General features: G+C 42.9%; 3 protein-coding genes, 1 long non-coding RNA gene and 2 other non-coding genes across 10 annotated transcripts in view; 3 read left to right on the plus strand and 3 right to left on the minus strand.

The window, feature by feature from the left end:
- The first annotated feature begins 40,414 nt into the window (after nt 1-40,414).
- glra4a (glycine receptor, alpha 4a) lies at nt 40,415-121,676 on the plus strand. 5 transcript variants are annotated; one of them, XM_052074949.1, is made up of 11 exons: nt 40,415-40,446; nt 47,034-47,184; nt 89,490-89,617; nt 91,012-91,079; nt 96,984-97,207; nt 103,555-103,637; nt 108,694-108,831; nt 108,909-109,123; nt 114,102-114,251; nt 118,202-118,312; nt 120,000-121,676. In XM_052074949.1, the coding sequence occupies exons 2-11, from the start codon at nt 47,156-47,158 to the stop codon at nt 120,288-120,290; spliced, it is 1,437 nt and encodes a 478-aa protein (XP_051930909.1). In that variant the 5' UTR covers nt 40,415-40,446; nt 47,034-47,155; the 3' UTR covers nt 120,291-121,676. The 5 variants fall into 5 exon arrangements, with proteins under 5 accessions (XP_051930909.1, XP_051930908.1, XP_051930906.1 ...); XM_052074948.1 differs by lacking the exon at nt 40,415-40,446 and having other exon boundaries at nt 46,872-47,184; XM_052074946.1 differs by lacking the exons at nt 40,415-40,446; nt 47,034-47,184 and adding an exon at nt 57,280-57,607.
- LOC127608267 (uncharacterized) lies at nt 85,555-102,013 on the minus strand. Its single transcript, XR_007964227.1, has 3 exons — nt 101,790-102,013; nt 99,342-99,501; nt 85,555-86,191 (listed from the first exon to the last, which is right to left on the minus strand). It is a non-coding gene; the product is annotated as an uncharacterized LOC127608267 (long non-coding RNA).
- A 12,821-nt stretch (nt 121,677-134,497) lies between the features above and the next one.
- Nucleotides 134,498-139,231, plus strand: part of gla (galactosidase, alpha) — a 6,408-nt gene continuing 1,674 nt past the window's right edge. Inside the window, exons 1-7 of the mRNA XM_052075008.1 lie at nt 134,498-134,759; nt 135,835-136,009; nt 136,167-136,341; nt 137,302-137,393; nt 137,483-137,644; nt 137,705-137,902; nt 137,972-139,231. The exon at nt 137,972-139,231 is cut by the window's right edge and continues 1,674 nt beyond it. Of these exons, the coding sequence (XP_051930968.1) occupies nt 134,566-134,759; nt 135,835-136,009; nt 136,167-136,341; nt 137,302-137,393; nt 137,483-137,644; nt 137,705-137,902; nt 137,972-138,283 (1,308 nt within the window). The 5' untranslated portion in view covers nt 134,498-134,565 and the 3' untranslated portion in view covers nt 138,284-139,231. The remainder of the gene's footprint in view (nt 134,760-135,834; nt 136,010-136,166; nt 136,342-137,301; nt 137,394-137,482; nt 137,645-137,704; nt 137,903-137,971) is intronic.
- trnav-cac (transfer RNA valine (anticodon CAC)) lies at nt 134,861-134,933 on the minus strand. Its single transcript has one exon. It is a non-coding gene; the product is annotated as a tRNA-Val (tRNA).
- Nucleotides 135,376-135,448, plus strand: trnav-cac (transfer RNA valine (anticodon CAC)). Its single transcript has one exon. It is a non-coding gene; the product is annotated as a tRNA-Val (tRNA).
- Nucleotides 138,431-139,231, minus strand: part of rpl36a (ribosomal protein L36A) — a 3,059-nt gene continuing 2,258 nt past the window's right edge. Inside the window, exon 5 of the mRNA XM_052077015.1 lies at nt 138,431-138,516. Coding sequence (XP_051932975.1) covers nt 138,496-138,516 — 21 coding nt within the window. The 3' untranslated portion in view covers nt 138,431-138,495. The remainder of the gene's footprint in view (nt 138,517-139,231) is intronic.

Here is a 139,231-nt window from a genome sequence, read left to right on the forward strand (position 1 = left end):
TTGTTGTTGTAAATCCAGTTCATCGATTTGCAAAATAAATGACAGATTCGTCAAATATTAAAATTATCAACCCTATTAGGTGCAACCCTAATAGATTGATATCAATAACAAGGTCAAATCGAGACATCCCCTTGTTTTCAATTAATCAGTGTAACAATTCAAAGCAGTCCACCAATCCTGCGAATTAATCTCATTGCCCTGGGAAATAGAACATTAATAACCATGTTTGAATTTCAAAACGAAGCCAATCCCCCTTGCTTTAAATAAAGAGATTGGTCACCTTATTGGTTATCAGTGACAGCGCATAAGAATGGCCAATTCCCAAAGCACTCAAAATTGTAAAGAATTACGTGCAGTATGAGGGATGCGCACTGCATATTCCTCGGAGACATTCCGGTTGCTTATTACACTGGCATAGCGATCAAACAGTCCTAATATCAGCAAGCATACACCCTGAGTGCTAGCATGCACTCTAATCGCCTTGCATTTTAATTAAGTACCTGCTGATTAATGCCACAATGGAAATGAATTTGGATAATCGCCTTACCCTGTGGTAATATAGTAAACAAATATCTGGCAGGGCAATTTGGTGCAACAGACCTGTCATTGATGTGCCATATCAAGTCAAGCTAGAACTCAACCATCCAGCCATCCATTTTCGACAGTGTTTCTCCTATTTAGGGTCAATCAGGATGAGCGCAAATTGCTGAGAAATACCAATGTAATGATACCCTTTGATACGCAGCTTCATCTTACATCAAACTAAAAGAAACAATCAAAAGTCTCTTGGAAGTTTACAGGAGATCAGGGGTGTTCAAACTCGGCCCTGAAGAGGCTGATGTCCTGCCTATTTTCCATCTCTCCCTGCTGAAACACACCAGCTCATGTCGAGTCGAGCGTGTTGGGGCCGTGAAGCACCTGTTTGGACATTCCAGCACATGCAGTTGCCTTGCTCCCGACTCATCTGACAATTTAGTAACAGAAAGTAGTCTGCACTTGGTGTAACAATGGACGCACCGTCATTTTTGTGCTGAGGCATTGGTGTAGTTCACCACGTTTGTCAATTTGGAAGATGAGCTACACCTCACTGGTAAGGTTTCCACCCGTCCCGTAAAATACGGAATTATCCTTCAATTGGAAATGAAATGTTGCATCTCGTGTAGGACCAATTCTGGACGTGTTTTTTTTTTTCATATTTTCCCATTTGTCCCATGTATCTGTCATACACATACGAGAACAGTGAACTTAACAATAATAAACAGAATAAAAGACAGGAAATATTAAAACAGCAACGTGGGCTCTGTGCCAAATCCTCAGTCTGTCTGCTTGCATGCATGCAGGCAGTTCAGCCCAGCCCCTTTGCGCTGCCACTGCCTGTCATTATCGTTGCTTAGTAACGGGCTCACTGCTCACTTTGAGCAGTCCTGTTCAGGGTTTCACAGCACTGCTTTGAAAGACAAAGAGCTACTCCGTGCTGCAAGGTGGAATAAGAAGTACTCTTGGAAAAATTAGCACAGTGAGGAAGAGAGGGAAAGCTGTTGACTGACTCGTCCTGATCTAGCCTCGAAGAGCACATGAAGGAGTTGGGGGAGAGGACTCCCCCAATTTTCCTTTTTTTCTCATATTTTCATTTGGGCTTACATAAGTGTTTAATGTTATTATTGTTATCTTTATTATAGTAAAACAGCCCCCAGACAGACCTTGTTACAGCTATGAAAGCACTCTGAGGTGCTGGTCAGGCAGCATCTCAGCCCGGGACAGAAAGAGACTGGAGCGACTGGTCAGGAAGGCCAGTTCTGTCCTGGGTTGCTCCCTTGACACTCTGGAGGAGGTGGGCAACAGAAGGATGCTAACTAAGCTAAAAGCTATGATGGCCAGTCCCTCCCACGCCCTCCAGCCCGCCCTGACAGCACTTGGTAGCTCCTTCAGCCAGAGACTGTTACACCCGCGCTGCAAGAAGGAGAGATACCGACGCTCGTTCCTACCGACTGCTGTCAGGCTGATGAATAAAAAATAACAATCATAATAATAATAATAATTAAATGATGTGAAGGAAAATTGTAAATAGTACTGTGATTTATCCATTTGTGTTCATATTGTATTTAATTGAAAGATGTTTGTTGTTTTTTTTCTCTTTCTCCTTTCTTCTTTCTACATACATTCTTGCTGCTGGAGGCTGTAAATTTCCCCAGTGTGGGACGAATAAAGGATATCTTATCTTATACGGTATGCTCAGATTCAGCTTAGTTCAGTCACTTCAGCCTGTACAGTATACACACAAGTTTGCAAGTGTTTCATTTGTTTTCTTCCTCTTCAAATAAAGGTGTCTCCAGTTGTTACATTTGCAGTACTTAAGAGGCTATTTCATTTAAATACTTTCCTCTCCCAGTGAAAGCACTTTATATGTATACAATACAGTAGGCCAGGCCTATATGCTCAAGTTCAGGCGATTAACCCTTTCATGCACCCTCATGCGCAGGTTCAGGCTACTGTGAAAGAATAACAATGTTCATTGATAATTAAAGCACTTTAAACTTAAGTACCTCTAAATGCTTTCTTGATTTCTCCTTCCTTACTGACCACCAAGTAACACCAGGCCTCAGAGGCTGCCATGACATGTTAAATAATGTAAATTAAATCAAAGCATTGTTATTTTCATGTAAAAAAAAAAAAAACATGTGATTCGATGCATTTCAGGGTTTTGGTCAGCCACACCCTCAAATTTTTTCCGCTTGCCGTGAGGCGTGTCCCTTACTTCCAGATCTGAAAGGCGGCAATCCTACTCAATGGTGTATCCGATCGAAGCCCAGGAAGAGAAATTTGGCGCTCCGCAGGCGTCATGCTTTTTTATTCAGAAATATGACACGAGTGTGAGACAATCCCTTTGAATGATTGTAGAAAACACCGTGTCACTATTGGGATTCAAATGCCACATTGAGGCCCTGATTTTTAAAGGTAACTTTTTTGTTGTTATTATTTTATTTGATCGTAGTAACAATTTTTGTGTTGTGAAATGTTGAGTTGCTTATCATTAACGTGAAAAATATGATGAAAGAGTGATGTCATTTTTGTCTTATTTGCAACAGCCAGTCATTGAGTTAATGAAAATAACGTTCGGTATGCAGGCTTGTACGTGATGAATATGACAATATTTGCAAGTGAGAGTCCAACACAGTTTTCAAAGTGTGGTATTGTGTCATGTGGCAAGACATGTCGCGTGTTTTGTATTTTATGGACAACGCGTTTCTCTCGTGAAGTGACATAAGCTTTGTAGTGAGCGCCTCTATGATGAGGAAAACACCCTAAAATGATGTGAGCACTAAGTAAAGATGTCAGCATCAATTTTGGTGACCATCGATCACAGTTTTGCCACATTAGGCGACGTTTAGATTCCTCCATTATGGTGAAGTACCCGTCTCTGGTGATCGTTAATACTTTCCATTCATCCATTTTCCAATCCACTCATCCACCCGAGGCTGCGATTGGCTGGCAACCAGTTCAGAGTGTCCCCTGCCTACTGCCCGAAGACAAGTGGCAGAGGCTCAAGCACCCCCGCGAACCCTTGTGAGGATAAAGTGATTCAGAAAATGGATGGATGGGTGGATCATCCTCGAGAGGGCCGCTAGCTTACTGCAGCCTATCTGAGCCGTCATTGGATTCACACAAGGAGGCCGGAGCCAGTGCTAACCAGTCGACCACTGTGCTGCCCTACTACTTATCTGGCTTATTTTTAAGAAAAAGTAAAAAAGAAAACCAACAACAACAATAACAACAACACATGACTGGTTGAATTGTTTTGAACAAATTCTGATTATTCCAGTTGCAAAGTTCCACCTGTTGAAGAAAAGGACAAGCCTATTGGAGACTTCGGGAGCAGGTAGTCATAAGGTTGCTTTGTTGTTCAAGCGGTGCAGTACTTTTATGTGTAGGTTTTAGAGAGGCGAAAGACACACTGACAAGAATAGGGCAAAATCCGCTTTCATGCTATTAAAAATGTAGCAAGGGCTAGCAAATGTCCAACACTATAACTCACGTTCACATTGAATTATTTTTCATGTGACATCAAGACAAATGCATGTGGAGATAGAGGAGGTGTAGGAGGGGAACATGGAGACCTCCTACCTCGCTGCTTCGACTGGAATACAGTCCTCCAATGTGCTTTGCTCAGCAGTGTGGAAAGGAGGACTGATGGGTGTTACAGTTGCCCAACTACTGTTTCCAAAGCACCCTCTTGACAAAATGTGACACATTTTACAGAGGATGTTTGTGGTGTATTAACCGGAGATGGCAGTAGGAGGGGGGCTTTTTGGGGAGAGGGGGGGTGTTTTTTTCAGCGCTCTATTTTCCAGCTCAAATTCCAGCTGAGCCTTTTGGCTTGGTTTATAGATGTGGCACTTTTATGGTTTCAGGGCTTTTTAGATGGCATTCAGATGGTTATTTGAGACAGGTGGAATGTTTATTTAAAAAATATCTTGAAGCTTGGGGATTTGTTTTTCTTGCATTTATAAGTAATCATGTCAACATAAGTTTGTGTTTGATTAACTGTGGCTGTCCTAAATTATTTCTGGATTCACAATTTTGGAGCGTTTATTTAATCCAAGTCAAATGCATTTGGCAGTGTGACACAGCTGTAACGGCACATATGCTCCAACATGGTAAAAAAAAAAATAATTCTTTATGTTTCATTTTGGCTTGAGCCAAATATGTCCTCATAATAATTGTCTAGATCAGGTGTCACCAACATTTTTGAGGGTGAGAGCAACTTCATGTGTACCGATTGTGTGAAGGGCTACCAAATTGATACACGTCTGAAATAACATATTTGTCCAAAATACCTTCAATAATATGAGGATGTGTTATTTTTAATACTTGATGATTTAAATTGTCAGACTTTGATCGTGTTTCGAAATGTCTCACAGTACTGCCAATGTTTGCATTTTTAAATCATAATTTCTACTAGCAAATCACAATGTCCAGGCACTGGCGGGCTACTCAAGTGGTCTTCACGGGCTACCTGGTGCCCGCGGGCACCATGTTGGTGACCACTGGTCTAGATCAAATTATGAACAACTGATCTTTTGAAAATGTGTTAATAGCATTGACAAATTAGTTATGAATATATAAATGATTAATCCTTGATCAGTATCTCAAAAGAAAGGAATAGGGGTTTTTTGCCTACACTATCCGACCTGTCTGTGACTTTTGTCCCTTACCTACAATATGCGTGGTAATCATTTTTCTTCCTTACTGTTAAACTGGACAAATGAGGTGGAAACACGAACAGTTCTCAGGACCGTTTCAAGACTGAACACTGCAGTGGCAAAAAAAAAAAAAAAAATAGACACATTTTTTCCACATACAGTTGAAGTTTCAAGATTCCCATCTTTATCGCCATCTTCCTTGATTTAAAACACCGGTAAAATCTAATTAATTAGAAGTGAGCAACACATTTGTCCTGGAAAAAGCCTCAGATGTAATTTATTTGAAGCACCTGTACTACAAGAGTAATTATATATACTGTATATATACAGTATATATATAAAGTAATTAAATAGTGCTGTACATCAAAAATAGCATGAATAAATAAGCATGCCTCATTCCAAATTCAATCTTGGAAATTTGACAAAATAATTGTTTTCCAGAAGCGAGATACTGATGAGCGACAAACTGGGTAGTGTGACATCACATCAAGACAACAATAGTGGGGCTCATTCTTGAAAGTGTACAAAGCCAATCAGAAATTGTTTGGGAAAGTGATGTTTCAAACTTATCTGAGGGGATCCATGTGTTTGAAGAGTTGGAGGATGAGGAAGTTGTTGGCAAGATGTATGCTGTACCACAAATGTACGAGCCAGATGCTCGGGATGAGGAAAATGCTGTGCTTGACTCATTGAGAATGGAACAACGGTAAGCTATATAGACTGCTCCTTGAGTTATTGTTTGTAATTGTAGCATGTGCCATGCTGTAAATTGTGCACAATGAGATTACCCTCTCTGCCCATGTATTCCCGCTAGCACTGAGTGCATAGTCATATACCCCTTTCCCACTGCTACAAAATCACGGGTAAACACGCTTTTTGGGGCAGTGGGAAACGAGTGTCGATCTGTGCCGATCCGTGTCCACCAGCACGCCATCTGAGGTGTGATCACCTCGGATCGCCTCCGTTTGCAGTGTGAAAACCTAACACGGGACTTCCCGGTAATTACGTGATGACATAGGGTGGTACGTGATGACTCATACCATCGCGCGCCATCTGCCTCGTATACAGCAGTCTCCCACAACAAAGCCAGGAGATGGCCCCTGAAGCTGTTGTGTCAGTCGTAGCAAAGAGTTGATCCTCCGCTGCTGGGAAAGGGCCAATATGCCAATTGGTTGCGTGTCGCCACGGATCACTACTACCCGCTAATTTCAATGACAAAGGGTATAATAGTGGGTTGGTGTCCTACATTGTCATCTCTAAATTCTGTTGCGTTGTCTGCCACTCCGCATATTATATCAGCAGCATTGTTGAAAACTATGACATATGATTCCATCCATTGACTCATATAGTTTGAATGTTTTCGTACGGGATTTCATCCATGTACACAAATAATACTTTGAATCGAATGTTTTCATAAACAACAGCCAGAGTTATTCAATGATTAACACACCAACCTTTTTTGCAAATCCGGTTTGAGGTCTTCTAAGTGCTTATAAAAGAGAATGCTCATCGACACCGGCGTGAAAGTCATTCGCGTTGCGAGAATGAAACTGTATACTTCCAATTTTCTGGCCCATTTACATGCCCTGTTCTTTTTTTTCTTTTTGACACTCAAACAACTGTTGCCTTAATATGAAAAGTGTGCCACCGATGCATTTCGTCAAATAACTCAATCACAATGGCAAAGAGCAGCTATAAGGACAATCAACAATGTATTACAATGGCAACTCGTCATTCGGTAAATGATGTTCTATGACAGTGGAGATTGCCAAGCAAAACACTTTTCGTAGTTAAGCACATTGTATGGTTCTAACTATGAACCTGGGTGGGTTAAAAAAAAAAAAAAAAAAAAAGTATGCCTGAAATAGTTTTTGCCCCAGGTATTACTCAAAAGATACTTGGCCAAGTTTACTTCACACTTGACCTGTCAATCCAACATCATTAGACATCAACATGTTGGACCACATAACGCATATTTCACAGCAATTCCTGGCAGTTGGTGTTCTTTAGTTTACCGTGCAGTTTATATTCAAAGCTCATTAAACTTTTTAATTCTCAACGTGTGCTGTCACCACTGGCGCAAATAAACGACAGACTCCTTTCAATCACAATTAAAATGATAAAGCCCTCGTTCTGCATGATGATATCAAAACAATTCATAATTCATATCAACGTCAGTGGAGAGAGGATGTGGCCTTACGAAAAAGAGGAAAGCATCTGGATTTGCTGATAAATAGATGCAAACACTTCAAACACCCTTTTTTAATGTGTAATCAGCTGCGGTTATGCGCAGAAAGAGACGGACGCCTTTCTGATAAGGTTTGGTTGTTGCCAATCATACTTGAAAATAAAAAGGGGAGCTCTTTTTAAAGACACTTTAATTTGAATTCAGACTCAACCTTATCTAAACACATGATACGTGTTTGAAGACAACAGATAATCACATGCAAAGACTGGGAAAATAAGTAGTGCTTAAAAGTGTGCAGGTATGCCGTTAAACTGATTGTCACTATTTCAGTTTTCCATTTTTTTTTGGGGGGGGGGGTGACGTGGCATGAAGTCACTCTCCCCAACTGCAAAAGCACAGCTTTTGTTCACAAAAACAGTTATCGAGTGCAACTAGAATATCCATCTACATAGCCAGCTGTGCATGTACCTTGAAAAAGCATCTTTCTTTTGAATAGTTGTGATGGATTCGAGTGCCTCGTTGTCAGCCTCAGGTGTGCACATGTCATGGTGATAAGGGCGAAAGTACCAGGAGGGGATAAGAAGTATGTGTGTGTGTGTGTGGGGTGGGGGGGGGGGGGGGTTAATTGAAAGCCAGCATCTGGGCCAGACCTTTCCCCTGTGTGGCCACTTTAGAGTGCCTTGTTGTTGGCAGTAAGCACACACATGTTATGGGGAGAAAGGTGGAAGCACCATGAGATGTTTAAAAAAAAAATAAGAAGTGGTGGATGGTGGTTTGACAGCCACCATGTGGACTGGGGCTTCGAGCTGACATCTCCGCTTTAGGGCACCTTTATGTCAGCACTGAATTAGTGCACATCACGGTGACATCGGTAGAGGTGCCAGGAGTGGAATATTTTTTTTCTTCTCTTTTTTCTATTCCTACTTGACAGCCATTATCGGGTGGTTTGATTAACAGTTGACAACAAAGATGTTGCAATGTGTTTTTTAATAAGATATATAACATCCTACAGAACTGTACTTTATAAAAGTACAGTGCACTCCGCTTAATAGAACACAATTGGGCCGAAGCGCTTCTGTTCTACTAAGCGGGGTTTCTATTAACCGGAGACACTTTATTAGGTACACCTTCAGACACGTCGACGACCAAGTTATGCACGCAGAAAACCCCCTGCTGGCGAGTTAGAAGAGATATTTCGACTGTGGACGTCCATATCTTTAATCAAACAACAACTTTAATCAACTTCAGTCAAACATCTCAAATCACGAGAAAAATTTCGTTACTTTTGTCTGGAAACAGGAGTCCGTAATTTTGCGGTTGACTTCCCTCTCAATGCGCTGGATAAGAGGGAAGTCCTGGAAACCGCGGGCGTACCTTCTGAGAATCCGGCAATGCATCGTATCGTCTGAGTATGTCCTTCTTATCCGCAGGTGATAGCCCTCGTCTCTTGAATGACGTCGAAGCCATTGTGACGTGCGTGTGTCTATGTGTGGAGTGACGCGTGCTACCTGTTACTGTATACGGCTAGAACTACCGCGTTTTCTCGCGATAGTGGTACAGTATCGCGATAGCTACACTTCGAAAACCACTAGTTTACAATGTTCATTGCTTACGGCCTGTTCTATTAAGCGGAGATCTGTTCTACTAAGCGGAGTATCTTTATAGGAAATTGCATTAGGCAAATCTGTTCCAGAGCCTTTTGCTCTATTAAGCGGATTACTCTATTAACCGGTGTTCTATTAAGCGGAGTGCACTGTATTGCCGTATTTTCCACACTAAAAGGCGCACTAGATGGAGCTCTGCTCAAGGAAACACCAACAGAACGATCAGATGTCAGTAAAGCTTATTTAATAAAGCAGCGACACAGTTCACTTAACCAACAGCAAGTTATAACATTGACTCATTAACGTTGAACTCTCTTGCCGCTACTCTATTTCCGTGTTCAACTGCGTACCTGATCGCCTTAAGTTTCAACTCTGCATTGTCAGCATGTCTCGAGCAAGGAGCCATTTTGGAGTCGAAATGTTACCCTAATGACCATACACAAGGCACATGGGATTTTAAGGCGCGCTGTGAGCTTTTAAGAAAATGGAAGGCTTTTACTGGGGAAAATACGGTAAGTCATAAACTGATTAAATTGCTAAATTAAATCAGATGATGATGTGATCTGTGCTCATATCAGCTTCGCTTTCTATGATAGTATATCAAACATGGAGAGTGAATTACAAATCTATCACTTCATGTTTTGTGTGTAAAGCCATTGTTTGGCCTCTCGCACTGAGCAAATAATGACACTAGCAATGTGCCCCCCTTATCTCGTGTCCTTTCCTTGGGCTTGATTGAGCTTTTGGGGCAATCTGATTTCCAAATTGAATCGACGATAACTTAGTGGCAACGTGTAACATGTTAGACAGACCAATGACTGCAATGCAGCCCTAAGAATCATTTGACAAGGATGCCCAAGTGTGAGAGATGTGAAAATTATATGCCGCACCACATGACCTAATTTAGCGGCATGCGTTTGAAAACGTGCAGCTGCATGATGAGGAAAACAAAGCAGCTGTGCATGACTGTCCATCCTGATACTAAAGTGACTTCACTTCCTTCCACTTAAAGAAAAGTAAAGTAGCTTGTATGGCTTTTCTCAACAGCACTAAGTTGAAGTTTACTGTAAAACAAAACAAAAAAAATTACAAATTGAGTGTTTAAAGCAACCATATACGTTTACTGAGAGACACATATTCTTTCCCCTTTGTGAAAAACGTGCAATATTCTTAATGTTTGTATTATACTGCCCCTAAGTGGGCAAGGTTCCTAAGTGGGCAAGGTTCCCGTTCCTTCCACTATGCACGCACAGTGGAAGGAACAGGACAATATATGAAGCAAAACCTCTTTCATGCTTCACATTCTAATTAGTTGTCATTTAAATTTGTTTTTATAAAGTCCATTATAATATAAGATATTAATAGAGTTCTAATTTATATCATATATTTAAACATATTGCAATATTTTTGGTGTGTGTGATTTGATGGCATTTTTATTCATTTCAAATGGGAAAGACTGGGTCGGGGGGACACGTGATTTGACATGCATCTGTTTTATTGCCTGGCAACAGGGATTGTACTGCCTATTGATTTTTTTTTAATCGATGAATGGGGATTCCCAGGGCTCCCACTAATCAGCATCAGCACCCACCTTCTCTTGCCACTGTAATATTATTATAATATTACTTAGAAGATGTCAGGTTAAAAATGGATTCATTAATAAAAGGAATGTGTCAGATTAAATCACGAAGCAGACCATACTTAAGTTGGGTTGTGCAAAAGAGGGTTCTGCCTCTTTAATATACAGTATAAAAAGTGTCGTCCAAAAGCTGGTCAATATGGTAAAAGGTTCTTATAAAAGCAGGTTAAATTTTTGTCACTAAAGGCCCACCCCGTCATTCAGTTGAATGTCATTCCATTGCCAGTCGCTGCACTGAATACAAGTAGAGACATTTTATTGAGATGTGGGCGACTTTAATCATCCGTCCCGAAAACAAAACAATGAGGAATGGATGTGGGTGACATGGAAGCAGTGAAATTGCAGCGCACTGTTGGATGAAATCAAATCAATAGAATCTCACTGAGTTCATTTGTTACATGTGATTGACCTGCAGGATTTCTAATAGACAAATCTAGAACTGGCGGTCATACACAAAGACACGCAGAGGAATCACACTGGAATAACATGAGCAGACTGACCGGTGAAGACTAACAGAAGTGCAGCTTTGTCGCGCATTGAGCTGTCAGCCAATTATGGCCGACGGGGAGGGATGTTGTGCATGATGACACAGACTAACAGAAGGATGCAATGGAGCACAGGTTTGGCAGCGTCATGCAAATATTTACCTTTCCACTTCACTGAAGCCCCACCGATCTAATTTTCATCACAACGGCAGGCAGAGTGAAGGACAAAAAGAATGTCCTTTACACACTCATGTGGTTTTCTCATATCGAAAACCCACTTACACTATACAACAACAACAACATGATGATGGGTCTATTTTATATTCTACTTGCATGGCTTCAGGCAACAAATGGCTCCAAGTTGCGCCTGAGGCGGAGTTTATCAAAAGACACATCAACCTATGCAAATGAAGCACACAGAAGGCAACTCTTTGAATGAAGAATCAGTCATTGGTTTGATGGGCCAGAGTTGGAAAAAGAGCACCTTTAACGGCCAAAACCTTAATGAAGACTTGAAAAATTCATGAAGGAGATTAACGTTAAAATTGAAGCTTCTCGCCGAGGTTAGCCCTCCGGTACGCCTGCTTCCTCTGCCATCTTCCCACTTACTGATGGAGCCATGCGCACATCTTGACACCTAATGCTCAAAAAAGCATTTGCACTTTTAGAAATAGTCATCTCCTGACCGTCAAAACCTAAAATAATCAATAGTGTGGCCCTGCGTCCTACTAAAATAGATAACACTTCCACAGAGCAGCAGCTGAATCCTATCTCTACATGCTGAACCAAACGGAGAGTCATCTATAGTAAACTGGCCACACATGAGGATCATTTATGTCAGTGTTTTTCAAACGTTTTTGAGCCAAGGCACACTTCTTTCATTAAAAAAAAATCTCGCGGCACATCACTAGCTCAAAATGTGACCACCCCCACGCTTATTTTAACAATTAACGTGTTATATTGTTACTTTAACCGTTTTTAACATTAAAGAATGACGTTATAACAGTTTGAATTGGAATTTAATGAACACAAACAAAACAGTATTTTATCATCTTTCATATTTATTGTTTCACCGTCGTCCTGCATTCATGCGTCACAAATTCGTTTGTCTCTCGTCGAAACACAAGGCAATTGGCTCGCTGTTGCTGCTCCCTAGCGGTATGGGAGGACACTACATGATTAATTTCTGGGCGAAAGACCGGACAGGCATACAAATTGGATATTTTCCTGCGGCACACCTGACAAAATGTCTCGCGGCACACGGGTTGAAAAACACTGATTAATGTGATATGTTCACAAATTTGACCATGACATTAATCAGAAACCATTTTTGTTTCTGAAATGGTGTTATCTTTGTTTTCCACCAAAATGCGGTTACTATTTTAACTGAAAATCTGTCTCTTTGCATATCTATAGAAACGCTTTATTAAGATGAGTATTGGTAGTCCCATCACCTCGTCCCTCCACTTTTTCGACAGGTAAACTTTTTACACTGATCACACCGCCATACATTCTTTTTAAATAGCATTGCGGACCATGGCGAATGTTATTGTTAATATATGCCGCGGGCTACTTAATAATGTATATATATACTGTATATTTTTTTAATCTCTGTGAAAAACAGTTAATGTATGTTGTCTCTGTAGAACATCCTCCAAAGCTTCAATTGGGTGCTTAGGCAGCAAGTCTTGTTGTTGTTGTTTACGATGATACTAGTGCAGCGTGTTATACCAGAGACTAATTCCTTGTGTGTTCTACATACTTGGCCAATAAAGATGATTCTGATTCTGATTCTGAAGTCTCGACATGCTTTCTCTTATTGTGCACTTGAGAGATATAAGCAGGTTTTGCTTTCATAAATAAAGATGTTCAATCTAAGTGCTGAGAGTATGGCTTGCAGCCATAAATGAACTGCTTCAAGATGAGAGAGTATTCACCCTCACTTGGTATGCTGCACTGGTGATGTGGTTTTTGACACACTCCATTCACTGCCACTTTGATTCAAGTTGGCAATGTACTTTAAAGTTATTAGATGACCTAAGAATCTTGGCAAACGGGAAAAAATGTGATCTGAATGAGATGTTTTCCATTTTGTGTGGCAACTATTATTTCTGCATTAGCATCTGCTCTTTCTTTTGTCCTATCCATTTACATCCTGTCTTTTTTTTTTGTTTTGTCTGGAGTATGCTTGGGTCCCACCCGAATCCAATGTGCCAATCTTTCAAGACATTTGAGGCTCAGAAGTCATCAGAGTTGGAATTATCATCTGGCCCCAGCATCGTTCAATTGGCACTGAGGGCGGAATTTCCACACTATTAAATAACCAAATGACCAATAAATCAAATATCCTGGTGGTGTTCCGGGATGCTCGTTGATGAGCTTGGGAATGACCACATGCACACGTCTACTGCGTCAGTGACACGGAAAAGTATTTAATCCCCTATAAATAGTCTAATACAGCATATATCAGCCAAAAAAAACCTTCACCACTTAATTGTCAAATCGTCTAAAGTTGAATCTGGGCAGCTGGACTCTTCTTGGTCGTTGAAGACGTTTCACCTTCAAGCCAAAAGGCTTCTTCAGGTCTAAATTTTAGGTGTGTCCCATTGATGTCATTGGTGGCTGTGTCCTGTGGGGTAATCACGAGGGTTGTTGTTCTTGACAGAGTGTTTTTCCACCTGCCTAAAACCCGTATCAAACCGGTAGCCCTTTGCATTCAGAAGTACCCAAGAATTAACTCTCAGTTTCAAAAAGGTTGGTGACCCCGGTGTTGGCGTTGCTTGGGCTCTCCAAAGTGAAAGTCACCGCACTGTACCGCATAAACAGCATTGACAAGTTTGCTTGAAATGAACACGTCTTTATTTGAGAGCGTCCCTATATTTGAAGTGTGTTATGGAATGTTCTGTTTGAGACTGAAATGAGTGAACTCTACACTTAAAATATGGAACCAAGTAAATGCTGTTTTGTAAAATTAAGATGAAAAGTTTTCATCATCCAAGAAGAGTCTAGTTGCATCAAAATAACTTATGTGTGTGATACTATCACTATGGCCTGGATTGCTGAGTATCTACAGAGACAGCAACTGTCTAAGAATTTTCATACATTTCATATGTCTGGTCCTGCCCAAAACATTAGTCTCAAAATGAATGTGGTCTGTCAAGCCGACGACTGAGTTTTCTGCTTAATTGGACTGGAAGGCAAACATCAACAGTCTTGACAGCCAATGTCATGGTAACTCATCCTAAACACCTTAAAGGCAGAAAAGCCAAATGGCGAGTGGAGTTGGCATAGTGAACTCACACACAAACACACTAACACACACAAACATGCTTCAAGTGTGAGTGGCAGTCCGGTAAGTCCGAGATGACACTCTGCTAGGCTTGTTAGCGCACTCAAACACACAAGCGTGACTTGGCTCTCGGTCAAAGAACATTAAGAGATTTCACCACATGGAGGCCTTTCTCTCTGCTCATAATCAACCGTCCATCTCCCACTCAACGTATTTGTCAGCTCGCTTTTGCTGGTGAGCACATTGAGAATGGTCCAAAAGAAACAGATCTGCTCACATGATTAGGGCAGTGTGGGGAAAACAAAACAAAACATTTTGCTTTTATTTGATATCAGTATGCACTACGCCATGCTTAACTGAGTAAAAGTATGGATGCCCTCTAAGATAGCACCTCATCAAAGTAATGCTTGCCTTTATGGTTGCCTTTGAGAATAATGTGCTATAATCCTCACATTTGTGTAAATATAAGTGGGATTTAATGGGAGGGAAGAGAGCGGTGAAAGTAAAAAACAAGTGAAAGTACTTTGAGAAGAATAATAGCGTGAGAGGACAATACAAGCGGGTCAGTTGAGGTGAAGAAAATAATGGGGAATTTTTTTTAGAGATGGGTGAAGGCAGAATGCAGAGTGAGAGGGAACTTAGTAAATAAAGTGTGTGAGGTTAGAGGAGAGATGTACAAGTCGATTGAGAGATGCGAGAGCAAGCTGGCAGGGGAGAAGCAAGTACTGGAGTGACAATAACAGGGGTAGCGAGAGAAGAGATGGTAGAGGAGAGCCTTCAGTGATGAGAAGAGGGCAAGTTAGAGCAACGTGATCAAGCAAGCGAGGAGTGTGAGTGGAAATCAAAGCGGGAGTTGAGCACAAGTTTTTAGTAAGGAAGTCGAGACTGCGAGCCAGAGTAAGAAAAGAGTGTGAGTCAGAGCAGAGCAGGAGTCGGAGAAGTGTACATTTGGGAGAGGGTCGGGATGAACTGAGTGGAAAGTGGTAGAATGAGAAAATACCGTATTGGCCCGAATAGAAGACGACCCCCTATTTTTCAAGACTTACGTTTGAAAAAAGACTTTTTGAACACCAAATTAATATTTACAGTATACAGAAAATAATTGCAGTACATCTGAAACAAATGATTATAACAATATATTTGAGAGAAAAACATGTTATTTTGCCTCATTCAAATCTTAATATCTGAACATTTAAATATGTTAACTAATGTCTTAAAGTTAAGGACACTTTGATCCTCTCCTCTTTCATATATAACTGCTTCAGACAACAAAGTGTGCATTAAATTGGTGAAGGTTGCACGACTGTCTGTGTCCTATGTGTTGTGTTGTGTTGTGTTATTTTTGTTATTTTTACTTCAAAATGGTGCCGCGAGAGTGGCTGCCTTTCCAGCAGCTCCGATATTTTGTTGTTCTACTTCTTCCTTTCATAACTTTGCTGCTGTGAATTGGGAATTTCCCCATTGCGAGACTAATAAAGGTTTTCTTATCTTTTTCTTATCTTAAAGTGCAATCACATTCGTAAATGAACGGCTCCTGGTTTTTGAAATGTAAATGACATCATAACTTCTCCTCAGGTGCCGGTTAACCTGGCCGATCTTTGGCCCACTTTTCTCTAGATTGTCGCTACGTTTCTCCATTTTATGCTATCTCTTCTATTATTTTCTTCTCTTTTCTTGCTTACAGAAAATGTACTATTTTTTATTTTTCTTCTTTGCGCTACCGCTATTTTTATTTTTATTCTTCGTCTCAGAGGTTCACTTTGGCCTGGGAAGTCAAGTTCAGCATTCGCTTCAATGATATCTGGCGCCATCTAGTGCCGTGAATGGGTATAATGTCTAGACCCCGAATATAAGACGACCCCCACTTTTTCAGTCTTATTTCAATGCAAAAAAGACTTATATTCGGGCCAATACGGTAATGGGCTAGGGAGAGATGAGTGAACTGGTAGAATTAGGTGGTGAGAATGTGAGAGTGCAAATGAGAGGAGCGCTGTGAGAAAGGGAGGGAAAGATAATGTGTGAGTGAGAGAATTGCGAGGGATGAGAGTGGGTGGGACCTTGAAAGGAGAGTTACAGAGTGAGAGAAGAGAGTGGGAGTACTGCTACAGTATATGGGTGAGAGTACCTGTGGAAGGGGAGTCTGGAGCGTGATCGGGTGAGACAAGGATCATGAGCGACAGCAATATATGATTGGCGTGACTGTCGGAGGAGTGATTAAGTCAGAGAGTCGCATGACACAAGCACCAGATAGATGGGAATGAGAGGGGGGGAATTCTGCTTTCAGAAAAGTGAAGAGAGAATAATATGCTCAGTTAATGAAAGTAGAGCAAGGAGAGAGATCTTTCAATGTATATAGTAAGCATTGATTAAGAGTGTTGTGGCAATGATGTTTCACTATAAGAGTGTTGTGCTAAGAGTGTTTTGGCTGTCAGGTTTCACTGTGGTCAAAGTGTTACGAGTGATCTTTAAGTGGAGGATGTTGTGGCAGTCATGTCTCTGTGTACAGACAGTTTGAGGGTAATATTTGAGCAAGAGTGTTGTGCGAGTCAGTAAAAGTGTTGGAGGAGACATGTTTCAGTGGAATAAGTAGCATAAGAGTGGTTTGAAAGTGATGTTTGAGTTCAGTGAGAGCGGGGTCTTGCGAGTGAGGTTTTGATGTCGTGTGAGTACGGAAAGTGTTGGGTTTTATTGATTTTAATGATTGTATATTGTCCCTGGGAGCCACTGAGCACCATGCACCGCTTGCTCATTAAGGATCGATGTCACACGAGTGTGATTAAAGCAAACACATTCATCATAATTCCAAAGGCAAGATTGACCTTCAGCAAGGTTTCCTCTCGAGACCCTTTGGCCCAATCAATCAGCAGTGTTCCACGTTTGATTTATTAAGATGATTGAGTTGTTTTTTCTCCTGAATGTGCAAATCACAAAATTAATGGAAACAAAAGCGTGCGGTGTGAGTTACTTGAAGTAATGCACCTCAGCCTGTCAGCTTCCCAGTAACAAGCTGTACCTCCACGCTTGTTTACGGATGGTTATCACTTTGCCAGGCACTGACAGCATGGTGGGTAGGGTCTGTGTGTGTGTGTGTGTGTGTGTGTGTTAAGGGTGTGGAAAATAATCGATATTAATCGATACATCGATGAGCACGTGCGCGATCCGAGTGCATCGGCTCATTCACTGGGTACGACGCGATTGACAGGTGAAATCGCGATTCATCACGATGCATTGATGGGTATCGATAAAATCCGATTCAAGCGCCGTTTTATTCATGTTAAACGTCACATATCTGCCCTTTCCTAGGCGCAATGAATGCACCATCATTGCTTTGCGTTTTGTGTTGAATACGGACGGTAGCCGTGCGTCACATACAATCCAGTACACAACTAGCGAAACATTATGGAAGTTAGCGCACGCAGCAGCAAGGAAACTACTATATTTAATGCAGCCGCAACATTCAAATCTTATGTTTGGAAATACTACGGCTTCGAAAAGAAAGACAGAAAGCTTGATAAAACCTCCGTAATTTGCAAGGAATGTCGCACTAAGAAGCCATACAACGGCAGCACCACAAATATGCAGACCCACTTAAAACGATGGCACCAGATCACCGACAACTTTCCCTCCCGCTTCCCCGCCCAGTTCCTCGTCGGACACCGGAGAAACTCTTGGTAAACCAGGTCAGGATCAGAAAAAAATTGCCTCTTATTCACTTACAAACATATTCCCGATGTGTACAACAAAGTGAGAAGTGAGATTACTGTGTCGCTGAACAGTGCGCAAAGAGTTGCACTTACAGTGGATGGGTGGACATCTTGCGCTATAGATTCATATATATATATATACTGTATATATATATATATATATATATATATATATATATATATATATTTCATATAAGACACTCAGTGAGAATAGTCTGTTTGTGTTTACACTATAGCAACAGCTGTGAGTCTCAGGTGCCAAATTGTTTACATTTTCTTTGCACAAAACCCAATTGTGAAAGGGCTTAAATAAGTTGTTTTACAAGTTCTACTGTTTATAAGGAATAAAGTGGTATCCTTTTTGTAATACCATACTGAATTCCATCTTTTTAAAAGCTTTTTTTCTTTGCTTATTTGCATCATGTTTAATTGCACAATATCGCAACAAATTGCATTGTATCGTATCGGATCGCATTGATTTGAACTTAATGTGTATCGCATCGTATCGCATCGTGACGACGGTGAAACGTATCGCATCGTATCGCCAGAAAATTCCATGTATCGTTTAAGTATCGCATCGCTGGCAGTGCATCGAGATGTGTATCGAATCGTCCTCAGTGCTGAGATTCACATCCCTAGTGTGTGTGTGTGTGTGTGTGTGTGTGTGTGTGAGTGTGGAGGAGTGGGGTCTGACAAGGAGCAAGATGTAATATGCCTCCACATTTTGGGAGGCTGCATGGGCAGAAGAGAGACTCCAAACATATTGATTTTCTTCTTTTCCTTTAAGGCCTTAACTGAGACCAGTGAACATTTACGAAGGTTTTCAAAGGCAGCGACTGTTGCGTTGTCGTCAGGTTTCCCTCAAGGTCACAAATGTTCGCCAAACGGTCGGCAGAAGGAATGACGTTTCCGCTGTAATTATACATTGTTTTTATTGGTTTTGTAAATGTTAAATAAGTTCAGGTACGTGTCAGGGTTTGAAAGAAGCATTTTCATTTTATTTCGTTCAAGAACATGTTTTTTTGGATTCCCATGTCACTCGACAGGCCATAGCCTGCCTTTTAAAGTCACACACTATCAGAGTCACAGATACTACAGCGTAGAACATGGGGATGGCGAGTGGACAAAATACTTGCATCTCACCTGCATATTTTGTATTTTCATGATGCATAAACCTTTCAAATACATGTAAAAATAAAACAAATTCATGGTCGCTGTGAGGAACTACTGTAACCCAAAGTAATGGCAAACATATGTTAACTTTTACGGAAAGAAGATTTGTCAGAAAGTTCTCCAGAATGAGCCTAAACTGATGTACTTCAGCCGACTTTGGGGGAGCGGCAGGGTCCACCCTGAACTGCTCACCCGCTAATTGCACTCAACCCATCATTCCTACCATTCCACCATTCCTCAGTCTTCCGTCAAATGTCATGTCTTAAGTTTAACACAATGATGTGGTGCCTCTCTTCTCTTCCTGTGAGTCAAGTCAAGTGAAGTCAACAGTATTTATAGAGCACTATCAAACAGCCATCGCTGCATACAAAGTGCCATACATGGAGCAATTTAACATGCACAATAAACAGTAACAGTGAGGACAAATAGAGTGAGGAAAAGAGGGCGGCAGAGGTGGTGGTGGTCAAAAAGATGCTCACTTTGAACCTTTTTCCACCCTGGGGGAATATAAGCAGCATTATTCTTTCACATGTACTGATCAGCAGGGTCCAAAGTTCCTTTCTTTTTCCAAAGGACTAATGCCTTCCCCCTTTGAGTCCACCCCATGAGGGCAGAGAGTAGAAAGAGGGCTCGTTAATTGGGCTTCTCGACCTAAGGTGTTGCGGCGATACATGAAGGCTTTGAAAAGGAAAGTTAAAGGCAAACTTTTAATGCCAAAGTCAAGTCCTGGAACCCGAACATTGGGTGAATTTACATGTAAGATACTCTGTAGTCAATCTTGTAAATAGCACTGTGATTTATCCATTTTGTATTTATAATGCACTTAATTGAATGGTGTTTGTTTGTTTTTTCTTCTTTCTTCTTTCTCCCCACATTCTTGCTGCTGGAGGCTGTACATTTCCTCAGTGTGGGACAAATAAAGAATATCTCATATTCATTGTTTGGGGAAAGGTTTCAAGGTGTTGGTCTACAAATGTAAACACAGGAATGGAAAATGAGGAACTAGTTAGGGTGTTCATGGCGTGACAGTGAAGGTCACTGATAAAGACCACATGCCAAACTGATGTTGGGCAAGAAAATCCACTGAAGACAGGCCGCCTCGTCACCTCACACCTGGTGCATCTGGGCCAAAGGTTTACCCACGGTGAACACACCATACATTCATCAGCTGATGAGTCACTGCAATAGAGACAATCAAACTCATGCTGTCAAAGGTCAAAGAAAAGTTATTTCTGAAGAGCAGCGGGGCTTATTATTATTATTATTATTGTTTTTTTTAACAGCCTGCATTTACTGCAAATATGACTTGATGCTGGTTTATTTTGTGCTTGTTGAGCTGTTTTATTCAGAGGTGACCCTGACATTTTACAAAACATATTACATAATTGGGTCCTTTCAGAAAAATAAGTGTCACAACTGCTGGAGAAAAAGCCAAACAAATGCCGAGAGTCAGCTGTTTGATGCTCGCTGACCTGACATTTCAAAAGGTGCCATCCATGAGTATGACGCTTCTTGGTATGTGTTGTCATTAAATGGTACGGATTGAACAAGTGTGTTTAAAAATAAGTCAGCTTGAGCAACTTAGCGCAGCTGGGGAAGCAGCTGGACTTTCAGCTGAGTCTGGCCCTCGCCCCACCTCATACAGGACATCTGGCTGGACTCGAAACCAGTCCCCAGTGTCCTCTTCTTGGATTCACCCTCACATGGTTCCATGTGTGGCCGTGCACCCGAGCACCACATCTGTAGTGAGATAAATAATGAGTCGTAATATTTAGGTTACCGGTACATTATTTAGATCCATGAGACTGAATAATCATAAGCATCATATTAAACATTAGGGATGGGCGAGTGCCGATACTAGGTATTAAATCGGACCGATACCAGTCTTATGTCAAGGTATCAAGCATGCACAAAGACTGCAGATACCAGTCACCGGTACCAGTCACTTGCACCCTCTTGTAGCTGATCTACCATCAGGAAGTAAAGTAAAACGGGATCTATATCATTCATCTCAAATGCACATTAAGATGTAATTTCTGTTAGCATATGTTAGGGTTGATATGAATGTTGAGAGAGCATTATTAGTGTGTTGCTACCAAAATTCAGCTGAAGAAACATATCTAAATCAAAGTCAGTTGTCTGTGTTTTGTTTGTTTGTTTGTTCATTGTTTATTGAACATATAAACATCCATCCATCCATCCATTTTCCGCTCCACTTTATCCTCACAAGGGCCGCAGGCGGTGTTGGAGCCTATCTCAGCTGTCTTTCGGCAGTAGGCCCGGCCGGCACACCTTGAACCGGTTGCCAGCCAATCGCAGGGCACACAGAGACGAACGACCACCCGTGCTCACACTCACACCTAAGGACAATTTAGAGTGTCCAATCAGCCTGCCATGCATGTTTTTGGAATGTGGGAGGAAACCGGAGTACCCGGGGAAAACCCACGCAGGCATGGGGGGGAAGATGCAAACTCCATCCAGAATGACCGGCAGCTTCTTCACTTCCAATAAAGCCGCTCCCGTCGGTTGAATTTTGCGATAGAACAGAAAGCTGCCAACACCAAACAGCAGCATTCCTGTTATCAAAAGGCCAATAATGTAGATGTCTTCCACATTCTCCACGGACAGTATGGCCAGGCACACCGGTCTCCACTTTCTCCATGGATGCAGGGCGTATCCAGCAGCAAATGTCCCCGGAGGGCAAGCAGGCTCCCCACTGCCTGCTCTTTTCGTCGAAAAAATGTTGTCGATTACATCGAGAGACCAGCCAACTAATTCCATGGTTAGTTCTTCGGATGAAAATACGGTAGGAGGCTAGGAAACGTTAGACAAAGACAGCACAAAGACTAAGTGACGAGCAAGGAGAGGATGGGGGAGAGGGCAGGAGCTGTGCAAAAAAGCGTCCGCCTTCATCGAGAGCCAAGCAGAAAATGACCTTATCAATGACCTAGACCTAGATACTTATCTATTTTACAACTTTTGGTTTGTATAGGGACAAGACACATACACACTCTATAACATTTATATGTCAATATTCTCTTGTATTCATAATGTCACTTTTTTGTGACTGTTCTACCAAAAAGTATTTTTTGTACTTATCTGTAACCAGTTTAATAGAAATGTTATGTAAAAACAAAACTTGTGGTGTCCGTTACTTGGCGTCGGTATACGTGAATACACGTACTGGTGTTGGTCTGAAAAAGTGGTGTCGAATTTTTATTATTTAAAACAAATAAATCATCATTTATTCAACAGTAAAGCTCCCTTAACATTCTTTCAAATTGAAAAACATGTTTTGTTAAAAAATAAATACATTAGAAAAAAATATTAAATTAGAAAAAATGAACACACAAAATTATCATGTGCGATTCGGCATTCACTAATTCACCCACTCGCAGATTTTTTTGGGGGTTAGGGAACCTATTCTCCCCATTTTTTTAAGTGACCCACGATGTTCGAAAAACAAACAACAGCAAAAAAAAACAAGCAATTACAACATGCGTCAATTAACCACAGATTTTCACTAATTGTGGTCAGATCCAGTCCTTATCCCCTGCAAATACCGGTGATCTACTGGACACCATTAACATCCATCCATTTTCTATACTGCTCATACACCCTGCCACACCCTGGACTGGTTTCCAGATAGTCATATACAGTAGGGACATGCAACCATTCACTCTCACACCATCACAGAGTTGTGGAAGTGAACCCACGCTGCTTACACCCACGACAGGTGCAAGTACCACCATACCATCAATGACTGACCATTTCAATACATATTTTTTTTTGTATTTAATCTAGTTAGATCAAGTAGTAACGGCAAATTGCGTGCCTCATTTTTAAATTCTGCAGCTCACCTTCATCAGAATCATTGTGTATTCTGTGGTGCCCACAGAGAATGGCTAGCCTTGTCGAAGTGTAACACAAGTCACACACATAGATACACACGAATGCATGCATAATGCTTGTGTGTCACTTGACAAAAGGTGATGATCACAGCGGGCTGTTTACTCTTTAATTGCCTCTCAAGGACAAAGACATTGAGACACTATTTGGTGATGAGCATTTAAAACTTGGAAATGTTACTTTAACACCATCGAGTGTGGATACAGGTTTTTCATATTGCTTGGGACGATTCAAGGGACATTTGAAAAAAAACACTGCTTACTAAGTCATTTGAAAAAAAAAAAATACTTCTCATCCTACGTCCCCAAAATGGGCCGTTCCATCCCAGGGACGGAATTCCCATCTCTGGTTATTTCATGAGATGACAACTTTTTTTTCATTTTGTTTGGTAGTGTGACGTAGGAGTTTTCTAATGAAAAATTGAAAAAAAGTGAAATGCGTGCTTTGGCTCAATGATGAATGGGAAACATGACTAGATACTAGCACACATTTTATAATTGAAATGAGTTTCTCTGACCCTGCTACACAATGAAAGATTAGTCACAGTGCAATAAAGGTTCAATTGTAGAAATGGTAGAAATGAAGCATCTAATCAACGTCTCATTCAAGGTTCCAGCCTGAGCCCTTGGCTTTGAAAGCAAATGGCAAATGTATCTCTGTATTGTATGTATAGGGCAGGGCAAGTCAGTTTTAAGATAAGATAAGATAAGATAAGATAAGATATCCTTTATTTGTCCCACAATGGGGAAATTTACAGCCTCCAGCAGCAAGAATGTGTGTAGAAAGAAGAAGAGAAAATAAATAAATAAATAAATAAAATAAAAAAACAACAACAACAACAAACATCTTTCAATTAAATACAATATGAACACAAATGGATAAATCGCAGTACTATTTACAATTTACCTTCACATCATTTAATTATTATTATTATTATGATTGTTATTTTTTATTCATCAGCCTGACAGCAGTCGGTAGGAACGAGCGTCGGTATCTCTCCTTCTTGCAGCGCGGGTGTAACAGTCTCTGGCTGAAGGAACTACCAAGTGCTGTCAGGGCGGGCTGGAGGGGGCCGGAGGGACTGGCCATCATAGCTTTTGTCGCTCCAGTCTCTTTCTGTCCCGGGCCGAGATGCTGCCTGACCAGCAGACAATGCCATAATAGATGGCCGAGGCCACCACCGAGTTATAGAACGTCTTAAGGAGTGACCCCTGAACCCCAAAAGACCTCAGTTTCCTGAGTAGGAAGAGTCGGCTCTGTCCTTTCCTAATCAGGGTGTCCGTGTTTGTGGACCAGTCCAGTTTGTCGTTGAGAAGAACACCAAGGTACTTGTAGGAGGTCACCCTCTCTATGTCCATACCCTGGATGTTCATCGGTGCTGGTGAGGACTTTTTCCTGCAGAAATCCACAACCAACTCCTTAGTTTTCCTCGGGTTGATCTGGAGGAGATTCTGCTGGCACCAGTCCACAAAGTCCTTTGTCAGTCCCCTGTACTCCCGATCATCCCCTTCTGTAATGAGGCCAACAATCGCAGAGTCATCGGAGAACTTCTGAAGGTGGCAGTTTGGAGTGTCATGTCTGAAGTCCGAGGTGTAGAGGATGAACAGGAATGGAGCCAGAACAGTCCCCTGCGGCGCTCCAGTGCTGCAGAGAAGCCGGTCCGACTCACAGCTCTGCAATCTCACGTACTGCGGCCGATTTGTGAGGTAATCTATGATCCATGCTGTGAGATGGTGGTCCACTCCGGCGTTCTGCAGTTTGCCTCCCAGCAAATTGGGCTGGATGGTGTTGAAGGCACTGGAGGATTTTCAATCCTGTTTAATTAGAGCCTTGTGTCATTCATACGTTGGTCAGCTTCAACTCCTCTGGTCAATATAATTTTCTTATCAAGTCTGCTGGATGTCACAGAGAGCTATTTGGAACCTATGGCATTCCAAATGAGATGGAATTAAGGGAATTACTCAATTAGTGGATATTTTATTCACCGCTGCACACTGCCCAGGGATGCAATTAAATTGTTTAAAGCTACAGCGTGAGTCAGAGGTGCTGGAAACATTTAGTGAGTCTTGCATTTGTGACAAGGTAAAAGGATATTCTGGATGTTTCCTCGAGAATTGGTTGGAAATGTAGTACAAAACTTTCTAATAGCACAGCGATGACCCTGCCAGTCGATGGCATGGCGGAGGACTTTTAACATCATTAAAACTGTTGTATGAAGGGCAATACAAGTAGAAGTAAACTTCATACTTTAGTACATAATTGCTGGTAAGAAGGGCAGTATTAATCAAAGTGTTGCTAGGCAGATATATGGTGCAGACTGAACAAGTGCATTTTTAAAAACACCGGCCATGTCCACTTCGCTGTTTCTTTGCCACAGAATCTGTGGGGCACAAAGCCTAATTGAAAAAAATAATTCGCCGTTCACCGTTTCCCTGGCAACTTCGCACGCTTGTAGCGAGGTAGAAATTATTGGGTGCATATGTCAATTAAGAAAAAAAAACGTCACGAAATGGCATTTTATTTGAAAGCGCTTTTCATCACACTCAAAGACACTTTAGAAGAGCTTAAAACACAGGATAAAATGTACACTTAAAACAAGTAAAAAGCACATTTAGATGAACAAAAAGCAAAATGGGTAAGAGATTAAAAGGTATTAAAAGCATTGCGGAACAGATGAGTTTTAAGAGATGATTTGAAGGATCGGAGGTCAGTGCAGTTGCGGATGTGTTGTGGTAGAGCGTTCCAGAGGGTGGGGACGGCGACACAGAAGGCTCGGTCCCCCCAGGTTTTGAGCTTGGTCACGGGGATGGCGAGGAGGTTTGTGTTTGAGGAGCGGAGATTGCGGGAAGGAGTGTATTGGTAAAGAAGGTAGGAAAGATTGGGGCGGGCCTGATTGTGAAGGGCTTTATAGGTGAGTAGGAGCAGTTTAAATTGAATACGCTGGGGAACAGGGAGCCTGTGGAGGTTTTTAAGGACGGGGGTGATGTGATCACGAGTGCGGGTGCGGGTGAGTAGGCGGGCGGTGGCATTCTGGATGTACTGTAGTTTATTGAGGAGTTTGGAGGTTGTACAGTAGAGAATGCTATTGCAGTAGTCAAGGCGGGAGGTGATGAAGGCGTGGATGAGGATTTGAGCAGCGTTGAAAGAAAGTGAAGAACGGAGACGAGAAATGTTTTTGAGGAGGAAGAAAGCAATTTTGGTGATTTGGGTGATGTGTTGGTCGAAAGAGAGGTTATTATCAAAAAGGACAAATAGGTTGCGACGGTAAGAGGAGGGGCACAGGGTGAAGTTGTCAATAGTGAGGTTAAAGTTGGCGGTTGTTTGGGTAAGAAATAGAACAAATGAGTCATTGGTCCCAATTACAAAGATGTCTAAAAAGAACACATTCATTTCCACAGAGTGCCATCTAGAGTGTCTAACGAGCTAAGATTAACCGACAGTATGGACAGTATTTTCTATACCAAGCGAGCGTGTGCGCACAAAGAGGCACAGTGTAAACACACATTGTAGCTGCTGCATAATCTGAACAGGGTTACTACATTGCTCTGCTATTTGTCTGTTGACACAACCCATCAGTGGGAACTCAGTGTATTCTCATTTACACCTATTGTACATGTGAATCTATTTTCATGAGGTTTTCAAACATAAAGCTCCAGTGAAAGTACAAAAATGAATAATTTATCAATTCAAATTCTGAATTTTGATAATCCAGATTACAATAACCTGTTGGGAAATTCATTGGGAAGTTAATCAAAAAGTGAAATGTTAACAGAAATACATTTGTAGACAAGTTCAAGTTCAGATGAGTTCAATGAAAAATAACAGGTTAGCATCTCCATTTAAACCAGGCGTGTCGAAACTTGGAAGGGCCATACATGAGACAAATCTAATTTGGCAAAGGCTACTACCACATACCATATAAAAAAAAAAAGAAAAACAGCCAGGTAATAAAGAAAACTGTTTTGGCACGGCCAGTGGCCCTATCAAATGATGACTGATTGTTTGAAACCAAGGAAGTGAGAGATGAGAATAAACTTCAGTTCTCCTGCATTGCCACTCAGTGTAGAAGGTGAGTACCGCTGCAAGTAAATGACACCAGCCGTGTCCATTGTTATTTTAGTCTGTGCTGCGAGCTGCAAAACATGAATGGCTGTAGTTTGGAGACCCGAGAAAATAATCAAAATCGAGAATCGTTTGGAACCGGAAGCGGTCAAACGAAACCCAAGCCTAACTCGGAGTAATGTTAATGTGTGTGTGTGTGTGTGTGTGTGTGTATGCGTGTGTTTCTGTGTGTGTATCTGTGTGTGTTTGCATTTGTCACCCAAGCCGAACAGGTCGAAGGGTAGAGGCCAGACAAAGAGTGATCCCAAACCGGCACCTGGGGGCAGGCATAGGCGGAGTCCAACAGACCGGACTACCGGCAGCCCCCTGCAACTCTTGCCAGGAGAAGGTCGTCATGGGTACCCTCATGCCGCCGGAAACCACCTGACAGGAGTGAAGATGGTGGGAGTGACGACTGTGCACCCACACCCTCACCTTAATCCGAACCTTTGCGCAAGCTTCTTGCCCCAACCCCACACCCAATCCCCCATCCTGCATCCCCCTAATCCCCCAAAGTCCTGTGGCGATGTGGAATGGCGGTGGGCACAGGCCAAGGATGTGGCTGGGAGTGCCTAGCCAAACCATGCACACAGGCGGCAATGGAGTGATGGTCGTTGACATTGCGGGATGGAGCAGCGCATCTCTTCGGCAGCTTCCATTGTGACTGAGCAGCTCCACACTGCTCACCCCTGTGATGGGGAGGGACCTAGAAAAAATGGTCTAAAAATTGTCTGCTCTCCACACTCCGGACGGTAAACCGCAATCGTCGGAGCATCCCCCTTGCGGTCGAAAGGATAAAAAACTAAAAAAAAAGTATGCATAGCTTCGTGGAACGTCCGCACACTGCTGGACCTGGCTGAAACTCCTGACAGGCCCCACCGGAGGACAGCACTTGTGGCCACAGAGCTCGCGAGGTATAACATCGATATCGCAGCTCCCAGCGAGACCAGAATACATGGAGAGGAATCCCTGACAGAAGTTGGTGCAGGGTATACCTTTTTCTGGAAAGGGGTCCCCGAAGGCACTAGTCGAAACCATGGAGTTGGCTTTGCTGTGAAGTCCCAACTGTTGAAGTGCATCCCAGAATCCCCACCGGCATCAATGAAAGACTGATGACATGGCGCATTCCCCTGGCAAAGGGACGCTTTGCCACACTCATCAGTGCCTATGCACCAACTCTGAATGCCGAGCACAATATAAAGGAGGATTTCTACCGAGCTCTGGACACCATCCTGCACCGGCTACGGACAAGCTCATAGTCATGGGAGATTTCAATGCTAGGGTGGGCACGGAACACCTGGTATGGAGCAAAGTTATTGGCCAGCATGGAGTGGGAAAAATGAACAACAACGGCCTTCGGCTCCTCTCCCTCTGTGCAGAACATCAGTTGGTCATCACTAACACCATTTTCCAAATGAAGAACAGGTTTAAGACCACCTGGCAGCACCCCCGCTCCAAACACTGGCATCTCCTGGACTATGTGATTGTCCGTCAAAAGGACATACGGGATGTCCTCATCACCCGTGTCATGCGCGGAGCAGAGTGTTGGACTGACCATCTCATGGTCAGATCCAAACTCCTCATGAGCATTCAACCCCGTCATCCAAGGTCAGCTCCCAACAAAAGGCTCAACTGTGCAGCATTGAACAACCCCACCACGAGAGCCAACCTCCGGCGACTCCTTGCTGAAAACCTTGACAAGATCCCGGAGGAATCAGGTGACTGGCCAGCTCTGCACCAGGCTATCCAGAGCACAGCTTCGGAGGTGCTTGGCCAAGGAGGCGCCACCAGGATTGGTTTGACTGCAACTCAACCGAGATGCATACACTTCTGAAAGCAAAGCATGAGGCCCATAAAGCTCTCCTGTCCTGCCCTACATCTCTCACCCGTAAAGCCACCTTTTTGGCAGTTAGAACAGCGACCCAGGGAGCACTCCGTATCATGGAGGACACCTGGTGGGTGCAGAAGGCAAATGAGATCCAAAACCTGGCACACTGTAACAACACCCAGGGCTTCTACAATGCCATCAAAGCACTGTATGGTCCCAAGAAGCGGGCAATTGCTCCAGTCCGATCAGCAGATGGCTCTGCACTCCTCAAGGACCACCATTAGATCCTTGCCCGTTGGGCAAACCACTTTGAAAATCTTCTCAACCATACCAACCCTGTCAACCCACACATTCTGGACAATCTTCCAGACCTGCCAACAATCATGAGCCTCGACATCCCACCATCCTATTCTGAAACCCAGCAAGCCATTGCGGGCCTAAAGAACAACAAAAGCGCTGGTCCTGATGGCATCCCTGCAGAGGTTTTCAAACACGGAGGTTTTCTCCTCACGCGCCAACTGCACCTCCTGATTCAGAACATCTGGGAATATGGGACTGTACCGCAGGATTGGAAGGATGCTAACATTGTTGTTATTTATAAGCAGAAATGGGACAGAGCAGCCTGTGGGAATAGCCGAGGAATCTCTCTCCTCTCCCCCGCAGGAAAGATCTTGGCCAAAATCATGCTCAGCAGGCTGGTCAAGCACATCTCAGAAAGTGTGCTTCCAGAACTCAGTGTGGCTACCGGAAGACTAGACCACCACCATTGACATGATCTTTGTTTTAAGACAGCTAATGGAGAAAAGCAGAGAACATCACAAGGAACTGTACATAGCATTCATCGATCTCAGCAAAGCCTTTGACACCATCAACCGTGAGTTGCTCTGGAAACACCTCTCCAAACTTGGGGTGCCACCCAAGTTTCTCAGCATCCTCCAGCAGCTGCATGATGGGGTGCAAACCAGAGTGCTCATTGGAGGACTCCAGTCAGAGCTCTTCAAGGTGAAAGTTGGGGTGAAGCAGGGTTGTGTCTTGGCTCCAGTGCTTTTTAACATCCTCCTTTCTGCCATTACGTGCCTCTTCCACCGTGGCATGGGACATGAAGACGGTGTCCATATGGAGTACCGCCTAGACGGAAGCCTCTTCAACATCAGACGGCTCCAGGCTCACACAAAGACAAAAATCTGTCAGATCTGTGAGCTTCAGTATGCTGATGACTGCACTATACTATCTCACAGTTCAAACTCTATGCAGCACGCCCTGGACACCATTTCCAATCTGTACCAATCCTTTGGTCCTCAGATTAACACTAAAAAAACTGAGGTCATGTTCCAACTCACTACCCCAACTTCCACATCCCCCACCTTTCACATTAATGGCACTCCACTAAAAGTAGTGGACCATTTCACCTACCTTGGCTCCACTTTATCTTCAAATTGTTCCCTTGACACTGAAGTCCACACCCGTATTAATAAAGCATCATCATCCTTTGGCCGCCTACGCAGCAGGGTCTTTGAAAACCGAAACCTGAAGACCCGTACCAAGATTGCTGTGTATAATGCAGTATGTCTCTCCACTCTGCTCTACGGGTCAGAGTCATGGACTCCATATCGCCGGCACATTACTACCTTGGAAGCCTTCCACATCCGCTGCTTGCAACAGATCCTCGGCCTGTCCTCGGAAGATCGAATTCCCCATACAGACATCCTCAAAAGCACCAATTCCATCTGCATGGAAGCGGCCGTGGCGAAGAAACATCTTCGGTGGATCGGACACACCATTCGCATGCCAGACAACCGCCTGCCCCGCCAGGTCCTCTATGGCCAACTGAGAGGTGCAAAGCGTTCTGCTGGGGGGCAAAAGCGACGCCTCAAGGACTACAGCAGGGACCTCCTAAAGCGAGCCAACGTCAACCCCACGCAGCTTGAAACACTTGCACTCAACAGACCAACCTGGCAGATCACTTGTGCCACTGCAATCTCTCAAATACACCAAATTAACCAAGCCAGACGAACCGAGAAACGCATTCAACGACATCAGCGGGCAGCTGATACCCCCCTGGTATCCGGTTTCCCTTGCTCCATCTGTGGTCGAGTCTGCGGCTCAAGGATCGGTCTCTATGCCCACGAGAAGTGGCACCAGCGACAGAGTCGCTGACCCCCCACCCCCCCGCCCCCCACTCACACCCACACCCATCCTCCCCTCCCTTGGAGCAAGTGTCATCATCAGACATGATGGACAGCTAGAAGAGTTTGCATTTGACAGCGTTAATAGACAAAGGCTTTTCTCTGCAAAAGTGAAAATTACGTTTAGAGGAAAGCTTGGCCTGTGCTCATTTATGCAAGGGCAATCGACAAGAATGAGCCATGAGTAATGGAAAAAGCATTTAGCCATAATGTGTTTTTACGATATAAGAATTTAAAATGCAACCCGAAGCATTTGCTATTTGTTTATATGCTGTCATCTGGACGCAGAGAACACGCTATTTGTTTTTGGCACAGGTGCCACTTTCCATACTGGGCAGTGCTGCATTTCGGTGCTATTGAAATGTATATTACAGTGGTGGTGTTGTGTTTTACCATTCTTGTCAGGTATAATTTCATCCTCCAAACACCAACACCGTACTCTGCAATAACTGGTTTAGAATTGGCCAGAAAAATAGATATGGAACATTCAGATGCATTTGCGAAAGGAGGCGCATGGCATAAATATCTCAGTAAACCGCCACACTTAGCTTTATCTAAATCTTCCTTCCCAAGCGTGTCCACTGTACAGAGTGTGAATGCTACTTCTTCCTCCAGCGCAGTTAAATTATGCTCAAGCTGAGCCAGAAGCCACCTCTCGTCCCTTGTATGGCACAAAGGACTGCAGGTGGCCCACCTGTGGCACAAATTAAGCGTGCTTGTGGTATGCAGATATTTTTTTTTTTTCTTCACAAAGGACAATATATTTGTGACTGAGTGCAGTGATGGTCATTGTAAACCACCCCACAGCAGCAAGAGTTTTTAACCAGATACTGGCCTTTTGGCAAGGGTCATCTTTTCAGCACTCCCTGATCAAAGAAATCTGCATGGTGCCTTTTAACACGCTGCACCAGCACCTCTACCTCTTAATTTTTGAAAACTAGCTTCATTACTTTCATACTCGCTTATCGGACTGTTTTAACATTGTCATTCTTCATTGACTTGAAGTGGACTATACTTTAACCAAGAGCAAATCATTAATGAGTGAATGGAGTCCTTTTGATTCATTCTACTGCGTTGTTAACTTGTGACAGGTGACGCTAATTGTTTTCACTTATCTATCGCCACTTCTTTTTGATTGTTGGACCTCCTCATTGTACCTGCACAAACTTCTCACCGAGGCGCAATTCACTCAACAAAAATGGCCTCACTTGGCTTCACCAGAAATTAGAACAATGACAAAGATTAGAATCAAGAGGTCGGTGTTAAATTACTTATTTTTTTTACAAACTAATAAGGGGACATGTTGTGTCAGCCAGTGGTGGCTTTATGCAAACGCCATTTGTATGCCGTCTCAGAGTCTCCGGAAGTTTCCAATAGTCCCACATAAACCAACGAACTAAATCTGTTGCCCATCTCTTGAAAAAATCTTGAGTGGGAATCATAAAAGTCGCTAAATTTAATCGCTGAATTGGCACACCTGAGGAGCCGCTCGCTTCCCTGCAACACCGTCGCCATGGCAACAAATGCGCAGTCGGTATTTGCTTGAGACAGAGGCGCTCCCCGAAACAACAAGAGTGTGACAAGTGGATATTAAGTGTGCTGTAACTCTTGTCTTCTTTGTGTATTATGACTGAAGAATGTCTGACACCATTTAGACAACTGGGTATGACAAATGACACATTTTGTTGCTGTAAAACGCTGCTACTTGATTATCAGAACAGGACTCACAGTGACGCTGACCTGGGAGGAAAAAAAATACCGGTAAGTCATTTCAAAGGCTTGTCTAAGTGGCACAATTGGAACAACATGGTACATCTCATTTTTAGCCACCAAAGGAATGCTGCTTGTGTCTCTTCTACCTCGATATAGCCATCACAAAATGAAAGGGAAAAAAATGTGGGGGACATTATGTCCAATTAAAGGATGAGACCAACATCCCGCAGGCGTGTAGAAAACCCCCATTTATTTCTTTTAATTGAATTTCCATCTGTGCTATTTCGGTTTTATTCAATTCTACACTGCACTTTGTACTCATTACGACGCAAAGGGGAGAGTCAAGGGCATCTCATGTAATGAAGCGCAAGGTTTTCAAAGCTGCGCCTCGACATTGATCGGAAGCCTCTTGCGCATTATTATCGAAACGTTGCGACGCTTATTCCATCAAACAAGACAAAGTAGACATCCAACATGACTCATGTGCCACATAGACTGTATGACTATAATAGAGTCGGAATTACACAAACAATATTGGGCTTTGTCAGGGGATGTTATCATGTTTCTTTGAGTCAGGCAAATTACTGTCCTGCTACCTCATATTTCAAGTGTATATATACCAACTGAACACAGTCTATTTGTTTCGGCTGCTCTGTAATGAAACGCAACAGGCAGTGCAGGAGGCTGAGCTCCAAACAGAAGAGAAAAGACGAACATCAGATTCCTCTCATGCGATGTCGGTGTATCCCAGCATGTGAGGCCACTGGCTTTCTCAGCCATGTTGTTCCTCCGGCATCCCACATGAGAGCCAGTCGGCCGAGATCGCCGGAAGGAAACTGGAAGTCTCAATATTAAAGAGATGCCACAGGGTGTAGGGTTGAGCTTTGTGCAATAGTATTAGGCATGTGGGTGAAGGGCTGCTGAGAAGTTTTGGGCCTCAATCAAACTGATGTGGACACAGAAAAGAAAACTATTAATCGAAAAGCAGAAAATAGTTTCAGGTATTTTTATACTCTGATTGCAAAGATCAAGGTTTTCATCTGGGAACGTACACGTTGGATTACATTAAAACAGCCAGACAGGTCCCAGAGGATAGTTGCCATCATTTTTGTGTTTAAAAAAAAAACATGTCGACCAGTTTTAGGGGCAGCAAAAGCAGTGAAGCGATTCTTCAAAGCACAAAGTTGATTGTCAATGGCAGTTGATTCAGTAAAAACGAAGGCATTGACACAAGGGTGTATATTAATAGACCACAGTAAGACAGTAAGTTATTATTGGGCAATTACTAAAAGCGACTGTGTTTTTCTCACAATTTACAAAAATTGAACCCGCGTTTAAGTTGGGGGGGGGGGGTACCCACCATTGAAAAGCCACACGCTTTGAACACATTTAAATTTAAGAAAACAGATTATTTATTATTACACACAAAAATGAATGTACAGAAAAGATGTATGTATTGTAGTGTTGTAGTCCTATATTATTGGAGGGAAGCGGACAAGATACTCGGGGACACTGTCGCTGTTTGCCCCAAAGACAATGGCCTGCGGAATGGAGGATCTGTCCGCTCAAACACCGGCGTGAGGGCAGGGCCCCTTCGATGGCGTATCGCGGCTGCCAGTTAGTATGGCCATGGTGGCGACTGGGACATTCAGCTGACTGGTGCGTCACTCCGGTCGGTCTGCTCGAGGCGGTTGCTGGCCGGCCAAGGGAGGCAATATGGAGCAACATTTTTGGGCCATTGTTCAAAACGTGAAGTCCAACATGACTGATGTTCATTAGGAAGTGTGCGCACGGCCCCCTATAAGCAGCTCCTCTCCGGACTCCACCCCTGGTTCATTCAATTCACTGCAAATCATCTGAGTTACAGGGACAAAAAATATTTACATTACACAATATTTATATTTTAGGCCCGGTAGTCCAGTGGTTAGCATGTCGGCTTCACAGTGCAGAGGTACCGGGTTCGATTCCAGCTTCGGCCTCCCTGTGTGGAGTTTGCATGTTCTCCCCGGGCCGGCGTGGGTTTTCTCCGGGTGCTCCGGTTTCCTCGCTCATTCCAAAAACATGCGTGGCAGGCTGATTGAACACTCTAAATTGTCCCTAGGTGTGAGTGCGAATGGTTGTTCGTTTCTGTGTGCCCTGTGATTGGCTGGCAACTGATTCGGGGTGTCCCCCGCCTACTGCCCGAAGACAGCTGGGATAGGCTCCAGCACCCCCCGCGACCCTAGTGAGGATCAAGCGGCTCGGAAGATGAATGAATGAATGAATATTTATATTTTATATAGATATACAGTATATATACTGCATATAAACTAAATGTTATCATGTTTATAATACATTTAGTTGTAGTGTGTTATATGGGTTCATGCAGTTATGCATGGTGCACCAATAATATATTATGCATATAAAGAATTCATAGTATATTTTAAAATAAATAAAACAGGAAAATCATTTGGATTTTAGTAGCTCGCATGCTGAAAAGTTGTGTGCCCCACAAAACGAACTTCACAAACATAAAACAAAGAGAATTATACAGTGTTATAAAAACAACAGAGATTTGTCATACAACAGTCCATAAGCATGATACTATCACACAATAACAAATGTCACAGAGAGGCTCACAAAACTAGCATCATTGCTGCTGTGTTACAACTAGTTAAGCACCGGACATTTGAACACATACAGTGTAAAGCAACACCTGACCAAACTCACTGTACTCACAGGCATACATTCTTTATCCCGTGCGTAAAACAGCCAATATTACGCCAGCTTAATGAGTTTTCTTCTTTGAGAAAATACATTTGTATAGATTATACAAATGTCACCTGCTGGCCAAGGCGCACACAACAGTAGCTGCACGACCTATGAAAGCATTCAATTACATCTCTTTAATGCGTTGAATTTCATTTGTTATCAATTTACAGTTATCTCTGAAAATGTTGGAAGGGGTAGGTGTGGTCTAAAGAGGTAGGGCGTGTTTTGAAGGACAATTCTGGAAACCTATACTAATACCCTTTATACTTTGTTGTTAAAGCATTCTCCCTCATTGTTTAGCTACAGTCTTAGCAGTATATGCATGAGGACAATCTCATTATAAGTCAGAATTTTCATTAAAACCCTGGAGAACCCACGGGGTCAAATTTGGCCCCTATAAATTCTGCTACTCAAATGCTACCCTTAAATCTCAAAGGGTCAAATTTGGCCCAAATTCTAAATTAGAATTAAAGCATCGAATATTTGAAAAATCATACCGGTATATTTTGGTGTTCAGTGAACATACAGCAGTCATTTAATGTATAATTCATAATTTTCCAAAGAAGAAAAGGGTTCTTGGGTTCTCCAGGGTTAAGTGGGTATAGAAGCAATTATAGTTGGCTGCGAAAATTGTCACAAATATACACATTTGCAAGCGGGTACAGTATTAGTTATGTTACGAAGGAATATAATAGCACCCCAAAAGCCAATTCCATTCTGATGGTACATGGACTGTATACACCCTTTGACAAACAGAGCCGCAACATGTTGATGAGTTGTTCTAATTAGATACAGCAGCTGATGAAGACACAAGAGAAGAGCTGCAGTTTGTATTCCTGGTAAAAACCCCACTCTTCTCATAACTCACCCTCCCCATCAGACCAATTACCATCCCCACCCCTCCAGCCGAGTACAAGAAGCTAATTTATCCATCTAAGTTTTGCTCTAAATACTTCGGCATCAACAATGAATGGAATGGAATGCTAATCGGCATTGCAACACAACAGAATGCAACTTTCAAAACACAAAAGGTTGCAATTTGAAGGGCGGGGGGGTCGGTCGGTTATTTAAACTTTGTGCATTATTCATTGTCAGAGATTTTCTCGGACAAAGTTAAAGAAACGACTCGGCACACAGGAAAATTGTCTTCAATATCGGCGGAAGCGGACCTCTGAGAGCGAACGACGATTAGTTGCTCCGCTATCACACTCGAGCTCCCTTCCCGCCAATTCAGACTTTTATTGTAACATACAATGAAAACACTGCCCCCGATATTTGCATACCGCACCCCCGGTCCGGCCCCTCGGTAGTGATTGGTTACCTGTTTTAAACATTGAATCACCAGTATCTTGGCGCCTTTTCTATCTGGTCTACATTGAATTAACATGTTGCAGACTTTGTGGATGGCCTGGGCGCGACGGGTGTTCTCAACTCATGTTTTGTTGTTCAACCGCTGTTCCCGAATTATTCATTTCCCTTTTGTGACCGAGTTTCGCCCTCTCCCCCGTGATCGCCCACCTGTATTGACGTGCTAATTGTGGACTTCAACAGCCCTCCGGCTTTGTGCACAGGAATTTGGGGGTGCTGGATACGCACCCAAATGTTTAGATGTGCCCAGATTAAATGAAGCTTTAAACATGATACAATTTTGCTCATAGATTCCTCTAACATTCATTCATCCATCTATCCATTTTCTACACAGGGTCGCGGGGAGTTGTTGGAGCCTGTCCCAGCTAATTTTGAGCGGAAGCCAGACTACACCCTGAGCTGGTCGCCAGTGAGTCGCAGGACACATAGAGACAAACAACCATTCACACTCACACCCACACAACGCCACTGAGTGGGAATTGATCTCCTGGTTCCTGCACACAAGTACAGTAAAGCATGTGTACCACTACACCACCACCGACTTTGCAGTCTGACTTACTGACTTATTTTCACACCACATTTGTTTGTCCGAATTTTGCTGTCGCAGTGAATGCTTAGAAGACCGCAAGTCAAATTGTTTAGAGAAGAGAAGGAAACCTTTATTAGTAAGGTAACAATTCAAACTGAAGTCAATAAATACCAGTAGTGTCTTTTTTTAAATTAATGTATGGTTCACTTGCATATGTTTTAGTCTATCCTATGACACCAAAATCCATGTATAATAAATTTGATATTGTTTATCGTAATAGAGATTAATGAATTGCCTTTGTTTGTTCAAGACATGTAGGAAGAAGACCTTGAAAAAAATAATTGCAGATTAAATCGTAATCCCAATATAGGGGGAAACAATATGACATTATTTTTCAACATTGTTCAGCCTGACAAATACAACAAGTGGTCAACTTTGGGGAGTCACTAAGGATAGCACAAGTTAAAAAAAAATCCACAGACTCCATACTGCCTTTGTTTCAAACTGTTGTGAATCATGTGTCAGGGTCTAAGAATGCATGATTAATCAGAAGCATATTTAACTCAAAAGAACCCCCCCCCCCCCCCCCACCCACACCTGCCTCCCAATAAATAAATAAATAAATAAAATGAGCCAATACTAGAATACATTCATGAAAAAAAACTACAATCAGGAAGATTTCTTCACCCTGTCCTGCTTCTGGTAGCCTTGTATTCGATGCATTTACATCACACATTTGCCATAAAAAGGAAAACCAGCTGGGGCATTTTTGTTGTTTGTCATGGTGAGCATCCCGGGCGTTTGTGTGGAAAATAGGACAAGTGTTGAGAACAACTTCAGTCATATTACAGATACATTACAGCAATGTACTTTCGCATTTGGGTTTGTGAGGAAAAGGCTTCTACAGCTAATTAGGTTGTGGGAAAGCGACACAAATGGCTAATTGCCATAAAAATGTGCATTCAAGTCAACACAGCTACGGTTGTAAAATGGTGTTGTAATTTAATAGAAAAAATAAAAAAGGAAACTTACCAAAGCACACCTGCTACTTGTGAGCAGATAATAATGTCTTTAGATGGGATGGAGCAGCACTTGGGTGGCTCTGTACTCAAGTATAAGTATACTTAGTAGGGCCCAAGCAATTAATTGGAAAGCCGATTTATTTTGCTGATATTAGCTTTTGAAAATCTGCAAAAATGGGCAAGAAATGTTGATTGTTTTTTGTAAACACAGTAACACATTACAATAGTATTTCAAAACAGTCATATTTTCTGCAGAAAATCCAAATCTTTAGAGATATAGTGTATATTTATTGTTAATTAATCAGCCTTTTATTCAGGCATCAGAATTTTATTCTGCCAAATATCGGCATTGGCCTCATTAAATCCAGATTGGTTTTTGTTCTTCCCTTGATAGTATGGTTCGGTACTCCAGCTTCCTTCCACATTCCAAAAACATGCATATTATGGCCTTGTTAAACTTCACGACGGCCATACCGTCAGCCTAATGAATATTATTCTGTCTTGAACAGGGCGAGATGTCACATGAGCCATGATCCGCATGTGCTTTGTTTCTTTGTTCTGAAACGGGGGAGGAAAAAAAAAAGTATGGGACCCGTTCCTGAATGGTGGGAAGAGGGTTGTATGGACTGTGTCTGTTCTCCAAAAAGAACTTCAGGTCGTGAAATTACCAGGTTTGCAAACCAGCTACGAGCTTTGCAGTTCGTAAACCTATACCATGAGTTGAAAGGTTACGTATATTCTCCAATAGTTCCACTTTTGCCCAAGTCACTTTTTAAATACTGTATACCATATTGTGTGTCTTCCTATTGGTCGATGCCAAAGAACAATCGATGGATGACATAGGACATATCACACTATGTGGCGAGACAAACAAAAATTCTGATATGACACACTTTCCTCGTTGTGGTCGTGCGGCGTCTGGGCTCGTTGTGTGTCTCACACTACATGTCCTACGACGCATCAAGAGTAAGCGACATGTCTGTCAGATCAAAACTGGGCTACACCAAAACTGGTGCAGTCTGCTGTCCGCCTTAGGGTCAATTTATACAATAAATTGCTCGTAGCCATCTGTATGTGAGTGTAGAGGGTTACTGTATTTGTATTTACTGACTACAGCCTAAATTCCTTTTGGGATAGACTCCAGCTCACTCCACAACCTTAATCGGACAAGCACTTTAGAAAATGGATGGTTGCGTGGAAAATTGTTTTGAAATCCCAACAGCATTTGTACTTTGACCAGCCTCCCGAATTCAAAGGTTGTAGTAGCGGACGTTTAGTGCTTTCATTTACTTTCATGATTTATCTTTTCTACTGTTAACGTTCTCATACACGCGGCCGTGAGTGGTGTAAGCGATGCGACTCAATTGCTGGTGGAGGAAGACGCACAAAAACAAATCATCAGCCTGTCCAGCCAGCCTTCCAACACGCTCCCTTCTGACCTTTCCCTCAGTAGCCCGTTTAACTTGTGTCACATATATTCATGTTTATCAGTAAATTTGACCTTTGTGCTAAAGTTAGCATGTCCATGTATCCGGGCCGGCATTTTAAATACAGTACCTCACACGTCAGGTTAAGTGTGAGTGTGTGGCACAGTTGCTTGGAGGGATCCGGGCATGCCCATCTTGTCACAGGACAAACGTACACAGAGGGAAAATAAACACGGTCGATGTGCTGTATTTTTTGGTCTTGTTGAAGGAGTGACTTGTTGTGTGTTTGTTGTAGTGTTCTTTGACAATGTGTAGCACTTGGAGTAAAGGTCAGTTATACAAGTTTTACTGCTTTAAAATGTCTTGTGCTTGTTTTAGAGTCAGAGTGGTTAGTCCATCTTTTAAAAGCACTAAATAATTGAAAGTTTGTGACTTGGGATCTGCTGTATTTGGGATCAGTTAGAACAGGTCGCCAATTCTCAGGGCATAATTATATTCACAAAACGTTTAAAAATATTATTGTATTTTGGATCTATGGAAGTAATTCAATTTTTGTTGTGATCCAGACACAGATATTCTTGCTCAGGTTTTGATGTTTGTGAGTTTACAAAATATAACATACAGCAGGGGTGCCCATTAGGTCGATCCTGATCTACCGGTAGATCTAATACAGGTCCCAAGTAGATGCGAGGAGTGTCGAGGAGAAAAAAAACAAAACAACCAGTTGTGTGTCTTTGTACATGTTAGTAATATATTTTTTTGTGTTAATGTACGCTGCACCGTAATCATCCTATCAGTCTCATTTTCACAAAAAAATGTTTTAAAAATAAAGCAGGTAAATCTTGAATTTACGATGGCGCGTGATTACGTCACCGGAATTTGTTAGCGCTCAGCAGTCTGCAATTGCAGCTTGTGATCAGAGTTGTTGCGGTCTATCTTTTATCGTCATTATTCTCATTCAGAGTTTGCTTTGTGTACAATTCACCGAAGGCACGGGCAAAGAATAGGAATCTAGTAGGGCCCAGGGAAGCACTTCAAAATGGTACGTGTGAGCTACAATAGTTAAACAGGCTGCAAAAGTGCATTGCATGCCTCAGTTTCAGGCTGTTTCTCATCATGGCGTGCATGCGTGCGTGTGTGTGTGTGTGCGCGTGCGTGTGCGTACTGGTAATGGTAGATCCCGGGAGGTTAGTTGATCGAAAAGTAGATCTTTTAAAAAAAAGTAGGTCCAAAAAGTGTGGGCACCCCTGGCATTGAGTATGAGTATTCCTGCTCCCTCTCTATTAGTCATCATATTAAGATTAAGATATCCTTTATTTGTCCCACACTGGGGAAATTTACAGTCTACAGCAGCAAATTTGGGGGGTAGAAAGAAGAAAAATGAAGTGTTTGTAAGCACAAAAATAAATGTATATGTATATAAAAAAAATAATAACAATTCCTCGTCTCACCCCCCCTCAGGTGGTGTCCGTCCCTCATTCAGCTCGGGTCCTCTACCAGAGGCCAGGAAGCTTGAGGGTTCTGCGCAGTATCCTTGCTGTTCCCAGCACTGCACATTTCTGGACTGAGATGTCCGATGTTGTTCCCGGGATCTGTTGCAACCACTCATCTAGTTTGGGGGTCACTGCCCCGAGTGCTCCGACCACCACAGGCACGACTGTCACCTTTACCTTCCAGGCTCTCTCCAGCTCCTCTCTGAGCCCTTGGTATTTCTCGAGTTTCTCATGTTCCTTCTTCCTGATGTTTCCATCACTTGGGACCGCTACATCCACTACAACGGCTTTCCTCTGCCCTTTATCTATGATCACGATATCTGGTTGGTTCGCCATTACCATCCTGTCAGTCTGGATCTGGAAGTCCCACAGCATCTTCGCTCTGTCATTCTCCATCACCTTCGGAGGTGTTTCCCATTTTGACCTTGGGGTTTCCAGTCCATACTCCGCACAGATGTTTCGGTAGACTATGCCAGCCACCTGGTTATGGCGTTCCATGTAGGCTTTTCCCTGCCAGCACCCTGCAGTTATGTGTTGGATCGTCTCAGGTGCCTCTTTGCACAACCTACACCTTGGGTCTTGTCTGGTGTGGTATATCTGGGCCTCGATGGCTCTGGTGCTCAAGGCCTGCTCCTGAGCAGCCAGAATGAGTGCCTCTGTGCTGTCCTTCAGGCCAGCCCTCTCTAGCCACTGATAGGACTTCTTGAGATCAGCCACTTCAGTTATGGTCCGGTGGTACATCCCGTGTAGGGGCTTGTCCTCCCATGATTGTCCCTCTTCCAGCGCCTCATCTTCTGTTCCCCATTGTCTGAGACATTCTCTGAGTACGTCATCCGTTGGAGCCTTCTTGATGTATTCATGGAGCTTGGATGTTTCATCCTGGACAGTGGCTCTCACACTCACTAGTCCCTGGCCTCCTTCCTTTCGGCTTGCGTACAGTCTCAGGGTGCTGGATTTGGGATGAAACCCTCCATGCATGGTTAGGAGCTTTCGGGTCTTAACGTCCGTGGTCTGAATCTCTTCCTTTGGCCATCTTATTATTCCTGCAGGGTATCTGATCACTGGCAGGGCATAGCTGTTTATTGCCCGGGTCTTATTCTTGCCATTGAGCTGGCTTCTTAGGACTTGCCTCACTCGCTGGAGGTATTTGGCCGTAGCCGCTTTCCTTGTTGCCAGTTCGAGGTTACCATTGGCTTGTGGTATACCAAGGTACTTGTAGCTGTCCTCAATGTCTGCTATTGTTCCTTCAGGGAGTGAGACCCCTTCAGTGCGGACTACCTTTCCTCTCTTAGTCACCATCCGACTACATTTCTCAAGCCCGAATGACATCCCGATGTCGCTGCTGTAGATCCTGGTTGTGTGGATCAGGGAATCTATGTCCCTTTCGCTCTTGGCATACAGCTTTATGTCATCCATTAGAGGAGGTGACTGATTGTAGCTCCATTTCTGAGGCGGTATCCATAGCCTGTCTTGGTGATTACTTGGCTTAGGGGGTTCAGTCCTATGCAGAACAGCAGTGGGGAGAGTGCATCGCCTTGGTATATGCCACATTTGATGGACACCTGGGTAAGTGGCTTGCCATTGGCTTCAAGTGTGGTTTTCCACATCCTCAACGAGTTCGCAACGAAGGCTCTTAGGGTCCTGTTCACCTTATACAACTCCAAGCATTCAGTGATCCATGTATGTGGCATCGAGTCATAGGCTTTCTTGTAATCAATCCATGCTGTGCACAGGTTGGTACGTCGGGACCTGCAGTCTTGTGCGACTGTTCTGTCAACCAGGAGCTGACGTTTGGCTCCTCTGGTATCTCTACCAATGCCCTTCTGCGCTTCGTTCATGTATTGATCCATGTGTCCACTTATCTTAGCCGCAATGATGCCTGACATGAGCTTCCATGTTGTGGAGAGACAGGTTATTGGCCGATAGTTGGATGGGGCTGCACCCTTCGAGGGATCCTTCATGATCAGGATCGTTCGCCCTTCGGTTAGCCATTCTGGGTGAGTCCCATCCCTCAGCAGCTGGTTCATTTGTACTGCTAGGCGCTCATGGAGTGCTGTGAGTTTCTTTAGCCAGTAGGTGTGGACCATGTCCGGGCATGGTGCTGTCCAGTTCTTCATATTTGAGACTCTTTCCTGTATGTCTGCCACTGTTATGGTAACTGGGTTCTGTTCAGGGAGGTTGCTGTGCTCCTCTCTCAGGGTCACCAGCCATTATTGTGCACTGCTGTTATGTGCAACCTCCTCTCATATGCCTTTCCAGTACCTTTCAGTTTCCAGTCTTGGTGGGTCAGCTCTGTTGTTAGGACCCTGCCACTGAGCGTACATTTTCGCAGGTTGTGTTGCGAACAGCCTGTTTATTCGTCTCGCCTCATTCTCTTTCGTGTAGCGCTTTAGGCGACTGGACAAGGCTTGGAGCCTTTGTTTGGCAGTTTCGAGTGCTTCAGGTATGGTCATCTGGATGTACCTCTCGGGTATCGGCCTTTTCATCACACCTCTCTGGGCCTCCGACAATTGACTCACATCTTTCCGGGCCGCCTTGATCTTAGCCTCCAACCGTCTTTTCCAACGTGGGTAACGTATATCATGGCTTCCATGGTTGCTCTTATAGCCCAGAGTCTCCAGGATCACTGATGCTGAAGCGTATATCAGCTCATTGGTTTCTGTGATCGTTACGGTAGGGATCGCCCTCAGTGCTGCATTCACACTGTCTACGAGACTTTCAGATGGTACTTCACATAGCCGTTGTAATCGGTTTCTAGGTTGCCCAGCTTTCATTCTCGCCATGATCTTAGCTTTCAGGTCAGTTGCTGCCTCGCTCAGCATTTCATTCATTGGGGCTCGCCACCCAATCTCATCATCTGCATTCATTGGGGCTTGCCTCCCAATCTCTTGTATGACCTCCTCCTCTGATCTGGCAGCCTGGGGCCCTTCACCATGGAACCTGCGTTGTACCTCATCAATCTCAAGTTGTGACAGCAGTTGCCGTTTGTGGATGTTGGAACACTGAGTTACTAGTTGTTTCGTGGTCAACCGTGACTGTGGGTTTCAAAGTAACCATTTAGCCCACATTCTCTGCATGTAACCCCTCTGACTGTGGTTTCTTGAGCAGTAGCATTCCAACAGAGCCACGTTATCGCATCTCGCCCATCTCCGCTTTGTTCCAGTAGCCCATTTTTCATCATGGTGCTCTGGTTCCCCAGCACCTGACGCAGACCTTGTTTGCCCGGGCGACCTCTGAGCCGGCATGTCATTCATTTTACTGTCTCTCATCATTGTATGAGGTAGGCATGAGCGTGAAGGATCTTGTCCGAGGACCCACACTGGATGGTGTTATGTGCTCATTTTTTGCCCCAAGCGGGATTCGAACCACCGTCTCCCAAACCGATGCCAACTGAGCTATCCAGCCACATATATATAAGTTTAAGTAAATCACGGGGGGTGGAAAAAAAAAGCCAAAAGATGAACAAACCTAAACAGATGTAATGATGACAGCATGTAGTTATTGTCATTCCTCTGGCTCTTTGCAAGCCCGGCGTCAGTGACGTGCGTGTTTGGGATTCACAAGAGATTCTTCCGCTACGTGAATGGCATGCCGAGCCAATATTGTGCTTGTGTGACATTGTAATCTTCCAATGATTTGGCTGTCTGACTCATCACTTGTGTGTCTCTCCCTGTCAAAACCTTTTCTTGTGGATGGGCTGCGTTCTTGGCAGCCTGGCTGGCTGTACAAATTGAATGGATGTGTAATGCATGAAGACGGATGGTTAGCTCAGTTGGGACTCCCCCCCCCCCCCTTTCATTTTATGCCGGCGGCTGCAACAACCTGGGAATTTGTATCTGTATATATATCAATGCAGCTCTGACCCTCCAATTTTCAGTTATACACTTTTGTAATACACGAGAGTATTTTCATTCATTCATTCATTATTCGGTCTGCTTTATCCTCACAAGGGTTGCTGGGGCTGCTGGAACCTATCCCAACCATCTTCGGGCTCGCCAATCGCAGGGCACACAGAGACGAACAAACATTCATGCTCACATTCACACCTAGTGACAATTTAGAGTGCTCCATTAGCCTGCCATTCATGTTCCTATCATGTTTGGACTGTGGCAGGAAACCGGAGTACTCGGAGAAAACCCAGGCAGGCACGGGGAGAACAAACTGCACACAGGAAGGCTGGAGCCGGAATCGAACCCTGCACCTCTGCACTGTGAGGTGGTTATACTAACCAGCCACCCCCAACCACAAATATTAAGTGTAATTAATGAATACAGTCAGTCATTTTCGATTCTTTTCATTAAAACTCGTTACAAATTCAACACAGACATTTAAATGACCGAGGAAAATGCCTAATAGTCACACAAAATCTGAGAAATGGAGTTTGAATTTGCTTCAAGTGTCAAGAAACACTTCAGTGTCCCTCAGATTTCGGTTCAGAGAGCATCAGTAATGGTTTATCATATTCTGTGATTGTTACATATTCAAAATCCTACCAAAAGGAGAGCAGAGGTCTCAGATCAGATTGTTTTCGACCTGAGAGACTCCACTATTGAATCACGGATGGGGGACATGATGATAAAAGTATCGCTGGTATGTGGATTAAGGGGGAAGAGTGGATTTTTTACTAGAATCTTATCAAAAGAACCCACACAGCAACACTGTTCCTGGTCTCAATATAAGTGACTTTTGAAATTTTCAAGGATAGTATGTCGAGGTGATAAACAGCACAGACTGCTGTACAAAGCTTTTTGTATAACTGAAGAGACTGGGAGTGATGATAAGGATGAGGATGCTGGAGCCACGGGCCAAACGAATCTGTGTATAATTCGTTCTTTCGTTTTTCAACTGCCAATCGAAAACAAAAAATTAAAAAAGAGACTGATAATTTTCATTCATTCATTCATCTTCCGAGCCGCTTGATCCTCACTAGGATCGCGGGGGGTGCTGGAGCCTATCCCAGCTGTCTTCGGGCAGTAGGCGGGGGACACCCTGAATCGGTTGCCAGCCAATCGCAGGGCACACAGAAGCGAACAACCATTCGCACTCACACTCACACCTAGGGACAATCTAGAGTGTTCAATCAGCCTGCCATGCATATTTTTGGAATGTGGGAGGAAACCGGAGCACCCGGAGAAAACCCACGCAGGCCCGAGGAGAACATGCAAACTCCACACAGGGAGGCCGGAGCTGGAATTGAACCCAGTACCTCTGCACTGTGAAGCCGGCGTGCTAACCACTTGGCTACCGGGCCGCCCACTGATAATTTTGTTTTTCGTTTTCTTAATCCAACATGAAAAATGAATATATGCCTGTTTTATCATATTTCGATTTTAGGCTCAGATCAAAAATCCAAAACGGAAAAACGGGCCACTTGACTGAATTAGATTTTTATATTTAATTGTTTGTATTTACGTGACCCGGAGGTTCTGTAGGCTAATGAGAATTACCAGCATACTACAAGAGGTACCTATCGCAACCATGGAGCATAGCTATGTCTTGTTGTTTCGAGGATCCAAGCGTGTCAGCCTGAAGGAGGAGGACATGAATGCTGACAAAATCAGCAGAATTTTCCAGGTACATATTTTGACAAATAACTTATTTGTGAAATTGCACCCATGTTGAACCGCTCATCGCACCTCAACATGCTTTTGAGATGTGTCGACTGATTCACAGCAGCCATTTTGGCACTTGTGGTGACTCAAGTTACACAGCTTTAGCTGTAATTGCTAACCTTAATGCTCAACGTATAAAGAATAAATGAAGTGAAATCTCAACAGTGGAAAACCTGAAAGTACATCTCAAATTTTGGACATGAAGCTTTCATTTCATCAACATGATTAACTGTCTGTGTTGCTTTTTGCACCCTTTTTGGGTGATGGTAAGACAAAGAAGAAGAGCTACAATGGATCTGAAAAGCTTCCTGACCTAACATTTAATCAAAGGCATTTGCTTTCGATATCGATCACATGTCAATTGCCAAACATACTGATTGTACATTCTCAACTTAAAATAACCTATGAAATATTTCCGTGCACCCCCCTCCCTGTAATGTGCTCGCATACACCCTAGTTGTAGATATGATAATTCTCCCCCAGTGGCCAAAGAAACAATATCAATGACTTCCCAGCATACAAATGGCATGGTTAAAAATGTTAAATGGGATCATTCGGATTAAATGGATGAAGCCTGGTTCAGTTAGATTTGAGGAAAATCAAATACATGAGGCTATAACTTCAGTTTAGTGGAATGCCCCAAAAGTGTTCGAATTTGAAATTCAAACAATGTTTAATGGAAACAATATGCCTCAAAATTTAAAAAAAATACTTCAGTTCAAGCCCGTCTCTTTTGGACACACTTTCTAATTGCTGCAGTGCCGAGGAAAAGCCTCACACACACACAAACACAAACACACACACACACACACACACACACACATACATCACATAGAGAGAGAGAGAGAGAGAGAGAGAGAGAGAGAGAGAGAGAGAGAGAGAGAGAGAGAGAGAGAGAGAGAGAGAGAGAGAGAGAGAGAGAGAAGGGTGACTTTGCTGATATTTGGTCTAGTGAAACCTCTGCCGTGGTCTTTTGTGTCTTCCACCATATTTAGTCTAGCCTAAATATATATATATATATATATATATATATATATATATATATATATATATATATATATATATATATATATATATATATACTGTATACATACATATATGACATTTGTACCTGAAAGTTGTTCTTTGTGGTAATTGGTTATTATGACATACTTAGATGGAGTTCGATCGGTGCAAAAGGCCTTTCCTTGTTTCCTTTTTAATCTACCGTATATACTGTATGTGTGCATATCAACAAGCAGGCACTGAGGGCAAGCCAATGTCAGACCTCCTAAAAGCAAAGCAGCTACACGACACCGCCAGTCAGAAGTGTCGACGAGCAGCTGCAGCCGCCGACCTGGCAGGAACACAACGCCTCACCTCGTTTTTAATTCCATAGCTGTTTCCGTCTCTACCTTCCTCCTCGTTTTCATCCTCATTTGCCCTCTCACGTCTGCGTGGGTCAGAGAATAGAATCATGTCCGGTGGTTGAGGAGAAGCGTAGTAGTCATATCTAAGTTTAGCTGAGAGGCTACAGCTCGGAATAACCAAGGGATCCGTTTCATTAATTCATCCAATATACAGTGCATGTAAAAGTTAGTCACATCATTTCACTTTTTCCGCATGTTACGTTTCAGTGTCATTCTAAAATGGTAACATGACGCCTGGCAATCATGCAAAAGAGTTCACTCTTTGTCTCATCGGACCAGAGCATTTTCTTTCTCATGGTCTGAGAGTCCTTTACGTAACTTTTGGCAAACTCCAGGTGGGCTATACATGTACTGTGTGTGTGTGTGTGTATGTGTGCGTGTCTATTCTATAAATAGAAACAGAAATGTGAAGATAACTCAACTCAAATGTATTTACACTTTAACAAGCCAACAATTTTGAAGAGCAAATCCTTAAATTTTAAACATACATTTCATAAAAGAAAAAATATATACAGTATTACACAAATTTTAACACTAAGAGTATATTTTTTACTACGGAAAAATAACCAAAATTAATCATGTTCTTTGTTAACATGGGTTAAAGTAGCAGACAAAATATGTTTGGATTCTTTTTGCAATCGGAAAAATAATGGGTGGGTGGGGGGGCTTGTTATTGTTTTTGGTGTGAATTAAGAAAAAGAAGCTTTTCCTTCCACAAAATTTCAGACATTGAGGCAGTTCAGTGTGGTATTATGTCACTGCAATAGAAAAAGCATTCATCCCAAAATCTTTTACGCTTTCTTTTCATCCAAAACGAACACAAAAAATATATTTGGGTTAGAAATGAAGAACAATAACCAGATTTATAATATTGCTCACATTTGGAATACGTTGGCACTTTTGCGTTACGGTCATTTTTAGGAACCTCAGCTGGATCATTACATATCATAACTTTAAATGAGGAGCCGGCAGCTCTTCGGGGGATGCCACTTACCAAATTTAAAGAGATATATCCAATTCTATTTTAACACGCCAGTCTCACTGAAGATGTGAAGAAGAAGACTGTGAAATGCTGCCGGCTAAAGGTAAATTTGCTGCGTCTGTCACGTCCCGTGTTTGCCAGCAGGGGGGCAGACTTTTCCTGCCTACCGCCGACACACCTGTCACCCATTAAGGACTGATTACACAGGGTTTATCTTTGTGCTCGGGCAGTTAACTTACTGCCGGAGTATTCCACCCCGAGCCAATTCTCTCGATTACTGCCTTAATCTATTCATTGCTGTGTAGCCTTGTGGCTGTGATTGCGCGTCGTTAAATCTACTCTTATTAATTCCTATTGTTGCCAACTATAATCCTTGCCGTTTTCTCGCAAGCGTTTTCTGTTGCTTCCTTTTATTCCTGGTCCTGATTTTGACCAGCGTTTTCTGTTTGTTGCTCCCGGACGGGTATTTTGTGTTTTGTATTAAAACCCATTTGTTCTCGGACCACCTTTGCTTTGTCTGCTATTTCGGGGATCCACCTCATTATCTTGTTGTGCACGAAGCGATCATTTTATCGCTTCGGGCACAACGTGACAGAATACTCCGGCCACCATGGATCCCGCAGACTTAGAAAAGATTTTTTCCGTTCTGTCCTGCCGAGAGCAACAGTTAAGTCAGCAGGGCCAAGCCATTTCGGAAATCAGCAGCGCGGTTTCCATGCTGGCTCACAGGTTCGATGATTTCGAACCCCGTCTTGTACGGGTGGAGGAACGGAGAGCACCTCCCTCCGTGATTCGTCCTGCCACCCCTGAGGCACCCGCATCATTTCCCACAATGATGAGGGAGCCTTCGCTTCCACACCCCCCACGTTACGGGGGTGAGCACGGGCAGTGTGGGTACTTCCTCCACCAGTGCTCGCTCGTTTTCGACCAGCAACCTTACCTCTATGCTACTGACGCCGCGAAGGTGGCATATATTATGAGCCTGTTGACAGGTCCGGCGGCGTCATGGGCGATGGCGACAAGCGACGCGAAGCCGAGCCTCCGGTCTTCATTCCACGGCTTCGTGGCGGCGTTTCGCCGGGTGTTCCACCATCCCGTGCGGGGCAGAGAGGCTGAGGGCCGGCTACTTGAACTCCACCAGGGGAGGCGATCGGTGGCGGACTACTCCATCGAGTTCCAGATTCTGGCCGCCCAGAGTGGCTACGGCGACCGGGCGCTGTGCGGACTGTTTCGCCGTGGATTAAACACCGAACTCAAGGATGAGCTGGCGACTCGCGACCACAGCTCCAACCTGGAGGAGTTAATCGAGCTCTCCCTGCGATTGGACAACCGCCTGAGAGAGAGAAACCGGGAGCGGGGAGGTGATCGTTCTCCGTCCCGGTGTGCCACGTACTGCGGGGAGGAGCCGATGCAGCTGGGTGGCGAAAACGTTGGACCGGAGCAGAGACGGCGCCGATTCAACGATCGGGCTCGGTCTGACAGCTGTCAACGAGGACCTCATGCTGCTCCCAGCCGACCGGAACATTCCCCATCCTCGCCCTCCAAAAACTGTGAGTCCCGACCCCGCGCAGAGTCCCCCACGCCTCGGCGAACTGACTCCCGGCCGGGACACACCGGGAGACTGGAACTCGAGGGGGAGATATTTGAGGGGCCCCGGTCGCGGCGGGTTAGGGCTCTGATAGACTCGGGGGCTGATGGTTGTTTTATGGATACCGACTTCGCCGCCGACCTGGGCTGTTATGTCGAGAAGTTGGCCGATAAAAAGCGGGTTTGTGATCTCGATGGACGCCTCCTGGGGGTCGTGACGCAAAGAACAGAACCACTAAAACTAAAATTATCCGGTAACCATGTTGAGCATCTACGGTTCGATTTATTGCAGTGCCGTAACGCTCCGGTTATTCTCGGCTTGCCCTGGCTCAGGACTCACAACCCCGTAATTTCCTGGGAGCGTCCGGCAATAGAGAGTTGGAGCCGGAACTGTTATGAACGTTGTTTAGGATCAGCCGTAGGGCAGCACGAACGCGCCGGTGACGACATCCCCGAAACTATCTGCCTTGACGGAGTGCCAGACTGCTATCATGACTTGCGTCAAGTGTTCAGCAAGGATCGCGCACGCTCTTTGCCCCCGCACCGACCCTACGATTGCGCCATAGACCTGCGGGCGGGCGCTCCGTTGCCAACCTCCCGGCTGTATCAGGTGTCTAAACCCGAGCGCGAGGCACTGACGGAATACATCAACAGCTCGCTCGCTGCAGGTCTAATTAGACCATCGCGATCGCCGTTAGGTGCGGGGTTTTTCTTTGTTGGAAAGAAGGACAAATCCCTGCGACCGTGTGTGGATTATCGGGGTCTGAACGACATCACAGTAAAAAATAAGTATCCGCTACCATTGCTAGACTCCGCCTTCGCCCCTTTACAGTCAGCCACAGTCTTTTCAAAATTAGATTTACGCAGTGCCTACCACCTGGTTCGCATCCGGAAAGGTGACGAGTGGAAGACTGCTTTTAAGACCCCGCTCGGCCATTTTGAATATCTGGTTATGCCCTTCGGGCTGACAAATGCCCCCGCCGTTTTTCAGAATCTCATCAACGACGTGTTGAGAGACATGCTGAACATTTTCTGTTTCGTCTATCTCGACGATATTTTAATTTTTTCCCAATCAATTCAAGAACACAAGCGACACGTCAGGCTGGTATTGCAGCGTTTATTAGAGAACAAGCTCTTCGTCAAGGCAGAGAAGTGTGAATTCCATGTACCTGTCATCTCCTTTCTGGGGTTTATAATTGAGCAGGGCAAGCTGAGAGCAGACCCCACCAAGACGGAGGCGGTGACGAACTGGCCAACACCGACTAACCGGAAGGAGTTGCAACGCTTCTTGGGGTTCGCTAACTTCTACCGTCGTTTTATTCGCAACTACAGCCAAAAGGTACTCCCGTTGACCCGTCTGACGTCCACAAAAGTCCCATTCAAATGGGATTCGGCTGCGGGGTCGGCATTTTCCAGCCTAAAGGCCGCATTCACAAATCCCCCGGTACTGCAACATCCTAACCCGGACTTCCCGTTCGTCGTAGAGGTGGACGCCTCGGATTCGGGAGTCGGGGCCGTTCTGTCCCAGCGTTCCCCGGTCGACCAGAAATTGCACCCCTGCGCCTTTTTCTCTCGTCGACTCAGTACAGCAGAGTCCAACTACGACGTGGGCAATCGTGAACTGCTAGCTGTAATCGTCGCCCTACAGGAATGGCGCCACTGGCTCGAGGGGGCTAAGGAACCGTTCACGGTCTACACCGACCACAAGAACCTGGAATATCTCCGCTCCGCTAAAAGACTCAACCCCCGTCAGGCCCGGTGGGCACTATTCTTAACCCGTTTCAACTTCATCCTCACATACTCTCCTGGCTCAAAGAACACCAAGCCCGATGCCCTTTCCCGTCTCCATGACCCCGTGGAGAGGGACCGGTCACCAGAGACCATCCTCCCAACCCGGTGCATCGTGGGGGCGTTGAGATGGGAGATCGAACAGAAGGTCCAGGAAGCCCTGGATGGTGTCCAGGTCCCGGCTGGATGCCCCGCAGGGAAGTTGTTTGTACCCCCACCTCTGCGCTCGGAGGTGTTGCAGTGGGGGCACGGGTCCAAGGTGGCCTGCCATCCTGGGGTGAACCGGACTGTGCATCTCGTCACCCAGCGGTTCTGGTGGCCGGAGCTTCGGAGGGATGTGGTGGACTATATCAATGCCTGCTCCGCCTGCGCCTGCGGCAAGGTCTCACATAGGCCTCCGGCAGGACTGCTCCAGCCATTGCCCATCCCTCCTCGACCTTGGTCACACATCGCCCTGGATTTCGTCACGGGCCTCCCTCCATCCCGTGGGCGGTCGGTCGTCCTCACCATCGTGGACCGGTTCTCTAAGGCGGTTCATTTTGTTCCGCTGTCTAAGTTGCCGTCTGCGCTGGAGACCGCCGACCTCCTAGTCCAACACGTCTTCCGTCTCCATGGGATCCCGAAGGACATCGTCTCGGATCGGGGGCCCCAGTTCGTGTCCCGCGTATGGAAGCGGTTCTGCCGATCCCTCGGGGCCACGGTCAGTCTGACCTCGGGATACCACCCCCAGTCTAACGGACAAGCCGAGCGTGCCAACCAGGATCTGGGAGCGGCCCTCCGCTGTGTATGCCTGCGCAGTCCCTCCTCCTGGGTCGACCACCTACCGTGGGTGGAGTACGCACACAACACCCTCGTCTCTTCAGCCACTGGTAGGTCCCCCTTCATGTCGGCCTACGGGTATCAACCGCCGCTGTTCCCGTCCCAGGAAGGACAGGTGGAGGTCCCGTCTGTGCAGCATCACCTCAAGCGAGCCCACCGCGTATGGAAAGAGGCCCGAGCTGCATTGGCCCGCACGGCGACCCGGAACCAGCAAATCGCGGACCGTCGTCGGCGCCCGGCACCTACTTACGTGGTGGGGCAGGAGGTGTGGTTGGCTACGAGGGATCTCCGCCTGGCCGGCACGTCCGCGAAACTGGGACCCCGATTCACTGGACCGTTCGTGGTCGAGTCCATCGTCAGCCCCGTCACGGTCAGGCTCCGGCTGCCGCCCGCCATGAAGGTTCACCCCGTGTTCCATGTTTCCCTGCTCAAACCAGTGGTTTCCAGTCCCTTGGCTCCGCCTTCCACTCCGCCCCCCCCTCCGCAGGTCGTCGACGGTGACCCGGTGTACACGGTTCGTGCCATCCTGGACTCTCGGCGCAGGGGTAAGGGATTCCAGTATCTGGTCGACTGGGAGGGCTACGGGCCTGAGGATCGTCAATGGGTGCCCCGCTCCTGGATCCTTGATCCGTCCCTTCTGCGCGACTTCCACGCAGCTCATCCGACCAAGCCGGGTAGGCCGCCGGGAGGCGTCCGTTGAGGGGGGGGTACTGTCACGTCCCGTGTTTGCCAGCAGGGGGGCAGACTTTTCCTGCCTACCGCCGACACACCTGTCACCCATTAAGGACTGATTACACAGGGTTTATCTTTGTGCTCGGGCAGTTAACTTACTGCCGGAGTATTCCACCCCGAGCCAATTCTCTCGATTACTGCCTTAATCTATTCATTGCTGTGTAGCCTTGTGGCTGTGATTGCGCGTCGTTAAATCTACTCTTATTAATTCCTATTGTTGCCAACTATAATCCTTGCCGTTTTCTCGCAAGCGTTTTCTGTTGCTTCCTTTTATTCCTGGTCCTGATTTTGACCAGCGTTTTCTGTTTGTTGCTCCCGGACGGGTATTTTGTGTTTTGTATTAAAACCCATTTGTTCTCGGACCACCTTTGCTTTGTCTGCTATTTCGGGGATCCACCTCATTATCTTGTTGTGCACGAAGCGATCATTTTATCGCTTCGGGCACAACGTGACAGCGTCTTGCCACGATGACCAGAAAAAGGTGACATACTGTATCTGCCATCTTGCACACTGTGGAATCATCGGGAAAAAGACAGATGAATGACATGGAAGCAATTTGATGGCGTAACTCTGTGGGTGATGTCCTGCATTCTGCTCATCCACAACACACACACAAAGCTTTCATGGCTTTTAAAAGTGCGTACGGACTCATCCGTACCCTGACCTGTCTGACACATCCAAAAGCCTCCATTCATTTAACAGATGGAGCTCATGTTCCAGGTTTCAAGTGCACGAAACAGTAAGTTTTACATTAACAACTTGAATCACTGTAACATGAAAAAAATCACCCCAGTAGCTGATTAAATATTGTGATTCATTTTATGATCAAATCAAGCACAACACAATGTGCAGGCAACCAACCCATTCATTGTGTATGTCCTGGGCACAAAGTGAGCAGTGCGAAAACTATTATTGTGTATATTTTGGTTGGGTCAGTTGGGGTCCAACTTCAATTTTGTAGCTATTAGCATATTGTGCCAGCGATATACGAAAATAGCTTGATTGAAGTTTGCTGGTGAAAGAAAAGCAGAGAGGGGGTTCTGAAAATAGGCAATTAAAAGAAGAATGAACCAAAATTGTTGCATTCAATCTCCCTCCAACCAGCACACAAAACCAATGTTCTTTGGATGCAAAAAACTATAATCAGACTACAGCCGTGATTAAGATTTTTAATTTGAAATGGTAAAATATGAGGGAACATGGGAATTTGGAAAACAAATTTGCTCCGAATAAAGAAGAGGAACATCAGAAGCGAACTCGGTGAAATTGTCATATCAAGCCGCAAGCAGGATTCTAGTCACATACAAGAAGACACAATAACAAAAGGCAACAGAGAGCTCATCTGGAATTGATTGGATTCTAGGTGAGTACAAGAAACCATTCTCAGATGAAGAAAATAAAAGAATCAATATTAGGTTCAAGATTAACATGTATATTATTACTTGGAATTTCTAAGATGGCCTACAGGACAGAATACATATTTTCTTCTTTCTTGGGGATCTTTGTGTTCCTGTACATTACAAAAGAAATGAACATTTCTGGGGGGTTTGATGACAGAGTTCGTGTATTCTTTCAATCAACTATTTTAATTCATGTCGTAATTGATTGACATTGCATTTCAGTTCTTATTTTTAATGTTGTTTTGAATTAAGATATTTGTGCCAAACATTACACTACATTCGCATGAGGCCTGACCAACCTTAATAAATAGACCTTTGCTTCACTGAGGAAAACAAATCAAAATACAAAAAATGTGGACCCAATTTGAGGAGAAAAAAATTCTAAATACAAAAAAATGTGGACCCAATTTGAGGAAACAGAGCAAAAAAGGTGTATTAAATTATGCAAAAATCTGACACCCAGAGAGAGGGAGTTTAAAATGCCCATACGGTACAACAAATAATTCAGACACTATAAGTGTTTCAAAAAATGCAAAGGGAAAGAAATGAAAAATAATTTAAACTGTATCCTTTGGAAAGAAAGGAGAGACCACCGCGATGCTATTTTGCAAACAAAAGTGATGGCATGAAGCAATGCATGAACCACTCACAGACAATGTCTCTTTTCAACCATAAAAAAACAAACGTTCTTTAAACAAAAACAAATGTTACGTTATTTCAGTTGTCATATGTTGTTTTCGCCTATGCTCAATTTGGATAGCGTTGTAACCTGCAGCTCTTTCTTTACCTAATCGGCTTGGTCGTGTTCGTACAGACACTACGTTGGGCCAAACTGCGGTTCTGCTTACTTATTTGTTTTTGTTTGATTTCTCTTTACTTAGTAAATAAAAAAATAAAAACATTGGAGATGTGGTGATTTCAGGTTAATAAAATGTACAAATAATTATATTTTTCTCATTTTTGATGGATGATGAATACCGAAAATATTTAATAGGGCCCCCCTGCACCCTTCGAATAGAAATGAACGTTGGTGACGTAACACCACAAATCATCACAGGGTATCGACTTTATTCACACCAAGAAACCATTTATGAACCGACTTGCTGTATTTCTTTCGGATGTATTATTGTATTTTGCAGATTCTCCATCAGCTCACCCCTTCCCCTGCATTCTCCAAATGAAGACAAAACAATATCAGTTCCATTTTCTACTCGCTTTCCAATGTTTTGGGTGTGTTCACGGTTTACCATCGCATGAATGATTAATTTATAAGAATAAAACAACTCCCCAAAATCACCAACACCCAGCACCAGAGTACCACCGAGCCGCTGATGGACTGACAGCCGCCTGCTCGAACGACGCGTCGGCTTGGATGTGCTCAGTCTCCCTGGAGTGCGTGTGGGAGGAGGAGGAAGAAGTTTCTCCCACCCCCAAAAGGCACGCTCCTTTTTAGACGCGCTAATTCCAGGAAGGAAACAGACGATGCCTGTCGACCCTCGCTCACACTCGCACCGCGGACGCTGGATTTGCTAATTGCTGACATTATTCCACTTTAGTCAAGTTCTTCTGCGTGGCCGTGGAGCGATTGTCGAATCAGAGGATGCTCCCACAGGTCATTCGGATCCTTTACGTCTTGTCGTTCTGCTTTTTCCAGGGAGGCTTTATCAGGTGAGGAGCGATCATATGTCATTATGTTATGTGTCGCTTTTCTGTGTCATCAACTTTTTTGTTTAAATCGCTGTACAGTAGGACCATTACGCTATTATCCACTTTTTAACTTTCCGGAACCGAGTTAGTGTGCAGTACTGCTTAAATTAGAACCTTTAATAGAGCATAATAAATAGAACATTGTTGCTGCAAATTACTTTAATTTCTTGTGAGATACCACAACGGAGTGTGGATAGTACTTCTGCCTCTATTCAGGAAATTCTGGTTTCAATTTATATTTATGCTTATTAAAATGTATAGCTTCCACCTATTCAGTTGTATATGGAGTGTGCGTGTTGTCTCCGTGCTTGCATGTTTTCTCGAGTTACTCTGTGCTCCTCACATATTCGAAAAACGTGAATACCTGTATTAGGTTCACTTATGGCTCCAAATTGTCCATCGTGGTGAATGTGAGTATGAGCCCTTGTTTGTCTCTATGTGCCTGGTGATTGGCTGGCGACCAGTCCAGGGTGGGATAGGCTGCAGCTGTCCTGCAACCTCAGCGAGGAAAAACACTACACAAAATGGATGAATGGAATTACCAACGAGGCTACCTGTAAAATCCTGTCTTGCGCTTGCATTCCATTGTAACAATTCATTAACAATAGCCGCAGGTGAAGTGTGCATATGCATAACAAGCATAGAGGACACAGTTAATCCACACTTGTTTTTGAGAGTATTTGGAGAAGATAGCACTATTTGATTGCATGAGGAAAAAAAGAGAAGCTGATCAGTGAGGGTTAACAAATACTATTCACGCAAACGAATAAAAACAAAACAAACCCCTGATTCAAATGATCACCTCATCAGCAAGCTCGGTAGAAGCCTGATTAGGAACTTTATCATTTTAAATGGGTCTTTTGTCGGAATAGGCAGTACAACAGTGGCTCTTGAGTACTGGAGATGCCGACCCCCGGTTTAGGCTAACGGAGATTCTAAATTGTCCATAGCTGTGAATGTGAAAGGTTGTTTGACTCCAAGTGCCCTGCGAGTGACTGGAGACCATTTCAGAGAGTACCTTACCCACTGCCCGAAAATCGGCTTTGATAGGCTTCAGCTCGCCTACATTTCTAATGAAGACAAGCGCTATAGAAAATGAATGGTTGGAATTTCCTCTGAAGAACCAGCTGCCCCTGCAATTCTGGCTTGCTGTTGTGAAACAGTGTTCAAATTGGGTCGACACACTTTGGCCATAATAATGGCCATACGTGCTGGGTTGGAATTGCAGGTGAAGAGCCCACATTGCACAGTTTGGTTGCATAATGAAAAAATATGAAGCTGCTTCCAGTAAGGGGATGTGTTGATCACAAGATAAACGTGAAAAAAATGCACTGTGAAACGTTATACGAATGCCATGTCAGTGGACGATCGTATTTATTTAAAGAAAACATTGTGCACATCATCCATTCTTGATCATTTCATTGCGTGGAACTACAGTATGTTGTAATTGTTGATGATGCAAATGAGTCAATATGGAGTGCACAACTTGGCAGCACCTGCTCTTGCTAGCTTTCCTGGCAGCTCCATACCCATCGAGTGATATGCTGTACTCACGATTGCTCCTCCGGATGTGACAAAACCATTTAAGTCAACTCTCTCTAACTTTTTCTCCCAAACTTCTAACATCTCACATCCCTGTGAAAGTTGATATTAAGATAATAACAATTAGTTAATCATCAAGTCAGGAGTTTTTTGTAGAATGCCTTCCCAACTATCCATACAGTATTTGGAATACACCAGTGTATTTGTTTACAATGTACGGTACAGTATAAGACAAACAATACTATAACTCGGATTTGATTTCAAACGTCTAGTTTTAATTTCAAGTAAATTTACCCTGTGGGGAAATACAGTACACAATGCATGGATATTGCAAGTGTAATACGGTGACCTGGTGATGAAGTTCTGCCTTGACGAGTGATGCTGTCATTACGGTCAGTGTGTGCTAGTTTACATGGCTTTGGCCCAGCAGTTGATAGGACAGGGTGACTCATTTGCAAGAGACATGACCACCCCTCAAAACAGGCAGATGGAATGTTCACGATCATGCAGTACACTCCCATCAATTGCCTTCTTACCCCCAGTCTCCAAACTTGTATTTTTGCATTGAAGCACTCACCCTATTTCATGCCCTGCCAAACTCTTCAGGTGAGTGCAGAAAAGGAATTAAGAGTCACATAATCCCACCAAGGTACAGCGGGGTGGGGGCCCAGAGGGTGCAAGAGGAGAAAGAGGGGAGGGGGAGGAGTTGGGCCCATTTAGTCCCCGGGAGCAGTCAAGTGACAGCATCTCCTCAGAGAAATTAGATGCTCAATCTGTGTAGGGGCGAGGGATGGAAGACAGGCAGAATCTGATGCAGCGGGATGGAGCAGAATGGGATGCAACGGAAAAATGCCAACAAAGAAATGGAGAGGGTATTTCATTTGGCCCGAGGCACTGGGAGAAAAGGTTCCGATAGGAAATAGAAGAGATGGGGAGGGGGTTAGTGTCATAAATTAGGAGATTGTCATGTAGCCTGATTGATAAGCAGTGGACGGGATAGAAAAGAAAATGAGAATGTGGAAATGAAGAATGTGATAAGAAGTTGGTATCACTAAACAACGTATGTATGTGTGTGCATGTGCATGAAACACACACAGATTCAAAATATGATGAGTTGAATACATTTTACCAGTGGGACGATAACCATAGAAACGGAATGTTCTGCAACCAATAGGAACTCATTCAGTACCAGCCAATTTTGGCCCCCTTTTTTACCCCAAGTCTTGGAAAAATTGGGGGGAAAAAAGTATCTGGGGTTGAACGTGTGGAGTACAATACAATACAATACATGCTGATTTATATAGCGCTTTCACAACAGCAGCAGTTGTAATAAAGCGCTTAACAAAACAATTAACATAAAGTAAAATAATAAACAACACATAACATAAAACACGGACAGTCATGCAGTTCTAACCACTTTTCTATCACACGCTTTGTTGTTTGAAGCAGTTTGAGATGAAAGAGGAGAGAATCAAAGTTTCCTTTAACCAGTGGATCAGAGACGTCATGCTCAAAATGTGCACACATCAGCTACAAGCTAAGTTTCAAAGTCAACAAGAAGCTGTAGCATCCATTGACGAAAAAAGAGATTGGTTCACTTCTCCTGTCCGATGGAAATCCATTTCAATTCCAAGCGGCGACTCACGGTTCCAAATACGCATCGAAGCACTGCGCCAACGCTCCTCTCTCCTCATCCTCAACTTCAGCAGCCATCCATTCAGCCGCACCAACGCCGACTGTCCAACAGCGCCGACATAGCCACTGAACAAAACGGGGTTGTGAAAAATGCTGCCCAAAAAATGGGCGCAAAAAACACAAGCGCCCCAGGTCTGTCCAGCACCGACAGTCAATGGCGCCGACATTCCTCCCAATCAAAATCTGTGCTGGTACAGGCGTGCTGCCGAGAATGCGCAACCACCAAGCACAGATTCTTCTCCTTTGACGAATGTCGTGGCCAAAAAACGCTGAAAACAGTCCATATCAGGTCCGCACGATGAAACAACAAACAACATATGTGACAAAACAAAAGACAAAAACACAAAAAAAGAACAAAAAAGCGAGGCTCTTGAAGAGCACTTGCCCGAAGGCTGCCTACTCGGGCGCCATCTTGGGGGGAAAAAAAAGTGTGAAAAGACTGTTTTTTTTAAATATGAGCAGTATAATAGGGGTCATGCGCAACCAACAAAACACGAAAACACATTTTCCTCTGTTTAAGGTCACTGCTGGAGCCCCTGGCAGGGGTGACCAACCCGCGGCTCGTGAGTGTGTGTGTGTGTGTGTGTGTGTGTGTGTGTGTGTGTGTGTGTGTGTGTGTGTGTGTGTGTGTGTGTGTGTGTGTGTGTGTGTGTGTGTGTGTGTGTGTGTGTGTGTGTGTGTGGTGGGACAATGGCATCGGACAGGGGACACAGCAGCTGTAAATATATTAAACGTCTATATTATCTTTTGTTTTACTTAAGATGTCTTCAAGTACTAGCTACCATGCCCATCTAAGATGTCTTTTTTCATGTTTACATACTGTATCATATCATTTCTAGATTAGTTAATGATAAACCTGTGTTTAACATTTGTCCGAAGATATCGGTGATAAAGAAAATAATATTCAAGCAAGTTCAGGTTCAAATGTGGTTATCAATGTGCATACGCATCCAAGTCCGTTAACCTGTTTAAAGGGTCATGTGATGTTACACATATACACCACAAATAGCAGATGCTAAATGTAAATAGCAATTAGCTGAAAGCAGGGATGCTCACTAAAAGTGTCATTTTAGCCAGTTTTACTTTAATTTTAATTTTGTTCAACAGTGTTTGAATTGCTAAAAATGAAACTTAAAATTTTACCATCATAAGGCGATGTTTAAAGTTACATTTTAACATTCTTCACTGCCGCACAGTGTAAAAATATTTTTTTCTCATTCAACAAAGTGGCATAATGTCAAAGTATTCACTGAAAAACACACCTATAAATGGCTGTCTGGATATTTCTGTACACCCAAAGAATGCCGCCCAAATGTCCTGCTCCATCGAAGGCGTCATGCTAAAGGGGAAGTTGCTAGCTGACAGCCAGTAGTCATGGAAGATTCTAGTAGAGGTTCTTCATTTTGTGGGGTTAACTTCGGATAAAGCAGGGTGGAAAAGATGCTCTCCATCCTGTGGTCATGTGATGTGTATCAGACCCATGACAAAATGAAAGTGGTGAAATGAATGGCGTTGGCATAAAGGTCAAAGGAGATGAGCAAGGTTATTCTGTGCCTGGAGTGAAGAAATATCAGGAAACAGGTCCTATTATCCAGCCATTTTGCTATTTATTGATTTATTGAAAGTGTGTTACTCTCCACCACAGCAGATAAGTTAATAAAGAGTCAAAGTACACGGCCAAGTCGATTTAATTTTTTCATTACGAGGTTTAAAATGAGTCGAACTGAATTCTCCTGCCGTCCTGTCACTGGGCTCACAGGAAATAATAAACCCTGTAGACGTTTTATAATTTGAGTGTTTGCATGACTGCCTTCACTTTATTGTTTTGTGCCACATTTGTCTGATCCCCGCAGACGCCCACTCCAATTAAGATGACATACGCCACGCTGTGGTACTCCTAACTTCTGTTCTTACAGGAAAAAACTGAAATGTAACATCAAAGCAGACATCCCGAGGCGAAGGATCAATCACCTGCACATTGAAGAAAGTTAATTTGTTCAAAAACTGGCATGTTGGACCCCAGTCCTTCTCTAATAATGAGACTGCTGGCCCCGCTGGACAGGGTACAATGCCAGTGAGGGGGTTGTTCTTAAATACTAGAATATAAGTATGGTAATTGCACACCCACTATGGCAGTGCCACTCTTGTGTGTTTATTTATTTTATTTTATTTCAGGAAATATGAGACACTTTTACATTCATAGATTGATAAACAATGTTAAGAAATTAATTCTTTGCTGGAAGTTGATCTAAATCTTTCGCTTTTTTTCTTGTTTGTTTTCTTTAATTTTAAAAAGGATACACTGTGATCCAGAGACGTATAATTTTCGAGCCAAATGTAATCGCGGCAGAGAATTAGGGGGTGCGAGTTTTTAAAATGTTTTACCTTCCTGTCTAAATCAATCAAAAATGTAGTAAATTCTCTGAACCCGTTAACAGAACTGTTCAGGGTGGAGCTCATAAACACAGCAGTTTTTAAAAATTCAACCCGTGGTCCAGTTGAGTACCAGGCCTCGATACCAATCCCCGGTCAGGACACTCTTCTTCTTCACAATACCATGGGTTGGAGGCACTTGTGAGCGATGTCTGCTATCCCGTGGTTAATAGTAAACATTGATATTTTCAAAAATTAATCAAGGGCCACTCCGAGTGTGGGAGAGTGCCGCATGTGGCCTCGGGCCACCGATTGCCCACCCCTGCTCTAAAGTGTACATACATTAAAAATGCTGGGCTGTTTACAAAACTCACTCACTGGCTGTGGCCTTCCTTTGAGAAAATTGCTTGTGGGATTAATTGTTTTGACCCAGTAGATTTGGTTGTAGATTGGATTTAACCAGTCTGAAAAGGTGAAGCTGGTCATCGTTATGGATTGTTGTGTACCGAATTTCAAGTAAATTAAATGTAATGTTCTTCGAAAATGTTGATGCTGACTGGGGGCTATACAGCAAAAAAGGATTCCCAGCCACTTGTGGTCCCAAGCGTGGATCAAAATGGTGTGTCAGGATAGGTATCAGGTGTAAAAACTATCAAACATATCATTCGAATGACTTGCGGTGGTTGCTGCTGACTAGGAAAGTTGCTTCTTCTTCTTTTTAGGAATGTTAGCATTCACATGTGGATTCTTTTTAACCACAGTTATACTGATAGCCAGAGAAGGGCATCGGCAGTCCGGTGCTGATAACCTTGTAATCCATTTCTTGGTAGCTCTAACTCATCACTGTGGATAGTTTTTACCCTCTGTTGGATCAAAATCTTGACCCAAAGCGCTGGGTCAAATCCTCAATCCAATGTGCTGGGTATAAATAACCCAGTATTGGCTCAGTCTCGTTTAGCTATTTCACGGGTTAGCTATTTCACATAATTCACATTATTTTTAACTAAGCAGTTTTAAGAGTGTTAGTGTGAATATGAAATGGTTGTTTGTCCCAGCAATCAAGTAACTACGTCTCATAGGCATTTCTACGGATAATTCTGAATGAATTCACATCCTTACACAGGCATCTGAGCTTTCTGTATTGATACAGTATTGTTAATTTTATTTATTTTATTTTACGGGCATTTTAAGGGTGACCTCATGCGTAACACATTTGCATCAATTTGTACTTACCGTATCTTCTTTCTTGTCATACCTCTCTCGCCCAAAGTCTATAACGACTGTAGTTACCTCATACCTGTCAACCTCGGTTTAAAGCTGCCCTTATAGATGATTACGATTCCCCTTACAAAGCAATAAAAACCCGTACGACGGTTTACCGCGCATGCGCATATCATGCTTTATCAATCCGACCGTATGTAGCGATGAAAAAAAAGATACGATTGAGGATTACTTTTGCTGGTTTGCCGTGACAATAGTAGCGATCGACGACAGCATTGTCGTTGGCTGCCAGCAGGTGAGACGATCTGGATTAGAGCCAAAATGGTCTTTGTGAGATCGGTTCACAATTGTTTTTTCCCCCCGTATAAAAGTTGTAATACGCTGCACATGATTTGAAGTGATAAAAAAAACGTACAAAATACGAGGTTCAACACGATAGTGTATGTGTAGTAGTCAGCTATGTGATGATACTTTGTAAAATTAAAGGCAAAAATAAAAAATAAAAAAAACCTCTTCCGGTTTCAATGAATGAGAAGCGCGGCATGCAGACAAATGGGATGCAGATGTCTGCCAGCCAAGCTGGTAATAACGGTTGACTCACAACAATGCCAACACAAGCACAACGTAAAAAAGAGCGCGGCGGGCAATTAATCAAGATTATGTTTCATTAATTATCATCCTACATGAGTAACGAAAGAAAAGCTGATGATTTTACATCAACACAAGTTTTGTATTGGGGGACATGAACATTGTGTATGTTTTAATGATACATAGATGCTCACTTTGGAGTCAAAGTAAGCTGTTAGAGGCTCCAACTCATCCACGACCGCGACCCTGTTGAGGACAACATAATGGACCCCAGTCCCACTATATATAACCTTTAACTGTTTCTGTTCTATGACATGCACCGTGTCCTGATGGTGTAGGATCAAAACCCCCTTTGAATGTATGCAAGAATGGCTTTTGAAAGCAAAACGTCTTATCCTTTGGAGAGAAATGGCTGTTCCCCTGGCCCCCGCTCGGTCCCATACGCACTAACCCATGAACTTCTGACATGTCTCCGCCATTGGATAGAATGAAAAACCAAGTCCATGAATAATGAAGGCATGGTGAAGTGTATCACATGTGCCTCACAGCTTCAGAGTAAACCTTCACTTTCACCTGCGGTAGCAGCTGGCTGACGCTGAAGGTGTAAGCTTGTGAAAATAAGGCACATCGATGCAGAGAAAGTACAATTATCCCCACAAGATACAATATTAATATCCAAAATTGAATCCAACAGCAACGGTAAAACGGTGGCGTAATGTTTGATCGTCCGATTCATGCATTTTACTGGTGCCCAAGGTGACATTGTGTTGACATGCTAGATACAATAAAAGCACCAATGCTATGAGAGCCCCAGCACCGACGACACAATATGCTAATGCAATGCAATTTGCGCAATTCTCTCAGGTCGAAATGTCCACTTATTGACGAGAGCTGCACTTTGGCTCAGAGGGTTTAGTGCCATCGTTTTTTTTTTTTTTTGTGCTGGCTGCAATTAGAACAATGAAAGGGGGATGCATGATGGAGCCCTCCATCATGTCATTATGTCTGCCCAAGCAGTTCGGGCCAATTAAACTTCACTTACAGGAACTTAGGAACATCTGGCCTATGTAAAACAGAACTCTTAAAATTGTATATGGTGGAAAAAAGCAGAGAGCTGAGTAGATAGTTTTTCGGTTTTCCATCATACATTATTTTTTCAAGAGACCAAGAATGAGCGAGTCTCTCATGATTCTGTTTTTGTTTAGATTATATTTGAGGTTTATTTTCGTCGTGTGCCATTTTTTTGTTTGTTTTCCGCATTAGGTTTTATTTCCAGCTGCTCTTGTCCAGGTCCCTTGTGCTGACCAATCAGCTCCCTCAACCCTTTGTGTCTTGTCCAGGGGTTTCTTGTTGTCTCGTCAGTTTGCGTGGAATTACTTCCCTGGTTTCTGTCAGTCTTTGTGTATCATTGTTCCTGTCACGTTGTTTTGTGCTTCTGTCATGGGTTTTTGTTTGCTTGTTACTTTGGCTTATTGGGGTTTAAGAATTTGTTTGTATTTTAGTAGAGCTGTCAAACGATTAAAATATTTAATCTAATTAAAAATGCAACTGTCATAATTAACTCAAATGAACTAAAAACTAATCATGATTACTCACGCATTTTTTATCGTTTCTGAATTTACTTTGATATTTTTTTGTCCTATTTTTCCCCATTTTAATGCTCTCATCAACATGGAATCATGAATCAGTTTTCTATGTGCAAAATGCAAATATTTACTGAAATAACAATTTCGATTTTCGTCTATGTGTGCCCTGCGATTGGCTGGCAACCAATTCAGGGTGTCCCCCGCCTACTGCCCGGAGACAGCTGGGATAGGCTCCAGCACCCCCCGCGACCCTAGTGAGGATCAAGCGGTACGGAAGATGAATGAATGAATGAATTTTACATGAACATTTTTCACTTGGAGCAGTTATTCACACAATCTCTCACACAATATTACTGTCCATCCACTACAGTAAAAAAATATTTTGTCACACAACAGTTCCAAGTTTGCTTTGAACACAGCAGTCAGGCTATGTTGATTCTGTTGGTCCTTCTTGCACGGAAGTCTCTATGGGTTTGTGTAGACATCCTTTCGGATGACTACACTTGGTTTGATGACAACACTGGAGACGTTTTATTTTCAGTATGGTCGCTACCACTGCACCGCTGAACTCTCTACGTGCCAGAGTGCACTGTCGCTGTCAGACAAACACAGAGAAGCTACACCCGCTTTATTTATATGGCCACGGAACATTGTAACCTTCCAAACAAAATAGTTCCAAACAAGTAACAATCGCATCAGTGGCATACATCGTATTCGACAGGCTACCTGCTCTTTATTCTCATTTCTCTCCCGAAACAGTGTCTTCTCCCGCTTGGTGTACCTTTGCCTTCTCCGCTACGTACAATTTCTATACACAGCTTGTAATGGAGGCTCTCGCTGGCAATCCGTTGTGGAGTCGTTCGATGCAATGCGAATGATTTCAGCTTCAGTCAAGCTGTGGACAGGCTTGCGTGCAGTAGCCATACATTTAGCTATGGCTTCAGCAAATTTGTTCTTCGTCGTGTCATCCATTTTCTTCTCCTTGAAATGATCCATAGCTGTCTGTCTGAGACAAGGGGGCGGAGTACTCACGTCAGTTGTGTGCTTGGCCATTAAGTGGTATTTCAGACTCGACGTGCTATGATGATAGCTCAGTTTACGACCGCAAAACTTCAACGTGTTGTCAACTTCAAGCTTCTTGCTTGGCTTTTGACGAAGGCAAACGCTTTTGCTTTCTGCTCCTGTCCCCCACCCCACCCCCACCCTTCACTGCTCGCCACTCAGTCCATGTGCTGTCTTTGTCTGACTTTTCCTAGCCTCCTGTCGTATTTTCATCCTAAAAACAAACATGGAATTGGTTGGCTGGTCTCTCGATGCCATCGACAACATTTTCTTGATGAGAAGAGCAGTCAGTGGGGAGCCTACTTGCCCCTCGGGGACTTTTGCTGCTGGGTACACCTTGGAGATCCTTGGAGGAAGCGGAGAATGGTGTGCCTGTCAACACCGTCCGTTGAGGATGTGGACGACATCTACATTTTCGGCCTTCCGATAAAAGGTATGCTGCTGTTTGGTGTGAGCAGTTTCCTGATCTATCGAAAAATTCAACCGAAGGGAGCGGCTCTATTGGAAGAGGCTGCCGGTCTAAGGATGGCAAAATGCGGATGTCCAACACTCAGACTCAGACTTTGCTCAACCACAAACTGTTGCGGTTTTGGAGCGTCACTGCAGGATGGACGACAACTTGGAGAAACTGGAATCCGTGCTCAAATATTGACTGAAATCACGGATTTGGCTGATCATAGACACATAAGCCACGGACTCAAGGCTGTCTTAAATTATTGGACAGCCTGCTACCAAAACAACATCTGCTATCTCGACCTTCCCCTGATGAAAATATGCACGGAAGCTAGTCCCCCACCATCACCCCCTCCCTCATACATTCCCTTATTTCACCGTCTTCATTGTTTATGTTTTGTGACCTGTTATAACTGTCATGCTTGTGCAGGAGTTTTTTGCCCCACTCAAATTATCCTCAAAATGAGGGTCGTTCGAGCGTGTTTTTTTTTTCCTACCCCCCCCCCCCACCCCCCCTTTGGTCTTGTTAGTGGAACAATCTGGCAACTTTTTAAAAGTAAACTTTCCATTCAGGAACTCTTTAAGTATCCATTTTCGGTGTCTCGCGCTGCCATGGCTGGCAAAACAAACGTGCGTGGACCTGTGCAGCGCGCTTGTTGTTTTTTTCTGGTTTATTTATAGAGCAATGTAACATCCGCTGTGATGTGTGCCGCGTTAATCTTGCAAGAAAACATTTAATCCCGTTAAAATTCATTTAAATTAATGCTAATAAAAACGCGCTAAACTAACAACTCTATATTTTAGATTTAGTTTTTTCAGTGTAATCTGCAAGTTTTTAATTTTATAATAGCATCATAAATTGAGCTGAAAAAAAAATCTTTCATTGTCGACATATTTTACTTGTAATTGAATTTCGCTTAAATTAATTTGGCTTGTGGTTAAATTGGAGCCGATGTCAGCTGACTTTGTTTGTTTGGAAGTGCTCTGTAAATATCTCTAACTAAAAGTTAAAACTTTTGCACTCCTATCCTGTCTGGAGGAAATCAAAACCTGGATGGCACAAAATTTCTTGAAATTCAACGGAAAGAAGACAGAGGTGATATTGTTTGGTCCCAGTGGCCCTTGTACATTCCATCCTATAGACTTGGGCCCCCTGTCTCCTTATCTTAAGTCAACAGTCTCAAACTTGGGCCTTAAACTGGACAGTGATTTCAAACTTGATCGGCAAATTGGTGCCGTTGTTAAATCCAGGTTCTTTCACCTTAGACAGCTGGCCAAAATAAAACCTCTCCTCTCACATGAACACTTTGAGACAGAAATTCATGCCTTGTCACATCCCGGCTCGATTACTGCAATGCCCTTTACTTTGGAGTCAGCCAGTCCTCCATTAAGCGCCTTCAGCTGGTCCAGAATGCCGCTGCTCGCCTCTTGACTGGTATTCGTAAGAGGGGGCACATAACTCCTACTCTGGCATCCCTTCACTGCCTCCCCATTCATTTTAGAGTTATTTTCAAGATCCTCCTCTTTGTTTTCAAATCTCTGACTAATCTCGCGCCACCTTACCTCTCTGAGCTCATCCGCCTCAGGTCTGTGGACCAGACATTATTAGAGGTACCAAGAACTAAACTGAGGCTCAGAGGGGATCAAGCCTTTTCTGTTGCTGGTCCCTCTCTCTGGAATGACCTCCCACTGAACATTCGGCAAGCCTCCTCGCTGCCCATCTTTCAAGCCCTCCTCCACACTCACTTGTATTCTTTGGCATTCGACTCAGCATGACTTAGACTTGTTCTTGGTTTTACTGTTTGGTGCTTTCTACCGCATTTATTACCGATTTGTCTTACTGTTTATTGTGCATGTTAAATTGCTCCATGTACAGCACTTTGTATGCAGCGATGGCTGTTTGAAAGTGCTCTATAAATACTGTTTACTTGACTTGACTTGACTTGTTGACTTGACTAAATACAGTTGAGTTGAGACTTTGGGAGAGAGGCGGGATACACCGTGGACTGGTTGCCAGTCAATCACAGGGTACCAATAGACAAGGATCCATCTGTTGGTTTTTGTCCAAATCTAGTTTCAGTATTATTCAACTACATAATCCTACAGAGAGAAGGACAACTTTTGCACTTGTTGTTGTTCATGTTTCTCTCTCAGCAATTGTTAAATAAAAGCTGCCCGTGTAGTGCTGACCCCCAAAAGCTGGTAAAATATAACCTCCTTTGCACAGGAACCACAATAAAAACTTTTTTTTTAAATGCAATCTAATGTTTCTTAGTGACGCGCCAAAAGGTAGCCATCACACAAACTAATAATCAAACCACTTAGAAGGAAAGTCTGTTAACCTTTAGAGGACAACACAGTGTTTAATTGTGCTGAGTAGTTTTGGCGATAGCTTTTTTATACACAGCACAAAGTTGTTTCAAGAATTACTCTGAAGATCATCTACTTCCATAAATCCCCTGTGATCCGACCTCCAGTTTTCTAGCAGCGTCTTTTCTCCACACATTAGTGAGATGACTGGTTGTCCTTGACAGGTGATGCACGGAATTAAAGTGTAATTATATAAAAATGGGAGGGGACAGTAGACCAACAAGCCTTTTTGTTTTCAGCACAGAAGTTGTAGTTGTGGGAAAGGTACTGTTCCCAGGTGTAAGGATATTGTCGTTTTCGTAGGAATAAATGTTATAATAGACGACGTATATCAAATGTAGTGGGACAAATTGCATTACCAAACATATTCCAATTCAAGCAGGAGCTGGAATTAAATCATCAGCGTCATTGAATCCACCTCCCAAGGAGACAGGTGGAATGTGAAGCCCAGTATGTCGAACAGGATTGTGGTTTATAGCCTGCTTGTCTTGCCTCTCCCACCCCCCACTCCCCTAAACAGGCTCAAGGATTTATGCAGCCATGGGCTTTTTGTTTTCCAGAAAAACTGCAAGACACGCAACGCATGTCCGGCCCCCGAGAGGCTCTTGAGAAAGACATCACCCTATGGGGTGGGGGGGGGAAAGTGGTCAAAGCAAATCGAGCTGTTTCAGGACTTGTCACTTGGACTTGCTTCAGTGGAAAACTCACAGATGACTTTTCGATCCATGACAACAGAAGTGTTTAGGGTGGACAGGCTGTTGTCATTTTGCAAGAGGCAATTGCGTGGATTAGTTTGTGGTTTATAGTGCTTGACTTTATCATTCAACAGTTTGCTCTCTGTGGATGTGTTTCACGACAAACAGCTGGACGCATTTCCAAAATAACTTTTAAGCTTCCTATGTGCATCTAAAGAGCCAATGTTTGTTTATCAAGCTTACTTTCCGTTCAAGGTTCTTATCATGAATGTTTGTGTGGTGTTTTGTGTTGCCGTTTACCTTGATTTTCAATAGGAAAAAATGTGCAGAATGTTCATGTTCCTCTGCTGGTACACCTGAAATAGTTAAAAGCCTTTTCTATTGAACAGCAGTAAATCACTGATCCCTTTCACCAGGAAGTCTATGTGCTCAATCACGTCGGTTCCTTTACTTTGCCTATCTTGTTTTTCTTCTGGAATAATATTGAAATGAGAAGAGCTGGTATAAGCAGGTAATTTGACATTTTGTTTCAACATAGAACAATAAATCCCTTCAATCCACTTTTATTGACATGCCGATCATGTCTCTGATCCAATAGTGGCACAAAAACATTGACCAAGGGTAAGGTGTAGGTGCGCATCTTCCCTATTGGATAAGATAAAAGATATTCAACTCAGTTATTTGACCGCCTTCTTGGAGGTCAGCTTGAGAAAATCTATGATGATGATGATGATGATGATGATGATGATGATGATGATGATGTTATCCCCTCGCGTGGTGGGCTGCCTCCGAGTGGCGCGAGGGGGGAAACGCCGGGGCTCTTGGGCCCCAGGTGCGCCACCAGCCCACCAGCCCGCGGGGAAGGAGGTGGGGTCTCACCGGAAGATGAGGCGCCCCTTCCGGTACGGCCAGCATCTTTACTCTAACTTAAGGGTCAATGTTAAAAAATGGGTCATCTGGAATGCATCAGCTGTTGTCTGTGTGATTCCTTGGCTCCCGGGCAGCAAGTATCCATCCATCCATCTATCTATATATATATTGCGCGTCGTCCCGCACGCGGTCTGTCCTTCCGGTTGTCCCTTTTCAAAACGTACGTACTTCACCGCGCCCCTGCGCGCCGCCACTGCGCCGCTCAGGCAGTGGCTCACTACGATCGCGCGGGCATCTTAGCGAAAAAATGTTGTCTACCCACAAGCACTGCAATGAAATTGTTAGTTATTTAGTAGAGCTAAACATCTCTTTATTTTCGCGATAAGCAATGAAGATGAACAAAAAGTTGAACCAAGCAACAACACTTTTGTGGGTCGAAGGCCCACCTTACCAGCCTTCCGCAGGAACTAGCTGATGAGCCGCCCGCAGGGCGGCGAACTACCACCTGACCAGCCTTCCGCAGGAACTAGCTGATGAGCCGCCCGGAGGGCGGCGAACCAGCTAGTTTTCTATAATCCGTATCCTCTCCGACTCATTGACATTCCCCAGTCACTCACAGGCTGAGACATAAACAGCCATTCACAGCCATGGGCAGTTTTAGATTGTGCTCACACTTGACAGGTTAAGGTTGGGTTAAAAAGAACGCGCTTGCCACCGGTGTACTTTGTTTGATCAAGGGCATGGTATCATTCGAGCCCTGGTGGCCACCAATCATATGGATGCTTGAAAAGATGGATCAAACCCTGTGGATGTTAGGCACATTTCAAATAAAAGAAAAGCAAAGGCATGGGGAATTTCCAAATATAAAACAGGTTGGAGAGTGTTCTTTCCCCACAGCAGCAGCATCTTCATTTCAATTCAATTGTGGACCACTCTGAACACCGGGCTTCTTTGTGGAGTTTGCATGTTTTCAAAGGATTTCTCCAGGTATTCCGGTTGGACCTGACTCATTATCTGATTTTGGGTACCGTATTTTCACGACTATTCGACGCACCGTACGGTTGGGCGCAGTCTCATTAATGGGTGACATTTCTGTATTTTACACAGACAGACCGCACTGTACCAATGGGCGCAGTTTTACAGTGGTAAAACATACACCAGCTTAAAAATACGGCATGCATGCGCGCACGCTAACACGTTACCTTGAAGCATACGGTAGCATGCCAAGACATACAGATACAAGCTAAAAACACGTTTTTAAAAAGGCAACGAAAGCAGAACTGAGTTCGGGTGTATTTTATTTAGCCATCGTACAATGTTCACACGTTTTTCGATCAATCATCACCCAGAAATCCATCAAAGTCCTCATCCTCTGTATCAGAAGCAGAGGACTGCACATCCCAGTTGTCATTGAACGCATCACATGCTAGTGTGAGTTGCAACGCATTGCCGAGCGGAAAGAAGGAGCAGCAACAGCAAAGTCAACATTTCTCTCGTGTGAAGCTTTCCCACATTTGAAAGTAAAGAACAGAGCGAAACATGGTGGCAGCGCATGTGTGTGTAGAAAGAATTGAACAATTGTGCAAGTACATCAAAAACGCTGCGTTCCCTCACGTTGTTGCGTATTGTGGTGTAACTCGCCCAGCGCTGCCTCTCACTCGTTGCAAAGTTGTGTTTGCCATCGATCATCCATTGTTCCCATTCCGTTCGCAACTTTACTTTGAACGCCCGGTTGATGCCAATTTCCAGCGGTTTGAGTTCTTTAGTCAAGCCTCCGGGAATAACGGCAAGCTCAGAGTTTATTTACTTGACTTGGTTTTTCACTGCTGCTGTGAGATGGGCACGCATGCCAAAAGCATGACCGGTGGCTTTAAGTTTGAACTGAGCTTCGTAGGCGTATCTCTTTGTCAAATTTATTTTCAGGGGTTCTTAGAAACCAAAACCGGAGTTGTTTTGCAACAATGCACATTGCCACACTCTATACAGGTGTTGGTACCTGCTTGCGGTGTCCCTTTAGCGTCCACTTACACGCCCACCCTTCACCATTGGCAGACTGCTCCCCAGCTTGCCTGTCCTCTCTCTCTCTCTCTCTCTCTCCCTCTCCATATATATATATATGCACGCCGACACTTCCCTGATTGGCCGACTTCTTTCCCGCATGCCTGGCCACAGTCACTTCCGCCTTTTCTCTATATAAACAGCGTGTCGGCTGTCAGTCAGATTTTGGAACTCAGCGCATACAAAGGACGCTCCGCACCATAAGGCGTCCTGTCCATTTTGGAGAAAATTTAAGACTTTTGACCATTGGGTTCCATCTTAAGGAAACATGGTATTGCCTTCCACTGCTTTGCAGATGACTGCCAGATCTATGTCCCACTGAGCAAGACGCCTTCTCATTAAGGCCACTCCTATCATGTCTGGAAGTAATCAAAACCTGGATGGCACAAAATTTCTTGAAATTCAACGAAAAGAAGACAGAGGGGATATTGTTTGGTCCCAGTGGCCCTTGTACATTCCATCCTGTAGACTTGGGGCCCCTGTCTCCTTATTTGAAATCAACGGTCTCAAACTTGGGCCTTAAACTGGACAGTGATTTGAAAATCGATCGGCAAATTGGTGCCGTTGTTAAATCCAGCTTCTTTCACCTTAGACAGCTGGCCAAAACATTTCCTCTCACATGAACACTTTGAGACAGTAATCCATGCCTTTGTCACATCCCGGCTCGATTACTGTAATGCCCTGTACTTTGGAGTCAGCCAGTCCTCCATTAAGCGCCTTCAGCTGGTCCAGAATGCCGCTGCTCGCCTCTTGACTGGTACTCGTAAGAGGGAGCATATAACTCCTACTCTGGCATCCCTTCATTGGCTCCCCATTCATTTTAGAGTTATTTTCAAGATCCTCCTCTTTGTTTTCAAATCTCTAAATAATCTCGCGCCACCTTACCTCTCTGAGCTCATCCGCCCCTACACACCTGCCCGGCGCCTCAGGTCTGTGGACCAGTCTTTGTTAGAAGTACCAAGAACTAAACTGAGGCTAAGAGGGGATCGAGCCTTTTCTGTTGCTGGTCCCTCTCTCTGGAATGACCTCCCACTGAACATTCGGCAAGCCTCCTCGCTGCCCATCTTTAAAGCCCTCCTCAAAACCCACTTGTATTCTTTGGCGTTCGACTCAGCATGATTTTACTGCTTGGTGCTTTCTACCGCCTTTATTACCATTTCGTCTTACTGTTTATTGTGTATGTTAAATCGCTCCATGTACAGCACTTTGTATGCAGCGATGGCTGTTTGAAAGTGCTCTGTAAATACTGTTGACTTGACTTGACTTGACTTTTAATGGCGCCTTATAGTCGTGAAAATACGGTACTTGAAATTGAATCAGTCATGCAATTAGAATGTCAAAATGATGGGATGTGAAAACAGCACCGTGTTTCTGAGTTGAGGTTGATCGGTTTGGTACAAATGACACCATACTCTGGTCTGAGTCAGGGAACCAACATTGAGAACAAACTCTAAAAGTTGAAGATAAATCACACATAGAAAAGGCTGCCACAAGCCATTCAAACTTGATTCATTTTTTGGTTGCGAGGCAACAGCACTAAGCAATGGACAGTTGTGCTGCCCTAAGGGCTGAAACCTAACATCAGTGCACACAACCCAAGTGACTCTTTTCTTGGGTTAAAGGCACAGGTGGAACACAATTGAGGCTGAACACTCATTGACTTACGTCTCAAGCCGACAATATTTTGTGTACATGGTCCACCATCTAGACCACCATCTATAAACTTGCTCCCTCCATTAGCAGCAACCGCAAGCAATTAAAAGGGTTCAGGGCAGTGGAAGACCAACCAAAGGATAATGCCATATTAAGAAGGGAAAACACCATCCCATAAGTAGCTTAACGTTAGCATGTGGCTAATCGAAGTACAAGATTGTAGCAGCTGGAAACTGGTCTGTGGGGAAGGGAGAAGAGCATGCATGCTTTCAGAGGATTTGATTTATGCTAACTGATGGAAGCGGACATCTCCATCCACATCAATGTTGCTGCATGTCGCAAAAGAGGGCATTAAACATAACAGTCAAGCAGTCTACTGATTCTAATTACATGTTCACTGTAGAGAGATTTCCCAACGGCCTTAAAATGAGAAAATTATGTGTGGGGAGGCGGGGGATTGATGTGGCGGGGTAGATGCACAGCAGAACATGCGGAGATCTTCCTCCACCGTCTTTTTATGACCAGAAAGTTCTCAAACAGAAACTCATCTGGAGGACAATTCCATATTGCATATTGGTTCATTTGGGCGTACAAACAACATGTACCACCTCTTGACTCATCACCAAATGAGGTTTTGGTGGTGGCGTTGTGACAGTGTGGGCAGCTGTGTCCAGTGGGTACAGAACTGCCTTACACTTTGTGAATGGTACAATGACAAGCCCATAATACTTGAATAACATTACTAATCCAATGATTCTGTCCCCACATGAACAACATGGGTCGAATTTCATCTTTATGGACGACAATGGTCCAGCTCATCGAGGACACATCATCACGCAACGGCTGTTTGAAACTGGTGTACTTCAAATGGAATGGCCTGTACTTTTTCTCGACCTAAATCCGATTGAAAACCTACAGGATCAGCCGTGTTGCCCTGTCGAGGCTTGAAACTCAGCACCTCAAGTACATCAGGGCTACCCTAAAAGGAGAATGGGATGCCATGCCTCAGCAGACAATACGTTGACTTGTGAACGGCACAAGATGTCATCGTCAAGCTGTAATTGATGTTCAAGGGCAAATAACGAGTTATTGAGACATTGACATTTTTTGTTGTTGTCTACCCAACATTGTTGTTTGAGATGTTCGGCCAACTTTAGTTTCAAAGAATTGTTTGAGATGAGGAAATCACCAGTGCATCCTTCTACTTAAATTGTCCTACTTTCATGATATTATATCACTGTCGCGTGAACCTTTACATTTTCCATAAATGTAATATATATAAATATAGATATACATCCATCCATTGTCCGATCCGCTTTGTCCTCACAAGGGTTGTGGGGGCTGCTGCAGCCTCTCCCAGCTGTCTTCGGGCAGTAGGAGTACCTGAACCGATTACCAGCCAATTGCAGGGCATGCAGAGACGAACCTAGGAACATTTTTGAATATTCAATCAGCCTACCATGCATATTTTTGGAATATGGGAGGTAACCGGAGCACCCGGAGAAAACCCACGCAGGCCCGGGCAGAACATGCAAACTCCACACAGGAAGGCCGGAGCCGGGATCGAACCCACGACCTCTGCACTGTGAGGTTGACGCACTAAACACTGGGCCACCGGGGTACACTCTCTCTCTCTCTCTCTCTCTCTCTCTCTCTCTCTCTCTCTCTCTCTCTCTCTCTCTCTCTCTCTCTCTCTCTCTCTCTCTCTCTCTCTCTCTCTCTCTCTCTCTCTCTCTCTCTCTCTCTCTCTCTCTCTCTCTCTCTCTCTCTCTCTCTCTCTCTCTCTCTCAATATATATATATACTGTATATATATACACACACACACACACACACACACACACACACAGGTGGACGCTAGCCATGCTCATTTGCTTCAATACTTTGCCGAATGGGCAGTAGTAAGCACAGATATGTAGGCTTAGGCCAAATTATCTTGACAGTGATATGATGGATTTTGGGGTGTGGCCCAAGAATTAAAATGACTGATTATTTTCAAGGTGTCCCAAACCCTTAAAAACATAATAAAACAAACTAAAAGGTTTGGGTGCAGTAGACCGTTTGAGACAGTCTCTCGCTCCGAGCTGGTACATGATAGCCGTCCTTCGCTGTCAGCCAAGCCCCTCCTTCCCGTTTTTAGAAATCTCACGATCTCTTTGTGGCTCATACTGACAGAAGGCAGTCCGTGTTGATATCAGATGTTGGGTCGTGGTGAAATGTGGTCTGAATACAGAGAGGCTTTTTGAGACATCTGGAGGATCACTTTGTCTGAAGAGGCCCTGTGTAAGATTCATCTCCTCTTGGCCTGTCTACAAGCGTAGCACAAACATTGCTTACGGGTGAATGCTCACCCTCCGAGTCCAGATATTTCTCATCGTATTTTTAGTTCTAATGGATGTTTGATGGCATGTTGTTCGGATTGCTTTGGTTCAAATGTCACGACGTCCATAACCATGGAAAGCAATAACCTCATTGACCGTATTCTATATACAACCATACATCCATTCTAAAAGTGAGATAACCTAGTTGAATATGTTGTGAAATGCACATAATGTCCCTAAATTACTTCTCGTACAAGCAGAGGTGTCAAAATCATTTTTGTCACGGGCCACACTGTAGTTACGGTTTCCCTTGGAGGGCCGTTATGAATTTTGTGAAACCATATAAATGTTGAACCACCTCCACATACACAGAGACCAGCAAATTGATGGATAACTAGTTTTGTTGTTATAGATTATATGTGACAATTTTGGTTTAGACTTTAGCAAGCATCATGGAAGTTGAGATGCTTGATTTGCTTGTCCGGGCTACATAAAGTGGGGCAGATCTGGCCCCCGCACCCTGACTTTGACACCTGCGTAGTACAATTTTGAGCCTGTGTGATAGAAACAAACATACTGTATCTTTACGTCCTCATTCAAGCAGGAATCCTGCTGATACTTTTCGGTTCCTATACCATCTCTGGTATCTGACCAGTTATGGAAGTAATGTGACATGCTTCTTAAGTAATGCATCAATCAGAGTTTGGCCTAGATCCTTGAACTCCTCCCGAATGTCCACCCAGAAGAGTGGAAGCTTTCCGACTTGTGTAATGGGCTCAAAAACCTCAAACTCCTGTCTGTGTTGCTAAAAATCAAGTCATTTGATCCAGAAAGACACATATCTTGATTCAAAGCCAAAATGAATCGCCTCATCTTTAGCTACTAGTTATCAATGCAGTATCAGAGATGATCTCCAGGATTTGTAATTGGAACAGCTCATTCCCTCGTGAGAATGTTGTGTGGCAATTAATAGTCTGGGAGTCGAGACGTTGTTGTGTTCAGATCAGATCTAGGCATGCAGTGTTTTGTTGGACCGCCGGGTAAAAGCATTAAATCACCAAGAGCTGGATATTGCCTTGAACGCAAAATGCATCTCTGAAGTCGCCAGGCTGAAACAAGGCGACGAAGATCAGTTAGAGCCGCGCTGGAAAAGCCTGAGGTGGCAGTCGGCGTTCAGGCTAAGAAACAAGACATTGGTGGCCATAAATCCGTCGTCAGGCTTGGCTCGCATCGCACCCTTCTGGTTCCCGAGCCCGGAACCATCACTTGTGCTGGGCAGATGTCAAGCTCCCCCAAGACTGACACATATTCCTTCGCATACGTATTAGTATGCCAGGCACGGACGTGCAATTTACTCATGGTTAGCCTGGATTGATCGAAATCATTAAACTCTGGGCTTTGCATCGAGACAGCTTAATAAACTTTGACAAGAGCTACTTTCATCATTTTCTATTGGCTCCAGCCTCAATTAATTAGGTTCTGCATCAAAACAAAAAGATCAAAATTGATAAAGAGAACAATAGAAATGATTCACAGATGGAGGCCTGACAGCAAGCCCAGTGAACACTGTTCTATCCCATCGAGAATACCCCCCTCGCCACCACTGAAAGTACTTAATCCTCCCACGATTTCTTCCTTTATTCTGTCCTTTCAACTTAAATCGCGATCATTTTCCTTCACCTGTCATTTTCGTTGACTGGTTCCCGACATCTAAATCACTGCCAGCAGCTCCCATTTGTCCATAAGTGATGACTCACTCTTTTCAGAGATAGTCTCTCCACTTCATGAGCAAGAACAATCTACTTCAAGCAAACCAAAATTGAACATTGTGCCATATACTTATCACTGATCATTTACAAATGTATAGCGATATAAAATGCTCACATTTAAAAACAACAAGAACGTCTGCTCAGTCAGCCTATGCCAGTAAAGTGTCTTTTTAAATAAACTGACGATTCAAAGATTTGTCCTTTCATTGCAACTTACAAAACTACCCTTGTGGTTAGCATTGGTATTTTGGCTGTGTGGAATAAATATCGGTAAAGGTTGCCAGATGATATTCATTAAAAATCATGGTTTATTTTGGTATGCATATTTGTATTTGGTTTGATTTTGCTTTGGGTTTTGTATGTTGTTTGTTTCACTGCTTTCTAAAGCCAGGTCAGCATTGAAAATGGAGATTATGTTCTCGATTGCCTTACGTGGGTAAAGATTAAATAAATAAAGTGAACCCTGATCCTTAATTCAACCTAAAATGGTAAAGCTACAAAAAAAACAACAACCCTCCCAAAACAAAACGTTATTTGTTCTGAATGACAAAAATTGCCTACTGCAAACTGCGGGAATTGCAATTTTTCATCCCAGATTTATCTTAAAGTCCCTGTAAAGTGAAAATAAAAATGCCTTTTCTATTATACACATGACAAATTACAGCGTTTTTGACAAGCCTACCAAATGGGCATGCTTCTGTGCGCCTGTTGGCACTTGGACATCAAATTCAGTCGACATCAGCATTACCTCATAAAATGTCAGCATTCTCGGTTGGCTGAAAACAGGTGAAAAAGGCTTCTGAATTCTTACGCCACAAATGCAGTATCAATCAGAACACAGGAGCACATATCGTCACCAGAAAATTTGTGACTTGACTTCACCTTAAGAATTGTGCCAATCGATTTTTAAAAGCGGCCAAGACTAAAGAAAGAAGCTTCAGACAGACTTTGGTAGCGAGACAACAGAGCCTCGTTGACATGAACACTGTGACAATCCTGCCACAAATTTACTATTTTGTGGCTGGATTTGTGGGCCATTTTGGGTTGTCACTCCATTGATCCATTTTCTTTCCATCTTATCCCATTCAGGATTAGAGAGAGGTGAAGAATATCCCAGATGACGAACTAATGTGGGGTTGTTTGCTAGGAATTTACATCCAAACATATGGGCAATCATTGTGACTTGTGATCAAGGTCTCCCTAGTTGTCATGGCTTTGTCTTGTCGAAAGCAGCAGAATTGGTGTCAGTGGTGATTGGGAAGACAAATGAGCCAGGCTAAATTGCATCGTATTTCAAATCCTTTTCCCCATTGAGCCCATTGATCACGGCGGAGGCAGCAGAAGCTAATAGGTCATTACATAGGGCAGTAGTGTGAAGAGAGGAGCTGCACAAATCATTGAAGCCAAAATAACGAAACATTACAGCGCAGCCATAAAATACGCTGCACTCGGATGTGTAAATAAAGCCTGCAAGTCAATTCTTGTTCTGTGGTGGAAAGTTGACCCTCCCTGTGATGTGCAAGTCAAGGCTAATTTGGAAAGCAGCAAACTGGAGCAGTGTGTTCCAACATGTAGTAAGTCCAATTTTCTGTCTCCATTACGCTAATAGCAGTAAAAGTTAGCACGCGTACGCATGGCTGTCTAATGGCTCAGAACACTTCCTAGTCGGGAGCCGCCGCGTTGTTCGATATGCTTTCCCGATCACGGGCCTTGTTAATGAAGAGGCAATTAAGAGAATATGTTCCCTTTATGGGCATCCTATCCAATTAGATGGCAACTTGATCACTGACTGCCTAATCTGAGGCTCCTTGACGGAGGCTTCATATCGCCATGGCTACTGATTTTCTACACACAATATCTGTACAACCACTTACCTGCATTTACAACATATTTATTTAATTTTTACATGGAAATTTACTCATTCATTCAGAACAGCCTATTTTTTTCATTTTCTGGAGTTTTCCTGCCGCACTGCATCCAGCACGTCTATGTGGATATTAGATCTTCTTTTTTTTTTCCAGCCTCAATGTGCTGCCATCGATTCTGACAGGGCCTTCAGAATCTGTAGTGCTGGCAAATATAGCTTAATCAGTCATCAGGATATTTTGTGAAAAGTGAACAAGATAAAAGCTGGACAATTGCTCCTTTTTTCCATTGCAGGTTCTCGTTCATGCAAAGGAGCTTCAGCTTCTTTTTATAGTCTATTTTAACATGTTTTACCATGCAACTGGAGAATGCAGCATTGGGTGACATGTGTCATGTGACCAAAAAGTATTGCATTTAAAACAGCCATTATGATCAAAAGTTTTAGTTGCACACCATTAACACTTTCGATTTATACTATTAACACGACGCAGCAAGATGAATCGCATTGATATGTTAATTTTGGTTTATTGTCATTCGAGTGGTGCAACACGCTGCCGAGAATGGAGACACAGCTAATAGCCGTAACGATATGCACCAAAAGATACATTTAAACTTATAGTGTCACAAAGTCAAGCTTGTCTTGTAAATTGAGATTCAAGACGCAACTGGCTTTGCCTGGGATGAACTCCATCTTCCATCTGGGACCCTTGTTGACCCATCAATCTGTTTAACTGAAAACTCAGTACTTTATGGCCACTCATTTGTTTGTGTAGCTTTGTGCTCGCCCATCAAGAGAAAAATGGCACTCAAGACCAAAGTGGATATACTTTATAACGTCCTGGCACAAGGCGAGAGATCGACCGTAATCAATGTCTTCCTGCAACCACACGCCACAAACTTTCAATCCCTTTCTGTGTACCTTTGTGTCGACGACTGACTGTTTCTATGAGAGAGTGTGAGAGAGTTGGAAAGTTTTACCAGAATGTAAGAAAGACAGCCACGTGGACCATTTCCACACATTTTTCAGCTATCTGTAACTCCTTTACGAGAGTATTTGTTTACTTGCACTCCTTACATCTGCACTTTTTAGTCCTTAATAAAAATAGGGTTGTTACTTTTGCAAAGCCATTGGTGCTAGTTGTTTTGATGTCCAGCCAATGCTAGCAACATGCTTTTTTTTTCTTCTTAGCATGAACTTTATGTAAATTATTAAAAAAGGTTGTTGTTGTTTTTTTTTTCATTCTACCAAGCAACAAAACAAGTATTGGATATTCTTTCGTTTCAAAGTCTGCTATTTTACTTTTACTCTTCCCTGTGTGTGGTTGCATTTGTTGTTGTCATTTTTAAAAATTTTCAGATATCGATTTTTCGCTATAGTTTCAGCAAAACTTCTGAAGCTCAAGGTAAAAGGAAGTGAACCCACTGGCGCCCATTGTACGTTGCCACAAGCTAAGCGAGCCTAACTTGAATACATTGATCTACAGAGGTGGGCAATTTACAACAAATTTGACGGATTTGATTAAAGTCGAGCCAAACTGTAAACATCAGTTGGCCAGTCCATCATGTCCGTCAACACTTTCGTCAGCAAATTTCACCGGTCCATCTTTCCTCAGTCAAAAAGATGTGTCACTTGTAATATTCTGTTTTGGTGTTTTTCTAAACAAAAACATACTGGTGTGAATACCGTTAAGGCACCTGATTGATAACCAGCATCGTAAAGAGTAGTAGTATCAATAAAATCTTACTGATACCCATCCCTAAAATGCATATTGTGTTTTACAACAGTAGTACCTAACAGTATGAATAGCAAAAAGTGCTCATTTAGTTAGATGGCCAGTCTTTGTCATTTATTTATTTTATTCACGGAAGATTTAACCTGACGCATGTCACAGATCAGATATCACTTATCTGCTTTGTGTGCATAATCTGACAGATGGACACAGATCGGCATTCCAAGCGCTTTCGCTGTGTCTTTCGCACCCAAATACCAGTAACAGCGTTAAGACACACATTCACACTAGTGTTTTTTTAGTTTTTGTGGGGTTTTTTACCAGCCACACAAAAGTTGGCGACATATGCAAGCGTATTGGGAAGAATGCCGAGCCCTGTCGGGCATGACAGTGATCCAACTCTACAATGTTATTCCACATTCAAGGCTTTTTGGTTTGTTTGGTTGCTTAGTACAAGATATTTTTCCTCGAATTCCCATTTGTACGACTGCACGAACACTCAGCTTCCAGATCATTTATTTTCTATGTGCACCCTAAGATTCGAAAGATGCCTCAAAATTGTTCTCGAGTTAAAGATTAGACAGTCCAAACAGGCTTGATGATATATCGATCATGGAATTGGACAGCAAATTACGAGCAAATTATCCTCATTCAGACGTTGATGTACTGCCCTAGAGTGTACGTATAACTACATGCCAATCAAATTCAGGATTTGAGTGATCTTTCAAGATCCCTATGTGTAGTTTCGGCAAGTTTAAAACATTTGCCAGACAGATCGCATCAACTCAAATGAGGAACGTCAGTCACCATGGGTGGGGGCTGGTGGGTGATTGACAATCGTGTTCTATTAAAACTAGTTACATAAACTAGTACACATAAAAGTACAATGTTTTTGTGTGAAAACAGCCTAAATCAACATGCATGACAACATTCATTAAAGCCCAAATCCCCTTTTGGAGATGAATTTCAATGAATCCTCGCGTATGTTAGGAGCTGCTAATAAAGCTAGCACACAAACATTCAGCCCGAGAAACCATGCAAGAAAGTCTCGGCCTAATTGGTCCGGAGGGTGTGAAGCATTATTTTTTTCGCAATGGTGACAAGCCCCCACCTCCTCCCAGAGGCTTATAGTGTGTTATAAGATGATGGTTCGCCAAATCCCACCCAAAACAAACTCTTCAGAGTGGCCTGGAGCTGCTGTCAGTATGGGAGTCGAAATGCAGGGGGAAGACACAAACCAATTTTTAATAACAGATTTTTATGAGGAAAGATTTGCCATGCGTGCTTACTGATTTTAAAGTGTGTGATATAGTTGAGGTTACCATCAAAGCCCACCGCACATTTAACTACATCTGTTTTGGTCTCAGCATTGGCCTACGAGAGGCAGGATGGTGCCAAAAAACAGGAAAGAGTAGTAGACCTCTGTTTACTGCTGGGTATACATTTCAGATACACACGCTATCGGCGAAAATCTGCAATGCAGAGAGACTCTATAAAATACGTATGATTAATAAGTTGAATCTGCGGGTCAGTGTCTGGGTTTGGAAGATAAGAGGCAAACCGCTTTTGCCTAACACTGTTTGCCTTGCTATGATGAAATTTACTGGAAAACTGACAAAAAAAGTAAAGGTAAATAATATTTGTAAACTAAAACACCAAAATGTTCAACCAAACCATATCATTTTGTCTGATAAATGTCTGAAAGCTTAAGCTCGAACATTCAATGCCAAACACCAAAGACGGGCTAACGCAAGCAAAAATGTAATGTAATTATAAAACTTCAAATAACTCCTACTTTAACAGACACAGAGCAGCAGCACACAAATAGAGTACATGTATACCACTTATCTACCTCATGTGTTCGCTCTCTAATTACGCTGCATCTATTCTAGTCCTGTGCTGCCTGGAATGTTGCTGCACATTTTACAACACTGAAGTCGCTCAGTGCTAAATTCAGACGTGCCTGCGTACATGCAGTACGCAGGCACGTCTGAATTTTACATTTTAAAATGATCACTTAAAAATCTGCAATCAAGCATGGGTGTAAGAAAGGGGTGGGCAACAGTTTTGGCTCGGGGCCTGATTTCTAAAATTTGACAGGTGGGCCGGGTCAGCACAAGATACGGTACATATAAAAAACTGCACATATTGACAGTCCACAGCAAACATCAACAGAATTAAGAGCATTAAAGTATTACCATGCTTCTTAAATGAGAACAGTGAATCAACTATGGTATATGTCCTGTATGAACGGCCAAGTATGTTCACAACATACTGTAGATGTGTGACAACATAAGCAACAAAGTGCAACAATACCGGTATATTGCCCAAAAACTGTTTATAACACAAAACTGCAGCATACAGTACAGGTATATAAAAAATAAAAAATATACAAAATATAACAAAGTTAGGATTATTTGCTACAAAATGAGACGAGTAAAAGACCCTGGTGGCTTTTCTTTCTACTCACTCACTGTCTCTAACTTGACCTCACGTCAATCACCACACAAGACAACGTTTCTCATCTGATGTCGTGCAACGAACTTTTGAACCCAGCCACGGGACGCTTCAAGGTCTTCGATGCTCATAGTTAGCGCTATGGAACTGAAGGTTTCGTACTTTGTAACTCGCTTCGTTGAACCAGATAGACCCTTACGCGATCATTACTGTTCCTCTTTGTTTGGATGCCATGACCTACAAGACATAAATGTAAATGAAATTAAAAAAGTGAGTAATTCCAGTAAAATTCACTGCAATCAGGAGTCACTTGAATGTCACTGTTTTGGATCCAATGAAAATAGCGGCAGACACACACTTATTCCGTTGAATCGAGCGGGAGTTGCTGAAGTTGGCGCTACTGCAGGCTTCCGTATGGCTTCCGAAACGTCCGTTGTTATGAAATGATCGTTCATGTAATATAGTAGTAGAAAGTTTAATTCATGCGTTTATTTTCTTATTTTTTTATTTTTTTACCGGGTTCGTGAATTTCCGTTTGACAGAGATCTGCAGGTGGTAGATAAGATTTCTCCCTTTGTCCCTCTCCCTCTCTCTTCATCTCAGCCTCCCTCCCCTTTGCAACTTCAAGTAACTGCGCTACCTGGTGTTGAAATGCCTGTCGTGACAAGTCCAAATGAAATGAATGCAATCATTCACATCGAACCTTAATTGTGTACCAACCTTCAGCGGGCCGGATTAAAAAGACGGTTGTTTGCCCACCTCTGATGTAAGACATGCGATATAGTGGCAGTTGACGAGAGTCCATGAAGAAATAGAAGAAGCTATGCTAGCTGTTAGCTTACCTGCTAAAAATTGCGGTTGGAAACTCTTCTTGTCATTTTTAGTGTGGCGAATGACATGTGAGACACATGATACAACCACTCAACATAATCAATTTGTCGTCGATATGTGTATGGCAAGGATGCAAACTTCCGTTCACTTTGTTTTTGGCTCTGGTTTAGTTTCAGGTCACAATCACATGGTCCAAATTGTTGACCACAGACATAATAATTTGCACTTGAGAGATCTGGTCATTGAGCCTTTTTGTGACTTTGACTGCGGGGGAGAAAAAAATGCTGAAATGTGGCCAGTATGTCACTGTGTGTGAACCCCGCTGAAGTGGACAAAACATGAATGGAGCAAAACTGTACCCAGGAGGGGACTAAAGCCACTATCCTTTTACATCTTAAACCGGGTGCATGCATCCACCAGCTAAGAAATCAAATTCAGTGCCGAAGGCTTCTTCATTGGCACGTTGCTTCTTCTTTACGACTTTCCCCTCCCCTTTCTCTTTGCTGTTGATTACTCCCGTGCTGGCCCTTGCTTTACCCACCTCCCTCTTTTTTACACTGTGAGATTCAAAGAGCTGTGATTGAGCGTCGGTCAATCTGTCACAAAAACAACAACAGGAGAGCGGGCAAAATATGACAAATTTGGTGTTGTATTCCCCTGAGTTGTAGTTTCTTTCTTTTCTACTGAATTACAACTACTACTATTCATTTCACAAAGGAGCGCCGTTTGTTCTGTGACACTGGTGGATTTTAACGTTGTGCTAATTGCAAAACAGTTTTCCCACTGGAAGAAAAAATGTCAAGTGAATTCATTCGTTCAAGGCTCATAAAATATTTATGTATGTGTACAGGCAATGTTTTAATGTACAGTAGTAGCTTAACTCATGCCTAATTAATTAGTTAACCATGATGCTAACTAATATTCTCCACTTAAATTAATTGAAATAAAATTGATCCGTATAAAAATATTAATGTATTGTATTATGAATATGTACACACATAATCATACAAAATAGAAGAGATAAAAGAAAATGTAAATACTGTATTTTCCGCACTATAGGGCCAACCAAAAAGTTTTCAATTTTCTTAAAAGCTCATCGAGCGCCTTAAAATCACCGCATCTTGTGTATGATCATTACGGTAATACGTCGACCCCAACATGGCTCCTTCCTGAAGACATGCTTCCAATGTTATAACTTGCTGTTGCTTCAGTGAACTGTGTTGCTGCTTTATTAAATAAGTTTGTGTTGCAGCTCCAAAAAAAGGAGAGCTGTGGTGTTGTTTTTTTTTTTTTTAAACAGTCTCAACAAATACAGGTATGTCTTTGTCTGTCTCCGTGCCTTCTTCCGTTCGACTCGAGAGGCGTTCAAGACCGCCTCTGAAAAGCGTAAACTAACGATTACTTCAATGAAATTACAAACATTGAAAATAACACATCAAAACTGAAAAGAAAGCGAGGATATCATAAAATAATTTCTATAGCCGCCCCCCCTCCCCTACAGAATTTATATTGTTATTTCATCATTTGTGAATACACAACAAAGGAATAAATAACTACAACTGACATGTGATCGTACTGTCGGAGCTAAGATCAAGGAAATGCCAATGCGTTTTTTGGAAGCGGTCATGAACGCCTCTCGAGTTGACCGGAAGAAAAGAAGGCACGGAGACGAACGGACAAAGATGCACCTGTATTTGTTGAAAAAAGGAGAGCTGTGGTTGTGGTTTTATTTTATTTTTTTAAACGCATACTTTATGCATGTTTTCACAGTCTCAACAAATACAGGTACTGTATGCCTTTGTCCGTCTCCGTGCCTTCTCTTCAATTCCACTCGAGAGGAGTTCATGGCCGCCTCAGAAAAACGTAAATTAATTCTTACTTCAATGAAACCATGAAGAAAATCAAGCGAGGAAATCACAAAATAAATTCTGTAGGGGGGGAGATATAGAATTTATTTTGTGATTTCCTCACTTGATTTTCTGTTTTTATGCGTTATTTTCCATTTTTGTAGTTTCATTTAAGTACAGTAATAGTTGGTTTACGTTTTCAGAGGCGGATCATGAACGCATCTCAAGTTGAACAGACGACTCTCGAGTTGAATGGAAGGTGTATACCAACATCTAGTGGAGGCATTGTAGATTGTGCCTTATGATGCGAAGCGTCCAATGTATGAAAACATTTTACAAAATAGCCATTCATTGAAGGTGCGCCTCATAAGCGAGTGCGTCTTTTAGTGCGGAAAATACGGTACGCAAAAAGGTTGTTTTTCCTATGAAATATTATTTTACATACACATGAGATTTGTTGCCTTTTCACATATTTTAGCACTCATTGTATTTGCTGCCCTTTCAGATGATATTGCATTTTTTAGCTCAACTTTGAAGGTTAGGACACTGCCATTCGTCAACCGATTCACCAATTAGAGGTTGGCCTCCGATGAATTTTAATTCCACCTGCTAGCAAGATATTTGACTATTTTGCATTTCCAAATTAATGCAAACTGTTCGGGGAAAACATGTTCTGTGCCCTTGAGCACAAATCAAGGTCCATAAAGACGTGCTTGGATGGGTTTGGCCCCGAACAAAACGAGCCTATAAAACACTTTCAAGATGAACCAGAACAGAGACAGTTGTCGTGCCAATTTACATCATCTCTATGAACACGTCTTCTCCTCCTTTTTGTCTGTGTTCCATCACCCTGTCAGACTGAGCTCCTGTAAGGAGGAGATAAAGCCCCCCGGCAGGGCACCGCAACTGTCGCCTTCCGACTTCCTGGACAAGCTCATGGGACGAACATCGGGATACGATGCCCGCATCAGACCCAACTTCAAAGGTAAACGAAAGAGCCAAGGGCACACATGCCAGGAAGCCACCGTGAAAAAAAAAAGTGGCAGTCCATTGCCCAGACATGGGAAAACAAAGCGGAGCAAATGTGTGACGTAAGGGCCAGAAAGTGAACTCCACTCAAGCAGGCTCTCTTTGAAGGCCTAGACACTGATCGCAATTGATGGATTGATGATTTTTAGTAATCATACATTCGCATATTATTGGATTGATTATTGACTGATTATCCTTGCAATCATTAATTGACTGCGCCTGCAATGAAGAACACTTCTGCTTTTAATAAAGATATATTCTTTATTATGTACTAAAACCTATCTATAATTATTATATATTCTTCATTATGTACTCACATTTTCTCTATTATGTACTCACTTTTATAATCATGAATGCTTGGTGCACTGCGTGGGAGGTTAGGGACGCAACCACCTTTCAGAGGACGTGGTAGGGAAGAGATAACTGTTAAGACTAAACAGTGAGCAAGGGTGAACAGTGAATGGAGCCATCAACACCAGCTGCGACGTGATGTTTTTGTGACCATTGCACACTTGTACGTAATTTGCACTCACATTCACACACATAGTCAAACAAGTTCAGTGTGTGTTCAACAGCTCCTACCCTTTAGGTTGGACACACCTATGTAGTAGCTTTCCCAATAAAAGGGGAGGTGAAGGGGGAGATCGTTAGGGTGACGTGCCGAGAACTGAAACAGAACGCTTCTCCTCGTTCCCTCCTGGTACCAGAATTGAGTCTCCTGTCTCCTCCTTGTGTTTTATTCCTGAGTGTCAAATTGGACCAACCAGACAGCAATATTAACAAGGCAGCACAAAGCTACCACAATCTGTGATCTCTACCCATCCATTTTCTATACGGCTTATCCCTATGAGGGTCATACTTGAGTGACTGTGATATGCTGTCCATGATGACAGTCCATCGTATTTTTACAAATATAGCAACAAAAAAAAATTTTATTGACCTTTTCATTGACTACTGTAATTCAAATGATCTCCCCACTGACCTGCACTGCTTCTACTAACATGTTTCTGAACAAAAACAGAAACTGGGTTGCCAATTTTGCAATTTTGGTCTTCATTTAGCTACTTTACCGACCGACCCTTTTCGCAACTATCTGAAAAAACAAGAATGCCATTGTTTACATCCTGCTAAGAGAGAACATGAGCAGTATCACTTTAGCTTTGTTTTGCGCATGTGCAAGAAAAGAATGGAGAGTTTATGTTAAAAGATTGGGTATTGCAGGTTAAAAGCAGATCCGAACTATCAAGCTTGTTTGGTTTATTGTTTATTGGATCCCCATTTTCACTTGCCATAGAAGGGGAGTTGTGTGTGAGTTTCGATTCTTCTGATTCTGTGTGCTTCCTCCTTCAGGCCCACCCGTAAATGTCACCTGCAATATTTTCATCAACAGCTTTGGTTCCATCACCGAAACCACCATGGTAAGAGGATCTTGCATTTTCATTGCGGAACCTGCCCACCATCCCATTAAAAGTCGCCGGGATTCATTTGGGATCATGGACCACGATTGTTTATTGGCTGCATCTTCAAAATGCCAAAACACTTGCTTTCTTTCTAACAATTAAATCTGGTTGCCTCATTTCTGCGCTTCCTGGAGCATAGCGGTGCACCGTTCCAAAATCCAACGTATCGCTGGAGTGCGCATATTGAAGTGTCCACTCTGCAATTACAATCAAGCACTGGGAAAATGAATAGGAGGGCAGGGCAAAGGGCTACACGGTAAAACGGCTTCCCTTGGGGCTGACATCCGCAGAGATCTCACCGCTAAGTCAGCAATCGAGAGTGGGATACTGTTAAATGAGTCTGAAAGGAGTCCTGGATCCCTTACCTTCCTGTCAAGACTGAACAACAATGGCAGTGATATCATTGCACAGAGTGGCGAAGCAGTTTTCTGGGAAAAAAAAAACACAAAACAAACACTTTTCTAATTTTGAGCAATGGATACTTCACCTCAGTGATAAATCTTGACTACCGTATTGCCATGCTGCAGATGGGAGGGGAGGCTTTCATTTGTCATCATTTATGAATAATCCATCCATCCATTTTGTATCCCGCTGTCAGAGATTTTCTCGGACAAAGTTAAAGAAACGACTCGGCACACAGGAAAATTGTCTTCAATATCGGCGGAAGCGGACCTCTGAGAGCGAACGACGGTTGTTGCTCCGCGATCACACTCAAAGTCCTGTCTCCGCGAGTTCGACATTTTATTGTAACATATGCAAAATACAAGAAAAACACTGCCCCCGATATTTGCATGTCGCACCCCCGGTCGGGCCCCTCAGTAGTGATTGGTTACCCGTTTTTCATACTTGAACCACCAGTACATTGGCGCCTTTTTTGTCTGGTCTACATTGAATCAACATGTTGCAGACTTTGCGGATGGCCAATGTCGCCTGGGCGCGACGGGTGTTCTCATCTCGTCTTTTGTTGCTCAACCGCTGTTCCCAAATTATTCATTCCCCTTTTGTGACCGAGTTTCGCCTTCTCCCCTGTGGTCGCCCACCTGTATTGACGTGGTAATTGTGGACTTCAACAGCCCTCCGGCCAGATGGCCGGCGCCTTTGTGTGCAGGCATTTGGGGGTGCTGGATATGCACCCAAACGCTTTGATGTGCCCAAATAAATGAAACTTTAAACATGATACAATTTTGCTCATAGATTCCTCCAACACCCGCCTAACCTCGCTCCCAATTACAATATACTTCAAGTAAAATTGGGTTGAAGTGATATGGGAGTGTGACAGTTAAGTTTTCCCAGGTATTTGGTATTATTATTATTATTATTATTATTATTATTATTATTATTGTCATTATTATTATTTATTTCTTCATTTCACATTGCACATTCATCAACACAAGAAGAGTGTAAATGCACCGGACTTCAATACTAGTTTTCAGCCGTAGTCCCAAGGCAGGTTTTTAAAATAGCACAGTGAGACACATAAATCAGAATCAGAATCAGAATCATCATTATTGGCCAAGTATGTAGGACACACAAGGAATTTGTCTCCGGTATAACACGCTGCACTAGTATCATCGTAAACAACAGAATCATTGAACCATTTTAGAGTATACCAGTAGTTTTGTAGTACCATTTTGTGGTGCAAGAAGAGTGACTATGTCAGTGACTGTTTAAGGAGTTAATGGCTAGAGGGAAGAAGCTGTTTAAGTGTCTACTGGATTTGGTGCGCATGTATCTGTAGCGTCTGCCTGAGGAGAGTGGCTGAAAAAGGTGGTGGGCAGGGTGCGGGGGATCCAGGAGGATTTTCTATGCCCTTGTCTTGATTCTTGCAGTGTGCAAGTCCTCAAGAGTGGGTAGGGCGGTGCCAAAGATTTTTTCTGCCGTCCTAACTGTCCGTTGAAGTCGGATTTTGTCCTTTTTTGTGGCGGCCCCAAACCAAACCGTGATGGAAGAACACAGGATTGATTCGATGACTCCCGTGTAGAACTGTCGTAGCACCTCCTGTGGCAGGCCATGCTTCCTCAGCAGCCTCAGGAAGTACATCCGCTGCCGGGCCCTTTTCAGGATGGAGATGGTGTTGACTTCCCACTTCATGTCCTGAGAGACTGTGATTCCCAGGAACTTGAAGGTCTCGACGGTTGACACAGGGCAGTTGGATAGTGTGAGGGGCAACTGAGGAGAAGAATGTTTCCTGAAGTCCACGATATTCTCTACAGTCTTGAGCGTGTTCAGCCCGAGGTTGTGTCGGCCGCACCAGAGCTCCAGCTGCTCCACTTGTTGGCGGTACGCAGACTCGTCGCCGTCTTTGATGAGACCGATGACCGTGGTGTCGTCTGCGAACTTTATGAGTTTGACAGCTGGATCTGTAGAGGTGCAATCGTTTAAGTAGAGAGAGAAGAGCAGTGGCGAGAGGACACATCCCTGTGGGGCTCCAGTGCTGGTGGTGCGTATTGATGATGTTGTTGCTCCCAGTCTCACCTGTTGTGTCCGTCCCGTCAGGAAGCTGAGGATCCACTGGCAGATCGCAGGGGACACACCGAGGTGGAGTAGTTTGGGGGTGAGGAGTTCCGGGATGATGGTGTTGAACGCAGAGCTGAAATCCACAAACAGAATCCTTGCGTAGGTCCCTGTGCTGTCGAGTTGCTTGAGGATGTAGTCCAGACCTATGTTGACTGTGTCTTCCACAGACCTGTTTGCCCGGTAGGCAAACTGGAGAGGGTCCAGCAGGGGTCCAGTGACGTTCTTTAGGTGATTCAGCACAAGGCGTTCAAAGGACTTCATGACCACAGACGTCAGGGCGACAGGCCTATAGTCGTTCAGTTCCGATGGTGCCGATTTCTTGGGAACTGGGATGATGGTAGACTGTTTGAAGCAGGATGGGACCTCACACAGCTCCAGGGATCTGTTGAAGATCTGTGTGAAGACCGGAGCCAGCTGGTCAGCGCAGACTTTCAGGCAGGAGGGGGACACTTTGTCGGGCCCCGGAGCTTTCTTGATCTTTTGCTGCTTGAAGAGCCGTCTCACGTCCTGTTCGTGGATCTGTAGTGGAGAAAAAGAGGGTGGGGGGGTAGGTAGAGTGGTTTCTGGTAGAGGTGGGTGTGTGTGGGAAATGGGGGTGTCCTTTTCAAATCGGCAGAAAAACATGTTTGGTTCATTAGCAAGACCCTTATTGTTCACTGTTTGGGGGGATGGCATTCTATAGTTAGTGATTGCTTTCAGGCCATTCCATACAGATGCAGAGTCGTTAGCAGAGAACTGGTTTTTCAGCCTCTCTGCATAGCTTCTCTTTGCGATGTTAATTTCCTTTGTCAATTGGTTTCGGGCATGTTTGTACAGTGCCCGATCTCCACTTCTAAATGCGGCCTCTTTCTCTTTCCTGAGTTGCCTGAGTTTGGGAGTAAACCATGGCTTGTTATTGTTGAAGGAACGGAAGGACTTCGTTGGTACACACATGTCCTCACAGAAACTGATGTATGATGTTACAGTGTCTGTGTATTCATCCAGTGTGCCCGTTGAAGTTTCAAAGACGCCCCAATCAGTGCAGTCTAAGCATTCTTGTAGAGCTAGCTTTGCTTCATCTGTCCATTTTTTCACAGTCTTAACAACCGGTTTAACACATTTGAGTTTCTGTCTGTATGTAGGTATTAAGTGGATTAAATTGTGGTCAGAAAGACCCAATGCTGCACGGGCGACCGATCGGTATGCATTTTTGATTGTTGTATAGCAGTGATCTAGAATGTTGCCTTCTCTGGTGAAACAGTCGATGTGCTGCTTATATCTGGGAAGTTCACGGTTAAGATGTGCTCTATTAAAATCGCCCAAAATGATCAGGGGTGACTCTGGGTATTTTAGTTCGAGTTTGTTTACTTGTTCGGCTAGCGTTTGTATCGCCGTGTTAGCGTTAGCTTGTGGCGCAATGTAAACACCGACTAGTAAAAAGGAGGTGAACTCACGTGGTGAGTAGAATGGCTTGCAGTTTAAAGACAGCGACTCCAGGTCCGGGCTGCAGTGTGCGTCGAGCTTCGTGACATCAGTGCACCATTCTTCGTTGATATAGAAGCAAATCCCACCACCTTTCGATTTCCCTGATAGCTCCGTGTCGCGGTCGGCTCGGAGAAGGCGGAAGCCGGGTAGATGTAGCGCGGGATCTGGATGGCGGTCACTGAGCCAGGTTTCAGTGAAGCAGAGCGCAGCAGAACGTGCAAATGTTTTGTTGGTCTTTGTGAGGAGAAGAAGTTCATCCATCTTGTTTGGCAGAGATCGTAGATTAGCAAGATGGATCGATGGGAGCGGGGTTCGAAATCCACGCTGCCGGAGCTTGACGAGCACGCCGGCTCGCTTCCCCCTCCTCCGGCGGCGTTTCCATGCTCCGTACAGCGCAGCCGCTCCGCTCGCGATTAGCTCCGAAAAACCTTGTGGATTTTCGTGTGCTGGTGAAAAAAGACCGAGCGTAGACTCCCCAATGCGCAGCAACTTTTCCCTCGTGTAAGTAAGCCGCTCAGGGTCGCCAAAAACAAACGAAAATGACAAAAACAGGGATAATACTAGGGAGCGTGTGACCGAGGCTGCCATAGCTGTCGGCGCCTGATGACGTTTGATAAAACCTCAAGACCGCAATGACATAAATAAGAACGAAATAGGTCAGGCATCATAAAAGAGAAAATACAAACCGTTTTTTTCAATTTCAAAATTCCAGGTACAGTGTTTAATTTTAACAGTTTCTAGCCACTGAACAGTAAATGTTCACAGATTTGTGTAGCCATCCATGGTAGCAGAATGATGATCTTTTGTCATCTCTTTCACGTCTTTTGTCAGATGGAAATGTTTGCAACCATCTGCTTTTTACTTTGATAAGGAATAATCTGCTGCTCTGTCAATTTTAAATCATGCAACTATTTTGCCTAACACTGTTTGCCTTGGGAATAATATATATACAGTACATATATAAAAATCCTCGTCTCACCCCTCGGGTGGTGTCCATCCTTCATTCAGCTCGGGTCCTCTACCAGAGGCCAGGAACCTTCAGGGTTCTGCGCAGTATCCTTGCTGTTCCCAGCACTGCACATTTCTGGACTGAGATGTCCGATGTTGTTGTTCATGATTCAGGGCTGTTGTCTCCAGCTGGAATGTATTTTGGGTTGATCCGAGGCACTTGTTTGCAGGTGTGTATGATTTAACTTGAGGTTGAATGTGATTGCTTGGTTCCGAAAACAGTTTCAAGAAGGTGCGCGACTTGCCGAAGCACATTATTTCAGTTGGTCATTTTTACCTCTCCTCTTGAAAAGACTTTTCAGTTGAGTTCTACACCTCAACTGCCTCACTAGGGTCGCGGGGGTTATGGAGCCTATCCCAGCTGTCTTCGGGCAGTAGGCGGGGGACACCCTGAATCGGTTGCCAGCCAATCGCAGGGCACACAGAGACGAACAACCATGCATGCACACACACACACCTAGGGACAATTCAATCAGTCTGCCATGCATGTTTTTGGAACGTGGGAGGAAACCGGAGCACTCGTAGAAAACCCACGCAGGCACGGGGAGAACATGCAAACTCCACACAGGGAGGCCGCAGCTGGAATCGAACCCGGTACCTCTGCACTGTGAAGCCGACATGCTAACCACTGGACTACTGGGCCGCTATTATTATTATTATTATTATTATTATTATTATTATTATTATTAGGGACTGCTTATACTCCTTGGTAATTGCTGCTTCTTTGGTTAGCAATGAAACTCAAATGGTCTGTAACTCTTTAATGTCCATGAGGACATTAAAGAGTTTTCTTTAATGGGCCATTTTCTTTCTCAAATGGCCCAGGCAGCAGGCAACTAATTGTGACTAACTGCTTCCGCACCTACCATACAGGACTACAGGCTGAATGTGTTCCTACGCCAAAAATGGAACGACCCCCGTCTGGCGTACAGCGAATACCCGGACGACTCGCTGGATCTGGATCCGTCTATGCTGGACTCCATCTGGAAGCCCGATTTGTTTTTTGCCAACGAGAAGGGTGCCAACTTCCACGAGGTCACCACTGACAACAAACTACTCAGGATTTTCCAGGATGGCAGCGTTCTGTACAGCATCAGGTACTTTGTAATTTTGTTCTTTTCTGCACTTGCAGATGGAAACAAGCTTTACCGCAGGACTGACCATACGTACTGTGTTTCATTTGACTGATTTATCTCTATAGAAATATTTTTCATTCAAATATGTTTTGTATTGTCTATTTTTTAGAGAATATTTCATGATTAAAGGCATTTTCACACTGCACATACTTTGCTTTACCTGTTGGTTGGTCTTGCCCCAAAACTAAAGGACACGGTTTCTGCAACGATGCTCTCAAATTGAAATTTATATATATTTTTTCAATTGGAGGGAAACGTCACGGTGCAGAGAATGCCCATCTTGGGTGACATGACACACTTCCGTCCTCAAGCCCTCGTAGCACATACACGATGAACGGGTTCGTCGACAAAAAACTACACATTGCTTAAGCACAGTGTGGAGAGACTTCAACTTGGCAACCGTGGAAAAAAATCTTTGTAAAATTCTAATACAGCAACATGCACAATGCATATACCGTATTTTCACGACTATTCGACGCACCGTAGTAATGGCCGCAGTCTCATTAATGGGTGACATTTCTGTATTTTACACATACACAGGACGCACCGTACCAATGGCCGCAGTTTTACAGTGGTAAAACATACGCCAGCTTAAACATACGGCATGCATGCGCGCACTCTAACACGTTAGCTTGAAGCATACGGTAGCATGCCAAGACATACAGATAAGCTAAAAACACGTTTTAAAAAAGGCAACGAAAGCAGAACTGAGTTCGGGTGTATTTTATTTAGCCATCGTACAATGTTCTCACGTTTTTCGATCAATCATCACCCAGAAATCCATCAAAGTCCTCATCCTCCGTGTCAGAAGCAGAGGACTGCACATCTCAGTTGTCATTGAATGCATCACATGCTAGTGTGAGTTGCTACGCATTGCCGAGCGGAAAGAAGGAGTAGCAACAGCAAATTCAACATTTCTCTCGTGTGAAGCTTTCCCACATTTGAAAGTAAAGAAGAGAGCGAAACATGGTGGCACCGCGTGTGTGTGTAGAAAGAATTGAACAATTGTGCAAGTACCGTAATCCATCAAAAACGCCGCGTTCCCTCTCGTTGTTGCGTATTGTGGCGTAACTCGCCAAGCGCTGCCTCTCACTCTTTGTAAAGTTGTTTTTGCCACCGATCATCCATTGTTCCCATGCCGTTCGCAACTTTACTTTGAACGCCCGGTTGATGCCAATGTCCAGCGGTTGGAGTTCTTTAGTCAAGCCTCCGGGAATAACGGTAAGCTCAGAGTTCATTTGCTTGACTTGTTTTTTCACCGCTGCTGTGAGATGGGCACGCATGCCAAAAGCATAACCGGTGGCTTTAAGTTTGAACTGAGCTTCGTAGCCGTGTCTTTTTGTCGAATTCATTTTCAGGGGTTCTTAGAAATCAAAACCGGAGTTGTTTTGCAACAATGCACATTGCCACACTCTATACAAGTGTTGGTACTGGCTTGAGGCGTCCCTTTAGCGTCCACAGACACGCCCACCCTTCACCATTGGCGGACTAGCTTGCCTGTCCTCTCTCTCCCCCTCTCTCTCTCTCTCCCTCTCCATATATGTATATATAAACGCCCACCCTTCCCTGATTGGCCAACTTCTTTCCCGCATGCCTGGCCACAGTCACTTCCGCCTTTCCTCTATATAAACAGCGTGTCGGCTGTCAGTCAGATTTTGGAACTCAGCGCATATAAAGGACGCTCCGCACCATAAGGCGTCCTGTCCATTTTGGAGAAAATTTAAGACTTTTAATGGCGCCTTATAGTCGTGAAAATACGGTAATATTACCGGTGCTTAACACTGTGGTAGCAGATAATATCATAAAGAGTGCCCTCAAGTCTCTCTCTCTCTCTCTCTCTCTCTCTCTCTCTCTCTCTCTCTCTCTCTCTCTCTCTCTCTGTATTATGGATTGTAAAGTGTTGGTCTTGAAATCGGTCTTAAAGTAATGACTAAGTTGGTGAAATATAAATGTAGTAAAACAGAAAGTCTGCATTTTATGTCCAGTGTAATCATTAGGAACAGTACCAAAGTAAGTACAGTATAATCAGTTGATTTTCCTTCTACGTTGAAGAAAATCCAATTGGTTAAAAGTAGTCCAAAAGCAAATCACATACCAATGTGTGAGATACGTTTGGAAGCCCCCTCGATGAGAGGTCACTTGATCGTGGTGGAGGGGCTTGTGTGTCTGAATGATCCCAGGAGCTTTGTTGCCTGGGTGGGCTATGGTAAATAAGTCCTTGGTGAGGGACCAGACAAGGTATGATTGCAGACCCGCTATGATGCCAAACATAAATGGGCATGGACACATTTTCTGTCATAATGAGACATGACACCAGGAAGGAAAATCAACAACATTAGGATTTTGGGGTTCATTTTTCAATGAAGACGTATACTCTAGATCAGGGGTGGCCAAACTTTTTGGATCGAAGATCTACTTTTTGATCAACTAACCTCACGGGATCTACCCTTACCGGCGCGCGCACGCACACACACACACACACAAATTTAAGATTTACCTGCTTTATTTTATTTTGTAAATATTTTTTTAGTGAAAATGAGACTGATTAGTGTGCAGTGTATATTAACACAAAAAATATATTACTAACATGTACAAAGACACACAAATGGTTGTTTGTTTATTTTCTTCTCGACACTCCTCGGATCTACTTGGGACCTGTCTTAGATCTACCGGTAGATCAGGATCTACCTAATGGGCACCCCTGCTCTCGATATATGTGAGGTCCTCATGATATTATAGTCAAATTTTTTTGGTCTGTGCAACAATGTTTGGGGTAACCATACCCCTGAGGGATATACAGAAGAATCACTGAATTAAATGTTCTAAAGTTGCATAATGTGACTTGGAGCTTTTTTCTTTAAATTCATTTCAATACACATGCTAAGCATGTATTTAACTTTTAAGTACAACACATTTGTATATGATCATTTAGAATCATTTGGTTTTAAAATTTTAAAATACCGGTATATATTTACAGTATTTCATTCAACAATAGGCACAAGTGTAACTTTGTATAAGAACTGGACGTATGGTCTGCTACTAAACCATAATCAGAATCAGAATCAGAATCATCTTTATTGGCCAAGTATGTTGAACACACAAGGAATTTGTCTCCGGTATAACACGCTGCACTAGTATCATCGTAAACAACAAAATCATTGAGCCATTTTAGAGTAACCAGTAGTTTTGTAGTACCATTTTGTAGTACAAGAAGAGTGACTACGTCAGTGACTGTAATAAATTGTAATGTGGGCCACCACAGTGGAATACTGACTACGTGGGCGGCATGGCTCAGTGGTAGAGTGGTCGTTTGTTTCAAAGTGTCTTTGAGCAAGATACTGAACCCCCATTTGCTCCTGGTGCTGCGCCACCATTAGGTGAATTAGGTAACAGTGTGGAGTGCTTTGAGCACAAGTACCGCCCATTTCCCATTTAGTTCATACATCTGCCTCACCGCTCAAACCACAGCGGTGGGTTCTCTCCAGCTATTCCGGTTGCCTCCCATATTCCAAAAAGATGCATATTAGATTCATTGAAGACTCTTAAATTGTCCTTGGGTATGAATGCGAGCATATCATGTCGTTGTCCATGTGCCCTGTAATGGTATGGCGACCACAAAGTCAGCTGGAACAGACACCAGCTCACTCAGACCATAATGAATATGCGCGGCAACGGAAGTGGATGGATTTCTGATATGGCACCAAAGAATGTGCCTCTTCTAAATAGACGCCAAGCAACAATGTGAGAAGATGAGATCATTTGTAGGTGAGTCAGAGACATTCTGTCAAATGGCCACCCCTGAGCATTTTACCAGTTGCAGCAATTGCGTCGACTCTGGCCTGCGCGCCTCGGCAGATAATTACATTGCTCTCGGCACACTCCTAAATTGGTCCCTGTCCTCCCAACATTCCCGCCATATTGATTCCACAACAAATAAGCAGAGGTGCACAGCGCAATAAGTGGTCCATATGTGGGGTTTTGCAGTGTTCGGGGTGGATTAAACATAAACAAACAAGCCCATTGTTGGAGCAGAGATCATTTTCACGAGTGATAATCATTTGGAATTGTTTATCCAACAAAAAAGGTCACAGTAAGCATTTTCTAGTTAACTACAATTCTAAAATGATGGATCAACTTTCCTTCTTCTGTCTGGCCAAACGGTATTCATGAAATAAATACATTTGAAATAAACCTTGAAAGCTGATTTATGAAATTAATTGACAAATATGAAAAGTTATGCATGTTTCAATAATATTTTAAAAAAACAATTACAATGTTGTTTCACTGAATTTTCTTTTTTTTAAGCACTCTCATTTTTATTTTATTTTTCTATTTATTTCTATTTAATTTTAGTTTTACTGATTTCATTAACTTTTGTTCACCATAATAACCTTGGACACCAGATGAACTTGTACTTTTGCTCCGATGAATGGCACCGACATGCTCTTTTTGACGCTGAAATAGATAGCACACTGTCGTCGTGGGGCAGCTGTTGTACTACGCCAAATTAATCAAACAACTCAACAAAGCAATTTATAAATACCTGTGAGAAAATGTCCTCCACCAACTTGATTCTGGAAGTGTGGTGCCCACTCTGTTGCCTTAATAGTGTACCTGTGGTGGTCAGAAGGAAAAACATGGATGGGTCAGTCAGATGAGGCGATAATTTTTAAAATATTGCCACTGCATGCGAAGGCAGATGCCTGTCTGTGATGCAGGGTACATCCTTTCTGTTAAAATAAATATGTGATCGATTGATAGATAGACAATATGGGATATGTTATTGAGGTCTGTGGGAATGAAAAGTACACAACAATGTTTCATTTGTTATTTTAACTATATTTGGATGCATGTAAGCTGTACGGTACCTGCTTATTAGGGTTACCTACCAAGAGAAAAGAAAAGATACATTTTACATCTCGAAGCCAGCGATCTGCAGTCTGACTCCATAGCAGCTGGCGGGCCCAGTCAACGACTTGACATCACATTTGTTTCTAACATTGCCCCGTGTATTAAAAATATTATTTTTATACATGGGATTATTTTGGCACATACATTTTTACAAGACTGGACATAAAAAATCGTAACGGGAGATGTTTATCAAACTTTACAATACTACTTTGTTTCCCCATCAATACCTCAAAATTGGCCGCCACTCATTTTGTGGCCACTACACCTTTATGGGGTCTCACAAATGTCTCTGTACAATCTACCAAGGTTGAATCAAGACAACCAGACTTTTCTTGTTTAAGATGTTTCACCTTTAATACAAAACACATTCAGTTCAAAATTTTAGGTGTGGAGCCTCCCTATTTATACCTCGATTGGATATGCCCACAACAATGGTGTTGCTGTTGCCTCGTTTGGCTGGTGGACAACCGTCCTGCATACCAACATGACATTCACCACCAGGTGACAGCTCATTACAGATACTCTGCTCAGGGAATCAGGCAATCTATGGGGAAAGGGATGTCAGGACATTGTTATGAAGGGGCAGTGGTAGAGTTGCCGCCTCGCAACCCAAAGTTTGTGGACTCGATCTTCAACCTTTGTGACCATGCCAAAGTGTCCTTGAGCAAAATTGTGAATATCCAGTTGCTCCTGATGCAGCGTCATCAGTAGGCACATGAGAAAACAGCCTTAAGGCACTTTGAGCACCTGAAAGGTAGAAAAGTGTGATACAGGTGAAAGACCACTTACTATTTATAAGCAGACCATAGGTGATGCTTCAAACCGCCACCTCTATTTTGAGAGGGCTTTTCAAGTTTGACGGAGAGTCCTCAATTTCCAGAATTTGGATGATATTGTCCTCAAAGTAATCGGGTTTGCATTGGTACAGTATGTGTCTGTTGCAAAAAAAAAAGTCCAGTGCCTAGAATTGATCTTTGAGGATTACCATGACATAGATGACCGAAGAAGCTCCAGGGTATTCTTTTTCATGTTTTTTTTTTCAAGTTTTCCTTTATTTCCTGCCAAATTTCGATTATCTGTTTATGTGTTCAACAAACAAACAAACAATCATATACTCTATTGACAATAATCGCTTGGTTTAACCGCTGGATTCAATGAGATTGTTTTTTTCAGTAATCAAGGGGCAAAAAACGTGTAACGTTGCGACCCAAACAACATTATTTTCAGCCACTCTGTTTATTTACAAAAGTGATGAAAAATTCCATTCATGCAAGCGAATGCTGATTGATCATTTCCCTACCTAATGTGTTATTTCTTTGTGGGTTTTTTTTCATGCTTTTTGCTGTCGCTCGTTGCAGTTCTTTCTCCTGCACTTTCAATCTGTTTTTCCGTCTCAGGCTTACTCTCATCCTGTCCTGCCCCATGGACTTGAAGAATTTCCCCATGGACATTCAGACGTGCACCATGCAGCTTGAGAGCTGTGAGTCGTCTTCTCGTCTTCCTCTCACCCTTTTGGCTGTCTTGCCTCTGTTTTTCCCTCCTTGCCTCATATACACTGTGAAGTGTCCAATTAGGAGAGATTGGGGATACACTGTATCTCCACTGAAGAGTAAATATATATTATTATATATTAATATAGTATATAATAATATATTATATTTGTATATATATTATTGATGTTATATTCATCAATCTATTTATGGAGGCCTCGTTGACCTTTTCCTAATTGCATCTCCTGCGTCTTGGCTATTTCTTATTAAGTTTTGTGATGCAAGAGAAAGCATCTCCTTCACATTAAGTCTATTAAACCACTTTAAAAGGATAGTTCACTGATCAAGTCAATTGGAGAAAAAAAATGGGCTTCCCATGCCGTCGGAACCGATCGATTTTGCCCGATTTTGTAGAAATAATAACACTTTAATTTTTTTGCGGCCATTATGAAAGCTGATCTCTCTCTTGGTGCCTGGCAGTGACCAGGCCCTTTGTCACGGGGACAAAGGTGGTGTTCGTTGCCACTAACCCCACACCCCACAACCCCCCCTCCCCCCTCTCCCACACACACACACGCACACACACACACACACACACACACACACGCACAAAACCAATTCAAGCCTGGCACTCCTATATCTACCAGTGGGTGCTTATCTAATGGCACACAAACAAAAGGTATTGTTTTGCTCCAAGCCAGCTGTGCCCTCTTTGCACTGGAGACAATATCCTTTATTTCTAATGCATCCTAAAAAAAATCCAGTATATTTTGTGCATACGTGCAGCAGCCAACATAAATTATCAAATAGGTAGATGCTTTATCCCTCAATGGTAATCATAGGACTATCAATGTGCTTTTAAAGCAAATGCACGCAACAATTTTAGCTTTGCTTGTATTGTGTTAGCTTCAGAAATTTTGAACTCATTTCATTTCAAGGCAGTCACATTATGTGAATGGAACTCAATGACAGAAAATTGAAAAGAAAGAACAACATTGATCAAGAAAATTAGAGCACTGAACACAAACAAAAACAGGAAAAAGTCTATGAAAAGTAACTTCTATATTTACGTTTGTATTCGCACATACATTGGACTCCTGCCATTGGCATTGGACAGGGACTGGGCCAGCCCACAACTCGTGAAAATCTGCACATAGTTGACATTGACATGATAAAAATGAGAATGAAATGAAAAAAATATACTGTGTGTATGTATGTACGTTCACATAAAGCAGTTTCATTGGAATTTGTATGCTTGTACACATGCAATGTATGGGGAAGAATTGTTCTAAATCATAAAATGAAGATTGGCACATTCTGAGGGTCCACAAAGCATTCAAATAATACAAATACATTAGAGTTAGCACTTGTTGCTGTTATATGTGAATGAAACCACAATGGGCAAAATGAATGGTGACGAAACCCAAAAGGGTCGTATCACCTTGACTCGTGCCGGACATCGAGAGGATGTTGGCGGTTTTACTGCTACTACTGTCACCATAGCAACATGAAAGAGAGTGGCGAGGAAAAGAAAAATCAAAACAATAACAGACTTTACCTTTGGGAGTGTGAGGGGGTTGCCAAATCCAAGGCCACTGTTTTTCTTGTTTTGTTTTTTTGTCTCTTTCATGTTGGAGGGTGAAAAACACACAGACGCACACACACACACACACACACACACACACACACACATACACACACACACACACACACACACACACATGCGATATACAGTAATGTATATAAATACTGCTTCCCTGGAGCCATGAGTGCTCACAAATCTGCTCTTTGTAGTAACGCAGGCACATGGTAAGGTTTAATAGCTAAGGGTCATTTTAACAACGGGAGCTGCTTTGACAAACACTCGTTACTTCATCTTCTGTATTCCCATCACTTTCAGGGAGCGCTTTTATTGCACCTTGATCGCTATGACAATTACATATCAATTCCTCTCAGCTGCAAAGACAGAGAGAGGGGGGGGGGGCAGAGAGAATGAAAGAAAGAAAGAAAGAAAGTAAGAAAGAAAGAAAGAAAGAAAGAAAGAAAGAAAGAAAGAAAGAAAGAAAGAAAGAAAGAAAGAAAGAAAGAAAGAGGGGAAAAATCACTAATTATCTCAGGAGGAAAGCATTGCCATGCTCCAGGTGAATGGCAGAGAATTCCCCTCATGAGCAAGAGGAAGTGGATTTTAGTGGAGTTGTGTTTCCAGCCAGTTGCCACTGGCGAGGCTAGAACAACTTGAATAATTAATGTGAGGCCTTATGGGTCCGTGAAGACATCAGTATTATTCAAATCTGTTTGGAATTCTGCATTGTTGTTGCATGTGGCATGCATTTTTAATACATCTACTGTATAAACAGGCAGCAGAGAAAAAACGTACAGAGCACATACAAAACATTGTGTTTGAGCACTATAAATGGACTTGTACTTAGCGAGACATTTCAAAAGCTTGCAAGAAATGTGTTTTTCATCAATTACATAGCACATATTCCGCAAAATTGCTTCAAGCATGTTTTCACTGCCACACAAGACGATATGCTTGTCGTGTGCCTTCTCACTGTTCCAAAACCTTTGCGGACAACACAGTTGTTGCTGTTCCAAGTGACCTTTACCGTGGCAGGCGCCTTGGCAGAGGTCAGGTCATCAGAAGGCCAGCGCTCCCGTCTTCACTTCCATTACTCCCTGCGTCTAATGAGTCGAAATGGCGCTCGTACATAGTTTGATATCACATCTCAATCAGGGAAGCGAACAGGAAGAAATTACGAGAGATTGAAATTGTGTCCTTGTGGGGTAACAGCATTGCACGTCATCCATTTAATGAGAAATACACCAGGCTACAATTCAATTTATTAGGAGTGCGTGTGTCACAGTAAATGTCGTCACCTACAAAGCAGACGTGGCATCTGTTAAGCTGAACTTTTGGGTGGAAAGAAAAACATTGCTACATATTTCAACAATGACTAGAGCAGAATAAGATAATTGTGAGAGAAATAATTGGGTCCATGAAATAGACACCTCCCGTTCCCATCACTTGGTAGGACAAGTTGTTAAATTAGGTTATTGACGCTGTCTTTCACAAAGAGGATTCGAGTGAACTCCTCGACTCATTTCAACGCTGTTGCCTACCAAAACAGCAGCATCGACAGAGACATAGCAATCTCTCAGATGGATTTGTGTGTGGTAACAGCATCGCACGTGTGTGGAGACTTGCCTCATTTTGTAAAGTTGCTCCCTACACAGCATTAAATGTGATATTACGTTATGAGCAGACTTGAGGTTTAAATGACACTGGTCAACAAATGTTACTTTTTTTTTTCCATCTGAGATGCAAGGTAACTTTTTTGCACTGGTTCTGGATCTGCCCTCAAATTTTATCGAGCGCACCAGGTTTTGATAGTAATAAAATAAAATCATATTGTACCCCGCAACCCTAGTGAGGATTAAGTGGTTCGGAAAATGGATGAATGAATGAATGAATCATATTATACAATGGATCTATTCATTCATGAATTCATTTTCCGATCTGCTAATTCTCACAAGGATCACGGGGGGTGCTGGAGCCTATCCCAGCCATCCTCCGGCAGTAGGCGGGGTACACCCTGAACCGGTTGTCAGCCAATCGCAAGGCATATAGAGACGAACAACCATCCGCGCTCACACGCACACCTCGGGACAATTTGAAGTGCCTGCAATGCATGCTTTTGGAATGTGGAAGGAAACCAGAGTACCCGGAGAAAATCCAAGCAGGCACGGGAAGAACATGCAAACTCCACACAGGGAGGCTGGATATGGAATTGAACCTCTGCACTGCAAGGTCGACGCGTTAACCACTGGACCACCGGGCCCCTCCACAATGTATCTAATATAGTAATACTGTATTTGAGAATTAAGGGTTACATTCAGCAGCAGGTGGAATTTTATTTCTTTTTTTCCTGAAACGTCAGTTATAAATGACCACACATGGTAAAATCTGTCAAACTTAAAAAACATAAAAATGAAAATAGCACGAAATCCTTGTTGTTTAGGATCACATGAAGTGACATCAGTTTCAAATTTCCGGTTGACCCGTGTAAAATAAGACAAGAAACCCTGTATTGTCTCACAATAGAGAAATTCGCTATTTACAGCAGCAAAGTTTGGAGGGGATAAAGTAGAAAAAGTAGAAAACAAGTATTTGCATGCACAAAATATGTTTTCAACAAAAATGAACTGTACACAGTACAGAATGCAATATAAGAAATACGAAAGATAAGATATAAGCATACATGCAATTGTGTATATGCGGCATAGGGTACGTAATTAGTGCCCAACGTGATTGCTACACAATGTTGAATGCCTTATGTTCCGGAAGCTATGCAACACATTTTTCTGTCAACACATTTTTCACAACTTAGTTTTTTTGAAAGTCCATTTTCACAATGTTAACGGGTATTATACCAGTATCCTTCTTTCATACTATTCCAAAAATGCTTCAGCCTCCACCAGATAGTCGCTTCAATCCATTTACAGTTGACTAAACAAATAAGTTAGCAAGGGCTGTGCATCATATACAGTGCTGAGTGAGTGACATTGAGAAAAAAGTAAAAAAGTAAAGAAAAAGGTGCAAAGGTTTCCTCCCACATTCCAAAATCATGCATGGCAGGCTGATTAAACAGTCAAAATTGTCTCTCGTGTGAGTGTGAGCGCGGATGGTTGTTCATCTCTGTGTGCCCTGCGATTGGCTGGCAACCGGTTCAGGGTGTCCCCCGCCTACTGCCCAAAGACAGCTGGGATAGGCTACAGCACGCAACCCTTGTGAGGATAAAGCGGATCAGAAAATGGATGGGTGGATGATTAGTTTCAGTTGCTCACATCTTTGAAACCAAAAAACTACATTTCGGTTTTGAGTGACACTGTCAGACAGGTATTAATCCAACACTATTCATTTATGTATTTTTTTACGGTCAGAATTTGCCATGTCATACAACTGCACTGTGTCAAACAACCTGAAGGAAACACGTAAGAGGATCACGTTGTCTCCCCACTCATTTAATTCCTTCTTTCCCACAGTCGGCTACACCATGAACGACCTGATCTTCGAGTGGCTTTCTGAGAATCCCGTCCAAGTAGCCGATGACCTCACCCTGCCCCAGTTTGTGCTTAAAGACGAGATGGATTTGGGCTACTGCACTAAGTATTACAACACAGGTAACACACCAAACAGGCCTTTGATCGATTCAACTGTCACAATGAGTAATGGGATACCCGTGTGGTGTAAACTGCAGGTAAATTCACCTGCATTGAGGTGAAGTTCCACCTGGAGCGTCAGATGGGCTACTACTTGATCCAAATGTACATTCCTTCTCTCCTCATCGTCATCCTCTCGTGGGTGTCTTTCTGGATCAACATGGACGCCGCCCCCGCCAGGGTGGGCCTGGGCATCACCACTGTGCTCACCATGACCACGCAGAGCTCCGGCTCACGGGCCTCCCTGCCAAAGGTGAGGCATATCTACGCGGAGTTAACAGTGGGAAATTATTTGATTTTTTTTTTAAACTAGCATGACGAAATATTATCAGTGTCTACACTTGTCTGTTTAGTTTTCACAATATTTTTTTATGTCATCACAAAAGCTTTTGTTAGGAGAAATGTGTTTAAAGTAATGCCTTACTCACTCACCCTTTGACGACATAAACTGCGAGGCAAAAGGAAGTACTGTGTTAGCGGCCCTTTATAAGTTTTGTTATTTAAAAAACTAACCACAATTTCAGACTGATAAATACTTACTTTGTTTTGCTTGGTCCTTCAATCATATTTCTCAAAACTCCAAAGTGTATTGTCTATAATATTATTGTGCGAATGACACACAGATTTTCTGCTTATAGAAGCAGCGTGTGGAAAAAAGCAAACACATTTAAAGAGAATTAAAAAAATACCCATAATACCAGCATTTAAGACAAAACAGTTTTACGCACACTTTTGTACAGATCCAATTTCTAGCGCAAGACGAATCACCTGAGCCCCACTGTGTCAAAAACCTAAGAGTGTAATCAAGTACTTTTTATGCCACTTGTCAGATGCTAATACTGTTATACAATGCTAATCTTCGTTTCAGACAAATATCAATTCAGCTCTTTTTACCAGTTTGGCTTTGATATGATGATAGTTCAGACAGTGAGTGAGTCTGTGTTATTCAGCTGCTGGACACCGGCCATAGCATGAAAGTGGCCCTGGATCTCTGCCAAGTCAAGCTTCCAAGTCATGATTGGAAAAAGTATGTGATGCGGGAATGTTTATTAAATTCAGAATAGCATACTGTCTCTGTCTCTCTCTCTCTCTCTCTCTCTCGCTCTCCGTCTCTCACACACACACACACACACACACACACACACACACACACACACACACACACACACACGTGCAGAAATAGGGAGATACTAAAATACGTACTGTTTTTTTTTCAAGTATAATTATGTCAATTCAGATATCAATATCAATTTATCTACCCATCCTATCTAAAAACCAGTCACGTGGTCATCACAAAGTTAAACCCTTGCTAACTTGTGTTTCTGATATCGCAGCGAGTGGAATATTGTACAACCAAAACTGATTTCAAAGCAGGAATTTTAGGTCAGACCTCACACTGACCTTTGATGTCCTCACATCTTCAATACCGCATGTCTGTATTCTCCTGCGGTGACACTCCGATGATGGAGCCGTCATCAACATCCTCACTCGCTTTCAGAGGAAAAAAAAATCTTGTGGAATTAATTCCACATATTTTGCACAAGTGGGGAATCGGAATGATTTATATTTAGACAGTTGCCGTCTCGCACCCACTTTCCTGTGACTGTCTTTGTAGACTGTTCTCACCTTTCATCTTCCAAAGAATGATCCATTATTTTGTGGCATAGCTGATATACCCCAGCATAGAAAAGCCCAACCCGGACGCTCAATATCAGGAGTTCACATTTGATTAAGTGAGGATCAGGAGAAGGATTGATTGGCCTAGTCCTCCGAATTCTTTCAAAGATGTCAAAATGGGGGCACTCTGGAGTCGGTGGTTGGTTATTATGTGATGAAATTGTGTCGTGGCGTGAATGTAAGACAAAGCTTGAGACGAAAATATGCAAGGTAAAAAGTCCCAGGTCAGGTGAGGACAACATTAACAGATGATGAGGTCATTTTACCCTCTGCGTGACAGCAAAGTCAGGCTGTTTTGTTGTCATCCGGAAAAGCAAACACATGTTCTGCTCCATTGGCCAGAGGATCGATGCGTTTTCGGGTATGAGACTGCAGCATGTAACCATGGCAACTGAATATCCAGCTCATGGGCTACACCGACTACGCAAACAACTCAGGACGAACACACATAATGAGTTGTGACCACGTAATGGATTGCGTGGTTGTGTTGGGTCACATGCTAGCTATTCTAGTCCCACTGACATAATGACAGGCAAAACTAGGCACTGTTAAAACCAAAGACTAGAATAACAAAATATGGTAGGTAGGGAGGAAGTAATTGCGCTTCTTTGTTTATTACTACTTATTTAAACCGACTTATTTTTTTAGATGGCCCTATCATACCAAATAGCCTGGATGGAAATCATTTGCTTTTTAATGGTTATCATTGGGTAGGACTGGGCAATTAATAGAAATGTAATTGTGATTTTGATGTTGGTTTCTCAAGAAGATACATGATCAAACATAATCCAGGAAATGCACTGTACACCGCGGTGTCCGTTACAAAGTGGTAAGGTTGTGAAAGCTCGCGGAAGGCATTGTGCAGCAAAGCGTGTGACAAATGTTATTCTGCCTTCCCTGACCATGCTTTAAGTTGTTTCATGACGCCGCAGTTGGAGTTTACTGTAAAACAAAAAAAGAGCTACACGCATGTGTCAGGTCAGTCCAAACTGACACTCAAGAATAACCAAAAGGAGGAGACAGGAGACTCGATTCTGGTACCAGGAGGGAACGAGGAGAAGCGTTCGGTTTCAGTTCTCCACACGTAACCCTAACGATCTCCCCCTTCACCTCCTCATTTATTGGGAAAAGCTACTACATAGGTGTGTCCAACCTAAAGGGTGGGGGCTGTTGAACACACACTGAACTTGTTTGACTATGTGTGTGTATGTGAGTGCAATTTACGTACATATGTGCAAATAGACATAAACATCCCGTTGCAGCTGGTGTTGATGTCTCCATTCACGGTTCAGCCTTGCTCGCTGTTTAGTCTTAACAGTTATCTCTTCCCAGCCACGTCCTCGACTTCTCACACAGTACAGCAAGCAAAAGTGAGCACATAATGAAGAATATATAATGATTATAGATGTGAGTAAATAATAAAGGATATATCTTTATTGAGAGCATAAGCGTTCTTCATTGCAGGCAAAGCCAACTAATGATTGCAAGCATAAGCGTTCTTCTTTGCAAGCAAAATTAAACTATACTGACAGGCAGAAGCATTCTTCATTGCGAGCATAAAATGACGACACGAGAATCAACCGAATAATACGTGAATGTATGATTACTAAACAATAATAAATCCAACAGCATGGTTTATTTGAATACAAGATATACTTTGTTTTTGAAGCATTGCTAGTGCTAATGCTAAAGTTAACGTGAAATTCCATTGGCAGGATAATAGACGATGAGCACTGAGCAATAACAACCGAGAGCACAAGTCAGGCCACTGTACCACTACATCATCAGTGACTAATTTCATTATCAATTAAAAGATTGATTATTGTATAATTGCAATTATTATTTTCTCCATAATCGTCCAGACCAGTCATTACGGAAGTACAGTGGACTTGCGGTTACCATGTCTCTCATGAATTGGGAAGCTTAACCAAGACAAAGGTGGTGCTTTGCCACCATACTGCGACATATTGATGGTTCGGAACTTTGTAGAAGTGAGTTCATGAGTTTTGTTTAAAGAAAGGAGTGCTTAAAAGGCAAAGATAAACTTTTTAGGGAGGGCCTTTATTTTGTCATGGATTTTTGAATAGTGGGGTTCAAAGCTGCCAATCACTACCAATTGATGGGGAAAAAAAAGCAAGTTTGGGTCTTAAAGACTGCATTTTGAAATTATGAACGCTTCATGGACACAAAATGATCACATCGCAAAATCTATACTAATTGTAACCTGATTCACAGTACATCAAGTATTACTCGTGTCCCAGTATCGTGGCAGATGGTTGAGAAAAACATTGTCTCCACGCCATTGGCTGCAATCGGCGTTCGTGACCACAAACACAATAGCGACATCTGTTTTATTACACTTGCACTAACTACGTCCATTCCATTTAATCGCTGCCCACACACTTTTATTTCAACATTATGTTTTTTCATTTAATTGTAAAGCAAAAAGCATGGGCAAGTTTGTCCTTAATGATGACAGGTTATGACAATTGATTTACGAATAGATTTAGACTATTTGGCTTCAAACAAGTAGTGTTTTCCTGGATGGGTTGGGGAGGGAGGGGGGACACCACGAATAAAAAAATGCAGTATTAAAAAGGTGAGTTAAGGAGTTTATAGACTCCCTGGAATATTATACAAGCATGGAGGTGATTGAGAGGCTCTTATTTTTACCCGTGAAACATGTCCCTGACGTCAAACAGCTATCACACACTTTGTACAGTAAGTACATCTCATAAGACTTTTGTCCATTCCATTTTCTTTGGCACTTATTGCGATGTGGGTTGTAAATGAGCTGGAATCGATCCCGGCTGCCTCTGAGCAAGACGTGGGGTACACCCTGGACTGGTCAACGGCCAATTGCCGGGCACATACTGTTGAACTAGGGGTGAAAAATGACTCTTCAAGTCATTCAGGTCCCACAATTCAAAAAATGCTTGAGGAATCTCAGGTATCCGTTTATTTGGTGTTCACCATCAGGAAGACAGAGCAAGCTAAGGGGACTTTCTGACTTAATCCATGGCCTCATGCCACCACGATCAATTTGCACTTATACAAACCAGAAATACTCTTCAAGAATGTACAACATATGAGGCAGTTCATAATCAATATTCATCTAATAAGATGACAAATAAATGACCAACCAATCAGAGGATGGAAAAATGTTCATGTTATTGGTCCCGGGACCAATGAGATTTGAAATCTCATTGGTCCCGTTCCTGCCATACTTGAAATTGCATGAGCCTGCATTCTAATTCTAATGGCTATTGGAAGATTAGATTGTCATGAACATGAAATGTGATTGGACAAAAACTCTAATATACATGTACTGGAAGTGGAGACGCTGCAGCCAAACTCCACACAGGAAGCCCAGAGCCGGGCTTCCACCCACAGACCTTAGAACTACCCTTGAATCCCACCGACTCATTACAATTCTCAGCCAAGCGAGAAAAGTGTGTCGAGGCGGGGGGATTGCTTCCTGCAATCTGATCGATTGCCTATTGATAAAGCCTGCATGAAATTGTGCATCCGTGTGCGTGTGTTTGTGTTTGCAGGTGTCCTACGTGAAGGCCATTGACATCTGGATGGCGGTGTGTCTTCTGTTTGTGTTTGCTGCCCTGCTGGAGTACGCAGCGGTCAACTTTGTCTCGAGGCAGCACAAGGAGTTCATCAGGCTGAGGAAAAAGCAGCGGCAGCAAAGAATTGTGAGTGTAAATCAAACAGGTCCTTTCAGTTTGGCAAGAACAACAAATACAAACTGCAGACTCCATAACTCTGACGTATGCCTCCCGTTATGAAGAACCACAGTATAAATTTCCAGAAAGTGACACCATCGATACGCTACGACTGGCTGCTGTGTGTCATGAAAAAGATCTGCTCTGTGCCTTGTTGCCATGGTGACTGGTGACTCTTGAACCAACCTTGCCATTCTGTGGCGTTTCACATTCCATTTGCCACGGCGCAACAGCTAACCAGGTCAAACCTACAGCGACTCAAACCCGCAAAATTCATTTCACCAAATGCACCATAGAACCAGAAATGGAACTTATTGCAATACCGTATACGAAAGAGGTACATGGATCACTTTCAGGCCTACTCTGTAAAACATGGAAAACGCGACTGGAATAGCATGGGAATGTGCGCAACCGTCCAACAGACTTTGCATGCGAAATGGTCTATTTTCACAACAGTGACAAAGATACTGTAAGTACTTTGCGATGGAGTACACACAGGTATTCCTCAATTTATTTCAGTGTCAGACCCTGAAATGTCGACAGAAATTACCTGCCCGCTGTAAATTTGAGACAGATATTTTCTGTCAACGCTTCAATGTCATTCAAATGACTCTTATTACAGTTGCATTTGACCTGCTACTATTCGTGGAACCTGATTTTCAACTTTTTAGAAACTAAATTGGAGAATCCCTGGTGGGACCCGTTGTGATGGCCCATGAACATATATTTTAAGTTGTTTGTCCGTTTTTAAGTTGTCCGTTTTTGGGGGCCTCAGTATTGCATCCTGCTATTTGCAGATGATGTGGTGCTGTTGGCTCCTTCAAACGGAGCTCTCCAACTCTCACTGGAGCGTTTCGCAGCCGAGTGTGAAGCAGTTGAGATGAAAATCAGCACCTCCAAATCTGAAACCATGGTCCTCAGTCGGAAAAGGGTGGAGTGCCCCCTCCGGGTCGGGGAGGAGATCTTGCCCCAAGTGGAGGAGTTCAAGTATCTTGGGGTCTTGTTCACGAGTGGGGGCAGGAGGGAGCGGGAGATCGACAGGCGGATCGGTGCAGCATCTGCTGTGATGCGGACGTTGTATCGGTCTGTCGTGGTGAAGAAGGAGCTGAGCCAAAGGGCGAAGCTCTCAATTTACCGGTCGATCTACGTCCCAACCCTCATCTATGGTCACGAGCTATGGGTCGTGACCGAAAGAACTTGGGCATCTGATTCGGATGCCTCCTGAGCGCCTCCCCGGGTGAGGTGTTCCGGTCATGTCCCACCGGGAGGAGACCCCGAGGAAGACCCAGGACACACTGGAGAGACTATGTCACCCAGCTGGCCTGGGAACGACTCGGGATCCCCCGGGGAGAGCTGGAAGAAGTAGCTTGGGTGAGGGAAGTCTGGGCTTCCCTGCTAAAGCTGTTGCCCCCGCGACCCGGCCCCGGATAAGCGGTAGATGATGGATGGATGGATGGATGGCTTCAATGTCATTTAAATGACTCTTATTACAGTTGCATTTGACCTGCTACTATTTGTGGAACATGATTTTCAACTTTTTAGAAACTAAATTAGAGAATTCCTGGTGGGACCCGTTGTGATGGCCCATGAACATATATTTTAAGTTGTTAGTGTCTAATCAATACAAAATGTTGAAAATGAAAAAGTCCTGGTGTTGAGTTGGGCAGGAAAAAAAAGACGGTCAACAAGACAAAATAATAAAAACCTTTCAGCCTTCACTCAAAACCTCATATATTTTCTAACTGCGTGTTTTGATCACATTTTATTGACTTTGCTCGCAAACATAATCAAAACCCCAGCAGCTGTTATGAACCCTGAAGAGGTGCACGTGAGCCATATGAAATCAACATATTTATTTTCTCTCCCCATTGAGCGTGCCCTGCATGAAAGCAACAGAGGTACACAGTGATGAAAGGTACATGTGAAAGAGTCCCAACCGTCCCTCTCTAGGTTACACAGTTTCTACCTGCAATAATAATCTGATCGGAATGGTCCTTCCATGCTTTTCTTGCATGTCCTCTTCAGCACTTTTTTTAGCCCTGTGATAAAATGTCCCCGCTGAAGGTGAGGCATTATTACTGTCATGCAAGTGCATGCTTGTTTACCATATTTCCTCATGTGGTGGAAGGGGACATTTATACACTCAGCTGTGTATTCACATTACATAAAATCATCTTTTAAGAAGCAGAGTGCACATTGGCTAAGCAGTTAACCATTGATTGCCGGAGGCGTTTATTTGTCCTAAGTAGATGTTGAGTAATTTCAGGAAATACTGTAATTATCAAGAAGTTGAGGCATTGAAGTGTCCACGCAGGAATTTGCGATTCCGCAGTCGTGTTATTTGCCGCGGTATTGAATCGAAATGCGGGCGAGGCGCAGAATGACATTTACATGTCGTGCTCATCCTGGTAGCTCAGTCAGGCTACATTCACACTACAGGCGTGATGCCTAATTCAGATTTTATTGTTGAATCCACTGTTTTTAGTGTACTCGTTCACAGTTACAAAACAACTGCGTCCTCTCGTTAACTGAACGCGTCCGTCAAATAACACGCATGCGCACAAACAAGGATGTCGGGTGGCATGCGCAAAAGACGACGACACAAAGCAGTGTTTACGGAAGTAAATGAGAAACAACGTGTAAGGGGTATTTTTTCTTAAATAATCTCATATAAAAAGACAACACGTGAGGGAGGTGGTGGAACTGTTATGGGTAAATGAGGCGACACTTTTCTTTCTCTTCATTTCATGGAGACGTCGAGTAAAGATGACGTCACGTTACGCAGACGTCTGCAAAATTTGACGTCACGTCATTGCCCGTAATAAACGAACCGTCTGTGGTTGAATTACATTCATTATTACTGTATGCAACATGTTTACAATATCCGGGTCAAGTGGATAGTTTACACTTTAAATCTTAGCTTTAATATCACTTGTTCTGTTCTGCATCAAACCCAAAGTTTTGTGAAATGTTTTGCACATTATAAGTAATGAAAATAAAATAAAAAATTAGGAATAATTAAACATACGTATTTAGAGGGGGCGGCCTGGTAGTCCGGTGGTTAGCACGTCGGCTTCACAGTGCTGAGGTACCGGGTTCGATTCCAGCTCCGGCCTCCCTGTGTGGAGTTTGCATGTTCTCCCCGGGCCTGCGTGGGTTTTCTCCGGGTGCTCCGGTTTCCTCCCACATTCCAAAAAAAACATGCATGGCAGGCTTATTGGACGCTCTAAATTGTCCCGAGGTGTGAGTATGAGGGTAGATGGTTGTTCGTCTCTGTGTGCCCTACGATTGGCTGGCAACCGATTCAGGGTGTCCCCCGCCTACTGCCCGGAGACGGCTGGGATAGGCTCCAGCACCCCCCGCGCCTCTAGTGAGGATCAAGCGGTTCGGAAAATGGATGGATGGATGGATGGACGTCTTTAGAGGGACAAAGACAATATTTTACCACCATTATCTTCTACATTGTTTTGATTTTACAGATAATTTCCTCCGAACTCGTCATTTTAGGTCATTTTTTTAATGCCCGCGGAAAATCAACTTTCAAGCCGCGGAATCAAGATTTGTTCTCTGAAGACTCAGTATTGTTCTCCGTGGAATCAACTATTTTTCTATGCGGATTCCTGGGACAACTAACTTTATATGCTCTTCCATTAATATCCCGTATAAGTCTTTCAGAAAATAACCCTTTACACTAAATCCAGTCTGTGTATTCAGATTGTTTACATTTGATGAGAATCTTTGCATCTTCATTCATTCCCCGGCTGGTCTGCAATATTTTTTTGGAGGTTTTTTTTTGAATGCCTAGAGCCAGAGCAAATTAGCTCACCGAACTTCTTCCCAAATCAGAATATTGTATTTTTTTTAACTGGCAAATGAAAAAGGAGCAGTGAGAATAATAATTGCAACTATGTGTCTTGGAGGAACTCGCCTGTCTGAACGGGAGTGTCGAGTCGTTGCGGAACGTGAACGTCATTCCCGCTAGCGATACCACCTGCAGGAATGTGACTGAGCACTGGAGCGCCTGTATCAGGGTAAAGCGTGAACCCTGTGTGAACCCTCAACTTTGAACCCTCTCTAACTGATCGTGATGAAAGTTTAATTTCCCCTAACAAGCACTTTGTGTCAAAGCCCTCAAGAGTGTTGTAATCCTCCCTTTCTGACCTTGTTTTTGTTTCTTCGCCTTATAAATGTGTGCTCTGTTCCACCATATCCCATTGTATTGCCTGGTTTTAGGGAGCGCCCTCTACTAAGTGCACATTTCTAACCCATGTTCTCTTTTGACACAATCACACATATCACTTTTTAATAAAAGAAGCAACCTAGTTTTTACGTTACACCCTGTAACCCAGGATTTGTGAGATTTGTTGGAGATTTATTTTGACCCATGGAATTATATTAACATGGATATTGTTACGGTGCTAACAGTTAGAACATCTTGTGCCTCCTAGACATGCACTACAGGCCTCACGATTCGCAAAAGAGGAGCCATGAAAAGCTGTGATGTCATTTTAACGTGTTCTCTCCGGCGGTGACAACTTTGTACTTTCATTTGCCATTTTTGACATCTTTTTCATTCTCAAGCAGTTTTTCACCCCAATATTTATCTAGCTACTTTTCAACTTTATTTGGTAACTCAGACGTGAAAACTAATTTTCATGACTAATTTTCATGACAACAGCTTCTTTGGAAGCAAAAAAAAATTTTTTTTTAAACAAGGGCCTGTCCACCTCGCTTCAAAAGTGCAATGAGTCCCGTTCCTGCCATACTTGAGTTTCAAGTGGGTTTTTTTTGTTTTTTTTTACAAAACCTTTAAAAACATTTGATTTCGAGTACAATTGTAACCCTTTAACAATGATAATACTAGGGATGTTTAAAAGAGAGTTTTTCGAGTTTTCTGATTCCAATTACCCATGAGTGAAATCGGCCGATACTGATGACATGGATTAGGTGCACACTTTTTCAATTTCAGAGCTGCTCAATAACGTTTAAATAATAATCGATGGATCTGTCATTTTTTTTTCGATTAATTGATTAATCAGATAATTTTAAAAAAAGAACAGTCTATCCAAATCCCCATAATTTTATTGTATCTAAACGGGACATTATTACTAATTGACAGTGCAGAAAATGTATAAAGATAGATTATGATTCAGTTTTGGTTTCGTCTGTCACATATGCAGAGTTAACGCTTGGCTGGTCTCCACTTGGCTGCTGGCCGCAAAGTAGGAATCGCGGGTGCTGTGTTTTTTCAATCAGCAATTAAAGGCACTGATCAACCTGCCGATCACATCCTTTCGCACGGATATCGGCCAATCATGATTAATGGCTGCTCATGACATCACCACTTGATAATATTGCACACAATACTAATATTACTCATGCATTCACCTACTCTGCATGAAAATTAAACTCAAGTCAAGCGAATAGTCTCTAATATTAGTTGTGAACACATTCATTTCTCTGGTCGCTCGTTTGCAATATCTACCGCATGTATAAATAGTTGAGCAACACAGTTAAAATCTGATAAATATAGATAAAGCATGAATATGCAGTATATAAAATATAAATTCAACAAACCTATTAATGTATGTCTTGTGTTGATCTCACTATTACAAATAACAGCAAGTGATAATAAATAAATAACAAAACAAACCAATGTACATATATTTATTTATTTATTTATTTTATTCTGTGTGATCTCTCTGCTCGACACCACAGGACGAGGAGATGTTGCGGGAGAGCCGCGGATTCTATTTCCGTGGTTACGGTTTGGGCCACTGCCTGCAGTCCAAAGACGGCACCGCCGTGGAGGGGCCCACCGTTTTCGGCCCATCGCCTCCCGTGACGGCGCACGACGGCGAGTTCCTCCACAAGCGCTTCGTGGACCGAGCCAAGCGCATCGACACCATCTCCAGAGCTGTCTTCCCGTTGAGCTTCCTCATCTTCAACATCTTCTACTGGGTCACCTACAAAGTGCTGCGACACGAGGACATCCATGCCAATTTGTAAAGAACATCCACCTTTCTACAGACTTTGCCGGGATTTGCCTCCAATGCGGCGAGGAGCAGGAGCGTTCCTCTTGGAATTGGGACTGAAAGCTAAACCCAAGAGCATCTCTGGGCGCTCGAGAGTGTTCAAAGCCAAAAGAAAAAAATGGAACCGACTGGTTTCAGGATGAAGTGTTTGCCTCTGGTTCGATTACGTCGGCGGATTCTTGCCGGTGATGTCACCGAGTGAGGACCGGTGAGACTTGAGTTTCGACACTTTGTGTCTCTGAATGTTTTCCAAAATTCAAATAGCAGTGGCTTTTTCTACACTTTTCGTTCAACAGGCAAGGGTGACTGAAAAGGGTCTTTCATAATGACATTATCTATAGATATATTGACAGTGTAGAAATTGTAAAATAATTTTGAAAAAGCTGTTGCCAAAACCGCACAAAGCACAAATAGATTTTCATTTTGAGTCAAAATAAAATGCTTTTTTTTTGTCTGACAGGATGATTGAATTCCTTTTGAATCAAATATATTCATTCATCCATTACATTCGCACTTATATACAGTAAATTACCACATATCTGTGTTTTGGCATTTGCAAATTCACAATTTTTTTTAAAGCTATCCTCTTTTATTTGCCCAAAATTAACTTATTCCGTTTTAAGTGTTTTCTTCCATCTTTGTACTAAGGAACTGTGTTGAAGGGAGTTGAGGAGTTGCATTTGGACTAAAGTGGTGGTTTGCTGCCATCTTAAGTCCAAGTAATGATGGTGAAGTGGATTGAGGATCTTCCTTTTGACAAAAGTTGTGTTTAGCTGCCTTCTTGGAATCTCCAGGAAATTATAAGGCCAGTTTCATGCAGATTTTTGGTATTTGTGGCAGCACTTGTTCCGTATCTCCCATGAATAGCTGGGGTCGACTGTAGTTCAATTTCCACTTGCGATCAGGTCCAATTTTCACTTAAGTGATCATTTTGTGAAGAATTTTGTCAGTTGTTTGGAATTGATTAAATATGGAGTGAACAACTTGGTTGTTCATGATTCAGTTCTAAAGAGACATGTAAAAAATGTTGACAATTCAATGTTCATTATTTCAAAAACCCACTATTTATTTCAATAAAATGCAAAACAATAAATAATATTAATAATAATTCATCTATAACTGCTTCAGACAACAAAGTGTATGCAGAAAAGTGGTGAAGATTGCACGACTGTCTGTGTCCTATGTGTTGTGTTGTGTTCTTTTTGTTATTTTGACTTCAAAATGGCGCCGCGTGAGTGGCTGCCTTTCCAGCAGCTCCTATATTTTGTTGTTCTATATCTTCCCTTCATAACTTTGCTGCTGTGAATCGGGAATTTCTCCATTGCGAGACTAATAAAGGTTTTCTTAATAAGTTCTATCACATATGGGTCATTTTTAGTCTTTCATGTAATTGTAGGTGAAGTATTTGCTAATTATATTGCATAGGATGTGCCTCCCTGACAGGAGGCTGCCATGTTTCGCCCACTTTGAGCTTAGTTTGTTGCGTTCTATTAGTTTACCACTAGATGGCATTAAATTCAACACTGTGTAGTTTTCACTAATTTTCTGTCTGGAGAAGTACATGGACGTTCACTCTCTGTTCTTACTGGTCACCAGAATGTTAACAGGAAGTGAATTTAGTGTATACACCAGCAAGTGAAACAGCACCGTAAAAAAAGAAAATCCATGCTAAGCTGAAGAACTGAAGAACTACTTGGTGTTTTTTTATCGCAATGAAGTCAATGTTATTGGACAAACCCGATTAGTTCATTTCACCATAGTTTTCTTTGAGAACCGTATCGAGAAAGTGGTATCAAAACAGCAAATCACACCACACAATCGCAGCTAACTGAAGTTTGATTAAAAGGGGGCCCAAAGGGCCGTACTGTGAACACACCCAGAGTTTCTTTCCAATTATCAGCAGATCCCGTGAGCTGCAAATGCAAGTTGAAGAGTGAAAGCTCAAACGTGAAATATTATGCGCGGGATAAATAAATCATTGTTTGATACTCATTGCAAGGCATTGCGCCGATCATTGTTGTCCAAAGGGATTTTGGACATATTTACAGGCAAAATTGCTTCAGGGTTGTCAGATGACTTTTTTGATGGGAAAATCAAAGTGCTGTTTCATCAACTGATGACTTTGAAATGGGCTTGATGTTCCCCAGCCAATGACAATGAATGCAAAAAAAGCACCCAGAGTCCTTCTGTCCTGAGCTTCCTTGTGTTTGTGTGTGCTCTTCCTTTTCAAACAAGATGAAATCACAGCCTTTTTGCTCAATTTAAACTTTTGTGTGAGGGGATGAAGAGGATGAGCTGAAGCTCTCAAATCAACATACCACATTTCCACAAATAATTACTCAAATGCCTCCTTTAAATAGATGCCTCCTCCCCTGCCGCCGATGGGGGGCAGAATCTGTAATTACCGGAGTTCAGAGATGCTATTCAACCTTAGAGATTAGTTGCTGCGCTATAGAATCCCCATCTGCAGTCGAGTAAATATTTTCAGAAATACGGAACTTGCTGAGAGGTACCCTACGGACTTGCCCCCTTAAAGGACTGTCTGATGGGCCATTGGCACCAGGCTTGCAATCAACACCTTGCAAAGGATACTATTGATCTCCTTATCTTCAATGAAGCCGAAGAGGGTTGAAATTAACTCCAAAGATAATGCCCTATTGGAAGCGGTGACTTAATCTCTGCCAACATCGAAAATGCCACCGATAAGATCAACTGACTTCATTATATTGTGCATTACAGTCTCACATCCAAAAGCGCAATTAGAAAGGAATGCCTTTGAAAGAATCCCTTTTATTACAACCACATATTGCCTTCAGAGTCACGGGATGGTCCGGGTTCAGTCATGATGACCATACGAGTGCATTGGTGACAACATAAGAAGCTTTTCTAAATCCACCATCCTACCATGACCGCTTTTGCGGGCCCCTTGATTTGCGACCCATCGCTTTTGCTGGAAATCAGCATATCCTGTCAGATCTTATATATCGCCGGATGACTGATGGATTCCAATAACGTAGGACCTTGGCATTCGCTTGCTAAATTACCCACAACCTCCTGAGACTGTGATGACTTAAATAAGTTCCATCTGATGCATTATTCCCCAAAGGAAGGGTGAACACAAATGAAAATATTAACAATGTATTGTTCCAGGCCCTGGTATTTATTATAAGCTCTGTCTGACACTTCCCTCAAGTCCAAAGTGGACAACATGCATACACATTTATTGGACTTAACTGCAGCATTTGATACAGTGGATCACAGTATTCTGCTGACTCGTTTGCAGCACTTGGTGGGCATTGGCGGGAGTGTTCTTGATTGGTTTAGGTCCTATCTAGCTGACAGGACCTTTTGTGTCAGCCTTGGCTGCTCTGAATCACGCACTGCTCCCCTGTCATGTGGTGTTCCACAGGGCTCAATTCTGGGGCCTCTGCTGTTCTCGCTGTATCTGCTCCCATTGGGTTCCATCTTAAGGAAACATGGTATTCCTTTCCACTGCTATGCAGATGACTGCCAGATCTATGTCCCACTGAGCAAGAAAGACACCTTCTCATTAAGGCCACTCCTATCCTGTCTGGAAGAAATCAAAACCTGGATGGCACAAAATTTCTTGAAGTTCAACGAAAAGAAGACAGAGGTGATATTGTTTGGCCCCAGTGGACCTTGTACATTCCATCCTGTAGACTTGGGCCCCCTATCTCCTTATCTGAAATCAACGGTCTCAAACTTGGGACTTAAACTGGACAGTGATTTCAAACTCGATCGGCAAATTGGTGCCGTTGTTAAATCCAGCTTCTTTCACCTTAGACAGCTGGCCAAAATAAAACCTTTCCTCTCACATGAACACTTTGAGACAGTAATTCATGCCTTTGTCACATCCCGGCTCGATTACTGCAACGCCCTGTACTTTGGAGTCAGCCAGTCCTCCATCAAGCGCCTTCAGCTGGTACAGAATGCCGCTGCTCGCCTCTTGACTGGTACTCGTAAGAGGGAGCATATAACTCCTACTTTGGCATCCCTTCACTGGCTCCCCATTCATTTTAGAATTATTTTTAAGATCCTCCTCTTTGTTTTCAAATCTCTGAATAATCTCGCGCCACCTTACCTCTCTGAGCTCATCCGCCCCTACACCCCTGCCCGGCGCCTCAGGTCTGTGGACCAGTCTTTGCTAGACGTACCAAGAACTAAACTGAGGCTCAGAGGGGATCGAGCCTTTTCTGTTGCTGGTCCATCTCTCTGGAATGACCTCCCACTGAACATTCGGCAAGCCTCCTCGCTGCCCATCTTTAAATCCCTCCTCAAAACTCACTTGTATTCTTTGGCGTTTGACTCAGCATGACTTAGATTTGCTATTGGTTTTACTGCTTGGTGCTTTCTACCGCCTTATTACTTATTACTTATTACTGATTCGTCTTACTGTTTATTGTATATGTTAAATCGCTCCATGTACAGCACTTTGTATGCAGCGATGGCTGTTTGAAAGTGCTCTATAAATACTGTTGACTTGACTTGACTTGACTTGACACATCAATTGGGCCTAACGTTTATGGCCTGTGGGGTCATTTGCATTGCAATTCTAAAACTAAATTCGAAAGAGGAATTGTTCTAAGAATGTTTTGTCTACAAATGCTAAATATATAATAAATAATAATACAAAAGCACCCTCGAGGGGAAAGAGTTATGCAACCCTAGCTTTAAGTCATCTAATTTGTCAGATGTCCATCTATGGGTCATTGTGTCCAAACTGTGTCCTTGTCCTGTCCCTGGTGGGTAATCAGCAAAAGCCCCCTTCCCTCAGACTCGCATCGGAACATCAATGTGGTGCCAGAGCCCAAAGCCGCCTTTAAGTCTTCCCGATCGATAGTGCTTACTCTCCTATGCACATCAGCAGATAAAATCAAGTTTTTCGGGGATCGTATCGTTGTGTGACGTTTTTAAGTGCAATGTCACATGTTTTGATCGAGCTGTTATGTATCCCTGCTCCCCTTGAATACAAAGGTGTCTCAGCTATTTTAATAATGGACCAGAACAGATGCTGTGGTGAGCATTTCATTACAAAATACATTGACCAGAGAATTCCACACATAAATGTATCACGAATGTCATTGATGTAAACAGGCTATGAAAAATGTTGCGAAAGCAGAATAAAACTACAACCTGAACCACAGCAGTTATTTTTTTAATAGTGTATAAAACAGTGTTGTTTTTATACCAAAAAAGTAAAAAGAATGTTGTGTTTTAATTAAGCAGAAAAATTACTGCGCCCCTACCTTGTCAAACAAAGGCACCATACGCCAATGAAACGGATTGATAAATTGTTCACGGCACACCGGCAAAAGTCACACATTAAGAAATGATCAACCAGTGGCCTGTCATTCATATTACGTTTAACGCCATTTTTGCAGGACTGAATAAGCATTGTTTTGACAAGCCGGTTGCCTGTACGAAAACCTAAAGGAAATATAGTAGCATCTTGACAAGGTTTTTGTCCCCGAAACGCCGTATTCTTGTCAAAACATATTGGCTACAACCCTACCCACCACCGCCGACACGAAGAAACACTGTGACCATTGTTGAAAAACAGTTCCGTGTTAAAGATTGTGGACATTCCCAACACCAAATTTACAACAAAAAAAACAGTTTTTTGAGAACATGTCAAGCCAATTTAAATGACAAAATCGGTATTAATCCTGGGGATTAACACAGGGAGTAAATCAATCATAAAAGCACATTATCCTTACAACATTCATTACAAAGTCCTTCCTTCCCCCTAAAAAAATAAAATTAAATAAAAATTACCATCAATGGACAAGAACCAGATGCACTGGAAGTTTTCAAGAGGAAATTCAAGCATCACTGAAAAACTCATCCTTGTGTAAACTGATTGAGAACGTAATCCATACGTGGATTCCTTTCTGCTAATCCTTTGCTGTGCTACAAACTGTTGGAAAGACTGCATCTACGATTTTTGTTTTTTTGTTGTTGTTTTTTTTTTTTAACTGAGGTGGCTACTATGAATGAATGTGAACGGGCACGCATTCATTACATTTTCCCTCTTAGCTTGGCAACAGAATCAATCAGGTACAGCATAAAAAATGCTCATAGGCCCCCTCTGTACGTATATATTCAATGCACTTAACTTTAAAGCCATAATTGTATCTACAAATTGAGAGTGGTTAACAAATTCAATGTTGGAGTGTGTAGCAAATTTGCAAAATCACGACAGTCATTTGGCATTAGCATGCTAGCACTAACGCAAGAGGCAGCCAGGCCGGTTCATTCTGTGTGCCTCGACACTACGCTGCCTTGACTTATGATTGCACGATCGGATGAGTTTCTCAAGTTACAAGCCACCGCTTGGTTGATTGATCTATTTTTGCTGTGTGTTGCTAACTGTAAGTTGAGGGGTTCGTTGTTTTTCAGTGGATGGCTTTTCTTTACGAATGACATAAGCTTACACTAACTAACAATGAAGAAGGCTGCAACTGAATTCACGGATAATGAATTCTTATTACTTCCTTCTTGACATGCTTGACACTGTTCTGCTGGCTCCCAAGCATCATCTCTTGCTGCTATTTCAGTCAACACAGGCTTTTCTCCACCTGTCTGTCTCCCCTGTCCATCACACATGCCAGTCGCAGTGAGCCGAATGCCCACGAGAGACGTCTTCTCGGCTCGACGCTCCGACTCGGCGCCGCGGCTCGGATGGTGGAGACGAGCCAACGGGATTCATGGGTTCCCCCAGGAGACAACGCCAACACGTATGCATGCATGCGTACGTGAGCGCTGTGTGCCGGATGTTGAACAATGACTAATTCTTCTCCAAGACTGCGAGAACCTCCTCCTGTAGAGCTTACTTAGTCTGTGTTTTTGAACCTCCGACTTCACGCCGTCTCCTGCAGAAAAGATTTCCTCATCGATTTTCGGGTTGTCCGAGGAGGGATGGATCAGTCACATCAGGACTTTTGAAGATACTTGGTCGATGTTCTACCTATCACCGCAGGAGCGTCTTTGTTTCTGACAGCAGAATTCTGTTTTGCACTTACATTTCAGAGTACTGTATTTAAAAAAAAAAAGAAAAGGTTTTCATATCATGGCTGGAAAAACAACGACAGTCAACACGTTCCTGTTCAAATGATATTTTTGGGGATGTAAAAACAAGATAAACAATCATAATTTAAAAACATTTACCACCAAAACTTGTAGAACTCTGAAGAAAATGAAATTTTCCCAACAATAGATTAAAAAAAATGTGTGCACATATGTTTGCACAAGTATGCACAACCTGTTAAAACTGGAGATGAAGAAATGTTATTTATATAGCACATTTCATACACAGGGCAACTAAATGTATAAATCAGCATTGTATTGTATGTGTTTCACACAACCAGAAACACAAGACATAAAAGCTTTTATAAATAAATAGAAAAAAGACATTCAAAGGTAAAGCAATGAAAACATAAGTAGCTTCCTGAAAATTATTATTTACTTTAAAGCATAGATTGAAAACCGTTAAACTTTTACAACCAAGTTTAGTAGATATTTAAAAACAAACTAAAGAAATAAAAAGTGACGTTCTAAAATTACCAACAGGGAAATAGATTTAAAATGTTTCAAAGAAATTATTCACGAGGGGAAAAAACTGCAGCTTTGACCTGGATTCACTGGCAAAAGCATTTTCACCTGAAGATGACTTCTGTTGGTGGTTTATGCAATTTGGGTGCAGCATAACAGCAACATGAAGCTTCACCTTGTTTGCTTTGATGAACCAAAAATAACATTTATCTCTTTTAATTGCCTTTTGATATATAGTTATTTATTTATTCATTTTTGCTTTCTCGAAAAAAGTTTTTGTGCTACCACTGTTCATAATTTCCGCCACCTTAACAGGTTTACAGCCCACACAATACAGCCCATGCAATACAACACCACCAGACACATTCACTTGGAAAAATCTCGACCTTTAATTTACATCCAAAGTAGCCTTTTTGAATCAAATCAAATCAAATCAAACATCTGAAAGCTGACATATTTATGCACAAAAGTTAGCCATCAGACTTGTAATTTTGGTGGAACCTCCATTCATTTGGAATAAAAAAAAAATATACCAGAAGAGTTGTTTCCTTTTTAAGAACGGTGACAAAAGCTGTGACAGTCAAAAAGTTCAGTTTGCGCTAATTAAAAGAGGGCCAGCATTAAAAAAAAAAAATCTTGTTCAAATGTCACATATTCCCAGAGAAAGCCGAAGACGGCATGATAATGAATTGTGATGTAAGGTTAGCTGCTCTATCTTGTGCTTTTTTTTCTTCTTTTTTTTTTTACGAGCTAGGTCAAAAACAAAGCTGAACCGGTAGGACCCTGCCAGTCCGCTTCCTCGACTTCTTTCTCACATTAAATTAGTTTCAAAACGTCTCCGTTTCACCTCTCAGACACAAGAGTTGCTAAAAAAAATACAGCAGTTTAGTCCTGCCGGGGCTTTCTTGTCTCACGGCCTTTTCTTTCATGTATTAGCATTAGCATTTAAATTTATGTGAAGGTTCAAAAGAAAAAAAAACAATTGACCCAATGCATAGCACATCCCAACGGCCTTCTTCTTTTGTTTTGAAACTAAAGCAACAATACAGTCTTGTCTCGTATTGTGGCATGACCAATATGCGAAAGGCTGGTTGAGTGCTTGATCAGCAATCTGCCATTATTGTTGTTGACCCTCATGTGCTGAGATGGGTGAAGCTACAGCCCGAAGCGAGCAGAAAATGATGAACATTTTTTGGGGGGTCGGGGGGGGGGGGGGCAGAGAACCTCTTTGACGGCAGGATATTTTTGTTCTGTACATTCTTGTTGAGAACAGGATGAATCCACGCTCACTACAATTGCACGACAGTAAGATTGTAGCAGTCGCGCATAACATTAGCGCAGTTCTGCTTTGAAATCAGGGACAGAGTCGCAATGACTTTCTCTGTCAGCTGAGTGGTGACCAAAGAAAGACACTCTGACATTTGACTTGAAGTTATCTGAAGCCTCTTGATTTGGCTGTCGGATATACACTGTGATCGAACGGTCATCTCGTTTAAAAGAAAAAGAAAAATCGGATTCAAAACCACGAGGAATGTTTTCCTTGTTGAATGTTTTGAGCCCTGAAAATCACTGACAGGAACCCATGCCAAAGTCAAGTCTGACTCATGATGCAAGACTACAGTCCTGAGACCACAATCAGTGGGACGATAGTTGTGGGGGGATTCAATCGTTAAGGCTAAAATCGAGACTAACATTTGGGGACTACCACCGACATGCAGCGGACTGCAATATTAGAATGAAATAACTGGGCCTCTAATTTTGGGGACTACAATAACTGAGATCACTATTGTCAAGTCACCCATTTTCTACACTGTTTATTTGGGTCATTGTCGGTGAGAGTGTATCCTGGCTGACTTTGGGCAGGATGCAGGGTAGACAGTTTGGAGGTCACTTAATAGGCAATGGTCATGAGTATTACAAAAATTATTGGGTTCATCTTCTTTAGAACTGCAGTCATGGGCACTCCAGTGTTGGCAGTGTCGTTGACATAAATTATGTAACTACAATGATGAGTACTACAGACATTGGGAGGAAAGATGATCGGACAGCGGAGTACTGCAGTCATTATGGCGACCATCACAGGCACTACAATCCTTGGAATTTCAATTACGTACTCAAAACAGGACGACCCTAAAGTTGACTGAAATCATTAGAGTTTTCATCTTTACAGAAGGAATACGATCATGGAGACTGTCGTCATCAGAAGAGAGAATCACAAATTGTGGCCGCTGAGAGTCAGCAGTCTGTTTTCAAAGCTCTGACTCACTTTGTCTTTTATCTCTTTGTTCTTTCTCCTTGATTGCGTTTTTCTCCGATGAACTATTTTTTTAAATATCCTTTTTATCTCTAACATGGAGCCACCCTCAAAATCCTTTTTATCTCTAACATGGAGCCACCCTCAGCAAAGAATGCATTCCCGAAGAAATATGGAATGGGATGAGAGCTGATGCGAAAGTGAAGTCAAGTTAAATGACGAAAAGAGTTAGACAAGAGACTTGAGCCATTTCTTCCATTTTATTATGGGAATGTGAGTGACAACAAAACGAATGAGCTAATGTATGATAGAATAGTGGACTTGTCATCATTGGCGCTATCACAAAAGTACAATTTCAGCATTCCTTTGCCCTCTTCACTGGTCAGTGCAGGTTTAAAAAAACAACAACATTTTACTTCATACATTTTCTCCACAATACAGTAGTTATTTTGTATTGTTATAAACTCCAGTGGTACTTGTCATATATTTTAAAATACCAGTAACATTGTATATTTTTTATGCATATCAAGAATGTGATATACTGTTGTTCATTCGGGGCCATTTGCACTAAATTCCAGATTCAATGCTTTTTTTTTTATGAGCTCAACCTAATTATTCATTTGCCACTGGCTTCAAGTGTAACCGAGTAATGAGCAGAGGCCCTCAGGTCTGTAAACAGTGGGGCGTACGTGTGGAGCAACATGGAATTGCTATCATGGGATCTGGGATGCCTAGTTACCATGGTGATGCAGGTCATAAAATGCTGCATCTTTGACATTTTTTGGTGCATGGAAGCCTTTTGAAATTCATAAAGAAGACCCATTTTATTGCTGACAGACACACGTGCTTTTTTTTCTATTAAGGTCAAATGAGATGTCAACGCATATAAACATAGAGCGCCTGCTGTTAAAAAATCGAAAGGGTAGGGGATGAAAAGAGAAGTGGATAACCTGCTCCCCTCCTGGGCTATTTTATGACTTTCATCTTTGAACATGGCAATGACATGATGCAATCTATGAGGTAAGGAGCAGTAGCGCAACATTAATTGTTTTCATCCGAAAAAGGTAAAAGTTTTATCTAAAATAAACATATACGATACAGTAGAACCTCCAAACGCACCAAAAGGTTCTCATGTGCAACCAAAGTTAATAGTTACAAAAAAACGAATAAAGTAAGAAGAACTCACATGGAATAAAAAAATCATTCACAAAATAAAATAAATGTGAGAGTACGTTGCAATAACAACTAAATGCAACTACTTTTCATGTTTATAAAACTGACTAAAGCGATTTCAGGGTTTATTAAATGCATTTGTTAATTGTATCTCAACTCAACTGTATTTATGGAGCACTTTAAAACAACCATCGCTGTATGCAAAGTGCTGTGCATGGAGCAAATCATACATACAACAATAAAACAACAAATTCATAACAAAGACGGTAGAAAGCACCAAACAGTAAGACGAAGATCAAGTCTGAATGATGCCGTGTCAAATGCCATAGAATACAAATGAGTTTTGAGACGAGTATGGCCTTACGGAAGAAGGAAGGTTGAACATTTGGGAATTGTAGTTTGTTTTATGACAAAATAATGACCTTTTTTTAATTTTATCTTGCACTTGATAAACACTCCATATATTTAAAAAAAACTAATACCAAAACTGATAAAAACTAAACCAAAAGGAAGCTTTTTTTAAATTCTAAATGATTAAAAACTGATTCTAAAACACACTCTAAATACCAAAGGTAATTTAAAGAGCAAATCTCAAAACTAAATAAATACGAACCATAATGAGAAATCCCAGACTATCACAACCCTGTACGTAAAGGTAAATATCAAGAGACTTCAGCTTAGTAAACGTCTGTGCATGACATTGGCACATAAACGACAAGATGTCCCTTTGTTGTAGTCGGCCCCGCACGTGACGTGGGCGATTGGAGACCGCCTTGCGCCCATGGCCACTCCAATCAATCAGAGAGATTGGCCCACATTGTTGTCATACATATGAATGAAACAGATGACATCCACCACATACGTCTGGCGCACCAAGTTTGTCTGGCTGTGCCTCGACACTAAAATCACACCAAAATTATGTCTACTCTAGTGTACTTCTTGCACAAAAGGCAGCTGGATTGATTCCAGCTCACCCGCCAATCTAATGAGGAAAAAAAAATGGATGGACCTTTATATTGTAAGGTTATGTATTTACAGAAGAGCAACTTTTGCATCTGTCATGACAGATCACAAAAGTGCAAAGCTTCTTCAAAAATGTGCCGACACAAGCGGTCCGTGGCGTCCCCTTCAATTAAGGGACAGCGCCCAAGAAAAGGGAAGGCGATGGATGGCCGTCAGAGTCCTTAGGGCAGACAAAGCAAAGTAATCTGTCACCATTCTCAATTAACAGCAGTGCTGTGTGGTTACAAAAAAAGCTCAACAGATCGGTTGCTTGTTTGTTTGTTTGTTTGTTTTTACAAGCACAAAATAACACATCCAAAAGATGCATCCATCCATCCATCATGCAGAGGCCAGTGTGTTTGAAATCTGACATTTAGAACCTCTGCGCCTTCACTCACTGGATCTCATATGAACTATAGCAAGTTACAAATGGTTTGCATCAGGCCTGTCCCTGGTGGAGGCCTTTGCTGAAATGTCACGTTTGGTGTTCTTTTGCATCTAGTCAGAGAGGATATACAAGAATGTATTGACACGTGAGGCTTTGTGGATGACTACATGTGTAAAAAGAATCTTGTGGCGTTTACATGCAATTAAAAACGTTTCGTGGCAGATACCAAGTTCTTTTTTAACAGTGGCAGGCAAGGTGCTGCGTTTTGGACACTGGCCTTCGCTTAGGCCCTCCCCCATTCTCGTTGATGAATCTACAAACCCAATTCCAATGAAGTCCAGATGTTGTGTTATAAATACAAACAGAAAACATCGTGTTCCAAATTATGTTCAATCTTGATTTAATTTAAATACACTATGTGACAAGATATTTCATGTTCAAACTGATAAAGTTGTTTGAGCAAATAATCATTAACTTTGAATTTTATGGCTGCAACATTTTCCCCAAAAAGCTGGGCATGTTTACCATTGTGTTACATCACCTTTTCTTTGAACAACATTCAGTAAACGTGTGGGAACTGAGGACACAAATTGTTGAAGCTATGTAGGTGGAATTCTTCCTCATTCTTGATTGATGTAGATTCCGCTGTTTAATAGTCAGGGATCTCTCGTCGTATTTTGCGCTTCATAATGCGCCACACATATTCATTGGGAGACAAGTCTGGATTGCAGGCATGCCAGTATGTAACTGACACTCTTTTACTATGAATCTGATGGTACTATGGTTCAGATTAGTCAATAAATAAATACATTAATAAATAAGACTCAAAACGAGTGGAAGCAGCAGCAACAGAGCCAAACACACACTATTAAATGAAGAAACATCTTGGGAATCAATTAATTTCATGTAAATTTTAAATGTAGGTTCGTGATTTTGATGTTTTGAGGCCAACAGAGAAGGCTTTGATGGCCCTCACTGCAAGACACGGATATATATTTTTTAATTGTCCTCAGCAATAAACTCTTTATTTAGTAATAAAATCAATTCATCGCCCTATTTTGATGACATACATGGTGACTTATTGTCACTTTAGTCACATTTTGAGCAGCCAGGACAGAGGATTTGTATTTCATTTACAGTTACAGTTATCAAGCCATTTTTCATCTTTTTCATCAGTCACACTCTGGGGTCAGGTGCGAGTTTGTGTTGACTTGAAAATAGTGTTAGTTTTTTTAAAATAATTGAATCCGGCGCGCCAGCAACAATTACCATGCAATTAAGGCAGCAGCTGTCTTGTTGCTTTCGCAGAAAAAGGGCAGCGCCGCCTTGCAAAACTCATCTAAGTGTATGTGGATGTGTGCGCGCGTGCGTGCGAGAGAGACGGTTTCACTTGAAATCGCGTCCTCAATTCATCTGATTTCATAGCACGACGTCAAATTAACAAACCAACGCGGATTTCAATGCACCGTCTGTGATGAACACGTATTTCGTTTGTGGGTCGTCTACAACGTTGTATCAGAAATAAGAAACACGACCAGTTTTCCTGGTATTGGTTTTCAGTGGGATAGAACAGATGCCATTTCAATGGGGAACGTGTATTTGAAATATAAGTGAACTGAAATAAAATGAGTTACAAGCTTGATCAATGGACAAAATAAACACACATATCAAGATACAACATCACTCGTGCAGTGTTTTTGGTGTCGTGGATTCCATGCTTCCTGGTTGAAAGTGTCGGTGAAATTTTATTGGATATTTCAACACAAGCTTCAACTTCATTGGGTAAGATTTGTGTCAGGTGGGGAAATCCCACAACTAGGAAGTAGTAACAGTGGTAAACAAGGGTAGCCGGCTCATGTAATGCTATGCAGGAGAAATAAAAAAATAAATATGTCCTTGACAGCCGGTGTGTGGATGCTGTTTTTTGTGGGTTTATGGGGCCGCACCAAACCTCTCGACAACGGCCTGGCGAGGACCCCCACGATGGGTTGGCTGCACTGGGAGAGGTTCATGTGTAACACCAACTGTGACGCCGATCCGGATAACTGCATAAGGTGAGGTACAAGCCTTGAAGTAAGGGCGAGGAAAATGAACATTAATATTACTATGGGTGTATTTTTAAAGGCAACCTGCAATTATCACAAAATAAAAAAGATGTTTCCGCCCGGTTTCGAACCGGGGACCTTTCGCGTGTGAGGCGAACGTGATAACCACTACACTACGGAAACTTAATGTGTCTATTTACTAATTGTAATTATGATTACAAAAAGCGCATACATTTCATGAAATATTCCATTTGGGAGGCGTAGCTATACGCGACATTAGTAAACATGAGGGGGAAAAATTGATACGTCGCAGAATTCTGCCGAGCGCTCGATAATCCAAAACCGGGAAATTTGATTCATACCCCACCTATTTCCGATTACTTGGAGCTCCACACACGAAAGATTCCCGGATCGAAATCGGCCGGACACAACTTTTCGTGGCAAATATTCAGTGGCGTATCCTTATATTTCTCCTGCATTAGTATTCGTTTACAAGTTTCCGTATGTAGTGGTTATCACGTTCGGCTCACACGCGAAAGGTCCCCGGCTCGAAACCGGGCGGAAACATTTCAAATCTTTGGTGGAAAATTTATTTTAATTTACTGTACCAGAATGTTGCATGTCAGTTTCCGTAGTGTAGTGGTTATCACGTTCGCCTCACACGCGAAAGGTCCCCGGTTCGAAACCGGGCGGAAACATCGTTTTCATTTTGTCACAAACTTTCACCTATAATTCCTCTAACAATGACATGGTGAGGTTCCATTAAACAAATCAAACAACTCTGGAAAACCAAACAGTTAATCACAATTTCATTTTGTGTGAACTGTGGTCTTATTTAGTTTAACACAAAACTACAGTATTCTGTTGTATGAAGTTCAATATGTTAAATTTGCCATGTAGTGAAGAGAAATGTGCCGTGTTGTTGTGCCTATCACAATACGTTGCTGGTATAGGGAGATTACGAAAAATACATTTGGAGCGTTTGGGGTTGGCAAAAAAACAACTCAAAAAATGAATCACACTCAGCGTGGTTGCGGGCCTCGTGCTGCTTACGGGTGTTCTAACATGTTTTTTTTAATTCTAGTGAACGTCTGTACATGCTGATGGCAGACGTCATGGCGGCAGAGGGCTGGAGGGAAGCCGGCTACCAGTACGTCTGCATTGACGACTGCTGGATGAGTCCAAGTCGAGACGCCGGGGGCCGCCTGCAAGCGGACCCCCGCAGATTCCCGGGGGGCATCAAAAATCTGGCCGACTATGTGAGTGCTTTGTTTACAAAAGAGCGAGGTGAATGCTTTTCATAAACTTTAGGTGTGGTGCATTTAGGACTGCTTTGAGAGATCTACGTATAATTGTTATTGCAACACTGCCCTCTCCTGGAGACGGTTCGTCTGAAATGAAAGGCTTTGGTTCCAGGTGCACTCCAAGGGTCTTAAGTTGGGCATTTACGCAGATGTTGGCACAAGCACCTGTGCCGGATACCCTGGCAGTCTGGCTCACTACGACACAGACGCCCAAACTTTTGCTGAGTGGGAAGTCGACCTGCTCAAGTTTGACGGCTGCTCCATGGACACCACTTTGCTTGAGGAAGGCAAGCACGTCGTCCTGTTATTTGCAACAACAGTCCATTCTGTGATATACAAATCTAGGACATCGTTTTCTCTGGCCTTGTTTTCACATGTGGGCCCAAGGACGCTAAGTTGACTGTTTTTATTAGTCAAAGAGACAAGTTGCAATTTGGCCCAATTTGGAGCAACGTGGCCTTGTGGATGTGTAACAAATGTGAGGGCGGCACTGGAGTTTTGCTCCTATGGACAAAGGGAAATTGAATACCTTTGAGTTGTGGGTTTTATGCAGTGTTTTCTTCAAGCTTAGTTATCTTCATGTTCTTGTAGCAATTTATTTGTTAACCTCTCTCTATACAGTATATACATATACTGAATGTATAAGGATCATGCCAAACTTACATCACCTGCCTTGTGACAAGTCATTCTGCAATCTGATCTTTAGTTGACGTTCGTGCCCCAAATGTAAAAAGGACCGATTATTATAAAATGTTCCAAGTCCCCCCACCCCTCTGTATAAATGCCAGACCTGGGGAATGGGGCAGGTGGGTAAAATACATTTATTTTAAACTTCCTATAGTTCTCCCTTTGAAGGGAATAACTTGTCAGGGTCGACTTCATTGCCTGCATCTAAGGGGCAACTGCTTGAAAAAGACTGGATTTTTTTCAACCTCCCTCCAGCCTGCGCTATTAAAGAGTAACATTTCAAAAAGGTGGGAAGTTGACTGCTTTTCATAGGCAGTTCTACATAGTCAACTGAATTTTCAGAAAATTATAGAGGCAGAAGAATAGATGGCATTTATTCACCTGTGCCCTTCGGAAAAAAATGAAAGTGCTATTGAAATTCCAGCATTGTGGAATTCTCTCAAAATTTGTTTGACTGGAGAGTACTTCAAGATGTACAAAGTTTTGAAGGTTCACTGGACCCGCTTTCTGCAGCAGAGGTAAGGAGTTCTTTTAGCGTTTTATCATTTGTTTCACTTTAGGCTATGTGAACATGTCCAAAGCATTGAACAGAACCGGAAGACCCATCTTATATTCCTGCGAGTGGCCTTTGTACGAGTGGCCTTCCCAAAAGGTAACTAACGCCAGATCCCAAATATACCAATTCTGGACTTGGACCACCAAGACATGGTTCAGGTTGAATCATTTTTGTGACCCCACCAGCCTAACTACAACACCATTGCAGAGACGTGCAACCAGTGGCGCAATTTCGCAGACGTCTACGATTCATGGAGCAGCGTCAAGTCCATCTTGGATTGGACTGCTACTCATCAGGACATTATTGTCCCCCCAGCTGGTCCCGGCGGCTGGAATGACCCAGATATGGTATGACTACATTTGCTTCAAGCCTACAGCTAATGTCCTAAAACGTGCGCTTGCCTCCAGCTGGTGATTGGGAACTTTGGCCTGAGTCGAGACCAGCAAGAGTCCCAAATGGCGCTATGGGCCATCATGGCGGCCCCGCTGCTCATGTCCAATGACCTGAGATCCATCTGTCGTCACTCGAAGGAGCTGCTGCAGAACCGCCACATCATCGCCATTAGCCAGGACGAGCTGGGCAAGCAGGGATACCGCACAGCCAAGGTTTAAAGCCAACCTTTACCACCTCATACAGTGGAATATTATATCATATTTAAGTTATGTGTTCCACAGGTGGACCATTTTGAGGTGTGGGAGAGACCTCTGTCTCAAGGCTGGCTTGCCATAGCAGTACTCAATGCACTGGAGATAGGAGGCCCACGCAGCTTCTCCTTACAAGCATCTCCTGGCTGGAAGACATGCACACCGCTTTGCAACATCACCCAGATTCTGCCCCAGTATGAGGAGGTCGGGGTTCAAATTGGACACCAGGTGTCAGTTAACCCTTCAGGCACTGCTCTGCTTGTCATCACGCCCATCAGCATTAAACGGCATGACCAACGATTCCTTAAAATGCAGTGGTCGGAAAAACCGATGCTTCTCTAGACAAAATAATAAAACATTTTCTGATTATATTCGGTGCAGAGTCGATATGGTCTGCCATTTTCGGTGACTAACTTGTCAGTATAGCTTGCTGCACTGGTTTCCATAATGAGCATCACAATATTCACAGTGAAGATGACTGAGAAGCAGTTTGGTTAATTTTAACACATTTATTGAAAATGGTGACAACTTGATCCAGAAGAGTGGCTCACAGCTTAGAACTGGATGACCTGGCCCTGTTGAAAGAACACAAGTATTGTCAGGAGGAGAAAACACAGCTGCTCGAATATGTCAATGGCAGATATATGGCTTTAAGATGGAGCAATGGAAAGCAAATGTTGAAATAAAAAAAATGACCCCATTACACATCACGTCTACACTCGTTTTGACCTTTGGTCAGTGAGGCATGACAAATGTGCTTCATTTATGGTGCACCCTTATTGTTAAAACCGGAGTAATTTGGCTTTCAAATCCACCTTTTCTTGTTGCCTGTCCATGAACCTAAGAGCTTTTGTAATGTCATTGCGCAAAGGTCAGGTTGATTTTAAGAAAGCACTAAGAGTGAAATATTCCTGACATTTGTTCAAACCATTGTGGTCACTGTTCAATAAATTACATTGAACACAAGTACCTCCAAAGCCAAACTCCCCCAAAGTTGTGAGACAAACCCAATGGTACCACCAATTGCACATTCAAATCCAAGTCATCTTTTGCACAGATGCACACACTGTTCCATCCATACTACACTTCAGAGTTCACATCAGTACAATGGTCCATGTACTCTCACCACGCACAAGGAATCAAAAAATTTGATCCAGCAAAAGCCAAAAGAAGTAGAGCTCCTGTGTCTCTCCCTCTGAAGAGGATTGAAAAAGTAAAACGAAGAGACAGGCCTCTTTTTTTGTGGACAAGCATGTGCAAGCTGTGTAAAGACTGACATTTTCATTTTTG

This window comes from Hippocampus zosterae, chromosome 1, assembly GCF_025434085.1.
Source record: "Hippocampus zosterae strain Florida chromosome 1, ASM2543408v3, whole genome shotgun sequence".
NCBI classification, from domain to species: Eukaryota; Metazoa; Chordata; class Actinopteri; order Syngnathiformes; family Syngnathidae; genus Hippocampus; species Hippocampus zosterae.

Excerpts from the sequence above, each read along its gene's own strand:
- glra4a (XM_052074946.1), top strand. The coding sequence starts at position 57,540 with ATGCTCCCACAGGTCATTCGGATCCTTTACGTCTTGTCGTTCTGCTTT. Across the intron at positions 108,832-108,908 it reads CACTAAGTATTACAACACAG|GTAAATTCACCTGCATTGAG; the intron begins GTAACACACCAA and ends TGTAAACTGCAG. Across the intron at positions 118,313-119,999 it reads ACTGGAGCGCCTGTATCAGG|GACGAGGAGATGTTGCGGGA; the intron begins GTAAAGCGTGAA and ends TCGACACCACAG.